Raw genomic sequence first — 144,179 nt, 5'->3', positions numbered from 1 at the left:
TAACACCAGGGGATCTACCAATGAAGCTGGCCCTGCCCAATCAAAACTTCCACGTACTGTAGGAGGGGATAAAGTCCCCGTAGTGCACATGAAGAATATGTTAGGGAAGACAGTCTGGGTTAGTCCTGCCTCAGGCAAAGGCAAACCCATCCGTGGGATTGCTTTTGCCCAAGGACCTGGGTGCACTTGGTGGGTGATGCGGAAGGATGGGGAGGTCCAATGTGTACTTCATGGAGATCTGATTTTGGGTGAGAATAGCCAATGAATCAAATTGTGTGCTGTTAATTGCTAAGTAACACTGTCACTGTATGTCCTCATTACTATAATTGCTATCAGTTGTACTCCAGTAAGAATCACCCAAATTAAGGACAGATGGACTTTGATGAAAGCAAAAAAAACGAGTAAAGCACAGCAGTGATGGGATAAGAACTGACCTCAGCAGCTGGCACCCAGCAACTGTATCGAGATTGACATCTTCAGCCCACGGATTGTGTGCATGAGCCGCACCAGGTACACCAGTCACAAGCTCTGAAAATACAGCATGCAACAGGCCAGCACCACACAGCATCTCACCTGCCCTGAGAGACTGTTCTAACAGATGGAGCCCAAAGCCATGGATTAAATGAACTCAACGGACACTTTGGAGGGATGGCCCATAGACAAAGGGCTTTATATCTTTATGAATATATATGTATATATATACATGACAGGGGAAAGTGGTGGCAATTCGTTGGAAGCTGTAAGATCTGGGCATGGTATAGATGGTATGGAATAAGGGGTGGATAATATCCTGGTTCCGGTGGGGATATGGTTAATTCTCCCCAGGACACAGGTATTCCATGCCATGTGAGCTATGCCCACTCTGAGCTGCTGGGGGAGGGGCCAGGAAGTCGCAGCTTGGAGTGGGCTGAGGCGTCCCGGGGTCCGGTTGGTGAGCGGCAGCAGCGAGCGGCGGTTCCGTAATCGCAGCGGTTTCGTAATCGTGTTTGTATATTCCTCTATCCGTGTTATTGTTGTTGTTTGCTTGTTCCCTTTGCTGTTCGGTTAAACTGCCTTTGTCTCAACTCAAGAGTTTTGCCTTTTTCTTCTGATTCTTCCTGTATTGGGAAGGCCCGAGCGAGCGGCACGTGGTTCTTTGTTGCCCGTCTGAGGTTAAACCGCGAAAGTGTGACATCACCAGTGCTTTGTACCAGAGTACAGGGGGACAATCACTTCCCTACTCCTGCTGGCCACACTATTTCTGATACAGGCCAGGATGCTGTTGGCCTTCTTGGCTACCTGGGCACACTGCTGGCTCATATTCAGCTGGCTGTTGACCAACACCCCCAGGTCGTTTTTCTCCCAGGCAGCTTTCCAGCCACTCTTCCCCAAGCCTGTAGCGTTGCTTGGAGTTGTTGTGACCCAAGTGCTGGACCTGGCACTTGGCTTTGTTGAATCTCATACCACTGGCCTCGGCCTATCCATCCAGCCTGTCCAGATCCCCCTGTAGAGCCATCCTACCCTCAAGCAGATCAACATTCCCACCCAACTTGGTGTTGTCTGCACTCGATCCCCTCATCCAGATCATTGACAAAGATATAACACAAAACTGGCCCCAGTACTGAACCCTGGGGAACACCACTTGTGACTGACTGCCAGCTGGATTTAGCTCCATTCACCACCCCTCTTTGGGCCTGGCCATTTAGACAGATTTTTATGTAGTGAACAGTACACCCATCCAAGCCATGAGCAGCCAGTTTCTCCAGGAGAATGCTGTGGCAAATGGTGTCAAAGGGTTTACTTAAGTCCAGGTAGACATCATCCACTAAGTGGGTCACCTTCTCGTAGAAGGAGATCAGGTTAATCAAGCAGGACTTGCCTTTCATAAACCCATGCTGACTGGGCCTGATCACCTGTTTGTACTGTACATGCCGTGTGATGGCACTCAAGGTGATCTGCTCCATAAGCTTCCCAGGCACCGAGGTCAGACTGACAAGCCTGTAGTTTCCCGGATCGTCCTTTTAGCCCTTCTTGTAGATGGGTGTCACATTTACTAGCCTCCAGTCCACTGGGACCTCCCCAGTTAGCCAGGACTGCTGATAACTGATGGAAAGTGGCTTGGCGAGCACTTCCGCCAGCTCCCTCAGTACCCTTGGGTGGATCCCATCCGGCCCCATAGACTTGTGTGTGTTTAAGTGGTGTAGCAGGTTCCTAACCATTTCCCCTTGGATTACGGGGACTTCATTCTGCTCCCCATCCCTGTCGTCCAGCTCAGGGGGCTGAGTACCCTGAGAACAATTGGTGTTACTGTTAAAGACTGAGGCAAAGAAGACATTAAGTACCTCAGCCTTTTCCTCATCCTTTGTCACTATGTTTCCCCCCGCATCCAATAATGGATGGAGTTTTTCTTAGCCCTCCTTTTTCATGTTAATGTATTTATGGAAACTTTTTTTACTGTCTTTTACAGCAGTAGCCAGATTAAGTTCTAGTTGGGGTTTGGCCCCTCTAATTTTCTCACAGCATAACTTCACGACATCCTTGTAGTCCTCCTGAGTTCCCTGCCCCTCCTTCCAAAGGTCATAAACTCTTCCCCCCCCCCCCCCCCCCTTCCCCGAGTTCCAGCCAAAGCTCTCTTTTCAGCCGGGCCATTCTTCTTCCTCACCAGTTTGTCTTTTGGCACATAGGAACGGCCTGCTCCTGTGCCTTTAAGATTTTCTTCTTGAAGAATGTCCAGCCTTCCAGCACTCCTTTGCCTTTCAGGACTGCCTCACAAGGGACTCTGTCAACCAGGCCCCTGAAAAGGCCAAAGTTTGCCCTCCAGAAGTCCAAGGTAGCAGTTCTGTTAACTACCCTCCTTACTTCTCCAAGAATTGAAAACTCTCTCATTTCATGATCGCTGTGCCTAAGACAGCCTCCAACCATCACATCACCCACAAGTCCTTCTCTCTTCAGAAACAATAGGTCCAGCGGAGCACCTTCCCTAGTTGGCTCACTCACCAGCTGTGTCAGGAAGTTATCTTCCACGCACTCCAGGAACCTCCTAGAGTGTTCCCTCTCCTCTGTATTGTATTTCCAGCAGACATCTGGTAAGTTGAAGTCCCCCATGAGAACAAGGGCTATCAATCGTGAGACTTCTCCCAGCTGCTTATAGAATATTTCCTCTGCCTCTTCATCCTGATTGTATGACCTATAACAGACTCCCACCGTGATATCTGCCCTGTTGGCCTTTCCCCTGATTCTTACCCATAAACACTTGACCCATTCATCACCATTGTCAAGCTCTAGACAGTCAAAACACTCCCTAACATACAGGGCCATCCCACCACCTCTCCTTTCTTGCCTATCCTTCTGAAGAGCTTATAGCCATCCATTGCAGCACTCCAGTTGTGCAAGTCATCCCACCATGTTTCTGTGACTGCAACTATATCATAGTTTTCCAGCTGCACTATGGCTTCCAGCTTCTCCTGTTTGTTACCCATGCTGTGTGCATTGGCATAGATGCACTTCAGTTGGGCTACTGATCTTGCCACCTTTTTCGGGGGAGAAGCCCTAATTCCTATGTGACTGTTCTCAGGTGCTTCCATGGTTTCTAACGCATTGAAAACCCTTGTGTCTTTGCTGCCGCATGGATCTCCACCCCCTACCCCCACTAACATGGCTATGGAGCATTCATTGCTGCTGCGGTTAGTTTGGCTTTTTACCCTCTTGCTTTCAACTTCACGGGTGTCACCACTATGAACCCCTTCTCCCAGGCTTGTCAGTTTAAAGCTTGCTTCAGCAAGTATGCTAGCCTGTTGGCAAAGGTTCCTTTGCCTTTTCTAGTCAGGTGGATCCCATATCTCCCTAGCAGGTTATAGTCATCAAAGTGTCCCATGATCATAAAAGCCAAAACCCTGGTGACAGCACCAGCCACGTAGCCAAGTGTTGATGCATCTGTTCCTGTCTGCATCTTTTCCTCTAAATGGTAAATAGAGGAAAAGATAACTTGAGCACCAATCCCTTTCAATCACAAGCCCAGAGCTTTATAGTCTTGCTTGATTCTGCCCAGGTTCTGACTTGCCATGTGTCATGGTTTAACCCTAGCTGGCAACTCAGCACCACACAGCTGCTAGCTCACTCCCCCCCGGTGGGATGGGGGAGAGAATCAGAAGAATAAAAGTGAGAAAACTCGTGGGCTGAGATAAAGACAGTTCAATAGGTAAAGCAAAAGCCACACGTGCACAAGCAAAGCAAAACAAGGAATTCATTCACCACTGCCCATCGGCAGGCAGGTGTTCAGCCATCCCCAGGAAAGCAGGACTCCATCACATGTAATGGTTACTTGGGAAGGCAAATGCTATAACTCTTAATGTCCCCCCTCTTCCTTCTTCGCCCAGCTTTATACGCTGATCATGACATCATATGGTATAGAATATCCCTTTGGTCAGTTGAGGTCAGCTGTCCCGGCTGCGTCCCCTTCCAACTTCTTGTGTGCCCCAGCCTACTCGCTGGTGGGGTGGTGTGAGAAGTGGAAAAGGCCTTGACTCTGCGTAAGCACTGCTCAGCAATAACTAAAACACCCCTGCATTATCAGCACTGTTTCCAGCACAAATCCAAAACATAGCCCCATACTAGCTACTGTGAAGAAAATTAACTCTACCCCAGCCAAAACCAGCACAGACTGGAAGAAAGCAAGCAACTGATGGTTGCAGTTTAGACACTTTAAACAAATTAATCAGAAAACACAGGAATTTTCTTGCTCATCCACACTCTTACCTCTATTGTCTGGAATTAGTGTTAAGATCTTTCGCACTCTTTCTGCTGCCTGTTTAGCCTCATAATCAGCCAATCAGTTACCTTTCTCCTGGTCAGAGTTACCCTTCAGGTGTCCTCGACAGTGCATGACAGTGACTTTGGTTGGCAGTTGAATTGCTTCTAATAGGCGAAGTATTTCTTCTGCATGTTTAATCTGTTTCCCTTGTGTGGTCAGCAATCCTCGTTCCTTCCAAAAGGCATATTTAGAATCTGTCCATATGTTTATCTTCTTCCCTTTTGCCATTTCCAAGGCCCTAGTGGTAAGAACAATACTAAGCAACGTACTGCTCATTTGTCCTTTGTATAGCCCTTACCATGGCTGGCTTAAAACCCGGTCAAGCTGAATCAACAGAATAGTGAATGTAGATAGTAGGCGTAAGACAGAATAATAGATAGGAAATAAGTGATTAACTTGGAAAAGGTTGGGCATTCAAAAATAGACATAGACTAAAGCATATAATTAATAGAATGTCTTAAATTTCTAAGAATCCTACAGGTAAAGATTGTTTGAAGAAGACAAGAGACTGTGGTGACCAGAGACCGCACCAGTGAGCTGCAACTTCAAAAGGAGAACTGGAATAAGACGATGAAGAATCACCTGAGGCAGAGGAATTGTATGGACTTTTGAAATTACTTAGTATTGTTCTTACCACCTGCATATTATTAATCAGTTCTACAATACTATCATCTGTCTACTCACTGATATATAATTATTTTCTATATTAAAAATTAAGCTTGGTCACGGTTCGCTGTTGCGTTGGCTAGGAGTCTACAAGTCTATTTCTTTTACAATTTCCCTCCTTTTGTTTTTTCATCGCACACCTGTGACTTCTATTTATAATTCCACATCTCTTGTCCTACTTTTTTCAGTATTGAAGAGCAACAGGTTATACAGCATTGCAACAAAACAATTACACGCAGTAGCACAACTATAATAGTCAAAGCAATAATGATTAATTTTTTCACCCAAGTTGTTAGATTCGGAAACCAGGATGTCAAGCAAGAGAAGGTATCAGATAAACCCCAAGAAGTATCATCTCTTTGTATTTGTTGCAATCACCTGAGGCAGAGGAATTGTATGGACTTTTGAAATTACTAAAGAATAGAGAACTGAAAAGCCGTAAGGGAACACCCAGACCCTCTTGGACAGAAATACCAATTATGTAATGTTTGTTTCAACTGTATATATATGAGATTATTCCTTGTCAGTCTTTGCCACTCACTGAGGTGATGGCCCAACTCTGAGTTGTTAATAAAGCAAACCTAGAGGTACCCACTGAGTAGTGAAATTCTTTAACAGATTTTGGCGACACAGATGGGACTCTAGGACAAGAGAGGATGAGCCAGATATTCCTCTGGACAGACCCGTTTCCAACACTCGAATTGCCGGAAAATCAGGTGAGTTCACCTAAGAGGCTTGGGCACAGGTAATTCCAGATAGAATTATACTAGGATACTCTTGTGTTTAAACTTGCAATTTATAATATAGTACAGAAGTAAAGATGGGGTCAACACTCAGCGTTGAAAGGGGGACGCCCCTTGCTGAGGTTTTAGAGAATTGGAAAAAGACACTTAGGCTGACAGAAAGATTAAATTCCAGTTTAGAAGTGACAGACTACAACTGACAAGCACAGACACATCTGTAACTGTATTCTCCTTACAAATCTATAAGTACTGAGAAAATTAGAAGTACATAGGCTCTTTCCAATAAATGTCTATGTTACCTTTTTTGACTTCTAGGTAAAGAATTTAGTTTCAGTCTTAGCAAACATGCTTGCAAATATGTTCTTCACTGTTTACCACCTGCAAACAATAGCACATAGCTAAATCCTCTTAAATTGAAGTTTTTAACATAGGTTAATAACATTGCTTCATAGAAGTGCATCTCTTCATTGGCAATATGTAGGAAACAAAGTTTGCTAAGGTCAGGTGCTACAAATTGCAGTGAAGTCAGATACTTGAAGCAGCCAGTGTGAATACTCTTAATACTCCAGCATTTTTATTTACTTACTTCTGTGTATTGAACACTGGACTATTGCAATTCTCAGCCAGGGCCTGGGCAGGGGAAGGCATTCTCAGTCAACAGTAGTGACCCTGACAGAGCATTACAACCACCTGTTGCAGAAGTGACACCTCAGTGCACTGCTGCACAAAGATATGAGTCTGACACAGTTGCTGAGAAGTCAGCAACTGCCAAGCTCACAAAAATGTCCAGCCTCACCATTTTGTATCTGTCATCCAAAAAAAAAACCCACCAAAAAACAAATCATCAAAGAGATGAAATGAATATTATAACACCAAACAAGGAACCCTATCCTGGCCCTGCAATAGGAGGCACATACCAGTCCTTATGTTTCTTTAAAGCCCTATATGGTATCCTGAGATATTATTATTATTTTCAGTTCAAAGTGCCTGAAGGAATGCAGGGTTGCAACTTCTCAGAGTGGTGTTTTCATAACAGGAAGCTGAGGGTATGTGCTGAATGCCCAAGGGTATGGCACAAGAGCATACAGGAGTGTCTGAAGATGTAGGGACAGTGTTGGAGGGCAATGCAGTGTAGCTATTTCCATATCACCTACTGAGCATGGTCTTGGTGCATGCTACCCCTTTAGCTGTGCCTAGACTAGTTGGTATAGGATAGTGACCAGACAGGCTAGCAACTAGTTGTCACAACCACAACTATACTGGGTTTTTTGCTAACAGCTAAGTAATGTGGACTATTAGTGGTCCAGCGCTCAGTTTTGCTCCCTGACAGTTTTATTTAGCAATATAAACACAGTCAATATCCATGCTGAGGCATCAAACCTAGCAGAAAATTCTCTTAATCTTGTAAGGAAATGATTATTTCTGTAGTTATTATTTACTGCCATGGAGGCACGCTGCTTCTGTATAAAGGCCAATGCCCCAGTTATTCTCTTGCCAAACTGCAACTCCAAGGCTGGGAAACAGCAGTAACCATGTGCAAAGTTTAGTATCTCAGTTTCTTTAAACCTTTGACTCACACGTTGGCAATTGCACAAAGTTACATCCCTCACTACTTATCAGAAGTCAAATATCACTGCTTGTAATCTCTAAATATCAAAGATACAACAGAGGGCTATGCGGTGTTAGTAATATGCCAGACTGCACATGTACACCCTAAATAGATTTATCTATAGGACAGTTTTATCATTTATGAAACTAATGGATTGAAATTGAGTTACTCATCTCAGGTTACCTTGGTTGGATCACCTGCATACCTATCAGCTTTTAGTCTTTCGGAGTGTATTTCTCATATGCATATCTCTATCTCTCTCTTATGTGAACTGGCTCATGCTATACGACTTGCCTAAAGGAAAATAGGTACCCTTTGAATTCTCTTTTCTTTATGGAAAATCCTAGTTAATTGTCATTAACCTGAAAATATAGGATTGATTTAATTTTTAAAAATGTGTTATTTCTGCATTCGTTTTCAACTCGGTATTTTTCAAAGACACTTTGAAAACATATCTTCTGTGCTGGGTGAAGGACTGTAAAAGATCACATAATGTGTGAAAAGTGCTGATTCATCCCAAAGAGTTCTGTTAATAGTAATTCATCATGGCAATTAATCATGCATAATATGAAGTGGCTCATCGAAAAAAAAGCTTAAAATTTTCTGAACAAGCTGATAGCTTAAAGGATCTGGATAGGTGACCCACAGTATAAGATATAAATATGTGCCCTTCCCACCAATCTGCATTTCAGAAACATTTCAATATTTTTTTCAATATACATAACAAAGAAATGTACCCAGTTTAATTATAACTTGACACTTATTCAAGGTTTACTGAAAGTTCTGACAAAGTATCTCTAGAAACTTTCAGGTGTTTACATATCTCCTAATAGATAGATCCAATTCATGGAATTTATGTTTTGCTGATAAAATTGGCAGTAATACTAAAATCACCAAATTTGATTATCTGTGAAGATTTCTTCTTAAGTTTGCAAAGGTTTTAGAGGGAGAGTGGGGTTGGTAGACTACCCAAGAACTATTTACTAGAAAACCACAAACAACATTAACAACTGTCTTGGGTTGAGCGACACAGGACTGATTTCTCTTCTAGTGCTGGGGAAAACTCCACTTTTGGAAGACTCTAGTGTCTGAATTTGTGAAAATGTTTACTTTACAGCCAGCTAGGCTATGTGGAATTCAAGGTCTCAGTGTTTTCAAGCCTTGCCAGGTGCAGGGATGAGGAAGAGCGAGGCCTGGGCATTTGACCCAGGCTGGCCAACAGGATTATTTCATACCATGAATGACACATTCTATATAAATTAGAAAGTTTGCTGCGTAGTTTCTCTCTCCTTTGATGGCGGCAGTCCAGAGAAACTCCCTGCCCTGAGGCCTTCCCTTCCCCCTGAAGCCGTTGCGTTCGCAGTGTCTGACATTTACTGTCCACTGCTGGGAGTGCACAGCAGACCGAATCTGAAAGAAGAACCCCTAGAAGATGCACAGGACTCCTGGTTCATGGATGGAAGCAGCTTCGTCCGACAAGGTATCCGAAAAGCAGAAAGCGAAAATTGATAACATTGTACCAGGAGGAATGGCCATTCCTGATGAGAGCTCGAGGAGGAGGACCAATGGATTTATGGCCTCCTAAAGGAACTTTTAAACTGCATAAGTTAAAATTTTTGAGGATAATTTTAGAAGATTCTGGAAGTCAAGATATTGATTATTGGTATATTTGGTATAATTGGGCTCAACAAAGGAGGAAGACCCCCATTTGAAAAACCGAGGGAAATCTGGTCCCCTCGGCTCCCGAATTCGGGGAAACTGATATGCCTCCCAGAAATGTTGGAATGTACCCTATGCATTTGGAATACATCCCAAATCCAAGGGCAGGTCCTGGTGCACCTGCTGAAGTCCCTGCGGTTACTGCGGTTATGAAACATGAGCCTTGGAAACAAGGTGATTTAGTAGCCTGGCAGCCTAAAATGCCTCCGCTATGGGATGATGCTGAGAAACATGCTCAATTATTATCAGGAATTGTCACTGATTATACCCCCAATTGGAATGACATGCGAACTCTGCTGCGAGAATTATTTCAAGCAGAAGAGAGAGAAAAAATTCTCCAAAAAGATAGAGAAATCACTCAGAGAGGTCAAGGGTTAAATCCCTGGCCAGAACAAGATCCAGAGTGGAATTTAACAACTACTGAAGGGATGAGAGCTCATCGGGCTGTTCTACCTCAAACCAGGACAGTGTTGGTTGATGAGAAGCTCAACATGAAGTGGCAATGTGCGCTTACAGCTCAGAAAGACAACCGTAACCTGGGCTGCATCAAAAGAAGCATGGCCAGCAGGTCAAGGGAGGTGATTCTCCCCCTCTACTCCACTCTGGTGAAACCCCACCTGAAGTACTGTGTCCAGCTCTGGAGTCCTCAGCACAGGAAGGACATGGACCTGTTGGAGTGAGTCCAGAGGAGGGCCACGAGGATGATCCAAGGGCTGGAGCACCTCTCCTATGAAGAAAGGCTGAGAGAGTTGGGGTTCATTGAGAAACCAAAATGGCTAGCTACTTAAAAAAAGTGCAGTTTATTTAAACAACGGATATATAGGTTCTTAGGATTGCCGGTGATGAATACACTGTCTGCAAAGCACGTGCAAATGAAAGTATTGTTACATATACAAAACGCGCGACAAAATTATAAAGATACAGCCTGGCTCTAAATGTAGAAAAAAGAGTCTCTAGAGAAATTTCTAAGTTTCCCAAGGAAGCACTCGGTATAATCTAAGTCTTACCCAAAGGCGTCCCTATTGGGGGGGAAGAGAGGCTCAGCCCGTCGACTGATCCCAGACGTCAGTGATGGAATTCTTTGCGATGGTGTCTTCCCTGGCATCCCCCCTCTCTCGGGCTATTTTTATACTCTTTGTTATCTTCAAGGTGGAGTTTGAGTGACTTCAGTCATACATACTTTTATCATGATTGGTGTAAAATTCTCTCGCTTCACAATTAAAGGTATAGTTTACGAGAAATTCAGGGCGCAGACTCAAGAAGGAGTGCTCGCACCTTGGAGGCGGGTAGCCTTCGGGATGGAGGTGTGTTTTGGTATTATAATGACATTATAATGAGCAAAGTTCGCACAAAGGACAGCATTTCATCAAAATTTGACAAAATGTTGGCTCTGAGTATCGAGCGGGCAGCTAATTGGCAGCTTATCTGTGTCATGGTATCATCCCATTCCCGTATCCGCTATACATCATAAGGTAAAGCCGCGGAATAATTGCATCCCGTCCCGTACCTCATGTAGCTTATCAGGGAACCACAGGTGTTGTATCCTTCATGCCAGCTGCAGCTATTTTCTACCTCAGAAGCCTCTTGATTTTATACTTTTCCTTAATGTGTGAACAATGCTGTACTTTTGTATTTTTAGCCAATTTAGTATTTATTCCACAGTTGGATGGGGCTTTGAGGAACCTGGTCTAGTGGGAGGTGTCCCTGCCCATGGAACTAGATGATCTTTAAGGTCCCTTCCAACCCATATCATTCTATGATTCTATGATTTGAGGATGGCACAAAAAAGAAAAAACCTTAAAAGTGACAATAAAATTTAAATCATGTTTCTGAAAAAGAAACATAGGGTTCATCATGTCCTATATGGCATGGTGCATCAAATGCCATTCTTCAACAAGAATTCCTACTCTGGTAGTCCCTTTTTCTTGCTCTTTAAGGCCTTGTTTTTGTTTTCTCTGCTAGTTAGGTTCTAATATGTTGCCATTTCCTCTGTCTGCAACCATTTTGTTTCTTTTCTGGAAGCCAAATAACATATTAACTAATTCCATAATCTACCATTTTGTAGACATGCTTAAAAAATACAGTTGAGAAGAGAGGCATGATTATTCTCTGAGGGATCCTTGCTGTGTGTTTTCATATTATATTTATGAAGATATTTTATGAGTGTCATCACCACTAACAGTTTTGGAAGAGACTTTGGGGAAAGAAACTTATGCCTATAATCTGGGGTACCTCTGCTGGGAAGATTTTTTCCTCTGGTATAATTGTGGGTTTTTCCAATGATCTTTTGCAGTTTAGTAGGGCTTACTCTCTTGTATTTACCAGCAGCTTCCCTGTTCTATTATTATAGCTAGAGAAAAATATTTTTAACTGGTCAAGCCAAAGTCTTAAACTCTTTCAGGTTTTCTAGATACCAGTGATTTGTCCTAGTAATTTCTGTAGCATCTTACCTGTTTTTGTGTGTGAGCTCTTTCACTACAGCTATCTTTCTGGCATCCCATATAATCAAGCATGCTGCAAACAAATTATTCTTAGGCTACTTATATAAGTCCCTTTACAGTGTGGTTTATTAACTGAAGAGTGCCTCTAAAATACTGGAGTGTGTTCCTGTCTATACAGTGGCACTAGACCTACTGTAGTGTTCTTGTACTGTGTAATATTCCTGATCACCAAGAGGGTTTTTGTGTCACTCTGCGAAAAAAAAATGCAACGAGCAAGGCACAGAGATTCCTTCCCTCTCTCTCTCACTCCCCCTGGCATATCCTATTAACACTTGGTTCTCAGTCTGAAAACGTGTGTATGTAACTCATGAAAAAAATTTGAAAGGGTTAATTCTTTATTATAATTAGGGTTGGGTTGAATTTCTGAGTATTGTTTCTTTTGTAAATTGCACAGGTTTGGAGGACAGGCCCTTTTTGAGGACTGAAAACTGATTAAGATATAGGAGGTAAAGGGTAGGGCTTAATGATCACTTTTCAGGGTGGAAACAAATCAGCAGTGGAGGTGCATAAGATTGGTGAGGGATGGGTTTTATTCAATATTTTCAGCAATGGCCTGGAGAAATGAGCACACAGTGAAGTCCCAGTTGTTGTTAAACAGTCTGTATTTTATCCTTTCAGAATCTTTTCCTCATTTTTTAAAAATTTAACAATAGCAGGTGTTCTGGCTTCTGTTGCTCTTCCAGGAATATCAGTCAAGAACAAGTTGGCCAATGTCCTGGGTTCCTGTGGTTTCCCAGCTTGCTACTCTGTGAGGCAGTGCTGATACTGAACCTTTGTCTTTCAGAAGGACTCAGGGCAAAATTAATCACTGGATCATTCACATCATTATCTTTAACTGACAATTAAAGAATGAAGGTGGGTAACTTGACAACACATTCCTTAAAGCAGCTGCTGGTGGAAGCTTGCTTAGTGGAAATCATTGTCAGGACAGATTTGGCTGTGCTTCTCAGATGAGTTTTGGGTATCACTGTGTAGAGAGGTAGAAGATTTATCTCTGACAGTGATGTAGAGAAGTTGTCAGCCTTCACGCTGTGTAGTTTGACAGTTACCCATCAGCAGCAATTTCTGCTTGCCATTTTTGATTGTCTCTTAATGAGTGAGTTCTGTTGATACTGAACATGAAGAACAATCTTTCCTGTGGTGGAAACTTCAACATTTAAAGTTTGTTTCTCTTTCGGATTATATTCTTTAGTGCTATTCAGATCAGTTACTTACAGGAAAGGATGACACTGAGGTATGAAATACAAAATTATTCCAGACAGATTAATTACAAATAAAGTGAGGAGAAATAACTGGACTCCAGACGATCCAATGTGAATCAACAGAAGCCGTTTATTAAGCACAGATCATCATCTTTTATACCCTGTGTTGTATCAATTTGATTCACTGGTAGCAATGACAGCCCATTGCTAGTATCTTTTTTCTTCGTGGCAAATTATGTGAAACGGTAGCACTGCAGACCAGTCAACTGGATTGTCTGAGGAGGTTCAGTGGCTGGGAGCTCTGGCAATGAAGTTTGGCGTGACAGAAATTCAAGTCTCTTCAGTGGCTTCTAAACAGTACATCATGCCAGGTGTTGGCCACAAACATCACATGGCCATCAAAAGCATTTTACTTTGGTTCAGAAGTGCACTTTTAATAGTCACCACTTACTGTACCTTGGCTCAAAATGTGGTGAGAACTAAGAGCATCCAAGCTTGGATCCTTTCAGACACCACCAATCTGGAAGAGCTACTCCAGCTGCTAATAGGTTGTCATGGTTTGGGCCAGGTTGGCCAATGCCAAGATGACAGATGCTCTCCCCCACCTCTCACTCTAAGGAGAGGAAGAAGAGAAATAAAGAGATTTGTGAGTTTAGAAAAAAAATAAACTAATGAAATATCAACAATAAAATAAAAAAGAAAATAATGAAATAGGTACAAGATATACAAATATACACAAAACCATATAGAATCATAGAATCATTTAGGTTGGAAAAGATCCTTGGGATCATCAAGTCCAACCATCAACCCCACTCTACAAAGTTCTCCCTTACACCATATCCCTTAACACCACATCTAAACGAGTCTTAAACACATCCAGGGATGGTGACTCCACCACCTCCCTGGGCAGCCTATTCCAGTGTCTGACCACTCTTTCTGTTAAGAATTTTTTCCTGATATCCAGCCTCAACCTATCCTGCTGCAGCTTGAAGCCATTCCCTCTTGTTCTATCGCTAATTACCTGTGAGAAGAGACCAGCACCAACCTCTCTACAATGGCCTTTCAAGTAGTTGTAGAGAGCGATGAGGTCTCCCCTCAGCCTCCTCTTCCTCAAACTAAACAGTACCAAGGGGACTATCAAGGGGAATACCAAGCTCCCAGGGAGATGTCACTAGCAGGCACTGGGAAAGTTCCATGAGGAAAAACAACTGGACTCCAGACAATCCAATGCGAATCAACAGAAGCCCTCTATTAAGCACAGATCATCATCTTTTATACCCTGTGTTGTAGCCGTACATGCTACTTGCTTATTTCTGATTAGCTAGTTACACTGTCCACACACAGTGCATGCAGTTTATTTACACATCAGATTGGTTACAAGAATTCGCATCGTAAATTGCTTAGTCATTAGCACAACATGTTTTCTACCTTCTCAGTTCCCGTTTTTCCCACGTACTAGTTCTGTCTTCTACCACTTGTTTTGTTCTTAATCTAATCTCTCATAGTAGGGAGGCTGGCTCACATGACCATTTTCTCTCAGATACATTCCTACAGTTCCACACTGGACTCAGTGACAAATGGGAACTGGAACACACTGACCAGGATCAAAAGGCAGATGAGCTGACAGGGTCCTCCTCAGACATCAGTCATTGAAGAAAGAGCACCAGTGAAGAAGCGCCCACTTGAGAAAACCCAAAGAAGACAACCCCCTCAGAAAGAAGCCCTTGAAGAAAAGCCAACTTGATCCCTTTCATCCCTCAGCTTTTATACTGAGCATGGCAGATGGGATGGAATACCCTATTGGTCAATTTGGATCACCTGACCCGTCCATAGGTGTAACCCTTCCACAGGGTAAACAACCAAGTCAGCTGACTCTAGTTGCCACAGCAACAAGTGTAAGCAAGAGCCTCTCTCACTGAACAGAAAGTTGGCTCTGCTTCACCCCAAACCAGGACATGTGTGTTCTGCCAACTGGGAAGACTGGGAAGTTCTCTGAAGTAAAACTCCTGAAACATGTAGAATCATAGAATCTGTTAGGTTGGAAGGGTCTGGCAGACACTGTTCTCCTCATCAGCAGTTCCACTGTAGAGATCCTCTGCTCTCCTCTCCTCCTGCACTGTTTGCTCTCATGGGCACCACTAGTGGCAGCATCTCTTTGAGGCTTGTGCTTCCTCCCTGAGCGTAACTGGTTCCAGAATTGGTGACCTGCCCCAAAAATGCAGGGAACTTCAGGTTTGAGACAAGGCTCATCTATGCTTCTGGATGATAACTTCTCTTTTGCAGCTAAGAGAGGATGGGAGGACCATGAGACGACCTGCTGAGGATACAGAAGAGCAAGTTCTTCTGCAAAAGAGGTGGCAGTGGCAAACATAGAAATGGGAAGAATTGTGATTCTGAATCATGATATTTCTATTTTAAGGGCACTGCAGTTTCATTTCACCCTTTCTTCTGGGCATAATCCTCCTCGCTCTCCCTGAGAAACTCTACATCTCCTTTTCTCTCTTTTAATTTGTATTTGCTTGTTCATGAGGAGGAATTGGTCCTTGCAGAAACTGTTCTCTCATCTGGTTTGTAGCCCAGGTAAAGCATGACTGTCTGAAGGATGATGTAACAAAGGTGGCCCTAGTTATGTGATTAAAAACTTGCAAAGTACTGGCCAGCAGCCTCAGCAATGCTTTGACAAAGACTTGCACCAAAATAAATTGGGATCCAGACTGGAGAGTTCTTTTAAAAGCATTTCAAGGCTGACAAATCAGGTTTATTTGTTGCACCCCCTATGTAGCCAAAACTGGATTGGTGTGATACCTTCATCATTACTCTCCTTCCTTGCCACTGATTTCCTCTCTTAAGTGACCATTGGTATGTAGTTAGACTGGAATCAGAGAGTAAAATATTTCTCTGCAAATAATGGCAATCTTCTTAAAAACATCAGATGTGGTTGTCCCTTCTTTACTGTGGATTAGATTGAAAATCCATTTGTAAGAATTATCATGATCTTTATTAACTCTGGTCAGACTTTAAATAAATGTTCTTATCTTCCCATAATAAGTAAGCAATTTAAGGTATTCAATTTAATCATTTATGCTGCTGTTAGTGACTTAATGTTTCCCAAACTGATACAAATGAAAGTACAGCCCACATCATCAATTTTAATGCACTCAAGGTTTTAGAGCACTCTATTCTTAAATCTATACAAACACTTAGTTTTCACTTTTCAATTTAATATATGCAATATAATTCTTTAATCTTTCAGAATCATTGACTGTATTGTATGAAACAGAAATACCAGGTGCCTAAACACAAAACCACCACCACAATAACTCTGATTGAACTCTGATTGAACCCTTTGACCCCTCAACTTTTATATTGAGAATGATGCACATGGGATGGGTCAGTTTTGGGCCACCTGTCCTGTCCTGTCCGCTCCTCCCCACAGATGCGACCCCTCTATGCTCTTCCGCTTCCGACCCTCCAAGTAGCCTGTGAACCCTTCCACCCTGTGTTGTAGCCGTACGTGCCACTTGCTTATTTCTGATTAGCTAGTTACACTGTCCACGCGCTGTCCATGCAGTTCATTCACACATCAGATTGGTTACAAGAATTCACATCGTAAATTGCTTAGTCATTAGCACAACATGTTTTCTACCTTCTCAGTTCCCGTTTTTCCCATGTACTAATTCCATCTTCTACCACCTGTTTTGCTCTTAATCTAATCTCTCATAGTAGGGAGGCTGGCTCACATGGCCATTTTCTCTCAGATACATTCCTACAATAAAGTAGGGTGGAATTATTTTTCAGTATCATTTTCAACCATTTAAACATAACTGTATATGTGCATCCTAAATAAATTAAATGGAGCTATGTAATTATCATTCTCAAAAAGCTGCAGAGGCTGCTCTATTTTGCAAGCTGTCAGACACAATGCTGTAAAACTGTCGCAAGTTTCAGCTAAACTTCTCCATGCAAATGAACTCACTGTCCCTCACCAGACAGTGAAAACTATTTGCCTGTAGGAGTTATTTTAAAAGATTAACTTGAATCCTAAAACAGGCAGCTGACAACAGGGTATACCAACTAATCCTGAAGGGGAGATAAAATTTCTTCCCTGTTTTACTGCAACCTGTAAATTCAAGGGCTATTAGTCATTAGTGACTTCACTGTGTGCTCATTTCTCCAGGCCATTGCTGAAAATATTGAATAAAACCCATCCCTCACCAATCTTATGCACCTCCACTGCTGATTTGTTTCCACCCTGAAAAGTGATCATTAAGCCCTACCCTTTACCTCCTATATCTTAATCAGTTTTCAGTCCTCAAAAAGGGCCTGTCCTCCAAACCTGTGCAATTTACAAAAGAAACAATACTCAGAAATTCAACCCAACCCTAATTATAATAAAGAATTAACCCTTTCAAATTTTTTTCATGAGTTACATACACACGTTTTCAGACTGAGAACCAAGTGTTAATAGGATATGCCAGGGGGAGTGAGAGAGAGAGGGAAGGAATCTCTGTGCCTTGCTCGTTGCATTTTTTTTTCGCAGAGTGACACAAAAACCCTCTTGGTGATCAGGAATATTACACAGTACAAGAACACTACAGTAGGTCTAGTGCCACTGTATAGACAGGAACACACTCCAGTATTTTAGAGGCACTCTTCAGTTAATAAACCACACTGTAAAGGGACTTATATAAGTAGCCTAAGAATAATTTGTTTGCAGCATGCTTGATTATATGGGATGCCAGAAAGATAGCTGTAGTGAAAGAGCTCACACACAAAAACAGGTAAGATGCTACAGAAATTACTAGGACAAATCACTGGTATCTAGAAAACCTGAAAGAGTTTAAGACTTTGGCTTGACCAGTTAAAAATATTTTTCTCTAGCTATAATAATAGAACAGGGAAGCTGCTGGTAAATACAAGAGAGTAAGCCCTACTAAACTGCAAAAGATCATTGGAAAAACCCACAATTATACCAGAGGAAAAAATCTTCCCAGCAGAGGTACCCCAGATTATAGGCATAAGTTTCTTTCCCCAAAGTCTCTTCCAAAACTGTTAGTGGTGATGACACTCATAAAATATCTTCATAAATATAATATGAAAACACACAGCAAGGATCCCTCAGAGAATAATCATGCCTCTCTTCTCAACTGTATTTTTTAAGCATGTCTACAAAATGGTAGATTATGGAATTAGTTAATATGTTATTTGGCTTCCAGAAAAGAAACAAAATGGTTGCAGACAGAGGAAATGGCAACATATTAGAACCTAACTAGCAGAGAAAACAAAAACAAGGCCTTAAAGAGCAAGAAAAAGGGACTACCAGAGTAGGAATTCTTGTTGAAGAATGGCATTTGATGCACCATGCCATATAGGACATGATGAACCCTATGTTTCTTTTTCAGAAACATGATTTAAATTTTATTGTCACTTTTAAGGTTTTTTCTTTTTTGTGCCATCCTCAAATCATAGAATCATAGAATGATATGGGTTGGAAGGGACCTTAAAGATCATCTAGTTCCATGGGCAGGGACACCTCCCACTAGACCAGGTTCCTCAAAGCCCCATCCAACTGTGGAATAAATACTAAATTGGCTAAAAATACAAAAGTACAGCATTGTTCACACATTAAGGAAAAGTATAAAATCAAGAGGCTTCTGAGGTAGAAAATAGCTGCAGCTGGCATGAAGGATACAACACCTGTGGTTCCCTGATAAGCTACATGAGGTACGGGACGGGATGCAATTATTCCGCGGCTTTACCTTATGATGTATAGCGGATACGGGAATGGGATGATACCATGACACAGATAAGCTGCCAATTAGCTGCCCGCTCGATACTCAGAGCCAACATTTTGTCAAAACATTGCCAATGGCCATGTGAGCCAGCCTCCCTACTGTGAGAGATTAGATTAAGAGCAAAACAGGTGGTAGGAGACGGAATTAGTATGTGGGAAAAACGGGAACTGAGAAGGCAGAAAACATGTTGTGCTAGTGACTAAGCAATTTACTATGCGAATTCTTGTAACCAATCTGATGTGTGAACGAACTGCATGCACAGTGCGTGGACAGTGTAACTAGCTAATCAGAAATAAGCGAGTCACGTGTAAGGCTACAACGCGGGGTATAAAAGATGATGATCTGTGCTTAATAAACGGCTTCTGTTGATTCACATTGGATCGTCTGGAGTCCAGTTGTTTCTCCTCATGTTACCATTTAAAAAAAGCAACTGAGAGCAGTGTTAAACGCTAAGCATGTTTTGTAAATGTTATGATACTTTAATAATAGCCCTGTAAGCAGATTCTAACTATACAAACTGCATAAAAATCTTAGCATAAATGGGAGTAATGAAGTCCTACAGTTTTTATAGAAGGTAATCTCATGTTTCATGGCTTGTAACAGAAACAGGAAAAAATGAGATATAAAATTATGACAAACACCAAATAGGATTTCTTATTATTGGCTAGAATATTTATAGAATCTGTAGAATTGCAGTCTACAGGAAGGGCGCAGGGCTTCTGGTAATATTTTGTTTTCTTGGGTAAGAGCCAGATGAAATGTTACAATGTTTAGATGATGCTGGTAGTGTAGCATCTTCTAAACAGTCCTTTTGATATTTGAATATAAGGATAGTAATTTAAAACAAATCTCTAAATTATTTTGATTTTAAACACTGAAGAGATTTTTTTTTTTCTAGGACACAAGTGCTTTGGGGTCTAAGCAAATTGCTAAATACATTCCAGGTCTTTGGTCTTAGCAGTGTGATATCGCAGCCTGGTGAAGGTTGGCAGAGTTACTGCAGAGAGATGAGGTATGAGGACTGTTCAAAGCCATTCCCTGTAGAAACATCCTGGAAAAAGTAAGAGTTTAACAAGCCAGAACTAGTAGGTTGTGATCTTCCAGATGTAATTCTTTCCACTACATATTCACCCAGGGCAACTTTTAAATCAACCTTTCCAAAGTATTATTATCTCTTTATCTGGGATATTTTTGTGTATGTAATAGAAATGCAGTGAATATCTGATGTTCTTTATAAAGACAGAATAAATGAGTTTCAGTGTTTACAGACTGTGATGGGTTGGTCCTTGCTGGAAGACGGGTGCCTGCCAAAGCTGCTCTATCACTCCCTGTGATGAAAGGCTTGTGGGTCAAGACAAGGGCAGGGAGAGATCACTCACCAATTACTGTCATGGACAAAACAGACTTGACTTAGGGAAATTAATATAATTTATTACCAATCTAATCAGAGTATGGTAATGAGAAATAAAAACTAAATCTTAAAACACCTTCCTGCCACTCCTCCCTTCTTCCTGGGCTTAACTTTACTCCCAAATTCTCTACCTCCTCTCCCCGAGCAGTGCAGGGGGATGGGGAATGGGGGTTGCTGTCAGTTTATCACATGTTGTTTCTTCCACTCCTTCCTCAGGGGGAGGACTCCTCACATTCTTCCCCATGGGGTCACAGCCTCCTTTGGGTGCATTCACCTGCTCTGGCATGGGGTCCTCCATGGGCTGCAAGTGGATATCTGCTCCACCATTAACTTCCATGGGCTGCAGGGGGACAACCTGTGTCACCATGGTCTTCACCACAGGCTGCAGGAGAATCTCTGCTTTGGTGCCTGGAGCACCTCCTCCCCCTCCTTCTTCACTGACCTTGGTGTCTGCATAGTTGCTCCTCTCACATATTCTCACTCCTCTCTCTCTTTCAGCTGCGGTTGCAGGTCATGTCGTGTCATTCGTGCCCCCCCCCCTTCTTAAATATATTATCACAGAGGCACTATCGCTGTCACTGATTGACTCAGCCTTTGCCAGTGGTGGGTCTGTCTTGGAGCCAGCTGGCATTGGCTCTATTGGACATAGGGGAAACTTCTAGCAGCTTCTCACAGAAGCCACCCTGCTACCAAAACCTTGCCATGTGAACACAATACACAGATGCAGGTCTGACTAGATGGTTTTGGAAAGGATTACTATTCTTTTCTAAATTAGTCAACATAGTTTCTAAATACTAATTGTGCCTATCAGAAGGAATCCAAGGTGATTAAAGGTGATGGGATCATGTGCACTGCAAAGGTTAAAATCTTTACAGGTTTATGATGTTTACATTCACATACATATTTTTGTGTTTGTTACTATATTTTTTTACATTTTTAAAATAAATTATTTCAGATCAGCTTGATTTTTAAAGTGCTTTGCTGAAGAGCAAATTTAAATGTATAGATGTATTTTATCAAAGCAATAAAATTCATATATGTTAGGTAAAAGAATCTAGCTTCCTGTTTGAAAATAAGTAAAAAACAGTCTTCCAAACAATTGGGTTTCTAATGGTGCAGTTCATTATCAAATATTAAATACAAGAGAAAAAGGAATCTGCTTGGCTGCCTGACAACTGAATGCAAGTCTCCCTCAAAAGAAATTAAAGAGCTTGCAAAAATGATAGAGTTGAAGAATTGCTTTCAGGGACCAAATTCAAGAATCAGTACCTTACCATGTGCTTGTACTATCAGTAGGAGAGGCACAAAGAGAAGCAGAGCTTATCACAGAGGAATTGGAAGAACCAGCAATTCTACATGTTTATGTCTTTTTTCTTCTTTATATCTGGAAGATATAACCTTGCTGTTCCTATTTTATAATTTTGTTGTTCCTTTATTTGCCTCCAGGTGATCTCTGCACTCACCAAGATACTAAAGGGAGGGAGAGATTCTCTCTCTCCAGCATGGCATAGTTAACAGTCTTTGACAGGAGATGGGTGAGCAGATTTTCTGGCCCAGTTAACATTTTTATATAAGTATAGTTCACCTGTAACAAAGCATTGTCAAGCATGACCCAAGGGCACCACTGCAGAGATCAATTGCCATCTCGTTTGCAGCATCCTTACTTGAAAACACTTGGGAACTCACAAAAATTTGACTGCAAAACTGCTAAATAAGCCTTCTGAAAGAAGAATTCTTTTGCTAAAGAGTATTCTCTTTCATCCTTTAACATAGTGTAATGGATCTCTTTCCTATAAATAGAAATAATATAAACTGCTCTTTGAAGCCAGTAGAGATTACTTTGATTTCAAATCCCTTCATAGTTGCTACTTCAAAACTATTCCAGTGTGATTTTATAATGACAGGATGGACACATTTCCTGCAATTTCTAAGTAAGTATATTAAACTATGGTTAGGATAGAGAGGTGGTAGAAACCCAGTGTCATGAAATAAAAAACATGGATAGGAACTTCTCTGTAATACTGGAAATATCTTTTTTCAGTATTAGTCAGGAATAATTTTCTTCTATTTTTTCCATCTCTTTTCTCATCTATTTAAATTAAAGCACTTTTTTTTATTTTAAAAAGTGGTTAGCAGTTATTTGGAGCTGAATTGTATATTAAGTGTGGTTTTATATGTGTATCTCTTTTTGTAAGTTTTATACTGTCACTTTTTTCCAATGTCACACTCAAATACATTATGTATGTTGTCAGTGCATTCTATCACAGATTTGAATAATGATACCTAATGCAAAACTCTCATGGTAAAAACTCTCACTGACTTCAGCAGGCTTTAGCCTGGGATCTATCAGTTGAAAGACAGGTTGTGGCCTGGGTGCCTGACATCAAGAACGCATCTGATCCACATCTCACTGCTCATGAACTGTGCAGTATTTGTTTTTTTGACTGTGTTCTCCCACAACTGTCATAATCTCTCTCTGCTTCTTTTAGGGACTCTAAATGGTAACCACATTGCTAGCTAAGCAAAGAATATAATAGCAAGAGTTCTTCCACTAAAAGTTTACTCTGAAATTTTTTCACATCTTATCACCGTTCTACTCTCTCAGACTTGCCTTAGTGTTTTTCAGGTGTATCTCAAAGTCTGAGGCCACAATTTATTTCCTTCTGGTTTAATTCTTTGATGTTGCTCAGTTCAGGGTTAGCTGACTGTGGGTGAAAAATGAAGATCAAATTAATCCCAAGAGTCCTCGCTGCCCATCTGCCTTTCAAGGATGAGTCATTTCTTAACAGTCAGTTACTAGAAGTTGTGACATCTTTTGCAAGCTTTGATTTGGCATTTGTGAATATGGCTGGTTTTCAGTCCACCCAGCTGTCAAGTTCTACTGTTGTGATGCAGCAGAAGTATTGTTTTTTATATGAGCTGTATTAGTTGAACAAGAGACCAAACCTGTGCTTGATCAGCTTACTGAGATAAAAGGACATTTTGGCTTAGTACAGAAAGGCAGAGAAAAATAACTAAAACTGATTACCCTGTTTATTGCTGACTCAATTTGTTGGTTCCCTTGTCAACTGACACCAAAGTAGATGAAGTTACTAGTAGCCTGAAGGAGATCAACACATAAGATTTCTATCTCTATCAGCCACATTAAGCATCTTTTGATTGTCAGAAGTACGGGGAGAAAAGTGCAACCTTAGTGGAGGGATTAGATTAGTATCATTCCAAATGTATGTGTTGTACTACTGTATCATTTTCATTTATTTTTTTGTTGTCTGATCCAGAGAGTAAGCAAAATGAAGCTTAGTGTTTTGGAAAAACCTCTGAGAAAAAACCCTCTCTAGAGTTTCAGTGAGATGAGAGAGTCTTTATTTTATATATTACTTCTACACTCTGTTAGGTGTTTGATATAAAGTTGCTGCATTTGAGTTTTGGTATGATTTAATCTTTGTTGTGGAAAGTAAAGATGTGGATTTTCCACAGTCTTGGTGACCTGTTTGGATGTAGCTATCTCTCTTCAATGTATTTTTATTTTTGAATGCTCTCTCCAAAGCCTACAGAAGAAATGTCTGGGAGATTATATTGTTTGTTCTGCTTATAGGATGTTGTTCAAGAGCTGTACTACAGCATTTCCTCAGAAACATCTGTTCTCATATGCTATACTTTACTGCTGGAGATTTTCTCTTCTGCCTCAGTCCAGCACCTTATTTGGGTTCTCATTTCTGATTTATGATCAAACTGATCCATGAGAATCTGAGAGATGGGATCTGAAGCCTTTCACATCAATATTCACAGTTCTCCTTTCTTCCTAGAAGACAGCTTTTGTGAAAAAGAAAATGACGGTGAAGCCTTTTAGACCTGTTTTCAGACCCTTTTGGACAATTGAAGCATGAAAAATGGAGAACTGGGGAGCCAGACCCTGTCTCTCTGTGGCTTTGGGATCTGGGAAACATTCCAAGTTTCCAGACCTGGTCACTTGCCCCAAGACCTGGTCACGTTGACTCCCTGTAGGACAAAATCTGTGCAGTTTTCCATACACGCACATATGTACACTCTGTTTCTAAGGAGAAAATCTGGGCATGTAGGCCAGTGGGGAGATCTAGCATGTTCCCACAGTATACCTCATGTGGATTGTCTGGTCTTGCCGAAAAGCCCACTTAGGATGCAATCTAGACATATTTGGAATGCCTTTTTTTGTTTGTTTTCTCTGGATTTTAAGTGAAGGCATTGGGATACTGGGAGTAATAGCCCATATATATATGTGTAAACAACTTCAGACATTTTACGGAGCAGGGAATAATTATATCTGAGAGGTTTCTGTATGGGTCTGTTTCAGAAAATTTTAGAGCATTTCCAGTTAATATACATCAAGAATACAGAATTCTTATACACTGAATGGAAAGCATTCAGTTGCCCATAAGAAACATATGCACTGCTGGCAGTAATATAGCAGCAACTGTAGTCATCTTTGTCAGACTCATATTTTTCTTCTTGTGTAAAAATATTTTCTCTCCTATTCTATTTTCCTCTGCTATTGAATATGGGTCTAAGTGTTTGTAGACTTCACAGTGGACTTTCCTGCCTACAGATTTTAAATCTGCTACCTAAGGAGCTGCCTCCAAGTAATAAAACTAGAATTAAAAAATCAAAAGTTTCCAATTTTCTATTTTGGTGCTTATTTTTTTATGTTTAAATTAATAAATTGTTTTGGAGCTTTTCTCTATGTTCAGTACTGAGTGCTTACATATTAACAGCTGCACACAGAATAGAATAACGTTTTAAAATAGGGTTTTGTTTAATTAAGCCATACACTAGCAACAAATCCTAACCCACTCAATTGTAAATTGTCACAGTTGTGCCGTGTGTTTTCTCCTGCTGAAATCTTATTTGCTTGGGTTTCTGCCATAGGGTATATATCTGGAACAAACCAAATTCTCAGGCTTAATGAGGAAGAAACTAAAAGACCTTGAAACCCTATTTTGTTTGCTAGTTTGGGCTCACCAGAGAGATCAGCAACATCAAGATTTTTGTTCCCAGGAGGAGCATATACAGAAAACAGTTACAGAGATACTTTCAAGTGTGCTGAGACACAAGCTCTGAAACCATCCCATCTGGGAGCAATGTCCTAACAGACTGATCAAAAGATCAAAATGGGGAAGGCTTTCTTGGCACTGGGATATTAGGTCTGCTTACCTGTTTTTCTTCTAAGCTTTCTTTTGTAGGTGTACAGAAATAAAGAAAACAGAACATAGAAAGGTAGTAATATAGTACTTTCTAAGGTCACTTTTCTCTGTTTTAAGAATCCTTTTTCCTTCCTTCTGTTGCTGATTAAAACAGACCAAGTGGTAGTATGGATGAACTGCTAATTGAGATTTCTGCCAGCACAATCAACAAAGCAACAACAGCAGTGATTTGTACCATAGAGACAGTGTTAGCTTTGTGTTAGACAAGAAACTGAAATAAGATGAGGATGTAATGCTGCTGCTTTCTTGAATATCATGGAAAAATTTCTGCCCAATTTCCTGGGAACAAGATTTCACCTTCATTTCTGGAATGCCACTTTTAAAGTTTTTTTTTTCCTGCCCACACCTAACAAAGAAATCTTATCACCACCACCTTTCCCTCAGTGTCCCATGCTGCATACAGGATATTGAGCTTTCCAGCGACTGCTCTTTCCAGACTAGGAAAATAAAACAGATTTGTCTTCAGGGATTCATTGTTTTTATTTAGCCTGATCCAAAGCACAATGAAGTCAATGAATCATTCTTCCTCTAATAGAATAAGATATTTCCTTCTATCCAAGAATGAGTTATAAACGAAAAGCCTCTTCTGAACAAGAAATGGCCTTTCTGTTTAGTCAAGCAAGATTCAGGGAATTCAAATGAATTCACTTAGTTGCCTCTAAGGATATTTATGTGATTATCTAGTTTTAAGCTCTGAGAATTGTCCTGGTTCTGGCGGGGATAGGGTTAATTCTCTGAAGGCTCCAGCAGGGACACAGGTATTCCATCCCATGTGAGCCATGCCCACCCTGAGCTGCTGGGAGAGGGGGCAGGAAGTCATGGCTTGGAGCGGGTGTTGCGTGAAACGGGGCCAAGTGGTTTTGGCAGAAGATAAACCCCCTTGCGTTCTAACACTCCTCACCGAGGTGGGAGGCTAGGTGCGGCTAGGTTTAAATTCTGAGTGATGCCCAATTCAGCACTATCAGTCCAATCGCGTTTAATATGTATTAAACTACTACGATTTGGATACACTAATAGTGGACTGCACCTTCAGTCTAGTCGTGCTCCTGAACTAGCACGGCCTCTCTGTAGTTTTGGTCGCGTTCAGTGAGAAAGCGAAACGACTAGCTACTTAAAAAAGTGCAGTTTATTTAAACAACAGATATACAGGTTCTTTAGGATTGCCGGTGATAAATACACTGTCTGCAAAGCACGTGCAAATAAAGATATTGTTAAGTATACAAACGCGCGACAAAATTATAAACGATACAGCCTGGCTATAAATGTAGGGTAGAGATTCTCTAGATAAATTTCTAAGTCCCCGAGAAAGCGCTCGGTGTAATCGAAGTCTTACCCAAAGGCGTCCCTATGGGGGGGAAGAGAGGGTCAGCCCGTCGACTGATCCCGGAAATCAGCGGTGGAATTCTTCGCGATGGTGTCTTCCCTGACATCCCCCCTCTCTTGGGCTATTTTTATATTATTTTTTTATCTTCAAAGTGGAGTTTGAGTGACTTTAGTCATACGTACTTTTATTATGATTAATGTATTCAAGGAGGAGTGTTCACACCTCGGGGGCGGATAGCCTCCGGGATGGAGGTGTGTTTTGGTACATTGTGGTGAGCAAAGTTCGCACAAAAGGACAGCATTTCATCAACATTTGACGAAATGTTGGCTCGGGTAGCGTGTAGGCCGCTTATCAGTTCCGTAGTACCATCTCGTCCCCATATCTGCTGTTCGTCACAAGGGAAGGCCACGGAACAAGCGTGTTCCGTTCCATCCCTCGTGTAGTTTCGCAAACAACCTTGTACAGGGAATCACAGATGTTGCATTCTTCGTGTGCTAGCTGTGGCTGTATTCTACCTCAGAAGCCTCTTGATTTTATGACTTTCCTTAATGTGTGAACAATGCTGTATTTTTGTATTCTTGGCCAATTTAGTAATTATTCCACATAATCCACCCCGTGACTACAGTCACTCAAGCTCCACGATAATCAATACTGATGGGGAATATCACATGTCCTCTTATGGCGAGGGATATCAAGTGCAAATACTTCTTGTGGGGTGATTAAGCGAGTTAAGCGTTTCATCATAATCCAAAGTCTAACATACAAAACAATTGTCAAAGCAAAGCACAATACAGTGAGTACTAGTAGAACAACAACAGGATGGAGCATCTTGTTAAAAAGTCCTGTAGCTGTTGGTGACCATCCAAAGAGGGTGTCCCACCATTCATGTCCTCCGTCTCTCTTGACCCTTTCCAGTACATGGTGTATTTCTTCAACATCATGATGGACAGTAATCAGAGTTCTTTGTCCATTTTCTTGGGCCTCTTTCAACAATCGCTTCAATTCATCGTGTTGTAGCAACTTCTTCACTAGTGAGAGATTCATTCCGATAGGGGTAGGCAGCAAATCTCGAATCAATGTGTAATTAGATTGTAGCAATTGAAAAGACGTAACAGGAGCTGAATAATTGAAGTCACATCCAATGATGTTAGTAAAGTTACAAACACAAAGATTTGAGTTATTACTTATATCTACTGCTATGTCATCTACGAATACAAAAGTACAGGGAGACCTCATGCAAACACACCCTTTCCCAATATATACAAGCGCAGTTTCTGGGGTTTCATCAGGTTGTATCTCAAAATGACAAACATTCTGGTTGGTGTCAAGACAAATGTCTTGTGCCTTGAGAGTATTACTCTCACAAATGAATCCTTGTTGATCTCGTGAAATGCATGCTTCAACATCAACAGTTTGCCATTTATTCTCATTTTGTTGTGCCCACACTCTGTGCTCTACCGGATGGAGTATAGCTCCATGGTGATTCAACCCCAGTGCGATGATTGGGTATATGGTGTATACTGAGGCATTGCGTATCGTTAAGACAAAAGCTGTGGCTTTGCTCTCAGTGGGATCATAGGTGAAATTAACCAGATACCACCAGGATTGAAATTTTCTCTCAAACTCAATTGCATTATCCCATATTACTTTTCGAATTTCGGTGGGCAAGGTGCCTTCTTCACCTTCCCTTATAATTGCGGCTGTCATAGATTGCATCCACAGTTGGGCTTGGATACAACTAAGGGCCAAGGAAACATTGTTTTGGGTTGTACCAAGTGCATTTGTGATCAGCTGATGGTCTTTTTCACCTGTTTCTTCCCACTGAGGCAATATATTCGATAAAAGCCATTGGTGATTTCCCAATGCTGATAGAGAGGACTGTAGAGGATGTTTTAATTTGTCTAGATCACTAGTAGTTGTGACTAGTTTGTTTGCAAGTATCTCAGCATCTATACTATTTAGGACTCCCAGTCCTGTTCCTAAGATACCAGTCACCTCTCTCTTCAGTCGTTGTGAGGTGGCAATAGTTCGTCGGCCTAACCATGCTGACCATCCTGCATAAGATGTACTTAGGAATGGTGAGCAGGTGGGTTTGATTGCAGAGATTTTAATCTGCATTGACAATTCTACTCGTTTGAGGGAATATGTTGGGTTAAACAGTATTTGTTGTTGACCTGTGTGTTTAATGGCATAAGGGCCAATGTTAAAGGTGTAAGGAGTTAGACTAATGGAGGGCTGAGTAGCTACACCCTTGAAAGTTTGTGGGGGTGTAGGTTTTGGGTTCATTTCAACAGGTTCAGATGTATTTGAGTCAATCATAAATTCAAATAACAATTCCGTGCCCCTGTAGCCCCAAATGCAATATACTATGATAGGTTTGATAAAGGTGAAGTTGTGCCAGCAATCTGAGTTTGGCTCTATAATTTTGTAACAATCAGTGTTATATTTGTCCGGTTTAGTAGAGTCTACATGGATGGTTTCAATTACAGTTGGTCTATGGTGAGCAGACCCATTGATTACTCGGCAGCTAATTTGTATTTTCTTTCCTGGGGCGGCTTCAAGCTTAGCCATTTGGAGTGAGTCTTTCCAACTCCATTTATCTCTGGAATATACTTCACTTCCTTGTATAACCAGAGTGGAGAGATTTAAATCCCTTATGTTTTCTAGTGTCTCAGTGCTTGCAGTGTATCGTGACAGTGCATTATCCCAAAGCTCATCATCAAGGGGCAGATTCTTAAGTCCGCTCAATAAGGTGTCATTGTCGGGGGTTTCAGATAGTGGCAGTGGAACCAGACTAGTCTGTGGAGTTGAGTCAGGTTCGACTATATCTATGCTTTGATCTATCTCATGTTTTGAAAACACCTCATTTTCATGTAGGACTACAGTGGCCAGGCTCAATTTTCCTTTTCCTGTTCCTGCCATTGCATTGTGTTTTACATAAGCTTGAGACCACGGCCATTCTGGGTCTCTTTGACTACAAACAACAGGGAGTAAAAAGATAAAACTGAATAGCATCAATTCCATCTGCCAATTCGTCATTCTAAAATTTAGGCCTCCAGATGGCCATACATAACAAAAATAATATTATTGCCAGGATCAATGTCAGGATTCCCTGGAGACACTCGAGGTTAGCGTAGGCCAATGCGTCTGTCCACGTACAGTTCATCCAAGGTTCCTGTAAGACACAAAGGAAAAGAAAATCTGCTCGGTCTCATTTGACCGACGGGGTTAAAAAGAGGGCGAGATCCACCGGGTGCTGATCCGGTGTATCTTCCCTGAGCAGTCTTTGGCTTCCCATGCATGGGGGTTTTTGGGAGTAGCTAGCACCATTGGTATTGTGCCAATTTGAGGCATTTTCACTAACACAGGTTGCCCAGGGTGAAATTGTCCTAGGTATTTTCGTGGTTCATTGGGAACTTTTGGAGTGATGATATCAGCAGATACACAGAAAGCTTTCATTTTAGGACAGCCATCTCCACTCCATCTGTTATTTAATTGATAGATGGCATCATCCAATCGCAAATGCCAACCAGGTTCATGAGTTTTTGCAAAACGCTTAACCAATCCATTGGTGCGTTCAACAATGCCATTAGCCTGAGGATAATAGGGAGTATGAAATACCCATCGAATCCCTTCTTCTTTGGCCCAATCTTGTACCACTGTAGCGGTAAAGTGTGAACCGTTATCACTTTGGATTTCCTCAGGAAGGGGAAGTGTGCTGAACCACCCTTTTAGGCCTTTTACTGTGTTGTCCCCAGTAGCTGATTTGAAGCTGGTGGCCATAGTGAGGCCAGAGATAATCTCCACTCCGACTAGGACGTATCTTTTCTCACCTGATGATCTCAAGGGCCCAATATAATCAATTTGCCACGAATGCCACAATGTTTTCTTGTCCCGAATGTGTAAAGGAGGCGCCTTACTCGGATGATCTTTATTGAGTCGTAGGCGACATTGTGAACAGGCGGTTACTACTTGTTCACACAGCTTAACCGACACAGGCCACCCCCGGGCTAGACCTTCCTGATACAGATCAGCACGGCCTGTGTGGCCACGCTTAATATGTAACCATTCGAGTAAGCGTTCCCATTCCCGACCATCATCTACAACGTCAATTTGCTGCAGCCGCGTGAGGCTATCTACCTGTTGGTTGAATTGAGCAGTGATCGAGTTTGAACGATCATGGCCTTTTACCCAACCAATGTGCAATGTTCTCTGTCCTCCTATTTCCAACAGTTGCTTCCAACTATCTGTCTCCCAGATTGGGACTCTATTCACCTGCCAATCATTGGCTGCCCAGTGTCCTATCCATTCAGTGGCTCCTTTAAAAACAGCATATGAGTCAGTGTAAATGTAAGTAGCCCCATGTTGTGCAGCTAGTAGGACGGCTCTGAGTTCCCCTACTTGTGCGCTACCTTCTCCTGTTTCAATTGCTCTTTCCCCCGTTTCTACTTCCAGTGCTACGGCCTTGTATTTCCACTTATTGTTCTCACGGTGAGATGACGCATCAGTAAACCACACTCCTGTAAGATCACTGCCTTCTTTCAGAGGAGGTGCTTCTTGGATTGGAGATGGTCTGTTTGGTGGGGATTGGAACAATAGGGCACCATCTATATCCTTCTGGAGCTTGGATACTTTGATACTACCTTCGGAGATTGGCATGATATCATTAATGCCTTCTAAATAAGCATACCACTTTCGAACTGTGGGTTTCTGGGCAATGCCGGCTGGTGGTGCTGTCCCTTTACGGACCACATCTAGGAGACGAAAAGGGCCCCGAACAATCACGCTCTGTTCTCTCCTTATCTGCTCTGCTCGTTGCAATGCTCGCACCAGGGACAGTAAACCCTTCTCAAGGTCTGAATATCTGCTCTCAGTATCATTAAAGGAGTGAGAGCTAAATTCTAATGGTCTTTCCGGTCCTGCTGGTCCCTTTTGCCATAAGTTACAATGAGAACCATGTTCGCTGAACCCCCATTCTACATGGACAGGGTCAGTTGGATGTATGGGGCCAAGTTGTTGGAATAACCTTAGCTCTTTTATTAGCAATTCTAGTGCATTAGTATGTTGTTCAGTCCACTCCCAGGATTTACCTTTTTTGAGCAAACAATAAAGGGGGCGAGCAATGATGGAAAAGCCAGGGATGTGTTTACGCCAATAACTTAAAGTTCCAAGAACTTGCTGTAACTCCTTCGTGCTGGAAGGATTCTGTCCATGTTCTATTTTTTTCAGGGTATCCTGAGGGACAGAAGCAGCTCCCTTAATCCACCAGACCCCCAGGAATTTAACTTCCTGTGCGGGTCCCTGACATTTTGAGTCTGGAATTTCCAATCCCAAATCTGATAATGTTTTTCGGATGTTTTGCATCATGTCTTGTACACTTTCTTGGCTCTCTCCCCCTATTAAGATGTCGTCAATATATTGGTATACTGTACATCCCTGTGAAACAGGAATCTCTGATAGCACTTTAGCTAAAGCATTATGAGCAATGGTGGGGGAATGTTTGTATCCTTGTGGAAGTCGGTTAAAGGTATATTGGACTCCTTTCCACGTGAATGCAAACTGCGCTTTGTCCTGCTCAAGGAGGGGAATCATAAAAAACATGTCTTTTACATCTAAGGCAGCCATCCAAGGATGGGCAGCTCCTTTTATCATTGTCACAATTTCCGCGATATTCGGAACCGCAGCGGTCAGGGGTGCAGTGTTGGCGTTTAACTTTCGGTAATCTACTGTGAAACGCCATTGCCCGGTTGGTTTCTTTACTGGCCACACCGGTGAATTATAAGGTGAGTGAGTCCTCTTAATGATGTTTCTTTTTTCTAAATCTGATACCACCCCGTCTGCTCCTGCAAGTGCAGCTGCAGGCAGTGGGTACTGTCGGACGTTGGTAGTTTTAGAGGGAGGCAAAGGTATAGATGTTTCTAATAGGCCCAGTTTAACTGTGTCTAATCCTTTTTTGCGTCCTGCAAAACTCCACACAGTTCCATCCGGGAATTTCCACATTCGCCCACGCAGCACGTCAAATCCTAGGAGGTTAGTGCGCGAGGCACCCACTAACACTTCTGCCCTAGTCATTCGCTGCTCTCCCGGCAACCAGAGGTTAATTTTTGCAGTGGGGCATGTTTTTACCACACCATCAATTCCTGTGAAGTTGACTCTGCGTCGGGTGGGATTTATACCTAGAAGTTGTGCTGTTTCGTTAGTGATTGCAGACATTTGGGCTCCGGTATCGATAATAAAATTTACCAATATCTTCCGGGGTCCAACAGGAATGACAATAACGGGTTCGGAGTCTTTATGAGAGAGCCATTGTATTGCTAGTACCTGCCGGACAGGGTGGCTCACTGCCCTCCCCGGGGATAGGAGTTTTTTGGCTGGGACTCTGTCAAATCGATCAAGTTACGTTCCGGTGCAGAAGGCACAATTTTCTCACGACTTGGGGATTCTCTGGTTAGACTTTTCTCCCCAGCCGAATTATTCTTTCTAGTTAGAGATTGGACTAGTGTACGGAGATCTCCCGTAGGGACACCGTGCAAGAATTGTCGGGGCACCCCTAATTGTAGGGCTTTACGCCACAACTCATTTCGGTCCTTATCAGGCTTAAACCTTTCCTCCGATTTAGGGTTTTTAGTGTGAGTTCGGACTTGGCGAACCTTTCGGGGGTGTTCGGAGGATTTCTCACTAGTTAGGCTGGCCCAGCCCATTCGGCGCCCATATTGATCTATTTCCTGTACATATTCATTCCAGGTGGGCATGTAGTGACGACGGCCCCGCCCATGAGCACCCCGAGCATCCCGTATACGATCTTGAGTGCGAACAAGGAATGGTTTCAGGCAATCGGGAAGACCACGGATGAGAGGGGCTAATCGATCCGGGTCGATAGGGGCTGACATTGGGGATTTCCGAAATTCCTCTCTGTCATACATGGCTTGCAGACAAGCTGCTTTCCGTACAGCTGCAAACAGATCAGAGTAGCCTGTAGCTCTAATCTCTAACGGCTCCCCCCTCTCTCGCGGATCCATACCCCCTGCCCAATAGGCTGCTCGAGCAGTTAGGGAATAATTATGATCCCCAGGCATAGTGGTTAAAAACACTCCTGGTCCCCAAGAGTCTCCTGCTTCTTCCTCACTCAGCATAATTCTGTCCCCCCCTTCAGAAGAAACTCGCCACACATACTCAACAGCTGACTCTTCTGGTCGCCTCGAATATTTCTCCCTTATTTTTGTTAACTCGGTTGGTGTCCATGGAACAGTACGCACAGTGGTGTGAATTTCATCATCGTCATCAACTGCAGTTTCAGTTTTAACCAGAGGACGTAAAGGAAAAACTTGGGATTTCAAAGTAAAAGTCCTTTCCTCCTCATCTTCTTCGTCATCCTCACTATTAGACAAAAAATCTCCGGTCTGGGTTCCGGAATTTGGATAACACATTAACTTACGAATCTGTTGGACCTGGGTCGAGGGCTGCATTTTATCTAAGAGCCCAGTCACCCTTTCCAATAACATTTTAAGTTGGAGATTTTCACTCCCAAGTTGAGCATTCTGGTTTCCTAAACATTCATTCTCACTCACAAGCTTATCAACTTGAGTTCTTAATTTTTCTCCTGTCTCCTTTTGCAAGGCTAATGATGACTTCAGCACCTCATTCTCCGATTTCAGGGTTGCATATTCTACAGCTGAAATCAGATTAGGAGCAGGGGTTTCCCTAGCTTCTTGTTGTGCACAAGATAAACAGGCGCCTAACACAGCACAAATCACACCCTTGCCTTTCCCAGCTCTGAGCTTCTGTGAAACCCGACACTCTTCAATACGTTCCACCACTTTCTCTTCATCCTTCCAAAATTTATGGGCCCACTCCTTCCCAGCCTGGGAAGGGGCACAATCATATTTTTGCAGCAGTTTATCCATGGCAATCCCGCCGGACTACGCCAAATTCTGTTGCGTGAAACGGGGCCAAGTGGTTTTGGCAGAAGATAAACCCCCTTGCGTTCTAACACTCCTCACCGAGGTGGGAGGCTAGGTGCGGCTAGGTTTAAATTCTGAGTGATGCCCAATTCAGCACTATCAGTCCAATCGCGTTTAATATGTATTAAACTACTACGATTTGGATACACTAATAGTGGACTGCACCTTCAGTCTAGTCGTGCTCCTGAACTAGCACGGCCTCTCTGTAGTTTTGGTCGCGTTCAGTGAGAAAGCGAAACGACTAGCTACTTAAACAGTGCAGTTTATTTAAACAACAGATATACAGGTTCTTTAGGATTGCCGGTGATAAATACACTGTCTGCAAAGCACGTGCAAATAAAGATATTGTTAAGTATACAAACGCGCGACAAAATTATAAACGATACAGCCTGGCTATAAATGTAGGGTAGAGATTCTCTAGATAAATTTCTAAGTCCCCGAGAAAGCGCTCGGTGTAATCGAAGTCTTACCCAAAGGCGTCCCTATGGGGGGGAAGAGAGGGTCAGCCCGTCGACTGATCCCGGAAATCAGCGGTGGAATTCTTCGCGATGGTGTCTTCCCTGACATCCCCCCTCTCTTGGGCTATTTTTATATTATTTTTTTATCTTCAAAGTGGAGTTTGAGTGACTTTAGTCATACGTACTTTTATTATGATTAATGTATTCAAGGAGGAGTGTTCACACCTCGGGGGCGGATAGCCTCCGGGATGGAGGTGTGTTTTGGTACATTGTGGTGAGCAAAGTTCGCACAAAAGGACAGCATTTCATCAACATTTGACGAAATGTTGGCTCGGGTAGCGTGTAGGCCGCTTATCAGTTCCGTAGTACCATCTCGTCCCCATATCTGCTGTTCGTCACAAGGGAAGGCCACGGAACAAGCGTGTTCCGTTCCATCCCTCGTGTAGTTTCGCAAACAACCTTGTACAGGGAATCACAGATGTTGCATTCTTCGTGTGCTAGCTGTGGCTGTATTCTACCTCAGAAGCCTCTTGATTTTATGACTTTCCTTAATGTGTGAACAATGCTGTATTTTTGTATTCTTGGCCAATTTAGTAATTATTCCACAGCGGGTTGGGGCATCCCGGGTCCAGGTGAGCAGTGGTTCCGTAATTGTATTTGTATATTCCTCTATCCGTGTTATTGTTGTTGTTTTTTCTTGTTCCCTTTGCTGTTCCGTTAAACTGCCTTTGTCTCAACCCAAGAGTCTTGCCTTTTTTCTTCCTATTCTTCCCCGTATTGGGAAGGCCCGAGCAAGCGGCACGTGGTTCTTTTTTGCCGTCTGAGGCCAAACCACGACAGTCATTTTTGGCGCCCAACGTGGGGCTCGAAGGGTTGAGATAACGACAGAATCCAACTAGAGCTTGAAAAAATGAATTTGTTGTGTGCATTTATTGTATTAGGTAAATAGGTGCTGGTCATCATGTTGCTTGGTTTGTTCTCATGGCTGTGTTATGTAAATTCCTATATGGCTTATATACTGCCTGCGATGATTTTTGTTACTTCTGGGAGAGGGATGAGGATTAAAATTTTGCTGTCCTGTGCGATATCGGCTTATGATATGATAACATCACTTGTTAGACAGTTACTTTGGGGCATTTATGTGGTATTGCTGTCCTGTCCATACATTGGGCACCGTCTCTCAGAATTTATTAATAATTACACCCAGTCTGTGGGGGAAACAGGGAGGGACACTTTCCCCAGCTCTTTTTCCTCCCTTTTCTCCTTCAGGCCAGGTATGACAGCTTTTGAGAATTTTTAATATCCTTGGGATGCTCAAACCAGCATGTTGCTAGTGTTATGTCTCCTGAATACGTTCCAGGTCCTGTTTAGGGTTAAACGACTATTTAAGACTACCACCCGGAGATCTGCTCCAAGGCTGGATAGTCAGGGGTGGCATGGCATGTGGGAGAACATGGGCAGGCACCTAGAGAACCTCTCACCTCCCATGGTCTGGGACTTCACCCCTGAACAGTTACAGGACCCTGATAAAGTGGTAGAATATCTGAAGGGAAAATGCTGTGGCTATTCTAGAGAGGCACAACTCCCCGCACTGTGCTGGGCCCTGGCCAGTATCTACCAGGCACTGCTCAGTATTATGCAGCACCCTCAGGGGAAAGAGATGGAGAGCAGACCGACAGACACTGCGGCTACTGCAACCCCTGCGGCAGCCACCGCGGCTGAACCAGGGAACCAATCCGTGCCAGTATCAGTTGCCCCCATACAGAAGAAGTAGTACACGAAGAAATCAGTTCGCTTAGTAAGGGATGATGATGAACCAGGGTCATTGCAAGAGCAGGAGGAAGAGGCAGAACCAGAGATAATCACCCGATCCCTATCCTTGAGTGAGCTGCGGGATATGCAAAAAGATTTTAGCTGACTTTCAGGTGAGCACATTGTCACCTGGCTGCTCCGGTGCTGGGATAACAGGGCCAGTAGCCTGGAATTGGAGGGTAGGGAAGCCAGGCAGCTGGGATCCCTGTCTAGGGAAGGGGGCATTGACAAGGCAATTGGGAAGAAGACCCAAGCCCTCAGCCTCTGGAGGCGACTCCTGTCAGGTGTGAGGGAGAGGTACCCCTTCAGTGAAGATGTTGTATGTCAACCAGGCAAGTGGGCTACCATGGAAAGAGGTATCCAGTACCTGAGGGAATTAGCTGTGCGGGAGATGATTTATTATGACTTGGACAATGCAGACTTACCCACAGACCCCGATGAGGTCCAATGCACAAGGCCCCTGTGGTGGAAGTTTGTACGGAGCACACCATCGTCAGATGCCAACTCACTGGCAGTAATGGAATGGAAAGGCAAAGAGGGACCAACAGTGGATGAGGTGGCTGGCCGGCTCCCGCGATACAAAGAATGTCTCTCTTCCGCCCTTGTCTCAGCTGTGGAGAAACTGTCCCGGAAGGTCCAGCCACTTGAAGAGAATATGACCTACTCCCCTCCTGTATGGGCCAGCATCTCAGCTATTAGGAGCAGGCATTTCCCCACTCGAGAGAGAGAGTACAGAGGGTACACACCATGAGGCACCCTGTGGTTCTACCTGCGTGACCACAGGGAGGACATGAGGAAGTGGGATGGACAACCTACTTCGATCCTGCGAACACGGGTACAGGAGTTGCAGGAAAGAACAACCACAAAAGGGGATCCCTCCAGGAAAAGTGCTGCCCCAGTTTCCAGCGGGCAGTTCCCCAGACAGAGCAGAAGGCCTGATCTTGCTTCTGATCCTCTTGAAGGAACTTCCAAGTCATTTCTGCAAGAAGTGAGTAACGGATACTATGACCAGGATTAGAGGGGCCCTGCCTCCGGCCAGGTGGGAAAAAGGGACAACCGGGTTCATTGGACAGTGTGGATTCGATGGCCTGGCACATCAGACCCACAGGAGTATAAGGCTCTAGTGGACACGGGTGCACAGTGCACTCTAATACCATCAAGCTATAGAGGGGCAGAACCCATTTGTATTTCTGGGGTGACAGGGGGATCCCAAGAGTTGACTGTACTGGAGGCAGAAGTGAGCCTAACTGGGAATGAGTGGCAAAAGCATCCCATTGTGTCTGGCCCAGAGGCTCCATGCATCCTTGGTATAGATTACCTCAGAAGAGGGTATTTCAAGGACCCAAAAGGGTACTGGTGGGCCTTTGGCATAGCTGCCTTGGAGACGAAGTTAAACAGTTGTCTCCCTTGCCTGGTCTCTCAGAGGACTCTTCTGTTGTGGGGTTGTTGAGGGTTGAAGAACAACAGGTGACGATTGCTACCACAATTGTGCATCAGCGGCAATATCGCACTAACCGAGACTCTCTGATTCCTATCCATAAGCTGATTCACCAACTAGAGGTTCAAGGAGTGATCAGCAAGACTCACTCACCCTTTAACAGTCCCATACGGCCAGTGCAAAAATCTAATGGAGGATGGAGGCTAACTGTAGACTATCATGGCCTGAATGAAGTCATGCCACCGCTGAGCACTGCCGTGCCGGACATGCTAGAACTCCAGTACAAACTGGAGTCCAAGGCAGCCAAGTGGTATGCCACGATTGATATAGCAAATGCATTCTTCTCAATCCCTTTGGCAGCAGAATGCAGGCCACAGTTTCCTTTCCCGTGGAGGGGCGCCCAGTACACCTGGAATCGACTGTCCCAGGGGTGGAAACACAGCCCCACCATTTGCCATGGACTGGTCCAGACTGCACTGGAACAGGGTGAAGCTCCAGAATACCTGCAATGCATTGATGACATCATCGTATGGGGCAACACAGCAGAAGTTGTTTTTGAGAAAGGGAATAAAATAGTCCGAATCCTTCTGAAAGCTGGTTTTGCCATAAAACGAAGTAAGGTCAAGGGACCTGCACACGAGATCCAGTTTTTAGGAATAAAATGGCAAGATGGACGCCATCAGATCAAGAAAATAGCAGCTATGTCTCCACCAACTAGTAAAAAGGAAACACAAGCTTTCTTAGGCATTGTGGGTTTTTGGAGAATGCATATCCCAGATTACAGTCCAATTGTAAACGCTCTGTTTCAAGTAACCCAGAAGAAGAATGACTTTAAATGGGGTCCTGAGCAACGACAAGCCTTTGAACAAATCAAACAGGAAATAGTCCATGCAGTGGCCCTGGGGCCAGTCCGGGCAGGACAAGACGTTAAAAACGTGCTCTACACTGCAGCCGGGGAGAACGGCCCTACCTGGAGCCTCTGGCAGAAAGCACCAGGGGAGACTCGAGGTCGACCCCTAGGGTTTTGGAGTCAGGGATACAGAGGATCCGAAGCCCGCTACACTCCAACAGAAAAAGAGATATTGGCAGCATATGAAGGGGTTCGAGCTGCTTCGGAAGTAGTTGGTACAGAAGCACAGCTCCTCTTAGCACCTCGACTGCCGGTGCTGGGTTGGATGTTCAAAGAAAGGGTCCCCACCACACATCATGCAACTGATGCTACATGGAGTAAGCGGATTGCACTGATCACACAGCGAACTCGAATGGGAAACCCCAGTCGGCCAGGAATTCTGGAAGTGATCATGGACTGGCCAGAAGGCAAGGATTTCGGAATGTCACCAGAGGAGGAGGTGACACGTGCAGAAGAGGCCCCACCCTATAATAAACTGCCAGAAAATGAGAGGAAATATGCCCTGTTCACTGATGGGTCCTGCCGGATTGTGGGAAAGCATCGAAGGTGGAAGGCTGCAGTCAAGCAAGCCAAGTGGTTAAAGCCTCTGCTATGGAGGACGATGGCTGAAATATAAATATGGGGAGGCCTGGCAGATTGATTATATCACACTGCCACAAACACTCCAAGGCAATTGCCATGTGCTCACAATGGTGGAAGGAACCACTGAATGGCTGCAAACATACCCTGTGCCCCATGCCACTGCCCGGAACACTATCCTGGGCCTTGAAAAACAAGTCCTGTGGCGACATGGTATCCCAGAGAGAACTGAGTCAGACAACGGGACTCATTTCTGAAACAGCCTCATAGACACCTGGGCCAAAGAGCATGGCATTGAGTGGGTATACCACATCTCTTATCATGCACCAGCCTCTGGGAAGAGAACAATACAATGGACTTTTGAAAACTGCATTGAGAGCAATGGGTGGTGGGACCTTAAAATATTGTGATACGCATTTAGCGAAAGCTACCTGGCTAGGTAACACCAGGGGATCTACCAATCGGGCTGGCCTTGCCCAATCAAAACTTCCACGTACCATAGAAGGGGATAAAGTCCCTGTAGTGCACATGAAGAATATGCTAGGGAAGACAGTCTGGGTTAGTCCTGCCTCAGGCAAAGGCAAACCCATCCGTGGGATTGCTTTTGCCCAAGGACCTGGGTGCACTTGGTGGGTGATGCGGAAGGATGGGGAGGTCCAATGTGTACCTCATGGGGATCTGATTTTGGGTGAGAATAGCCAATGAATCAAATTGTGTGTTGTTAATTGATAAGTAACCCTGTCACTGTATGTCCTCATTACTATAATTGCTATCAGTTGTACTATGAGTAAGGCACAGCGGTGATCTGCTGCATTTGGGTACCATTTAAACACTGTGTAATAGTAGGGATGGAGATAATTAACATTTAGAACCAAAAAAGCTGTTTAAGTACTGTCATAAATTCATTACAGTCTTCAAACTTAGTTTATAAATAGTTAATCCAAACATAAAGTAATATTTCAGATGCTCTACAGAGTAATTTTGTGCAATACAGATTTGTCAGCGGCTAACACACAACTCCTCTGAGGGGTAGTTGGAAAGAGTTAGGTTATTAATTACAACTTGGTGTTCTCACCATTGTGTTGAATCATTGAAGTCCTTAAATTGAGTTTGAAGTTTTACTGCCTTAGGAGAAAATGAGACTGGTAAAACTTGGCCCTTCAGTAGAAGAAAAAACAAATCCTCACCTATTATCAGGAGCTGTTCTAGCACTGTGCGAAGTGGCTTGTAGCCCAGGCTGTTGTGGCATTGCAGTCCTGGGCAGTTCTGATATGGTTGCTCAGTACTCTAGCTTTTGCTGTGGTGCTGGTTCAGGTCTGGCCAGCCTAGAACTTGGGGAGAACAGAAGTATTTTTGCCTGTTCTTGTCCAGGTAGAAACATCCAGTGTCTGTTTCTAGCCTTGAAAATCTGCTGCACCTATAAAATACTGGGTTCGTTTAAATCCCAGTGGGCTGGCTCCATATTCCAGTAGATCTTTAGGATGCATTGCTGGTAACCTGTAGATAGAAACTACCTATGTTAGTTCTGTGAACAGATGCCTGTGTGCCTGACCAGTATGTAACAGTTTTGGGTTTTATTCTGTATGTGGTTCATCTCTACAACCTTATTGATATAACTGGACAACTCCTTTTGTGCCTGTTGGAGTTTGGGGATTAGGTAGCAATGGTCTGGCTGTGAGAGCGAGAGAGGGAGCGCCTGTAGGCCAGGAGAAACAGGCTGAAAGAACCAACAAATTTTATTTCAGCTGTCTTGGTTAAATGAGCATGCTTGTCAGTTTTTGCTTCACTTCACGAATTGCATGTCTTATTCCCAGCTACTCTCAAATGTTCAGCTAGCAGCCTGATTTCTGCTATGTTTCACGGTTTTTTTCTTTTTTTGCCTGCCTTTTTCACACACACGTAGGAATTTATGTCAGTGTTATCTTGAGAATGAATTGGTGTGGTGGGCTTTCTTTTATCACATGACTGCAAATATGGTTTGAATTTGGTACTGAATGCTTATTAAATTGTGTTTGCTCAAGAACCATGTTATGAACCTACTTTATAACTTACAATTGTTTTGAGTGATGCCTGGTATATTGTTTTCATCTCAAAAAGCTTGAACTGTTTGGTGTTTTAACTGTTCATGAGATTGCTTGTGGCTTTATGCAATGCTATAAAAAGCAAGTGAAGAGGTATAAGAAAGTGGGATTCCTTCTAGATTATGGTTCTTGTCCCTTGCTTCACATGAGTTGATAAGGTCTGATTGTGATTACATTTGGAACCAAACTTTATCTGTTCTGCCTAGAGTAAGGAAGGTCTGGGATGAAGATTGAGAGAAGAAAAGCAATTAGAAGTAATGAGCTGGCATATCTTTAGATTTGATTGCTTTTTATGGCTGAGCCTAGTTATGGAAGAAGAATGCATAAGAACAAAAGGCATGTCCAGGGAACTCTATGGAACTTTTAATTACAAAGAAACCCCCAAGAAAACTGTTGCTTTTGTAATGACTGTGACAATTTGAACTCAGGCACAGAGCAGCTGTAAGGACTAAGTCAGATGTTAAGTAAACAGGGCAGAATATAGTGCAGTCAGGGCTTTGGGACTCCACGAGCCCATATGTACTTCACAGCATGCACAGATCAAGCCCAGTGAACTGTGCTTATGCTGGGGCTTTGGTCTTCCGGGTTGAGTCCTGGGTTTTGCAGAACGTATTCTAGGGCCGTACTTGCCTCAGTGAGTTGAGCCACTAGAAGGAATGGTTTACAGCATGCAGTGTGAAATCCTGCCTATTTTTTCTGAATCCATTTTCAGTTCTTGGCTCATCCGCACATGTAACTGAAGCACATGCAGCCCAAACTTTTCAGACTTGACTTGTGCTTGTTCCAGCCAGTGCTAACCTGCTGGTTAGCTGGTAACAGATAAACTGTTCTTGCTCATGGCCACAATGTTACTGCAATAGGATCAGAGAGAGCGTGTGTGAGACAGCATTTTATGCTTTTTAGCTGTGATTACTGACCTTTGGAGAGCAACAGGGAGTTTCAGGGTCTGTTCGTGCTGGGTGGTGGTAACAAACACTGCATGAGAGATGCTTGTTATGTGATACAGTCACTGTTCGCCTCCTGTACACCACCAACCAGATCTGCTGGTGCAGGACAATGTGTATAGCATGGAAGGACTGCAGCCTGGGACAGGGGGAAGTGGCCCCTTCCTGTGAGGAAGGCTATTTTTGTGGAACCGTGTGATGAGCTCTGGTATCTTCCAGCACTAAGGTGTGTTTAACAAGGAGGCCATATCAGTTTGGAAACCATTTCAGAAAAAGCAGTCACTGTTGTAAAGCAGCCTGTGCCTCGTTACTGATGGTCCTTAGTTAAGTATTTTGCTTGAATAGTTAATTTCCTTGAAATAATAGGTAGCTTTGAGAGAATGTATTTCTTTGATTGTACTGAGTCTGGACACACTTTTCTCAGTGACATGTAATTTATCCACCACAAGGTGCGCACATTTGTTAACTACAGTGGTTACTGCTTGATCGTTCTTAAGGCTTTGGCTGACCACAGGGATGCTGGTTGGTGACATTAAGGAAAGATGGCATTCACCTGTTTAATTGGTGTGAGAGGCCTGCCTAACTTGCATTGGAGCAAGGAGGAGAGCAAGAATATTTGCATGAAGATGCTTTATACATCATTGATTTTTCAGACTTATTGTGTATAACTGTAGAACATGTATCTGACATATGAGGGAAATAAGCAATACATTGTCACAAGTTGGATCAAAGATACAAGTGCACATAGATTAATGCGCTTAATGCCATGATGGAAAAAGCAATGCTGTTTGCTGTTGCACCCATGCATTTGTTGTAGCCTGTTCTATGGCTTTTTTCCAATTATAAAAAGGTTAATGTTTTATTAAAGTAACCAAAAGTACTGTGAAAATCATTGCAGGTCCCTTTCTCTCCCATTCTGCTACTGCAGGCTGAGGGCTCTCTCTCTAAGAGCCCAAGGGAGCTTTATGGATCCAGTGGGAATAAAAAGTCCATCCATTAGAAAGAAAGAATTGATATTGAACAATATAACGGAAGCCTTCATACATAAATTTCTGTAGTCATGCTCCTATTTTGTATGCTAGGGTATGAATTTCAGATATTATTCATTTTTTAAAGAATTTTGGCCTATCATTTGAATGTTATTTCAAGCCTATGGAACCTGAGAGCCTGGTTAACCACAGGAGATCTCAGAGTAGAAGAGGGAAGAAGTTTTCCACAGTGGGTGAACGTGTTCTACAGGTGTTTCAGTTTGCTAAATCATGCAGAAAAGGAGAGGAGTTTATATGATGTGAAGGATAAAAAGCCAGGGATTGTGGATAACTTCTGAAACAAAATGGAATATGCATAAGTAGAAAGACCAGGACATGAAAGCCTGGGGAATTGTTGGCTGATATTGTAAAGACTGAAGTTATAGACTCTGAACTATTTGGTGGAAACTGGATGTTATATGACCAATGATCAAAAGGGCATGTTTAAGTGTAACGATTTGTTTAAGAATGTTTGAGATGACTGGACTAAAACACAGTAAAAAAAATCAAACCGTCAAGATGATTTAAAAATTCAAATGTAACTTGAACTGCACCCAGAAGTATATTTTCATACTTTTTTTTTTTTTAAATTTCTTATTATAATGATTATGCCACTTTATGGGTAGATCTGTGTGGTAAGAGTAGAAATGGTTTTGGTAGTGTAGGACTCATTTTGCAAGAGGCTTGCATTGCTGTTCTTAGGGCTGAAACAGAAGAGGTATCTCTCACTAGTTATTTATTTGTCTGGATTTTTAAAACTGAATTTAAAAGATTCTTGCCAAGAAGTCTGATCTGACAAGGGACTGTGACTGGTAATCCTGTTTGCATGAGGCAAAAGTGTGCCCTTTCATCCCTCTCACCCCCTACATCTCAGGCACCTGCACTGACCAGACATCTTGAAAATTAGCACGAGAAGTACATTCGTTCCTGTTCAGATTGACTTCTGGATCTGCAGGTCACACAGCTGTCTGTTCTTGATGCTTTTTGTTTGCTGCATTGGTGGTGGCCAGGCTCCTCTGCCCCTGGAGCCACATGCCAAAACCTTTGCCTAGCTGAGACCGAGAATTCAATAGGCTTAGTCAAGTAACATTTTTTATTTCATTTTGAACCCTTAAACTTTCTAGCAGGGTTACAAACCCTTTTAGAAATTTATCATGTTTATATTACAGTATATATAAGCATATATAAGATAGTCCTGAAGGGCAAAGGGGTCCAGGAAGGCTGGACGCTCTTCAAGAAGGAAATCTTAAAGGCCCAGGAGCAGGCCGTCCCCAAGTGTCGCAAGTCTAAAGGGCGGGGAAAATGGCCAGTCTGGATGAATAAGGAACTTCGCATGGGACTTAAGAATAAAAGGAGGGTTTACCACCTTTGGAAGAAGGGACAGGCAACTCAGGAGGAGTACAGAGATCTCGTGAGGTTATACAGAGAGAAAATTAGGAAGGCAAAAGCCCAGCTGGAGCTCAACTTGGCCACTAACATGAAGGACAACAAAAAAAGCTTTTATAAATACATCAACAAAAAGAGAGCAAGGGAGAATCTCCATCCCTTACTGGATGCGGGGGGGAAAGTTGCAACCAAGGATGAGGAGAAGGCTGAGATACTTAATGCCTTCTTTGCCTCCGTCTTCAACAGTCAGACCAGCTATCCCCAGGGTGTTCAGCCTCCTGAGCTGGAAGATAAGGGTGGAGAGCAGAACAACCCACCCATAATGATTTTCAAGATTTGCCTGGATGCAATCCTGAGTAATGTGCTCTAGGCAATCCTGCTTTAGCAGGGGAGTTGGACTAGATGATCTCTAGAGATCCCTTCCAACTCTGAAGATTCTGTGATTCTGTGATAATCCAGGAGGAAGTAGTCAATGATCTGCTTCTGCACCTAGACACACACAAGTCTATAGGGCTGGATGGGATTCACCCAAGAGTACTCAGGGAGCTGGTGGGAGAGCTCACCAAGCCTCTCTCCATCATTGATCAACAATCTTGGTCAACAAGGCAGGGGCCAGATGACTGGAGGGTGGCTAATGTGACACCCATCTACAAGAAAGGTCGGAAGGAGGATCCGGGGAACTACAGGCCTGTCAGCCTGACCTCGGTACCAGGAAAGATCATGGAGAAGATCATCTTGAGTGAGCTCTCAGGGCAAGTGCAGGGCAGCCACGGGATCAGGGCCAGCCAGCATGGGTTTAGGAAAGGGAGGTCCTGCTTAACCAACCTGATCTCTTTCTATGACCATGTGACCCGCCTTCTGGATGCGGGGAAGGCTGTGGACGTTGTCTGTCTGGACTTTGGTAAGGCCTTTAACACCGTCCCCCACAGCATTCTCCTGGAGAAGCTGGCGAATCATGGCATAGACAAGTGTACTCTTTGCTGGGTGAAAAACTGGCTGGATGGCCGTGCCCAGAGAGTTGTGATTAATGGGGTGAAATCCTCTTGGCGGACGGTCACCAGTGGTGTCCCCCAGGGCTCAGTTTTGGGGACAGTTTTGTTTAATATCTTTATCAATGATCTGGATGAGGGGATGGAGTGCACCCTCAGTAAGTTTGCAGAGGACACCAAGCTAGGTGGGAGAGTTGATCTGCTTGAGGGTAGGAAGGCTCTACAGAGGGACCTGGACAGGCTGGATCGATGGGCCGAGGCCAACTGTATGAGGTTTAATAAGACCAAGTGCCAGGTCCTGCATTTCGGTCACAACAACCCCAAGCAACGCTACAGGCTTGGGGAAGAGTGGCTGGAAAGCTGCCCAGCAGAAAAGGACCTGGGGGTGCTGGTGGACGGCCAGCTTAACATGAGCCAGCAGTGTGCCCAGGTGGCCAAGGAGGCCAACAGCATTCTGGCTTGTATCAGGAATAGTGTGCCCAGCAGGAGTAGGGAAGTGATCGTGCCTCTGTACTCGGCACTGGTGAGGCCTCACCTCGAGTACTGTGTCCAGTTCTGGGCCCCTCTGTACAAAAGGGACATGGAAGGGCTGGAGCGTGTCCAGAGGAGAGCTACCAGGCTGGTGAGGGGTCTGGAGACCAAGTCTTATGAGGAGAGGCTGAGGGAGCTGGGCATGTTTAGCTTGGAGAAGAGGAGGCTGAGGGGAGACCTCATTGCCCTCTACAACTACCTGAAAGGAGGTTGGAGAGAGGTAGGTGTTGGCCTCTTCTCCCAGGTGAATAATGACAGGACCAGAGGAAATGGTCTGAAGTTGTGGCAGGGGAGGTTTAGATTAGATATTAGGAAGAATTACTTTACTGAAAGAGTGGTCAGGCACTGGCACAGCCTGCCCAGGGAGGTGGTTGAGTCACCATCCCTAGAGGTATTTAAGAAACGTCTAGATGTGGCACTTCAGGGCATGCTCTGAAGGGCAGAGATTGTAGGTTGTTGTTGTTTTGTGGTTTTTTCTTTTTTTTTTTTTTGGGTGTGTGTTTGGTTGGACTCGATGATCTTAAGGGTCCTTTCCAACCATGAAGATTCTATGATTCTATTTGGGTACGCAGAAGGAATTGGCAGGTTAGATATTGTTTTGAGGACAGGGAGGAAGCCTAGCATTGCACTCTAGTGTCGGTGTTTCTTTCGTCTCACAAAACAATAACAAATTCACAGTCCAAAGGAAATGTGCAGCTCAACCAGTGACAATTCAGCCTTTTCCACAACATTTCATTAATATGTTTTAACGTGCTTCACGCAGATCCTCTCTGAAAGGATGGTGGTGCAGCTACACTTAGAGAAATTCTTGCTCTGCTGACACACAAATAGAGAAACAATTACATTTCTTGACCCCAGTGAATTTCTAATGCAGCTTGCTAGCAAGCAGCCTGTCTTCAATAGCATATCTAAAAGCTTTCAGAAACTAAGCAGCTTAAAAAGTCAAACTTAACCTGTCAAAGAGTGTATCTAGAATTGATACAAGCACCTGCTTGTATGAGTACCTTCCACAAGCATCTGCTGGTTAGCAGAAACCATGGACTGGCGACACTCCCTTCTCCTATAGAATCATTTAGGTTGGAAAAGATCCTTGGGATCATAGAGTCCAACCATCAACTCCACTCTATGAAGTTTTCCCTTACACCATATCCCTTAACATCACATCCAAATGAGTCTTAAACACATCCAGGGATGGTGACTCCACCACCTCCCTGGGCAGCCTATTCCAGTGTCTAACCACTCTTTCTGTGAAGAACTTTTTCCTAATGTCCAGCCTAAACCTACCCTACTGCAGCTTGAACCCATTCCCTCTTGTTCCATCACTAATTACCTATGAGAAGAGACCAGCACCAACCTCTCTACAATGGCCTTTCAAGTAGTTGTAGACAGTGATGAGGTCTCCCCTCAGCCTCCTCTTCCTCAAACTAAACAGTCCCAGCTCCTTCAATCGCTCCTCATAAGATTTATTCTCCAGGCCCTTCACCAGCTTCGTTGCCCTCCTCTGCACTCGCTCCAGCACCTCGATATCTCTCTCGTATTGAGGTGCCCAGAACTGGACACAATGCTCAAGGTGTGGCCTCACCAGTACTGAGTACAGGGGGACAATCACCTCCCTCCTTCTGCTGGTCACACTATTTCTAATACAAGCCAGGATGGCATTGGCCCTCTTGGCCACCTGGGCACACTGCTGGCTCATGTTCAGCCGCTTGTCAATTAGAACCCCCAGGTCCTTTTCTGCTGGGCAGCTCTCCAGCCACACTTCCCCAGGCCTGTAGCGATGCATGGGGTTGTTGTGGCCCAAGTGCAGGACCTGGCACTTGGCCTTGTTGAAGCACATTCCATTAGCATCAGTCCAATCTATCCAAGTCTCTCTGTAGAGCCTCCCTATCCTCATGCAGATCAACACTCCCGCTTAGCTTCGTGTCATCTGCAAACTTGCTGATGAGGCACTCCATGTCCTTATCAAGGTCATCAATAAAGATGTTAAACAGAAATGGTCCCAACACTGAGCCCTGAGGGACACCACTTGTGACAGGCCGCCAGCTGGATTTAACTCCATTGACCACCACTCTTTGGGACCGCCCATCCAGCCAGTGCTTGATCCAGCAGATCGTATGCTCATCCAGGCCATGAGCCGCCAGTTTTTCCATGAGAATTCTATGGGGGACAGTGTCAAATGCTTTTCGAAAGTCTAGGTAGACAGTGTCCACAGCCTTTCCCTCATCCAATAATCGGGTCATCTTGTCATAGAAGGAGATCGGGTTCGTCAGGCAGGACCTGCCTTTCCTAAGCCATGACTTCAGGTAGATCATGGAAAGTGGCTTGGCGAGCACGTCTGCCAACTCTTTCAGCACTCTTGGGTGTAACCCATCCGGTCCCATAGACTTGTGCACATCCAAGCAGTGTAGCAGGTCACTTAATACTTCCTCTTTCATTGTGATGACCTCGTTCAGCTTCCCCTCCCTGTCTCCCAGCTCACGAGGCTGGGTGCCCAGGGAACAGTTAGTTCCACTGCTAAAGACTGAGGCAAAGTAGGCATTGAGCACCTCAGCCTTTTCCTCATCCTTTGTGACTATCCCAGCAGAGATGCCTCAGTCACTATCTGCCATCGTGGGTGTCTGTATCACTTACAACTTCTCCAAACTTTAGTCATCTGAGCTGAGATTTTCTAAATCAGGTGTAAGTCTCATGAAAGAAGTATTTTAGAAAACTTCACAGAGGACAATACAGTCTTTTCTGAGTACAAGAAAAGGGGAAAAATGGGTTCATAATTCAAAATATTTTCCTCTTTGAAAAGCTACAGCAATTCCATTTTTATTTTTGGATCATATTATTCAGTGGAGAGAAGGGCTGGAGGGTCACAGTGGGCAACAACTAAAGAAAGAAAATTGAAAATTTTGTAGGACTGTCTTTCTATATGCTCTGAGCACATCAATGAATTGAAGCAACTCCCAGCAGCAGTCTGGATATCTCAGCTACTTGAACAGCCCCATAGACACAGTGTATCAGGTGCTGCTGACACTGTTGTCCCAAAGCAGTACATCAACGCTACCAAAATCTTTAAGATTAAAAGCAACCTTTCCTATCTCAACTTGACCATGCTACACCAGGGAAGAAACATATACACACTACGTGCATAAGTTGACACACAGATTGAAGAATATGTCTGAACACAAGCTCTATTTAGATATAAAAGTGTGGGTGGCCATTTCATAGTTTCTAATGGCAACAATTAGTTATGGACTCACATTAGTACAAGGCCTTGCCTGTTGGAAGAAAAGCACAGTTTCTGCAAGTATGCAGATTTATGCAGAAAGCAAATATGTGCTGGAGGAAACTTGCAGCATTTTCTCTCCTTGCTGGTGCTGCCCCCTACCTCCTGACAAACACGCAGCCACCTTCTCCTGCCTTGGCGGAGGAGGCAGCCTGCCAGCTTCATGAACATTGGAAGAAATATATTTTTCTATCATTTTGCTCTGCACAATAAATGCAGTGCTGTTGACAGAGGATACTGCATAACCTCAACATAATATCTGATCAACTCAAAACAATCAAGGAGTTTATCTTTAAAGTGCCTTCTTACTTTACAGCTGGGGAGCTGGGACAAAGATATTAATCAATTTGCCAAGGACACAGAGGGATTTCTGTGGCACAGCCAGACACTGAAAGCTTGTTTCAGACCAATGTTGTTATTACAGAACTATTACTCTTCCTGGAGTCACAGGGATTTTGCCTACTTTAGGACAAATAAGCGGCTTTGGAAGCTCACCCGTTCCTGTCAATATGCCTCAGCCTCATCTGAAGGGCTCAGGTTATTGCCACCCATTTGCCTTTCTGCTGAGACCCATGACAGGTGTGGCTGCTAGTGACAACTCAGGTAATTGGGGCATGGTTCCTCCAGGAAACAATAAAAAACTGAAAATGGTAATGTCACACCAATTGTGTGGGAGCCACCTACTAATAAAAAAACCAATAACAACCCCCCCCCCCCCCATCCCCCCGGCTTAATCAGTAAAACAAATCTCATTCACATTTTAGCAGTGAAATAAACTCCACTTGAGAAATCAGGATAGCCTTAGCACTCCACACAGTGGCTTTTCTGACACATCCCATACGTTGGGCTTCAAGGATTTGAGTATGTCAGCTCTGTTCCTCCTAGGGACACGTCCATTCTGTAGCCATTCTAAATATGGAGTCAGTAACAATTTTTATTCTTTACCTATGATCTAAGCCTTGCCCTGATTTAAAGGAAGGAGGATTTCTTCTTATGCATTTTTCCAAATTTCACGTCTTTCTAATATGCTGTATTTAAAAGCTATGGTGTATTATGTTAACAAACAGGAAATGCTGTGGGACTTCCCCACCTATATAAGGCAGGGCAGCTTACCTCTAGTAAAGGAGAGATATGATGGATTCAGGGCTTTTTGAAAAGTAATTTGTTAAAAGATTATAGCGGCTTTTCATAAACTGCAATTGAACGCATGATGGGATTCTCATAGGCAAATAGAAAAACAGACAGAGACCATCTCTGTTTAAATCCAGGAGTCCTATCAATGTAAGCCATTTATTTTTTTTTATTGGTCCCCACTTCTGTTCTTAAAGGGGGTTGAGCCACATGCTAAGCCTAATATTCTAATTTTTTTTAAGGATAGCTATGACTTTGGGAAAAATAACACTGCTTCTAGAAAGCCAGTGTGTATATACAGGTATCTTGGGATTACTGGATATCTTAATTATATTTCACACATCTTTGCAAGCTGCCAAGATGTAAAACCCATGGAAGTGCAAAGTATTGTCATGGTCATAACTCATGTTTCTTAAGTGATTTCAAGGGGATATAATGAAATTAAATAGCAAGACATCAACTGTTGACACTTCTCTAAACAAGAAGAAAACAGAGCCTCATTCTCTTAAGAAAAATTGCACTTTTGGCTTAACAAATGGGAAAAAAAAGCCACGTTGAATTGCAGCAGTAACAAGATCTCATAACTGAAAAACAGCATTTAACAATAATTTACAATCAAGCCTTCTGTTACAAAGTTGGACAAGACAGACCAAACACTAACCCTGATAGATGTAATTCTTGCACAGTTTTTCCTGTAACTAGAACTGCTATTAAAGTCTATTAGTTAGATAAACTGGTGAAGTGGAATATCAAGCCTGCTGTACTGGGGAGATAAGATAACACGTCAGACTGTGAGCTCTGCAAGGAGGACATAATTGTTTTGAGATGGTCAGCACTTCTGGAAAAAAGCCCTCACCTCCTGCAGAACACCAACTGGAAGCTGTCACTGACTTATCTCAAGAAAATTCACAAGATTGCACCACAAGCAAATGTGCCAGATTCTGTAAAGCATGTTACTCCTAGTAAAAAATAAATGTTTCTTGACTTGTGGAGGAAAGAAAGGGCAACCTGGAGAAAAACTTGCTTCAAACAATGAGCAATGTTCATGGCCTTGGGAAAGTAGACAACAGCAGTTGGATATTTTGGGCAATCGCATTAATTTCCACTAGTTTTGTCTTTGCTACCTCTCTTAACATGAAGTCTCATTCAGGAGGGTTCTGCAATATTATTGCAAGTATTTTTGTACACGAGGATGTAACTACTTAACTGGCTTGGCCAGAAATGGGAGGTTAAACAGTCAGCTGTGACAGCTGGATACCCAGAAGAGCTCCCAGTGCATCCTTTCAAGAGCAAAGTCTTGCCTTCTACCGCTGCAAAGCATGGCATAATCCAGCCAGAACTTTAATTTAATTCTGAACGGCCCTAGGTGCATTGAAAGGCATGTGCCAAGAATAACAGGAGATACCTTGGGTTTTTCTGATTAACTTCTGCAGCTTCCTATTGTGCAAATCCTACAGAGTCAGAAACGAATGATAAGTTATTGATCTCACATCCATTTCATTACTTGTACTAGATTACAAGTGTTTTTCCTGTGAAGTGTCTTGATAGATCTTCACAGCACGAAGTGCTGAGCTCTGAAGCCAAATGGAGGCATCCTTGGATAACAGGGAAATTTCTGACTAAACCAGATGAGGTGGTTATATTTAAAGCTAACTAAACTAGTTAGCAAGACCAAACATCCACTACAAATCCACTGAAGAATACACTGGAGAATGAAACAGGTAACTAGAAAATAAATTATGTTGTCTATATATACACACCACCATTTTTCCACATTGTTCACCAGTGTTTTTTAACTTTTTAATAAATCACTCATATATTCTTTGCCCTATGAAATAAATGGACTTAATTAAGTGGTGTAGAATAATCAGACCAGTGACATGTACTTCCAAACACCTTATTCAGATGAACCCCAAATATCAACATATAGACTATGACAGAAAACACTTCTGTGTTACATTCCACCCTCAACCATTTCTGGTGTAGAAGCCCTCTAAAATAGACACTAAGAACTTAAAAAGGCAATTCTTTTCCTTGTCAAACCATGAACCACTAGTAATTTCCATTTCTTTAATAATTAGTTTTAACTTCCAGAAAAACACTTCACTGCAAGGAAAGATCAACCCAGGATATATACAAGTGGATTAAAACAGATAGTTTGAATTAAATCTTATACAACAGTAATCATAGTTGACATCAGCATTTTCATTTCAGTAATTATAATGAGTATTAACTATATTAACTATTTGATCATTAACAGCAAATAATAAATAGACCATGTTAACCTTTATAGTTATTACCTACATTTGTTTCCCTAGCACTTGCAATATCCTGTTCAGTCAGACAAATTATTACATTATTCTTTGTTTTGTGCTTCAGTGATGAAGAGACACAACACAAATTCAAAGGGTATAATGACATTATTTTATTTGTACATGTTCTTGATTAAGATTTAATATTTATTAAATGTTAACATAGTTTTTCCTGGTTTACAGTAGGCATGGGTAGCAAACACTAAGTGCCTTTTAAAAGAAACATGACACACATGGTGTTTGCCAGTCAGGCATGTAATTGTTCTGGTTATTTTGTCTTTACAAAGTAAAAAACAGGGGGTTCTAGCAGATAGGAATTCAACGGTAAACTCTTGATCCAAGTGAGTTTTCAAAATTGCTTCTAAATGTTCTGTATCAGCCATAAGCCAAGACTACACATTGCTAGGGGAATAATAAACAAACAATATCACAGACCAAATACAGAACAAACATATTTCATAGAATCATAGAATCTGATGGGTTGGAAGGGACCTTTAAAGGTCATCTAGTCCAACCCCCCTGCAGTAAGCAGGGACTTCTTCAACTAGGTCAGGTTGCTCAGAGCCTCATCAAGCCTGGCCGTGAATGTCTCCAGGGATGGGGCCTCCATCACCTCTCTGGGCAACCTCTTCCAGTGTCTCACCACCCTCATGGTAAAGAACTTCTTCCTGATGTCTCATCTAAACCTACCCTGCTCTAGTTTAAAACCATTGGCCCTCGTCCTATTGCTACATGCCCTTGCAAACAGCCCCTCCCCAGCTTTCCTGTAGGCCCCCTTCGGGTACTGGAAAGCCACTATAAGGTCTCCCCAGAGCCTTCTCTTCTCCAGGCTGAACAACCCCAACTCTCTCAGCCTGTCTTCATAGGAGAGGTGCTCCAGCCCTTGGATCGTCTTTGTGGCCCTCCTCTGGACCCATTCCAACAGGTCCCTGTCCTTCTTGTGCTGAGGGCTCCAGAGCTGGACATAGTACTCCAGGTGGGGTCTCACGAGAGCAGAGTAGAGGGGGAGAATCACCTCTCTGGATCTGCTGGCCACAGTTCTTTTGATGCAGCCCAGGATGTGATTGTCTTTCTGGGCTGCAAGTGCACATTGTTGGCTCATGTCCAGCTTTTCATCCACCAGTACCCCCAAGTCCTTTTCTGCAGGGCTGCTCTCTATCACATCATCCCCCAGCCTGTATTGATAATGAGGATTGTCCCGACCCAAGTGCAGGACCTTGCACTTGGCCTGGTTGAACTTCATAAGGTTTGCTTGGGCCCACCTCTCTAGCTCATCCAGGTCCCTCTGGATGGCATCCCATCCCTCAGGCACATCGACCGCACCACTCAGCTTGGTGTCATCTGCAAACTTGCTGAGGGTGCACTTGATCCCACTGTCTAAATCATTGATGAAGATGTTGAACAGCACTCATCCCAGTACGGATCCCTGAGGGACACCACTTGTCACCCCTCTCCATCTGGACATTGAGCCATTGACCACTACCCTCTGGATGCAACCGTTCAGCCAGTTCCCTAACCACTGAACAGTCCACCCATCAAATCCATATCTCTCCAACTTAGAGAGAAGGATGTTGGGGGGGACCGTGTCAAAGGCCTTGCAGAAGTCCAGATAGATGATATGCATTGCTCTTCCCTTGTCCACTGATGCAGTCACTCCATTGTAGAAAGCCACCAGGTTGGTCAGGCAGGACTTGCCCCTGGTGAAGCCATGCTGGCTGTCTCAAATCACCTCCCTGTCCTCCATGTGCCTTAGCATAGCTTCTAGGAGGATCTATTCCATGATCTTCCCAGGCACGGAGGTGAGGCTGACAGGGCGGTAGTTCCCGGGGTCCTCCTTTCTACCCTTTTTAAAAATGGGTGCAATGTTTCCCTTTTTCCAGTCACCAGGGACTTCACCTGACTGCCATGACTTTTCAAGTATCATGGAGAGTGGCTTGGCAACTACATCAGCCAATTCCCTCAGGACTCTGGGGTGCATCTCATCAGGTCCCATGGACTTGTGTATGTTCAGGTTCCTCAGGTGGTCACGAACCTTGTCTTCACTTACAGTGGGAGGGGCTTTGTCCCCCAGGTCCCTGTCTTGCGGTCCTTCAAACCGGGAGGCATGAGGAGAGAGGCTGGCGGTAAAGACCGAGGCAAAAAAACTGTTGAGAACCTCAGCCTTCTCCTCGTCTGTTGTTACCAGTTTGCCATTCTCAGTCATTTCCTTTCAGTATGTTTCCCTGAATATGTTCTGGGCAACAGTTAGGGATAGCCCGTGAAAGATAAATTTCTTGGTCTGGGTGGATCTTTTGCATTTCCCCAGCCAGACTGCACTCCATCACACCAGCAGTGCAGTGCTGCGCGTTTGCAGGCACACATGCGGGGCTCCATCCAGCAGCCCCCAGAGGGCTCTTGCCCAGTCACATCATTCTCTTTCACTCCCTTGGCACCATGCAGGCCTGCACTGGTTTCTGTCCCGTCCTGCCACAGAGCTTTCCAAGCAGAAGAGATCTTATCAATTTAATTTCTGCTTGTATGGACTGTGGAAGGGAAATCATAGAATCATAGGGTTGGAAGCGACCTCTGGAGATCATCTAGTCCTACTGCCCTGCCAGAGCAGGGTCACCTAGAGCAGGTTACACAGGAATGCGTCCAGGCAGGTTTTGAATGTCTCCAGAGATGGAGACTCCACCACCTCTCTGGGCAGCCTGTTCTGTTGAGGAATGGCTATATGAGAACGGGCACGGCGCCAGGCAGGATTGTCAGAAGTAAGCTATGCCTGCCTGCATGGAAAATTCCGAGTCACGCTGATAAGGAAGATGCTGAAGGTCGTGCTGACCTTGCTTAAATCAGATAAACAACTTTGTGGAAGTAGACTGTGAGAGAACAGGAACAAACCCGGACCCAAGAAACCGCATGTAGGAGGAGTATGAATAATGTAATCTTTAGTGCACAGCCAATAGCTGTAAGACAAATAAGCATATCTAAGTGTAAGAGTATAAAAGTCTGATGATGCTGCAATAAAGCTGAAGCTTGCTTTATCACTCATATTGAGTTGACTGCTTGTTTCCCTCGCTCGTCGCACTGTTCCAGTGCTCTACCACCCTCAAAGTAAAGAAGTTCCTCCTCGTGTTTAGGTGGAACTTCCTATGCTCAAGTTTGTGCCCATTATCTCTTGTCCTGTCCCCAGGCACCACTGAAAAGAGCCTGGCCCCATCCTCCTGACACCCACCCTTTCAGTATTTATAAGCATTGATAAGATCCCCCGTCAGCCATCTTTTTTCCAGACTGAAGAGACCCAAATCCCTCAGCCTTTCCTCATAAGAGAGGTGTTCCAGTCCCCTAATCATCTTGGTAGCCCTTTGCTGCACCCTCTCCAGCACAGTTCCCTGTCCCTCTTGAACCGGGGAGCCCAGAACTGGACACAGTACTCCAGGTGCGGCCTCACCAAGGCAGAGTAGAGGGGGAGGATGACCTCCCTCGACCTGCTGGCCACACTCTTCTTGATGCACCCCAGGATGCCATTGGCCTTCTTGGCCACGAGGGCACATTGCTGGCTCACGGTCATCCTGTTGTCCACCAGGACTCCCAGGTCTCTTTCCACGGAGCTGCTCTCCAGCAGGTCAGCCCCCAACCTGTACTGGTGCATGGGGTTATTCCTCCCCAGGTGCAGCACCCTACACTTGCCCTTGTTGAATTTCATAAGGTTCCTCTTTGCCCAGATCTCCAGCCTGTCCAGGTCTCTCTGTATGGCGGCACAGCCTTCTGGTATGTCAGCCACCCCTCCCAAGAAGGAATGTGATTAGTATTTGGAATGTGATTAGTATTAATTAGCTGATTTCTACCAATCACCAATCAATCAATTATAACAACCTTTTGAATTTACTTCATTGAGGAATGTATTAAATGACTAGAAGCAAGCTGTATGCTTTTAGCTTGTCACTGATAGTTGAGCACTGTCACAAACAGAAATGCAAGAAAATAGAAGCATATATGTCTTTACAAGTTGTCTTCCTGCTTCCATAGTGTAGTAAATGGTGCTTTAGACACAAGCATTCCTTTCTCACAAGACTACCCCCAACTGTTTAACTTCCATAGAAGAAGGGCTAATAGTGGAGGAAAGATTAAGAAACAAATGAAAGCAAACAAAATACTGTCCAAATGGACTGCTTTGGATAAGATCAATTAGATAAGATTATTGGAAAATGTGGTCCCTAACAAAGCAATATGTTCTTATGGTGTGTTAGATGTATTTAAGAAAATATGCTTCTTGTCAATCTGACACATACACACACATTTTTTTGGTTCATAAACTCACTACCACCCTGATTTTTTTTAAGGAGTGTATGAAAACTAGGTCAGGAGAAGCTTAGCATTACTTTAAAAGTGTAAGAGATCCAGAATTACAAATAAATAGTTATAAGAGTATAATTGTTATAAATGTGCTTAAAATTATAACAGTTTCACTCGTCAGTATGTCAACAGAAAGATCAATCTGATGTAAATGAGAAAGCAAAGGAATACAGACTAGGTTACTTAGGAAGCCACTGGAAGCAATAGAATTACTTCTCTTCTTTATTTCATCTTTCTTTCTCTATTGTTCTTCGTCCCTAAGGTTCATCAGTCGTCTTTGTCATATCCTATTTAAACTGAATATCTATCTGTTAAATGCTTCTAAGCAAAGACTGTTTTTTGTAGGCTTGCACGGTGGCTTGCAGGACAGAGCTTTGGCATGGTTGGAATGCTGACATGGTTGCAGTATAAATAGTAAATGGTAATTCATAAAGTGAAAATCTTTTGAGAAGAAAAGTAATTATTCCAGTGACTTCAAGTTTTACAGAAGCAAATCTTCAAAATCAACAATATATTTTTGCATAATTATGTTCTCCCGGAAACTGACTCAAAGTGGATCACATTGATACATTCTAATGAAGAATCCTTGACTACTGAAGAACTACATTTAAATTACACTCAGGGCATAAGAATATCTGAATCTGCCTGTGTGCAGATAGACACTTTCTTCCCTGTAGCATAGATTAAACTTTTGGATTAATTATTTAGTCTAGATATGTGTTTTCTCTTTGGGCATGGGTATGTCTGTATATGCTTGAGAGAATTTAAACAGAGTCAACATAAATGAGCATCTGTGTCAAAGAACAAATAAGCAGTGCTACAAATTAATGTTTTCACTCCTGCTTGGGTGATGGTTGAGACTTTTAAAACAAAAATATTGTTCTGACAAGCTAAATGACTGCAAAGTTGTCTTAGACTCTAATGACATATGAGGGGCTTTTTTCCTCTTGGAAACAGCACATACCAGTCTGTCTATGCAACAAAGTGCTGGAACATGCTGTCTACCTTCAATACCATATGGCTAAATATTTTATTAAAAGTTACGCTGCAGATGAACACAGGCTATTCCAGACAAAGACTTGTAGACAGCATGATACAGTGAGCTGGTTTTCCATTCATAGTCACTTAGAAAGTTATTTCAGAAGGCAAACCAAAGCCATTTTAAGACAAGCATGTGGTACAGCTAACACAGAAGATTGTGTGATTTTTACATCTGACCCTAATGACTCCTTCTGGAGATTACAAAATCCAGGTTTTTACAGAGTCACGGAATGACACATTTTAGGAGATTTCATTTCCAATTTACCTAGTGTTTATCTTCCTTATTTTTAATTCATCCTGCTTCACAGAACGCTCCTGTTGAGATTACAAGAATATGGAATTCATATAAGCAACATCAGAAATTTACTGCCTACCAATGTCCTTTCACAAATAATGAAACTTTTATCTTGATACATACTGTAAACACTAATGCTAAGCCATTATTTTTAAAATTACTGGTTATAAATACAGGCTTCACTGTTACATGAAGGAAAAATGAAACCTTAAATTAAAAAATCAGATCATCAGCTACAACACTTAAAAAAGGATACTGAGAGAGAATGGAGGACAAGAGGTTAAAAAGAGATTAAATAAATGCGTCAGTTTTATGACAGTAAAAAATATATTTTAAATCTTTAATTTTCCCCTTGTCACGGTTTCAGCTGGGATAGAGCTGACTTTCTTCCTGGCAGCTGGTATAGTGCTGTGTTTTGGATTTGGGATGAAAATAGCGTTGGTAAAACACTGATGTTTTTGGCTGTTGCTAAGGAGTCAAGGCCTTTTCTGCTCCTCACACTGCCCCACCAGTGAGTAGGCTGGGAGTGCAACAAGATGTTGGGAGGAGACACAGACAGGACAGCTGACCCCTAGTGACCAAAGGGATATTCCAATTCCGTACCATATGAGATCATGCTCAGTATATAAAGCTGGGGGGGAGAAGAAGGAAGGGGGGATGTTCGGAGTGATGGCGTTTGTCTTCCCTAGTAACCATTAGGCATGGTGGAGCCCTGCTTTCCTGGAGATGGCTGAACAGCTGCCTGACGATGGGAAGTAGTGAATGAATTCCTTGTTTTGCTTTGCTTGCTTTTGCTCTACCTATTGAACTGTCTTTATCTCAACTCACAATTTTTTTCTCACTTTTCCTCTTCTGATTCTCTCCCCCATCGCAACTGGGGTGACTGAGCAAGCGGCTGCATAGTCCTAGTTGCTGGCTGCATTAAACCACGAAACCCCTCAAGTGAAACAAAAATCATAGTTCAAAATAAGGGTGGGAGGCTTGACAAAAATGCTTTTGGAAGACATAACATATATTATAATAATATACGGAAAAATAAAAGCGATGAGTTTTCCTGCTGGAAAAATACATCATTGATAATGCAACATACTATTTTTAATTTACTGTTTCAATTCAGCAGGAGTTTTATTCCCAGTGGCACTGTTGCCTAGTGCTGCCAAGTGCTGAGCACATCCTGTCTTCTAAAAGAACAAATGATGCCATGGAACAGAGAAACACACAAACAAAACAGCACAACATAGCAGCTCCCTGAACTCCCTTCCTCAGTCAAAATTCACATGGTAAAACCTAGTTTTAAGAGAATGATGAAAATGAACGGTGATTGTGAACAGATAAAACACTGCCCCTGGTAAGAACTGGAAAGATCAGGGCTTGGCATTCACAGTGTATGCTTAGATTATCAACTAATGGAATATGTTATTGTTTTAAAAAATTGAGTGTCCTAAATAACTGTAATACATTACTTAGCATTAAGATTGCTAACTTAGAAGAAAAGATCAGTAATTTAACCTAGAAGCATTACATCTTTAATGTTACATATATCCTTAAAAATTGTTGATAAAAAAAGAAGTTAATTAGGTTTAGCCTCTCTGAGGAAACCATGAATACGAGAAAAAAATGTGTATTAAACACACAGAACTAATATCTTTATCACAGTATCATAGAATCGTCTAGGTTGGAAGGGACCTTTAAGATCATCCAGTCCAACCATCAACCTAACACTGACAAAACCACCACTAAACCATGCCCCTAAGCACCACATCTTCCCATCTTTTAAATACCTCCAGGGATGGCGATTCCACCACTTCCCTGGGCGGCCTGTTACAATGTTTGATAACCCTTTCACTGAAGAAATTTTTCCTAATATCCAATCTAAACCTCCTCTGGCGTCTTACTGCTTTGCTAAAGAAGTTACGTGTACATAAGGGCTTGTAAATATCGAATGACTGAGAAAACAATTCAGTTATGTAATTTTGGTGCCTGCTCAGTAGTTATTCATTTGCTGTTTCTGCATTTCATTTACTTGCATTTATTTCATTTACTATTTCTGCATAACCTTACTGTAAGTACTTCTATCTGAAAACCCTTTCAGTTTCTGGGTAGTGCACACATTCTAACTTCTGGTTTATCTTTCTTGTTCCAATTTTTTACTATTTGTAAAAAGACAGTTCATACATTACTACATAGAAGTGACGATTTTTTTCTGGAATGCATGCTTTATCTGGTATTGGAATTATTGTTTGATGGAACCTGATGTTCAGAGGTAGTTTAAATATTTTTAGAAACATTAATATCGTGTCTTTCAGATCCATCTTGCAAACGTATGTTGAAGATTCTGTAAGTAGAATTTCTACTAAAACTAGGAATTGTGTTAATAATCTAGAATTATATGGGTGCTTTTCAAAATACTGTCTTTTTACTCATATGCTGTTTATGTGCTGCAGTGTCTCGTCACTAATATAAATGCATATTGTTTATAAGAAAATATTTAAGTAACTTGAAGCCTGAGTAGTTAAGAATTAAAGCACGTACACAGGTAAAAGGTCTACATCCTGCATTAATGTGTACCTGGTAAAATCTCATTTACCTAAGTTACATTTTTTAAGTTAATCAAACTTAAAAATTCGTCCATTGCCTCTAAAATACGCACAGTGGAGGATAAGCAACTGTTTCAACTGACTGAATAAGACGACCAATCTGTTTTAGCAGCATATATAAAGAGAAGTTGGTCATATGTTTTAAAAAGCATCCTATGTGCAGAGCACTTATATATTTAGGTAAAATTGCATCATTGTATCTAGGGAAATGGATTCAGGTTTATTTTTTAATTGCAACAAAAAATTCCAAATTTAATGATATCATCTAAAATTTTGATAGATTTGGCTTGGGCTTTATGACATTCACTGCATTTCCTAGAAATGTAAGATCTTAGGTTGGTTGAAGTTTAGCTTAACATGCAAAAGTAGTTTTAATTAAAAAAAAAAAAAAGTGGTCTGTGTTCTGCTTGCATTTGTGTATATATATATATATATATATATATTTTCCTCTTCTGATTCTCTCCCCCATCCCAATCGGGGGGAGTGAGTGAGTGGCTGCGTGGTCCTAGTTGCCAGCTGGGGTTAAACATGAATGAAATAAGGTTAACTTCCTAAAAAAAAAAACCACAACAAAAATAATAAAAAACCAAACAACAACTGCACCCCTCATTTGGAAAGCAAGATTTTCAGTCATCTTTACAGTGGGCAAAGCAGTATATTTTTCCAAGTATTCCAAAGAAATAGGTTGAATGTTCTTGGAAGACCAAGAAGGATTATGTTTAAAATTATGTTATTAAAAATGTTTTTCTCTTACACTTTTGAGTGCAGTTTAAGAAACAGTACTTAAACATGGTGTTTATTATTTATTTTCAATTGTTACAATTAATTCCAAAATTAAAATGGTGAAGAAATTATTAAAAAATAATGGATTTTTCACTTATTTTAGAATGTACTACTTTACAGAATTTAAAGAGTCTAACACAAATCATTGTAATCTGAAAGGTAAAAGCAAAAAATTTCTTATATGTACTGTACTGTAATTTATAATGAGCAGGCATTTAAATTTTTTATTTATATTTACTTGCAGAAACTCACTGGCAGCCAAACAGAAAGGTAACAAAATATACCTAAAAAACAACCCTGTGCAGATTTTGGTGGTCTATGTGCTTAATAAACCTCTATTGCTATTATCCCACTTAGAGTCCACATGTAAAAGAAATTCTGTCTCGGTGAGATTTTTAATCAGGAGTTGGGTTTTAAATTTATTTCAGCACAGCACAGGAAATTTTACAAAAAGCAAGAAAGTATCATTTGACTGTTGGATTGTAGTCTATTAAAGCATTTACATATAGTTTTTACCAAAGTGCTTTGTTAAACCAAAGAATCTTAATTGTCAGTGTAATGTTATTAAAATTTAGCTGTTATTCATATATACTTGACAACTATTCATTGATATTTTAAAACAAAATATATAGATATTTGTTATATCTTTATATCACAGTTTAGCTGTACACCATATACTTAATTTTATACCCATTGTGTGTTCAAAGCATATTAGCATAATTATTAATAAACCTCTAAAAATTTGAAGTATATAGCTGTTTTTAATACTCAAAAATACTTTTAATAATAAAAAAGCACTACCTGCTTTTCATACCTTCTGTTTTTGAGATGCTACTTTCTAGTTTTTGGGAAACAAGACCTTAAAAAGTTGCATTTTCCAATTCAAAACTGTTGTAGACATGATAATAATCTGTTATTTTCTGAGCCAAAGAACTTTGCATCTAGATTTTCTTCACTGCCTCAGTTATCAGAAGGCTAAAACCAGTTCAAAGTAGTAATACAAGACAAATATTATGATTAAACTATGAACTGTCTTGTTAAAAAAATGGAGACTGAGATTATGTAGCTATGTAAATGACAATTACGTCTACAAAAAAGTTTCCTAAAGTTCAGACAAGTCAAAAAATGAAAGTAATTTCCTTATTCTGCTTTCATACTAATAATACTGTCAAAATCTACTTCTTAGTGTATCATACATTTTTTTTATTTACATAGGTGAAAATGATAGCCTGAAGGATACCATTCACATCTTGGAAGAGAAATTAAAGACTTCTGAACAGGTCTGTCACAAATGATCATTCTTTAGGTAGAGGAATAATATTCTGTCTCTATTGTAGTAGTTCATATGTCTTTGTATTCTTGTGTTTGCTACTAATACCATTATTGTTGCACTTTTCCTAAAGTTTATCATGTACAAAAAAAGAAAAGTTGTTCTCAAGAAAGTATCAATATGAGAATGTGTTACAGGGACTAAGAGGTCAAAACTACTAAGTGCTGAGAATTCCGGCTCAATCTAAGATGGACTTTTTTTTTAGCTGTATTTAGCTTTAAATTCAACTTTACATTCTAAAATCTAATCCCTTGTGTGAAAATACGTTTTTGTGTGGAAATAATTTTTTTATATTTAAGATACCTGCTCTACTGCCAGAGAATCTGAATTTTGTCTATGGTTTCTTTGGGAGTAAATGCTACAAGAGAATAGGTCCCTGTGTCTCTCAATAAATTCCATTTACCATTTCTCTACTATCTGTTCTACTCTTTTTTGGAAAGGAGGTAACACCAGCAGGGCTAGCCACAAGTTGTGTTAGTTCTCTGTGTTAAAATTGCACATCTGTTACCTATATAGGATTAAGAATTTCACTGATGATTTTCTTTGCCTGTGTTTGTACTAACCATGAGTTTATATTAACTTTTTCTACCAATAGAGCTATTATCTTGACAGTTTGGGAATAAAATAAGTAATGCCTTCCGAAAGATGTGAGAAAACTATGATTATATATATTATATATGTATATGTACATGGTGGAGCTTCCTAGTGTTCTGAAGGCACTTACTTGACTATGTCTGTATACACTGTTACCACCAATCAGTAACTGCCTTTTTGAGTGGCTACCTACAGCTGAAGGCTCTGACAAGAGCTTTGGAGTAAGCACCTCTACACTGGCAGCTACAGACAATTACTTGATAATTCTGGAGTACTTCTTATTGGAATAAACTTATAATAGGTGTGCTCAAGTTGTTTACTTAAGTATCAGTGCCACCAGTATCACTACCACTAATACCACTGATGTTTCTACTGCTGCCAGCATGACGTTGGGGAATCCTTGGTATGAGCAATATTAACAAAATTACATACTTAAAATACCATTACAGTCAAAAATCCACAAAAGTAAGACTGTAGTCACTCAACTAACTGCAGCACTGTATCAGATCCTGGATTGGAGAAAGAAATATCACCTCTCCATTTTCCCATTCTTCTAATAAGAACTATTTCTAATTTTATATTAACTGATAGATGTAATACAGTGCAATCTGCTACATTTTTCATCTGTGGACTTCAGCCAGGTTGTATAAGAAGTAACTTGGCATTTTGAATTTACTAGATCAAGGATAAAACAAATATTGAATTATGGAGTACTGTACATTTTGACATTAATGTTGTGCTTTGCAGAAGGCTTTCTAAGTAGCACAGAAACCTCAAGATTTTTATGAAGCTTTTTACATTAACAGGAATATAAAGATCAGATTGAGAATCTTATGATAGAAATTAAAAACAAAGAGGAAGACCACAAATTAGAAATAACACAGTTGAATTGTGCCATAAGAAAAAAATCTAAGTTCTCTGAAGACTGAATGTTATAGCATTGAGTAAAACATGTTGTAACCTGTAAGAGCTATACTTCATCTAGGATAAGTACAAGCAATGGTTCCAATTCTTAATGGCAACATATGAAAGCTAGAAGTGGACGGTGTTTAACTGAATTTTATCTTAGCTCAAGAGAGTAGAGGTAATAGAGGTAATAGTACAGCAACACAGGATGAGTAGAAATTCCCAAGCAGGTAGAACAGACACAGGGAACTTGACCCTAAAAATCTGATGGAATAAAATTCGAGGTTAAGTGATGACTGGAAAATTGCTTTGAACCATAAGCTATACTGCTGTTAAGAGTGTCCCAGCTATGGTCAGGAGAGTAGGATGTTATTTTTGCAAATAAATAAGACTGCAACAAGAAACACCTGATTTCAATATTTTTTTTTTTCATTACTGACATAGACTTGAAGAGTAGGAGTTTTTGGTCATCCACTTAGCTGAAAAAAGCTAATGTCTTTGTAAAACTTGATGCTTCTTTAAAAAGACTCCATCTAACTGGGACAGGACCATTTCCATATAGTTTTAAAGTATGTTTTTTGTTTGACTGAAATTGTTTTCCAGTGAAATACTGATCTGCTGTTCAAGAAAGTTTTACTATTTGGGAAATGCTGTCAGTTTTCTATCTAATATCTTCTATAATTTAATCATCGTATTTGTTTTTACTGTGTTATTAGTTGAAATAAAAGAAGCAGAGTATAGAGAACAAAAAGAGAAAAAAATGGAAATATTAGAGCTAACTAGACAGCTGAAAATTCAAAATGAAAAGAAGCAAAATGAAATAATTAAAGTGCAGATAGAGGTATGTGTTATGAAGCTGAGTAAAAGATCAGTTGGACATTGGGTAAACTTAGAAGAGACTGTGTAGTGAAAAAAGTTGTAATTAGTACTTAACAAAGTAATATGAAGGAATCTAGGAAACTTAAAAAGATCAGTGGCGTGTCCTGGTTTGAGGTAGAACAGGAACTAACTTTCTGTTCAGTAATTTTACTTTGCAGCTAAGCCTTGTCTAACTCTCTGAAATTAACAGCATATTCTGCAGACACTTTGTTCTCAGAGTGATAAGATCTATGTTTATAGTATATTTATAAAGTAAATATTTTCCCGAATTTAGACACTAGAGTCTTCTAAAAGTGCAGTTTTCCCAAGCATTAGAAGAGAAGTTAGTTCTGTGTTGCTCAAACTAGGACAAACTAGTAAATGTGACAATGGTTTAACAAGATTTGATGGCAAGGTACACTTGGTTATTTACTGCATAGAAGACAGGGTCAGACAAAACTGTCAGGGAGACCCTCCTGTTAAGTCACAAGGTTGCTTTCTAAACTCCTTCTCAGAGAGGAGTCTAGGTGTGGCTGGATCCAATCCTAGTCCCAGACTTGGTCAACAGTTTATGTCTAAAGGATTATATGTGCACAATAACTCTAAGATAGAATCACGGAATCAAAGAATGATTTGGGTTGGAAGGGAATTTAAAGATCATCTAGTTCCAACCCTCCTACCATGGTCAGGGACTCCTTCCACTAGACCAGGTTACTGGAAGCCCCGTCCAATCTGGCCTTGAACACTTCCAGGGAAGGGGCATCTACCACCTCTCTGGGCAACCTGTTCCAGCGTTTCACCACTCTCATTGTAAAAAAATTAATCTTAGTGATGTTTCAAAGTTTAGCATGCTATTAGTCACTGTGCGAAAGTAACAGAAGATTGGCGAGGAGGATTCTAAACATGCTCAAGTGACTTGCACGTGGGGTGCTGGAAAACACATATATCACACTAATTGTTGTTTAGTCTTACATGCTCAACAAGTAGAACATCTGCACTTAGATAAAGTAGGCTTCTGATGGACTCAGGGGCACTTTATTGAACATGCCTCAGATTCCTGCCCTGCTGTTGAAGAAGATCAAAGCACAGTGAAAAACTATGCCTGTCTGAATCCTTGAAATATAGGCGAGAACAGCAAGTCTGAGCTTGCTCTCTCTCACTCTCTTGCTAACAAGGACTCTCTCACTAATAAGGACTCTCACTCCACGGTGCCTGCGTCCCCTGCTTGCATGCCTCTGCCTGGATGTTGCTTTGGAGATACCCCGATCTGTGAGGTATCGAGATTAAATTTGTTCTTTGCCTTTCATCCGTGGTTTTTGAGGTTGTTCATGAGTCCTGCCTGCATCGGCTCACACAGTCACTTACTGAGGATCTATTGCAGCAAGGAATCTCTGAACCTCAAGGAGTAACCTTGAGAGGCGTCCCTACTCAAGGGGAAATGCTGGCATTGCAGCCCGCTGTCGTTCAGGAGAGCTCAAAGGGCTCTTGGTCTGTTCGCTATTTATGGGGGTAAGATGATTGATTTATAGTCATATTTGCATACTGACTGTAGATGTTAGTTTCTTCCAAATTTGGCTTGAGTCAGACATTGACCAGCACTGTGGTTAGGTGAGCGCATTGCCATAAATTAGCCCTTGGCTATTGTGTTATTATCTGTCTCCCCCGAAACCACTTTGACCAGATGCATCCATCATGACCACCACTGGTGGTTATTGCTCGAGCAGGGTCACGGGAAAAGGTCAGGTTGTGGGGGAGGGGGGAGGGGGGGAGCACACCATCACACAAATCCAAGCAGAATGTTAGAAAAGAAACAAGAAAGACAAATTAATCAAGAATGCAGACATCTTCTCAGTGTAACTGAAAAACAAACCACAGGTCAATTAAATTTCTTTAAATTATGAAACTTTTCAGTGATGGAATTTAACAGGTACTGTGTAATCCTAAGAGCACTGCTCTAAAAGTCTACTTCTTTGCAATATTTTAACTCTACACACCTGTCAGTATAATTTTTAATTGGGGGCAATAAAAACACTTAATCTGTTAATTTTCCACTCTCACAATTATATGAATTTAGGTAGTAGGACTCCCTTGCATTTTTAAGGTGCTTAGTTTGTTTTTCAGGCTCAGTTTCTTGCCTTTTCCTGTCACTGTCAGGTGTCACTAGTTTCATTTGCTGCTGGTGACTCTCAGACAGCAGTGAGCAAATGTCACTGTCAAGATTCAGTGATGTCCTCTGCTGACAGCTGGCCATGTCATCTGCAAGAATTTGGAAGTGCTCCACGACACTGTCAAGTGACAGAATTTCCTAGCTCTTCAAACAAAAGGTGTCGACAATGACAGCATCAGCTACTAGAAGTTGAGTCTGATGGTGTCTGCCAGTTTCAAGTTAACTTTTTTTTACAGCTGGTTTTCCCTTTTTTTCATAGCTTTTTATCTTGTGTAATTTCCACACTTTCTCCTGGAGGAACAGTGTCTACCTGTTCATGACTACCTGCTGATCATGTCTGTTATGGCCAAAAGCTCTATGATGATGACTGCTCTGAGGATGATGGCTTTGAGTTTCAGGAGGAGCCTAATGATTCTGATTTTTGGAATGACAACTGCCCTCGCGGTGGTGGTGGTGTCTATGTCTGTGCAGGTTGTGGTGATGTGAATGTTGACCAGTTGGTTTGGGTTCTATCTCTGCTAGTTTTTCATCTGCTTTTTTAGTAATGTTTTCACATATATCAATATCAGGTTCCTACAAAACATAAGTTTGCATTAAATACAAGGGATTTTATTTAATTAAACTAGTTGTAAAATATTAATTATCTTAACATTTTTGCAGAACCTGAAACCCAATTATAATTTTTTGTGCTACTTTGCTGAAGAAAGATATGAATGTATCAAAAGGAGCCTTGTTTTACAATACCACTGATAACTGGACAGGGCTCTTAATGTAAACTTTTGGGAATTATAATTCAAGTAATTGCTAATAACAAGTATTCTTATTGTAGGATCCCACATTTCACCTGCCTGAGGCCTACATTTAGCTGGAAAACTGTATGATGGGAACCAAAAAATATTTCTTCTCTTTGAACTTTTATGACTATGTATGTATATTTCTTGATAATCCTTAAAGTAGTTCTGATTTCTAGCTATATGTAAAACAAAGCTACCCTTCTTTTATAACAGTAACAATACTTTGTCACCTTGTATTATCACTTTTTAAAGTAACTATTGTATACTGTGTTTAAATGTAAACTGAAAGGAATAGCAACTCAAACCATCTCAGATTTGACTCCCAGGTTTTCAGAAAATACACTATTTAAGTAAGTACCTACCTGTCCCCAAAAACTAAAGTAGCTAAATGCTCACTAGCTGCACATTACTCCAGAAACAGAATTAGCATCCAATAATTGCATTTAGATTTCTGGAAATTATTGCATTTCTATCAAGGGCAGAAATTTAGATAATCGGTCTATTATAAATTAGATCTAATTCATTTTGAAAAATGTTTAAAAGCTCTCTGTCAAGACATTTGAAATGTGTAGATTCTAAATCATGTCTTTTTGGATTAATCACAATGAAATAATTTTTTTTAAGTACCAGTCAAATCCAGTTTCCTTTTCTAGTATATATAGAATGAAGTGAGAAAATACCGTGTAAGAGCAATTTCCACACTTGTTTTCACAGTATGCAATCTTAATAGATTCTTCTACATATTGGAAAGACAGGAAAGAATAGGGCAGACCCAGATGATACACTTAGACAGCCGCATCTAAGGAGAGAAAGACTTTGTGGTTACATATACATAAAAATATACATAAAATTAAATATGTTTTCTTATCATACCTTATTTTATTCACGTCAATCCACCCATACTGTACAGTCTCATGGAGAGTGTTTCTGTCCAAGGAGCTTACAGGGAAAAACAGCATCTGCCTTACAAACGTCTGCCCACTCAACTGCATCGGTCAGTAGTGTGAAGCATGATTTCTGGCTGACATAACAACTCTACTGGCAGAAGCCTCTAGTCTAGTGGCATTTAGACTAGCAAAGGTACACTCATCACAGACCTATCTTGAGGAAGGCTCTTTGCAAAGTGGTACAAATCACCACATGGTTGTTGCATCCATACAAGGAATGTTTTAATGCAGCATGACATGGTTTTTGATTGGAATGTGCATTGCAGTGCATCCGCATTAGTGATTTAGCATGCATGAGGGGATTTTTATGGTGCCTATTTGCCCCATGTCTGTACTTGAGTGTTCTGGTATACACTTGACTACACAACTGGTACACAAAGGAGCTGGAGTAAACGTGGAACTTGCACACAACAGCATCTTGTTAAGTACCCCACCTGCAATGTCAACACACAGTCCTCTAGTCTTAGCTCCCTACATGTATGCAGTGCACATCTAGGACCAGCAACAGGTAAAAATTTCATTGCCAATAAAGGCACAATAAGGACATACGTTCCTAGAATCATAATGGATCACAGCCAAACAAGTGCCAAACCAATTCATAGCGCAGGTGTATCCTATGTGTCAGCAGCACAGAACTGTTCGACCTTTCAAACGGTGTGGGCCAGGCATCAGCTTTGGAGTCCCTCCATGCACTATAGACAGCCGCCTTCTGTTTGTCATACAACAGCAACCTTCCATACTTAGGCGTATTTGCTGCTGTAACGTGCAATCACTTTCTAAAGATCATTCCAGTGATAGTTTCATCCCACAAGCCTAATTTAGCTAATTTGTGCAATTTCATCATATTACCCAAAAAAAGGTTAAGTAACTTTCTGATTCTTTATTCAGTATGAGTTGAGAATCACAGAATCACAGAATGATAGGGGTTGGAAGGGGACTCTGGAGTTCAACCGCCCTGTGTCCTGGTTCCGGTGGGGATAGGGTTAACTTTTCCTGGTATTCCATGCCATGTGAGCCACGCCCACCCTGAGCTGCCGGGGGAGGGGGCAGGAAGTTGCTGCTTAAAAGCGGGCTGGGGCGGCCCGGGTCCGGCCGGCGAGTGGCGAGCGGCGAGCGGCGGGGGGAGTGGCGGTTCCGTAATCGCGTTTGTATATTCCCCTATCCGTGTTGTTGTTGTTGTTGTTTGCCTGTTCCCTTTGCTGTTCTATTAAACTGCCTTTGTCTCAACCCAAGAGTCTTGCCTTTTCTTACGATTCTTCCTGTGTTTGGAAGGCACGAGCGAGCGGCACGTGGTTCTTTGTTGCCGTCTGAGGCTAAACCACGGCAGTCCTTTTTGGCGCCCAACGTGGGGCTCGAAGGGTTGAGATAACGACAGAATCCAACTAGAACGTGGAAAAAACGGTTTTGGTTTTTTTTTTTGTATGCATTTATTTTATTAGGTAAGTAGTCACTGGTCATCATGTTGCTTGGTTTGTTCTCACGGCTGTGTTACATAAATTCCTATATGGCTTATGTACTCCCTGCGATGCTGTTTACCATGTCTGGAACAGGGATGAGGATTATCATTCTGCTGTCCTGTGCGATATCTGTTTATGATATGATAACATCACTGTTCAGACGGCTATTTTGGGGTGTTTATGCGGTTTTGCTGTCCTGTCCGTACATTGGACACCGTCTCTCAGAATTTGTTAATAATTTCCCCAGCCCTTTTGCCTCCCTTTTCTCCTTCGGGTCAGGTATGACAGCTTTTGAGAATTTTGAATATCCTTGGGATACTCAAACTAGCGTGTTCGTAGTGCTATGTCTCCTGAATACGTTCCAGGTCTTGTTTAGGGTTAAGCGACTATTTAAGACTACCACCCGGAGATCTGCTCCGAGGCTGGATAGTCAGGGGTGGCATGGCATGTGGGAGAGCATGGGCAGGTACCTAGAGAACTACTCACCTCCAATGGTCTGGGACTTCACCCCTGAACAATTACAGGACCCTGATAAAGTGGTAGAATATTTGAAGGGAAAATGCTGTGGCTATTCTAGAGAGGCACAACTCACCGCACTGTGCTGGGCCCTGGCCAGTATCTACCAGGCACTGCTCAGAATTATGCAGCACCCTCAAGGGGAAGAGATGGAAACCAGACCTGCGGCGGCCCCTGCGGCTGCTGCAGCCCCTGCGGTGGCCCCTGCGGCTGCTGCAGCCCCTGCTGCAGCCCCTGCGGCGGCCCCTGCGGCTGCTGCAGCCCCTGCGACGGCCCCTGCGGCTGCTGCAATCCTTGCGACGGACACTGCGGCTACTGCAATCCTTGCGACAGACACTGCGGCTACTGCAACCCCCGTGGTAGCCACTGCCACTGAACCAGGGAACCAACCCATGCCAGTATCAGTTGCCCCCATACAGAAGAAGAAGTACACAAAGAAATCAGTTCGCTTAGTAAGAGATGATGATGAACCAGGGCCATCACGAGAGCAGGAGGAAGAGGCAGAACCAGAGATAATTACTCGATCCCTATCCTTGAGTGAGCTGCGGGATATGCGAAAAGATTTTAGCCGACTTTCAGGCGAGCACATTGTCACCTGGCTGCTCCGGTGCTGGGATAATGGGGCCAGTAGCCTGGAATTAGAGGGTAGGGAGGCCAGGCAGCTGGGATCCCTGTCTAGGGAAGGCGGCATTGACAAGGCGATCGGGAAAAAGACCCAAGTCCTCAGCCTCTGGAAACGACTCCTGTTAGGCGTGAGGGAGAGGTACCCCTTCAGCGAGGATGTTGTATGTCAGCCAAGCAAGTGGACTACCATGGAAAGAGGTATCCAGTACCTGAGAGAATTAGCCGTGCGGGAGATGATTTATTATGACTTGGACAATGCAGACTTACCCACAGACCCTGATGAGGTGCGATGCACAAGGCCCATGTGGCGGAAGTTTGTACGGAGCGCACCATCGTCATATGCCAACTCCCTGGCAGTAATGGAATGGAAAGGTGAAGAGGGACCAACGGTGGATGAGGTAGCTGGCCGGCTCCGGCGATATGAAGAAAGTCTCTCTTCCCCCCTTGTCTCAGCTGTGGAGAAACTGTCCCGGAAGGTCCAGCAACTTGAAGAGAATATGTCCTACTCCCCACCTGCACGGGCCAGCATCTCAGCTATTAGAAGCAGGCATTTCCCCACTCAAGAGAGAGAGTACAGAGGGTACACACCACGAGGCACCCTGTGGTTCTACCTGCGGGACCACGGAGAGGACATGAGGAAGTGGGACGGACAACCTACTTCGATCCTGCGGACACGGGTACAGGAGTTGCAAGGAAGGACAACCACAAAAGGGGATCCCTCCAGGAAAAGTGCCGCCCCAGTTTCCAGTGGGCCGTTCCCCAGACAAAGCAGAAGGCCTGATCTTGCTTCTGATCCTCTTGAAGGAACTTCCAAGTCATTTATGCAAGAAGTGAGTAATGGATACTATGACCAGTATTAGGGGGGCCCTGCCTCCGGCCAGGTGGAGGAAAGGGACAACCGGGTTTATTGGACGGTGTGGATTCGATGGCCTGGCACATCAGACCCACAGGAGTATAAGGCTCTAGTGGACACGGGTGCGCAGTGTACTTTAATACCATCAAGCTATAGAGGGGCAGAACCCATTTGTATTTCTGGGGTGACAGGGGGATCCCAAGAGTTGACTGTACTGGAGGCAGAAGTGAGCCTAACTGGGAATGAGTGGCAAAAGCATCCCATTGTGACTGGCCCAGAGGCTCCATGCATCCTTGGCATAGATTACCTCAGGAGAGGGTATTTTAAGGACCCAAAAGGGTACCGCTGGGCCTTTGGCATAGCTGCCTTGGAGACAGAGGAAGTTAAACAGTTGTCTGCCTTGCCTGGTCTCTCGGAGGATTCTTCTGTTGTGGGGTTGTTGAGGGTCAAAGAACAACAGGTGCCGATTGCTACCACAACGGTGCATCGGCGGCAGTATCGCACTAACCGAGACTCTCTGATTCCCATCCATGAGCTGATTCGTCAACTAGAGGTTCAAGGAGTGATCAGCAAGACTCGCTCACCCTTTAACAGTCCCATATGGCCGGTGCGAAAATCTAATGGAGAGTGGAGGCTAACTGTAGACTATCGTGGTCTGAATGAAGTCACGCCACCGCTGAGTGCTGCTGTGCCGGACATGCTAGAACTCCAGTACGAACTGGAGTCCAAGGCAGCCAAGTGGTATGCCACGATTGATATAGCGAATGCATTCTTCTCAATCCCTTTGGCAGCAGAGTGCAGGCCACAGTTTGCTTTCACTTGGAGGGGCATCCAATACACCTGGAATCGACTGCCGCAGGGGTGGAAACACAGCCCCACCATTTGCCATGGACTGATCCAGACTGCACTGGAACAGGGTGAAGCTCCAGAACATCTGCAGTACATTGATGACATCATTGTATGGGGCAACACAGCAGAAGAAGTTTTTGAGAAAGGGAGTAAAATAGTCCAAATCCTTCTGAACGCTGGTTTTGCTATAAAGCGAAGTAAGGTCAAGGGACCTGCGCAGGAGATCCAGTTTTTAGGAATAAAATGGCAAGATGGACGCCGTCAGATTCCAATGGATGTGATCAACAAAATAGCAGCTATGTCTCCACCAACTAGTAAAAAGGAAACACAGGCTTTCTTAGGTATTGTGGGTTTTTGGAGAATGCATATCCCAGATTACAGTCAAATTGTAAGCCCTCTGTATCAAGTAACCCGGAAGAAGAATGATTTTAAATGGGGTCCTGAGCAACGACAAGCTTTTGAACAAATCAAACAGGAAATAGTCCATGCAGTGGCCCTGGGGCCAGTCCGGGCAGGACAAGATGTTAAAAATGTGCTCTACACTGCAGCTGGGGAGAACGGCCCTACCTGGAGCCTCTGGCAGAAAGCACCAGGGGAGACTCGAGGTCGACCCCTAGGGTTTTGGAGTCGTGGATACAGAGGATCCGAAGCCCGCTACACTCCAACAGAAAAAGAGATATTGGCAGCATATGAAGGGGTTCGAGCTGCTTCGGAAGTGGTTGGTACAGAAGCACAGCTCCTCTTAGCACCTCGACTGCCGGTGCTGGGTTGGATGTTCAAAGAAAGGGTCCCCACCACACATCATGCAACCGATGCTACATGGAGTAAGTGGATTGCACTGATCACGCAGCGAACTCGAATGGGAAACCCCAGTCGCCCGGGAATTCTGGAAGTGATCATGGACTGGCCAGAAGGCAAGGATTTCGGAATGTCACCAGAGGAGGAGGTGACGCGTGCAGAAGAGGCCCCACCATATAATAAACTGCCAGAAAATGAGAAGAAATATGCCCTGTTCACTGATGGGTCCTGCCGGATTGTGGGAAAGCATCGAAAGTGGAAGGCTGCTGTGTGGAGTCCTACACGACGGGTTGCAGAAGCCAGTGAGGGACAGGGTGAATCGAGCCAATTTGCAGAGGTGAAGGCTATTCAGCTGGCTTTGGACATTGCTGAGCGAGAAAAATGGCCAGTACTTTATCTCTACACTGACTCATGGATGGTGGCAAATGCTCTGTGGGGATGGTTACAGCAGTGGAAGCAGGGCAACTGGCAGCGCAGAGGCAAACCCATCTGGGCTGCTGACCTATGGCAAGATATTGCTGCCCGGATAGAGAATCTGGTTGTGAAAGTACGCCATGTAGATGCCCACGTACCAAAGAATCGGGCCACAGAGGAACATCAGAACAACCAGCAGGTGGATCGGGCCGCTAGGATTGAAGTGGCTCAGGTGGATCTGGACTGGCAACATAAGGGTGAACTATTCATAGCTCGGTGGGCCCATGACTCCTCAGGCCATCAAGGGAGAGATGCGACATATAGATGGGCTCGTGACCGAGGGGTGGACTTGACCATGGACACTATTGCACAGGTCATCCATGAATGTGAGACATGCGCTGCGATCAAACAAGCCAAGCGTTTGAAGCCTCTTTGGTATGGAGGGCGATGGCTGAAATACAAATATGGGGAGGCCTGGCAGATTGATTATATCACGCTGCCACAAACCCCTCAAGGCAAGCGCCATGTGCTCACAATGGTGGAAGCAACCACTGGATGGCTGGAAACATACCCTGTGCCCCATGCCACTGCCCGGAACACTATCCTGGGCCTTGAAAAGCAAGTCCTGTGGCGACATGGTACCCCAGAGAGAATTGAGTCGGACAATGGGACTCATTTCCGAAACAGCCTCATAGACACCTGGGCCAAAGAGCATGGTATCGAGTGGGTGTATCACATCCCCTATCACGCCCCAGCCTCTGGGAAGATAGAACGATACAATGGACTGTTAAAAACTACACTGAGAGCAATGGGTGGTGGGACTTTCAAACACTGGGATACGCATTTAGCAAAAGCTACCTGGCTAGTTAACACCAGGGGATCTAACAATCGGGCTGGCCCTGCCCAATCAAAACTTCCACGTACTGTAGAAGGGGATAAAGTCCCCGTAGTGCACATGAAGAATATGCTAGGGAAGACAGTCTGGGTTAGTCCTGCCTCAGGCAAAGGCAAACCCATCCATGGGATTGCTTTTGCCCAAGGACCTGGGTGCACTTGGTGGGTGATGCGGAAGGATGGGGAAGTCCGATGTGTACCTCATGGAGATCTGATTTTGGGCGAGAATAGCCAATGAATCAGATTGTGTGCTGTTAATTGCTAAGTAACACTGTCACTGTATGTCCTCATTGCTATCAGTTGTACTACAAGTAAGGCACAGGGATGATGGGATAAGAACTGATCTCAGCAGCCGGCGCCCAGGAGTTTCCTCAAGATCTACATCTTCAGCCTACAGACTGCATGCATGAGCCACACCAGGTGCACCAGTCACAAGCTCCGAAAAATACAGCATGCAACAGACCAGCACCACCCAGCATCTCACCTGCCCTGAGAGACTGTTCTAACAGATGGAGCCCAAAGCCGTGGATTAAAAGAACTCAACGGACACTTTGGAGGGATGACCCATAAACTAAGGGTATTATATGTGTGTATATATATATATAACAGGGGAAAGTGGTGGCAATTCATTGGAACCTGCTGGGCATGGCATAGATGGTATGGAATAAGGGGTGGATAATGTCCTGGTTCCGGTGGGGATAGGGTTAACTTTTCCTGGTATTCCATGCCATGTGAGCCACGCCCACCCTGAGCTGCCGGGGGAGGGGGCAGGAAGTTGCTGCTTAAAAGCGGGCTGGGGCGGCCCGGGTCCAGCCGGCGAGCGGCGAGCGGCGGGGGAGCGGCGGTTCCGTAATCGCGTTTGTATATTCCCCTATCCGTGGTGTTGTTGTTGTTGTTGTTGTTGTTGTTGTTGTTGTTGTTGTTGTTGTTTGCCTGTTCCCTTTGCTGTTCTATTAAACTGCCTTTGTCTCAACCCAAGAGTCTTGCCTTTTCTTACGATTCTTCCTGTGTTTGGAAGGCACGAGCGAGCGGCACGTGGTTCTTTGTTGCCGTCTGAGGCTAAACCACGGCACCCTGCAAAGCAGGTTCACCTAGAGCAGGTTGCACAGGAATACGTCCAGGTGGGTTTTGAACGTCTCCAGAGATGGAGACTCCACCACCTCTCTGGGCAGCCTGTTCCAGTGCTCTGCCACCCTCAAAGTAAAGAAGTTCCTCCTCATGTTTAGGTGGAACATCCTATGCTCAAGTTTGTGCCCATTACCTCTTGTCCTGTTGCTGGGCACCACTGAAAAGAGCCTGGCCCCATCCTCCTGACACCCACCCTTTAAGTATTTATAAGCGTTAAGATCCCCCCTCAGTCCTCTCTTTTCCAGACTGAAGAGACCCAAATCCCTCAGCCTTTCTTCGTAAGAGAGGTGCTCCAGTCCCCTAATCATGTTTGTTACAGTATGTTTGTTACAGTATGTTACATTACAGAATGTTTGCTACAGTAACATAATAGTAATTAAGATGGACACATTAGAAGTGCAGGGCTTGTCAAATAATTTCCATCACGTCTGTCCTGGTTTAAGGTAAAACAGAACCAACTTTCTGTTCAGTAATTTTATTTCTTAGCTAGGCCTCTTCTAACTCTCTGAAATTAACAGCATGTTGTGTCGAAAACGGTTCATTCAGAGTGATAAGACAGTTTGTGCCAAGGAATGGTATGCAGAGAGGCTCTTGCTTATACTTATAGCTATAACAACCAAGGTCAGCTAATTTCGTTACTTGCCCCATTGGAGGGTTGGAAATGGAAAAGCGTAGAGAGGTCCCACCTGTGGGGAGGAGCAGACAGGACAGGTGACCCAAAATTGACCAACAGGGGTATTCCATCCCATCTGCCCCATGCTCAGTATAAAAGCTGAGGGATCAAAGGGTCAGGCCTCTTCCTTCAATGACCAACATCCAAGGAGGACCCTGCCTGTTCATCTGTCTTTGATCCCGATACATGTGTTCCTGACTCCATCTGTGGAATCCAGTTCCCACCTGTTGCTGAGTCCAGTCTGGGACTTCCCCAGTGCCTGACGGTGACATCATCCTGGGAGCTTAATACGGTTTTGTATATACTGTATCTATTTCATTGTTTTCCTTTTTATTTTATTATCAATATTTTCATTAAAGTAGTTTAGTTTCTTCTAAACTTGTAAATCTCTCTATCTCTCCTCCTCTCTGTGTACAAGAGGCTGGGGGGGAGCATCTGTTGCTGGCCATTGGCCAAAACCATGACAACATCAAAACTGAAAAATTAGCATTTCGATTAAATTATTATTATTGGTTCTGCCAAAAGATACATGTCCCAGAATCCTATGCTCAAAAAGCTATTTTTTTTCCAAAGACTAATTTTTCCATATGGATACACGACACTTTCAACAACTCTGGTCAAAATGTTTTCATGAGAACTCAGATAGCTTTTCTCGTTTGAGTCTACTTTCACATCCATGGATGTAATGAAGTTGTCTGAAAATAAAGACAGTGTAAGACCAGAATCATGCTATCAAATTCTACACTCAGATATATTAATCTAAATCCACAGTGATTACAAAGAAAAATGCATTTATCTCAAACTTACTTAAGCAAAAGCAGACTTTTCCTGTGTAGCTCCCTTTTTCCAGCAAAGTGCAAGTGCTTTACTTTGTGCAACTTAGAAGTTGATTATGATGTCTTTGTTGTGAGGTAACCAGGTTATTTGCAAATCAATGAAATAATATAGAGATTTACCAAGCATTACTCTAAATACATGCAAATATTTTCCTGTTTTTCCCTCTAAACACAAACTTGTCATAGAGGAGAAAATCATCTTTGTTTCCATTTAAGGTAGTCCAGACATCAGCTTGCTGTTCATCTTGCTGGTAGACAGTAATATAGTCTGAAACACTTTCAGGAAGTGAAAGTTCCTCTGGGAATAAGTTCCCTGATGGTTGATAACCACATATGAGATATTGACCAGTCCTTCATTCTCTAACTTCACTTGCAGGTCCTCCGATCTAGTGGAGAATGTAAAGAAACAAGACCATAAATCATTAGGGAATCATAAGATTATTTTTTTCTTTGCAATAAAAAAAATATTTTTAAATGTATGTATGCTTCCAGACATAAGTGATTTGCCACATTCAACAAAAGTTAATACGCTCCATCTTGCTTTCATTACAGTGAATGTTATTTCCTCCCAGTTTTAATGACAACAACACTATTAAAACATTATTGCCATTTGCCATGACTATCAACAATACTGTCACGAAAACAGACGCTACAATAGCTAACATGTCATGGTTCTTGTCCTTGTAAGTAGAATGCAGTACTAAGTAAAGCAGATACCTGTTTTCAGACTGAATTCAGTGTTATTTTTATTTCATTTTTTTCACACTCTTCACGGTCTAACACAGTTAGTCTTTATTTAAATGCTGAGTTTTAGGTCACAGTTGGTTAAAGAATGCATAGATTAAATACACCAGGAAGGTGAATAATCAAGAAAGCAGACCTACAGTAAAAGGCCGATAGCTCTCCCACTCATCTTGACACAGCTATTTTCTACAATAGCCAGAAAAGGGATATTGCAGCAACTGGGTCAAAAGGATGGCTATAGAATGTGTGCATGACCTGTCTGGCAGTTATTAATCTTCCCCTTTGGTGTCCCATCACAAAAATCTTTCTTTGCTATACAGTACAGAAAGTTGCTTTCTTGATGTATGACGTGTTGTGGTTTTTTTCCATTTCATTTGTATCAGGATCATGCCTTCCTACTGAATTGATATAGAAAATTCTTTTATTTTTTCAGTTTCAGGAAATAGTCTAGAACTTGAAAGATTATTTTGAGCCTTTCTAAAATGTATGTAATCAAACCCAAGTACCTTGAAAGCCAATCATAAAGCCCACTTTTTACTTTGATGGAGCCAGATTTACCACCACTTTTTCAAAATCCAGTTCTTGAAAAACTTGCAGAGACTATTATAATATGAAGTTATGCAGCCTAGAGGGGGAAACCAAGATATTACAGTGATCAAAATCAAGCTCTGAAACCAGCACTATGAATTTTTAAGCCAATGTGATTTCACAATCACCAAATTAATCCAAGATAAAAGCTGTATGCAATTCCTATTTGTGTCAGCTCAAAATTATTTTCTTGCTGCTATTACTATCATCATACCTAACAATTTAAGTCCTCAGAGGAGGAGAAGGACTGTGGGCCAAAGAGTCATTATTTTTTGAACACAGTGGTAACCACAGTAAGAGGGGAAGGTACATCTTTATTTATAAAAATGCTGGGCTAGCAGTTTTTTTTCTCATATGCTTTATCTATTTGCCTTACAGAATGGTGTACCCTGTCTGAGGGCATGGGCAGTACAGAGCTCTTTTTGCCCAGCTGCTCTTGATTATGTCACTTGGCTTTAAAACTTATTTCTGAAGAACCTGCCAGTTTATCAACTTCTGTTGAAGTTTAGAGCCCAGATCTTCAGCCATTTAAATCAATGTAGCTACACGAAAGCCATGAAGCTCTAACAATTGGCAACAGCCACTTAACTCTCTGTATTACTCTGTTATGGTTTCTTAACACCATCATCACTGAGGTACCTGCAGACATTCAGGTTAAACTGTTTCTTGCTCTCTTTCCTCAGTGAGAGAACTGTTTATGCACAGAATGTTTTATTTTGACAGCAGTTTGCTTGAGTTTGCTTTCCTTCAATGTACATGTTATGTGTGTTTATGGAAAAATAAATGTTTAAAAACTTGGTGTGCCCTCAGAGTTTAAGGTGGTGAGATTGCTTAGTTCTATGGCCTGAGACTCTGTCTCCTGCACAAATGAGCTTTATGCTTCTGGTTGAAAGTCCTGTTGGGTGTGAGAAATGGAACTGCCAACTTTGGGGTTTATCCTGTAGAAGTCCTATGCTCAAGTCAATGGAAAGAAGGATAAAGGTCTGAAGTTTTATTCAATAGTCTCTGAATACACGATGCAGAAAGCAGAGACAGATGTCAGACTGGGACTGAATATTTTTAAAAGGTGGGATGTGCTCATGTTGCTTATATTATTAGGGAAGCACATCCTTGTATTCTCTGCCAGGTTGGGACCAAGCCCTCATATCTCTGATGATGTCCTTTACTATTCCAAATTATGGATTATTCGCTGGGCCTCCCGCCTCAGGATAGAGTGTTGATTTTCAGTGCTAATAAAACCCTGCAAGATTTGCTGGAAGTAAGTATTTGTCATGCATCATGTCTGCCAATTCCTAAATGAGCACTGAAGCAACCAAAAAGAAACGAAGCACGTACAGTTCTATTAATACAGAGAAGAATAAAATGCAGCTCAGTAGTGATTGACAATTGGTCTCTTGCCAGTTATTGCAACACAAGTGGAGATACTATCAAATAAAGAGCAATATTCCATTCCCATTTTTCAGCTATGTAAAGAGGGGATGTGCACAAGGCTTGATTAACAAGCATTGAGCCTATAAACTCATGTAATACCACTGAGTGCCACTCAGACTAGCAGCTCACGAGTACTGAAGAATAAAGGGTACAGACAAAGTAAACTGAAGCAGCTAACTTATAAAACAGCTAACTTGCTACGGAAAGCCCATTGAGGATGGAAATACGCAGTGGTCACTACTGAAAAGTTAGTATTTCCTCCCATATAGTATGCAGAGACAGCTGCAGACCCTCAGTTCCCTTACAGAGAGATGAGAAGCAGCTGTTGTTAGCAATTATCACTGTGCTAATAAATTATTATATTTATTATTTATATTATATTATTTATTATTATATTACATTATATTTATTAAAACCTTTATAATATTAAGGATACCTTATCCACATTCATAGTGATAAGCCATAAGCATCTTGCTTTATAACATTCACCCTACCTGAGATCATTGTTTGGCCTCAAGAATTATTGAGGAAAAAGTTCCTCCATCTTAAAGCAAGTGGCAAGGAATATTATAATGTTGGATGTGGGTGTGGGAGCTGCTCAGCTCCTCTACTTGACCTCTACTTGAGGTTTTTTTAGAAATGTATGAACACATAAATATGTTTAAACTTCAGTCTGAAACATTACCCTTTCTGAGTGGGAAAAAATGCGCTTCCACATTTTTTTACAAACAGTAGAATAAGGACGCTAATAATTGTTAAATTTACAGTCTAAGAGTCTGATCATTCTATTTCTTATAGTCATCCCCCTTGAATTAGTACACTCCTGTAGCCCTTTGTCCATAGCTTCTAAAGAAATAATTGTCTTAAATCTTAATTTTGCTTTCAACTGTAAGTATTTTCTTAGTTGTTAAGTATATTCCAATCTCACTGCAATAGGCAGTTATGAACTCTAATTTGGAAAAGTCTTCAGTTTCAAACAATAATTTTTATAATTATCATCCTGTTTCTACTCACTTTCTTATTTGGGGGGAATAATGGTCCTTGTGGAAAGAATAGCCTCCTTCCCTTCTTATCGAACATAAACTATCCCCTTTTTCTTATGTTTCAAACTTTTCAAAGCATCACAGCACAGAAATACCAGCGTCTTTGGAAATTAACTGATATTCATTATTTCTGTTCTCTAGATACATATCTGAAAAAAACTGAAATGGACATGTAATTATGAAGCTGTCAGTAATTATACTCTGGTAAAGTCTGCTGTAGTGATTTGCAACATGTGCAAATAATGAGAGGACAGAGGCAGAACATGGATCCAGCACAAATTCTATCATGACACCTTAGGACTTTAGTATCTGTTTTGCTTTTGTGACTGAAGGATGTCACAAACAGGGAATTCAAAGTCCATTGGCAGATCATAAGTCTCTACTGATTCTTCTCTTATGCCTTTTCATTTTAGAACAGTGTAACTGTGTCAACTCAGTGGAGTTACTCATACTTTATAGCGGAATAAATTGCAACAAAAACAGGATGTTGAGGTTTACTTAATGCTTACATAAACAAATTCCTATTTGTTTATGAGGCCTTAAACTCGTGTTTAAAAGCTGTAAATAAAGGATAATTTAAGTGAAAGTTAAGAAGATATATTAAAGTAAAGTAGTTTTAGCAAAAAAAAATTAGAACCAAAATTTCATTAAAGTTACTCCAGAAAGGATAGTGGTGCAATATTGGTCTCGTGCTCCTCTCTTGAGATCCAGAAGCAGCATAAGATAACCAGATGCATACTTCTCAGAATTCAAAGGAAGCAACAAAAGCTGACATCCTCTGATATAGGCCTGCAGATTGTGTCAGTGAACTAAGGAATAGCTGATACGTGCAATTGTCTATTTAAAAACAAAATGAGACTTAAAGGAGCTCTGTTCTTGTAGATAAATGTTTTGTTTTTCTGCTTGGAAATTCCATTATAATAACAAAGTATCTTTCTCTGCTTTAACCTATTTGTAGCACACTGTAATTAGCAAGGAAAATCTTTTTTTCATCAGACGTGTCCTGAGTCATAATCACTGCACAGATTACAAATGCAAACTGATCCCAGTTGCTGAGGGGAGCTGAGTCGCCGAGGGGAGCTGCTCCGCAGCCGAGCCGGCCCGCAGCGGAGCGGCAGAGCTCGGCACACAGATGGTTTCCTTGAAGGTAAGGACACGCCAGGACAGCGGAGAAACACGCCAGGAACCGGAAGCTCTCGCGGAAGGCGCTGACGAGGCGTGGGCGTTGCCAGAACAACGGTGACCACCCCTGCCTATAAAAAAAAAGCACCCTAGGGAATACGAGCGATCAGGATTGGTAGTCGGGGTGCGGTAGCGCAGTTTGCGCGAAAGGGTGCATCATCGGAGAAGGCGTATTCCCCTGGTCGAGCACTGTTCTGCGACCATCTGCACGGGTCAAGGGGCACTCAAGGCAGAATGGTGGGCACTCGTCTGAGAGCAAAGGCTGCAGCTCGGGCTTAGGGCTCTACATCATCCACCCCAGCGGTGGCCGATGCCTCCACCCAGACGGAACTGCTGAAGGGAGAGGCTGCAGTGCAGACCTCAGACTGCAGGAGGTGCCTAGACCTTTCTCCTGGGGCAGGGATAGGCAGCACACCTACCTTCAAAAGGTGTGCCCAGGTGAAGGACCTCCTGCAGCAGGTGGCTGAGGTGCAGGGGGCAGTGAGGAGGCTGCATAACATCAGGGAGGCTGGGAAGGAGATAGACAGCTGGTTACAAGCACAGTCTGTAGTGGGCCCATAGCCAAACAGTCAAAAACTCTCACTCTGGTACACACAGAAGAAAGGGAGGCCAGTGACACAGAAGAATGGAAGCTTGTAACTGCAAAGACTGGCAGGAGGAAGAGACTTCCCCCCAAAACTGATGTGCCCTTGCAGAACTGCTTCACTGCTCTGTAGAGTGAAGAGGCAAAACCTACTGTAGCAGGAGAGGTGCTGGAGCTGAGTAAGACTACCCAATCTGCTCCACATATAACAACCAGTGCAACTAAGAAAAGGTGACAGGTGCTAGTTGTAGGCAACTCTCTTCTGAGAGGTACAGAGGCACTCATTTGCTGGCCTGATGCACTCTCTAGGGAGGTGTGCTGCTTGCTGGGGGCTTGTATCAGGGATGTAACTGAGAGACTACCAAACCTCATGCAGTCCTCAGAATATTATCTACTGCTGCTTTTCCATGTGGGCACCAGTGATGCATCTGGGAGCAACTTGAATGGAAGTTACGACAGCACAGTATATGGGATTCAGTGACAATATACAGTGAACTTACAGGAAGTTCAAGTCTGTTCTCTGCTTATCTGTTGTAAAATAAATGAAAACTGTGTCCAGCTAATGAATAAGAGGGATTTGTATGAAAAAAATATCTCTTTCAAGAACTGTTGAATTGTGATGAAAGATGAATGACATATTTTTAGTTAAATTTCTTTTTGTGGCTCTATGTTGCTTTATTTTCCTGAGACTATAGTAGTGGCTGCAAACATCATGGTCTGCAAAAGATGTTAAGAGAGCTTAGGGACAGATAGCTGAGTGCAAGATGGAGATTGTTTTACATGAAATGGAGTCTGACAAACTAAAATAATTATGGCTTCAAATACATGATATTGGAGGTTGATTGTTGATTATACTTCTTTTCAGATAGCATAAACCTGTAATGCTGAACTGTGAAAAAAATCTTGTGTGCCCTTCTTAGGGCAACAGTATGTGAATGTGCCACCAGCACCAGCAATGAAGGTATAACTGGCTAAATCAACTGTTTTTTACTGTTCTGTCCATCTTGGAAATTCAAAAGCAGCTGCCATTTCAGCATCAAAGCACTCTCAGTAGAAAATTGTTTGTGAACTGCTGAAACAATTTGCAGATGAAATACAAAAATAGATCAGATTGGTCTAAGTGACAGTTCTCACATAACAAAATATACTTTGCTGCAGCACACAGGAAGCTGAGACTGATAGCCATGTACTCCCGCCATGAGTAAAAACTATTTTCACAAAAAAGGGGCCTCCTAGTACCATAATGAACTTCAAACATAAGTACCTCAAGTAGTCTCTGTAGATAAAGAAATACTGTAAAGCAATACTGACCTTCTGAGGACTGGTGGAAGAACTGAACTGTTTATTAAATGTGTTCTATATAAAAGCAGAGGGAGAGCTGTGCTGATACATATGCTAGCAACAATCAAATCCTGAACAGACTAACTGCCTCCTCCTGTTTTTTGAAAGATGATGGAAGTCTGGAAGAGTCAGATCTTTATCTGATTTATATCAGTAAGCATCATTTGAAATGAGGAGGACTTATGGCAGCTATCTTACAGTAACACCTTTCCTGTTGTTGTCAGTGCCATTATTTAAAGAGTCAGCAATAGTAATTAGCATTCAGCCCCTGCTTAGATTTGATTTCTGTTAACAAAGCTATACTGGCTTACAAGTTGTGCCTTCAGCAGACAGTACTCTGTAAAACATTCAGCAGCTACAGTACCAGTTATTGATATATAGCTACTTGGTATCTGCAACCCACACTCAGAATGTAATGGGTATGTCTATAGTTGGCTAGATAACTTCACACCTTCTAGAAGTGTTAAATACTTATTGATTGAATAGACCGGAATAGCTTTAATACTAGAGTATATAATATATCTTTTGTAAATTCATACTAACTGGTGGAAAAAAAAAAAGATAGACTACCACTAGCTTCAGATTTCCAAGTATTTCCTATTCTCCTGAAGAGTTCACATTTTTTCTGAAAATGATAATTATTAAGTAACATACGTTTCTTTGCGTGTATTTTGGATGAAATAACAAAAGTCTCTGATCTTCTGATATTACAGTCCTGTATTTTATTTTCCATAGATGCAGTCCTTGAAGGTAACAATGAAGGCAAAGTAAAATTTTGACTACAGAATATTATTTCTGTAGTACATTGGCAATGGGCCAGCAAAGATTGAGGAACATTATATCTGTCAAACACATTAGCCCTACCTTGACACTGGCAGTTTTCCTATTTTTCCTACGGCTTTGGTCTCATAGATTTTGGGTAGTTGGGGGAAAATTCAAAATCAGAGTAGTAGAACTGTAATAGCATTCCAGAATAAAGGCCACTGTATGCAACACAGAGCAAATAAAACAGTGTTTGAAAGAAAGAGAAGTGAAAGTAGAGGAGAAGTGAAAGTAGAGAAGAAGATATGATGACATCTTATCTGAGGATACCTTTGGAAGTCGCCTGCACAAGCCATCACACTACTCCATATCACTCCAAATAGCAAAGACATGAAAAAATCTGTCCTGCAAAATTCACTAGAAGCCATTATTGGTTGCTTCTGTGAAATTGCCTTTATTTCATATGTTCACATGTGCTTGGATGGACCTCTTGGCTTGTCTGAGAATTCACATGGAACAGGCTTCATATCATGTTCTCTAAGTTACAGGCAATAACAGCAATAATCACTTTTGAATCACCTCACCATCCAGCTCCAAAAACATTGGCTCAACTTGTGGAACTTGAAAAGTGACTGAGTTCTGGTCCTTACAAGAAATTGTCATCGGACCATGCCTCAAAATCTCTCCAGTCAATAGAGGTTTGCATGGCTGGTCATTTGTAAGGACTCTTGTAGACCTACAGGAGGGAGAGGTTCCAGGTTGGCATTTTACTTTGGTAAGTCCTCATCTCCAGCTGATCTGCATTTTCATTTTTTTTCTGTCTGTCTCTTGGCAGGAAGACATGTTCAAAATATTACTCATATATGCCTTATATTATTTACATATCAGATATATAACAGTCTTAAGAATTGAATTTAAGGAGGTGGTAGTATCCCCAGTAGAGCCCAGAGTCAGTGTCTCATGGTGGAACAGCTGAGCAGCTCCCACACCCATCTTTGACTATCAGAGTTTTAACCATCCCTCTAAACTGCAAGTTGAATTTTTCTGAACTTTTGCTTGTCAGCAAAAAAAAAGAAAAAAGAAAAACAGAATAGGGATTTGTGCTGATCCTGCATCACAACCTTTGACAGATTTCCTGTAAGAACTCAAGAAGAGGAAACAGAATATGAATGTGAAGTGAAAAATACTTGTAGAACTTTAAAAATCGTGGCAATAAAGCTGCAGAACATTCTCTCCAACACAGCTAGCAGGCATTCAGAAGGAGAGACAGACCAAAAAACTAAATGCACGAGTGATCCCATGACTGCAATAATAGTAATAATTAACAATAAATGCTTTTTAATTATATTCCCCTTTTCATTGCAAAGACTTCATGATTTCTTGCTTGTAAATGTTTTAAGTTAATGATAAAATTTCTGTTGATTCTTTAACACAGATATGTGCCCGAGGTAAGTTCAAAATATATAATTAAAGGATCAGGTGGGATTTCAGATATCTAGTTCTCCTGAAGCCAAATGTAGGACTTCATTCTTCATTGTTCAGGCAAATCATTGTGCAGTCCAGCAGCTCAGGCACTGTTTGAGGCTTACAGTGTGTATTGTTCATGACGCTGGTCTTAAGAACTTAAATGACAGAACAGACAGAGGCCAGGTGCTCTTTCAGTAGCGCATGTGCTTTGGTAGCTGTTCCATCTGTGTGTCTGCAAAGGGAGTACTTAAGTTGCTGTTATAATCGGCACAGTTACAGTCAATGTGCCACATAGCATCAAAGCTGCCTGGCAGAAAAGGACCTGGGGGTGTTGGTTGACACTCAGCTCAATATGAGCCAGTAGTGTGCCCAGGTGGCAGCTGTGGTTTAACCCCAGCCAGCAGCTAGAACCATGACAGATGGGGGAGAGAATCAGAAGAGTAAAAGTGGGGAAAAACTCATGAGTTGGGATACAAACAATTTAATAGGTAGAGCAAAAGCTGCACGCACAAGCAAAGCAAAACAAGGAATTAATTCACCACTTCCCATCGGCAGGCAGGTGTTCAGCCATCTCCAGGAAAACAGGGCTTCATCACACGTAATGGTTACTTGGGAAGACAAGCGCCAAAACTCTGAATGTTCCCCCCTTACTACTTCTTCCCCCGGCTTTATATACTGAGCATGACATCATATGTTCACTTGGGGTCAGCTGTTCCGGCTGTGTCTCCTCCCAACTTCTTGTGCCCCCCAGTTTACTCACTGATGGGGTGATATGAGGAGCAGAAAAGGCCTTGATTGCTTAGCAACAACTAAAAACACCAGTGCACTACCACACTATTCCCATTCCAAATCCAAAACATAGCACTATATCAGCTGCTAGTAAGAAGTTAACTCCATCCCAGCTGAAACCATGACAGTGGCCTAGAAGGCCAATAGCATCCTGGCTTGTATCAGAAATAGTGTGGCCAGCAGGACTAGGGAAGTGATCGTCTCCCTGTACTCGGCACTGGTGTTCAGTTTTGGGCCCCTCACTACAAGAAAGACATTGAGGTGCTGGAGCGTGTCCAAAGAAGAGCAACGAAGCCGGTGAAGAGTCTAGAGCACATGTCTTATGAGGAGTGTCTGAGGGAACTGGGGTTGTTTAGCCTGGGGAAAAGGAGTCTGAGGGGAGACCTTATTGCTCTCTACAGCTACCTGAAAGGACGTTGTAGAGAGGTGGGTGTCAGTCTCTTCTCCCAAGTAGTAAGTGATAGAACAAGAGGCCTCAAGTTGCGCCAGGGGAAGTTTAGATTGGATATTAGGAAAAATTTCTTCACCAAAAGGGTTGTCAAGCACTGGAACAGGCTGCCCAGGGAAGTGGTTGAGTCACCATCCCCAGAAGTATTTAAAAGACGTGTAGATATGGTGCTTAGAGACATGGTTTAGTGGTGGACTTGGTAGTGTTAGGCTAATGGTTGGACTCGATGATCTTAAGGGTCTTTTCCAACCTAAATGATTCTATGGTATTGCATGGATGGATGGAAGGCTGTGCTAGTGTACTGTGCTAGAAAAAAAAAAAGTTCTTAAAGGAAAAAATCTTCCCCTAGATAGTGAAAAGAATTATTTCCAGGTTGTCCACTTTCCTACTTAATTGTATGTGGAATGTTTCCCTGATTGTCTCTAGGTTCTGAAGTAAACTTTAATCTATAGTGAACATTTTATGAACGTATCAGTCGGACGTTATTTCTCCCAGCAATAACATAGTCCATAGGTCTATGGTTTTCTAGGAAGATGTTATGGTTTGAGAAAACCCATAAAAATTTATTGATGTTTAGACAATTATTCTATCACCCTATGACCCCTCCCCACCTGGAAAGGGTGTTGCGTGAAAAGGGACAAAGCAGTTTTGGCAGAAAATAAACCCCCTTGCATTCTAACACTCCTCACCAAGGTGGGAGGCTAGGTGCAGCTAGGTTTAAATTCTGAGTGATGCCCAATTCAGCACTATCAGTCCAGTCGCATTTAATATCTATTAAACTATTACGATTTGGATACACTAATAGTGGACTGCACCTTCAGTCTAGTCGTGCTCATGAACTAGCACGGCCACTCTCGAGTCTTTGGTCGCGTTCAGTGAGAAAGCGAAATGACTAGCTACTTAAACAGTGCAGTTTATTTAAACAACAGATAGATAGGTTCTTAGGATTGCCGGTGATAAATACACTGTCTGCAAAGCACATGCAAATAAAGGTATTGTTACATATACAAAACACGTGACAAAGTTATAAAGATACAGCCTGGCTCTAAATGTAGGAAAGAGATTCTCTAGAGAGATTTCTAAGTTCCCCAAGGAAGCACTCGGTATCATCTAAGTCTTACCCAAAGGCGTCCCTATTGGGGGGGAAGAGAGGCTCAGCCCATCGACTGATCCCGGAAGTCAGTGATGGAGTTCTCCTCGACTTGTTAGTGATGGTGTCTTCCCTGAGATTCCCCCTCTCTCGGGCTATTTTTATACTATTTTTTACCTTCAAGGTGGAGTTTGAGTGACTTTAGTCATACATACTTTTATCATGATTGGTGTAAAATTCTCTCGCTTCACAATTAAAGGTATAGCTTACGAAAAATTCAGGGCGCAGACTCAAGAAGGAGTGCTCGCACCTTGGAGGTGGGTAGCCTTCGGGATGGAGGTGTGTTTTGGTATTATAATGACATTAGAATGAGCAGAGTTCGCACAAAGGACAGCATTTCATCAAAATTTGACAAAATGTTGGCTCAGGGTAGCGAGTAGGCAGCTTATCTGTTCCACAGTAAGCTAGTTAGGCAGCTTATCTGTTTCATGGTACCATCTCTTTCCTGTATCTGCATAAGGCAAGGCCACGGAATGATTACATTCCATCCCGTACCTCATGTAGCTTCGCAAGCATCCTTGTACAGGGAATCGCAGATGTTGCATTCTTTGCATGCCAGCTGTGGCTGTTTTCTACCTCGGAAGCCTCTTGATTTTATACTTTTCCTTAATGTGTGAACAATGCTGTACTTTTGTATTCTTGTCCAATTTAGTAATTATTCCACAAAGGGGAATCGGGGAAAGCAAGGAAACACGAGGGTTGAAATATAAATAGATTTAATAGGATATTGAAATATAGATTTAATAGGATAAGACTAAATAATTAACAGTAATACTAAAGAACCAGTATTGATCCCGATACTAATATAAGATATACAAGAATTATATTCAGCCAATTATATCAGTAGGAAGCTGTGCACTCCCAGCAGTGGACAGCAAATGTCAGACACTGCAAGCACAACGGCTTCGGGAGGAAGGGAAGGCCTCAGGGGTCCGGCACTGGGGCAGGGAGTTTCTCTGGACTGCTGCCATCAAGGGAGAGAGAAACTATGCAGCAAACTTTCTAATTTATATAGAATGTGACGTTCATGGTATGAAATAATTCTGTCACTGGTATTGTTTCACTAGGCATACCTATCAAAGGGGCTCTACAGAAATGTTTTTCTCTTGCATAATAGCACACATCTGGCTTGCTCTAGGAATGACAGTAAAGTCCTTTCATGCACAGAACAAGTCATTATGGAATGGAGATATGTTGAGTCTTCTGATATAGAGAAGATTTCTTGCAAATGATTGATATCACTACAGGAACAAGCAGTTGATTTCATAAGACTTTTTTTTACAGAAGAGACCAAAAAAGGCCACATTGTAGCTATCTGAATTCTGCACCTCCCTGGGTGAATCATTTGGTCGTAATGCAGGACACTGTCATGGGAGATCTGGGCATGTATGAGTGCACTAAGCAGCTTTCAAAACTATTTGGTGAGCCAGACAGAACTCTCCATCAACCTGGGTGTAGGTCACACGCTGCTAGGTGGATAGCTTTGCACTAGATAAGCTAATGGTCCCTTTTGGCCTTCATTTATAATCTGAATCAACTGCTTTTGAAAAATAGTTATCTACTCAATCCTGCACACAAGCACACCTTCTGAATTCTTGGTTTCACATCTGCAGTTTATTAATTCCTTCATTTCTTCAGACAAGAGAGGTTTTTTTATTACAGAAGGGAAATGTATGATTCACACTTTTCTATGATTAGTTTAGTATTCATTTTTGTCGGTTTGATACTTCACAGCTCTCCCTGGGAAAGGCAATCAACACTCAGTCTGGCTGAATGTTCTCTACCTTCTTCAACACTGCCATGAGAAGCTCAGAGCTGGAAGAGAACATCTATGCTTTGGTATTATTCCCAAACTCAGCTGAATGTTGTGTTCAGAAGGCTTATCAGGTTATCTTAATGAATACAGATTTCTCCAGAGTGTAATTGAGGTGATTCTGGAAAAGGAAAAAACAGGGAATTTTTAGCCATAGAAATGGCTAATACAGATTAAACTAGAGATACGGATAAAAGTAATTTGGATGTTTGCTTGTTTTTTTCCTCATGTAAATAAAATGCACTATAAACCAGGTTATTTAGAGACTTGCAACTAAATTGTATTGTTTTGTAACATAACTCTCAGAAATCCTAGAGGTAGTGCTGTAAAACACCACATCCATCTCTAAGAGAGAAAAAGGAGAACCTGAAAAGTTATAGTTCAATCAGTCTAATTTTATATTTGAAAAGCTATTAAGACAAATTATGAACCATTCATTTCAAAGCTCCCACCTAATCTGACAGAAAAATTTGAAGGGTGAAGCCATAGGAAAAAAGTAAAGAAACACTATGGAAAATAAAAGCAAATGGTCAGAAAAAGACATAAATTAATGAAAAATAAGCAAACCACCAACCTTGTCTGGATAGGTAGAAGGTGCTGGAGTGAAAAAAATGAAATTATTTTTAATTATTATGTTGTGTTTTGTTCCTATAGTGGTAACTTTAGCAATATTTTGATTTGAATTACAATCTATTGGAGATCTAGTTCTTCAACTAAAAATTAGATCTATAATGATTAAAAGTGAACCTTTATATCTTTTAAACACAAGAGGCATCAACATTCCTCATGTACTCCCATGTACTAGAAAACAAGAATGGGTGTGGCAGACAACTCCTAGATTGAAAGCAATTGTCTGAACAGACCTACTAACAGGAAAATTAATATTATTACATTAGCAAGGCCATTAAGCAATAACATGAGGAAATAAAAGGGACATAAATTTGACTTCAAACTTTTTTTATATTACATTACAAACCATCAGTACTGATAAAACTGGCAATCTTTCTGTATTACTGTATTATAAAACACTGCACAGACTCTTAGGAGTTTCCGTATTAAAGACTACATAAAAATGAATTTGAACTTGACTGAATGTCTATTGTTTATGTTTTGTTTGATGTTGTAGGATTTCTATGCTGAATGGCTGCATTAACTTCATAGACATTTACCCTTTTAGTGGAGGACAAACGGTAATCATGTAGATTTGGCGCTAGGGAAAAGTGCTGGAGAAGTTAATAAAACAAGGTCATTGAAAGGAATTATGTGAGCAAGCTCATAAGAACATATAGTCATTGCATGCAGTAGCTCTTCTGTTGTCATGATTGACATAAAGGTTGTCAAAGGGATGGTCATTGTGTCCGTTTTGACAAATTAAATTATTATGCTTGTTTATTTGGATTAATACGTTTTCATCTGGCGACAACACATGAAGCCTGGCTGATTATGGATGCCCCTGAAGACTGTGGCCTAGAAGAGAAATTTACATTTCATGTTGCCAACATTCAGACAGGATAGCAGAGGGGCTGGTTACAGCCAGCACTGCTCACTTGTTATTTTTTCCTAAGGTGCCTCAGCCAAATAAATCAGCAGCTCTGTTGGAGCTGTTAGGTGTTGCTCAGCTGTTTTCTTCAGCTATGGGGACTTGGAGCTACAGGAGCAGAGCTGGGCACCACGGAAAGGAACGCTTAGATTTGCTGAGTAGTATTTCAGTGCAGTTTTTGATGACACTTAATGATACTAATTTCAAGTACCACTCAATTTAAATTATAAAAGAAAAACAACACGGTGTGGATGCCCTGCATATAAGAATGGTTATGTAATGGAGGGAGGTTAGTTCAATGAGGGGAGCTGAAGAGAATTATGTGTATTGATTCATACTGATAAGGGCTGGGGGTATAAGTGCTCCCAGGCCTCCCGCCAGTCAGGCTTCCAGAATATTTTGACAGATTGCATTAAGTAACATAGTTACTTGCACAAAATACAGCAATATAACTTTCCAAAGCACATCTAGAAGAGGAAACACATGCATTTTCCTTCAGCAGTCAGAACACACCCATGTATTTGTTTGTTTTGACCTCACAGTTGTTGTGCATTTGGTATACTACTTATATAGAACTTACTTAGCATAACTTGCTTAGCATTAGTAGCTAAATTTGCTGAAGCCTTAGGCTGCAAGCTGTGAACTTTTACCTAGTCAAGTAAAAGAAGGCCCCAGAGCCGATTCAAGCCAGAAGATAAGGAGGCTACATTTATTAACAGAAGCTGCAACCTTAGAGATAAGAAAACAGCCTGCCTAGAGACAATGAAAGGACCCAATGAAGACCCCAGACCCTAATATTACTACTGGTCTGAACTGTTGCATGAGGGGTGAGGAATTTAGATTGTGAGTGTATAATTGCCCAGGGATTTCTTTGTTCAAGGTCCCTCTTTGGAGGCACCCAGCTCAAGTTGTAATGCTATTAATAAAAAGGACTTTATAGAAGAATCTCCTTTCAGCTTATCGATTCAGTGGAAACCTAGAGTCGAACCCTGTTATGGCGGCTGGCACATGTAATTTCCATAACACAGTAAGGGCAGTCAAATATTGCTGGCACTTTGTTTATAACAGTAATTTGCACGGACTTGTTGGTTCATTTATGAAACTAGTGAACGTACAGACTTGAGGTCCGATAAAAATAACGGCGTTTAATCTTATCTAAATGGTGAATTTAATTGCATTTTTCTTTCATGTTCAGAAAGCAGCCGCGCCCCTCCTAGGGGCGGAAGAGACAAGGCCATCGCCTCGCCACGCCACGCCACCCTCCGGCGGGACGCCAGGTGGCCACCGCCAGCCGCTCCCCCGCCCGGCGTAGCTCTAGCCGGGACTGCACGAAGCAGACGCGACGCGACACCCCACTCCCAGGCCCGCCCAGGCTATGGCTCCTCACGGCGGCACCGCCCACCCTCAACGGCCGCTTCCCACCCGCAGCCGTGCGGAGCTGACACCACCACCCCACCCCCCCGACAACAATTCCCAGAATGCACCAAGAAATCGAACCGCGTCCCCCGCCGTCTGCTCATCCTGTCATGTGAAAGGTGACTCTAACGTCACTTCCGCCGCGTGGTGCAGGCCGGGAATGCGAGTCGCGATTGGCTGACGCCTGCCCCGCTTTTCAACGAGCTGAGGAGCAGGAAGCGGTAACGGCAGGGCGGGTGTGGTAGGGCGAGGGCTTCCTCGTGGTGAGTACCTTGGGGAACTGCCTTCCCATTCCGCGGAGTGCCACGCTGGGGCGCGACCCGTCCAGGAATTGTAAAGGAATCAATTTAATGCGCGCTTTGATGACGTAATAATGACTAACGGGGTGGTGGTGTTGCTAAACGTACAGCTCGGACCGGCACTGGCCGGGTCCCCTCCTCGGGGGCTCCCCCGTGGAATACTCGCGCCTGCCGGTGGTTGCCCGTGCCGCTCTCAGAGCGCCCGTGCCCGGTGGGCATTCGGCGCTGGCTAGGCCTTCCGCTTTCTCCCGCTCCTGGGACTCGGCGGGCGCTCATTGGTTCCTCCGACTAGGGCGGGCTCTGCCGCCGCCGCCTTACGATTGGCGATAGTTGCGTTGACGGCCAACAGGGTCGTGGCTGGGGTGTGTGAGCCTGTGGCTGGCTGTGGGGTGCGTGGCCTGAACCTCGGAGGTGGCGCGCGCGGCTGCGAGGGGCTCGGGCGGGGCCTCGCCTCGCCTCTGAGAGCTCCGTGGAGCCTCGAGCCGGCGGGGACTGCAAGGGGTGCTGGATCGTGGTGCTGCCTCGCAGCCGCTATGGGCAGTGATAAGCCTCTCCTGCCCTTTAGCAGTGCGGCACCCGGCATGTACCTTGCTCGGTAGGGTGTGGATACCTGGGTTGCCTCTGCCTCAGCAGGGGCGAGACCTTGTCTGTAGCTGAGAGGGGACAGAGGGGCTGGCTTGCATCCTTGCTCTGTGGTTGTTATTTTTGAAGAAAAATATATAGCAAAGTGCACAAGAAGTTCTCACGTCTGTGCTATCTTGAAGCAACCACTGTTGTTACCCACCAAACACCCCTCATTCTCCTTTCTTGAGTTGGCTACAACGAGATGGCAGTGGTTTGGCCATTGCTCAGTCTGCTGATCTGTGTTGTCTGAATTGCCATAACTCTGTTCTGCTTGCCTGTGTTTGTGTATGATCTGTATAGAATAAGAGGACTTCCTGTTGAAGTGTAGGAGTATGAAAATAAGATTACCTCATTGAGGTAGATTTATGAGAACAGATCTGCAAACTGCATGCATATTATCTGAGATGCATCCAGTGTCAGAAGTTGATAAGGTTAAGTCAGTAGTAACTGGGTCTTCCAAGAAAATCCAGGTAAATAACTGAGTTAGTCCAGTTTCTGTCACTCATCTATGAGCTTGCATGTAAGCGTCAACTTGTATCGCTTCTGTCTGCCTTCCCTGGCTTCTTGGGTTTTCTCTGAGGACTGTGCCTTTCGCTTCTTGCTCCAAAGTAGTCGTGTTCTCATTAAACATATGCTGTTCTGTTGAGCTTTCTTCTGCGATATCACCGAGTTTAAAATGAGAATACTCAATGAATGCTGCAACTGTATTTAGATACGTGATAAATTAACTTTTTTTACTAGTTTTGTGTTAATTCAGGAAAATAAATTATCTATCATAAGTTGTTTTCTTATTCATGATTTTCAGTGTTCTGAGAAAGACTGAAACTTATTTAAATTTCTTAGATGGGGGGGCTTGCTCTGTTGTTTTGAGGGTTTTTTTTTGTAAGATCTTCCTTCAAACATGCAATTTGGAAGTAAATTTTGGTTAGATGGAATTCATGATATTTGGGGGGGTTGAAATTTTGTTTGGTTTAACTTTTAAGGAATTATGCTTTTAACTGCAAGTCAGCTATCCTTGTATGACATGTCAAAATGGGCAAGAAGAATTAAACAGTGAAGTAAATGGCTGACAGCTTCCCATGTAATACTTTATGTGGAATACCAGATGATGGAAGAAAGGCAGGAGCTGCTGATCATCTGTCTTAGACTCATCATTAAAAATGAGGTGAAGGCAGCAGCGGCATTCTCTCCCTTCAACTTCACCGTCCCCCTTGCCCTCACAAGATCCTGATATGTATTTCAGCATCTGCTTGGCAAAGCAGTGATAGCAGCTAGAACTAGACTTCCATAAGCAGTTGCTTCTGCTCTTCTTTTTTTATGCTCTTGGCAAAATGACTTCTCTATGGGACAGTTTTTCTGAGATGCAAGAAAGAGTGTGTTTTGTGGTAAAAATAGGAATTCCACAATTTCCTTTACTTGACGTCTGTTAGTCATAAGAAAATAACTTTGCTTTTATCATAACCAGGTAATTCTTCTCTCTACTTCTATTGAACCCCATATACCAGTATGTGTGTTTGCTGGAAGCGAGGTAGAGTTTACACAGCTGCACAAGGGGAGTTAGCAAGCATAGTGGCATCAGCTCAGACGTGGTTAGTACATGTAAGGAACAGGTTTGTACTCAGGATTTTCCAATTCCAATTGCACACAAAAAAATCTGTCTGTACTAAGTATAACAATATAGTGAAGGGTATGTCTCAAATTCCCTTAAGACTTATTCAAACCTAATCACCGTTTTCTCTCAGAAACCATATGTTCTTCAAAGTGAGTTAGACTGTGAAAAGAAACAAAGTTTCTGCATTAATGTGACTTTGAAATGCATTTGCTTTTTCTGTGGCATTCTCAGTGTGAGAGCCATGTGAATATGGGAGTTAAAGATGAGTCATTTTGCCTGGAGTTAATTTGTGAAATGCTTTCATTGAAGCACTTGGACTCTCTCCAGAGATTCTTTTGCATAAGTAGCACACTAACATCTGTGTGTCATCCGCAGGCACAGATTTCTCCTAAACCTCTTCAGGTCTGAGAACCTCTGCAACTTTCACCCCAGCTATGTTTGTTGTATAAGTAAGGGAGGAACAGCCATCAGATTACAAGCCTACATGTCTCTTTCAAAAGGTTGGCAAAGAATATTTCACCTTGCAGTGGGAGAAGTGTAAAGGATGGATGAATAAGCAGCTCTCTGCTCTTGGGTGTGACAGCACATTAAATCTCTGGTAACTCGTATATACTCAGAAGCTGAAAAGTGCTGCTTTATTACATCTTACTTAAAGGAAGTAAATAGCTTGTGTTCACTAGATACAAAATGTGACTTTGGTTCTGAAAGTTTTCATACTTTTCTTCCAACAAGTGGATTGGTAGAATTACAAGAAGTAACTTTATAAAGATTCTGACATTATTCTGCTGAGATGTAGAATAGTTAGCTGTGGAGATGTTATATCCCTGCAGTATTTACTTTGAGGAAGGTGATTCCCTGCTGAATCTGTAGAATAAAGAAATGCACTTACCTGCTTTGACTGTTTTTTTCATGTATATAAATAAAGCCATGCTCCACTTCATAGACTCATAGAATCATAGAATTGTCGGGGTTGGAAGGGACTTTAAAGATCATCTAGCTCCAACCCCCCTGCCATGGGCAGGGACATCTCCCACTAGATCAGGTTGCTCAGAGCCCCATCCAGCCTGGCCTTAAAAACTTCCAGGGATGGGGCTTCCACCACCTCTCTGGGCAGCCTGTTCCAGTGTCTCACCACCCTCACGGTGAAGAACTTCTTCCTGACGTCCAGTCTGAATCGACCCATCTCTAGTTTTAATCCATTCCCTCTAGTCCTGCCATTACCCGACATCCTAAAAAGTCCCTCACCAGCTTTCTTGTAGGCCCCCTTAAGATACTTGCAGGCCACTATAAGGTCTCCTCGGAGCCTTCTTTTCTCCAGACTGAACAACCCCAGCTCTCTCAGCCTGTCCTCATAGGAGAGGTGCTCCAGCCCTCTGATCATCCTCGTGGCCCTTCTCTGGACACGTTCCAGCACGTCCATATCTCTCTTGTAGTGGGGGCTCCAGAGCTGGACGCAGTACTCCAGGTGGGGTCTCACGAGAGTGGAGTAGAGGGAGAGAATCACCTCCCTCGACCTGCTGACCACACTTCTCCTGATGCAGCCCAGGATATGCTTGGCTTTCTGGGCTGCAAGTGCACACTGACAGCTCATGTTAAGCCTCTCGTCCACCAGCACCCCCAAGTCCTTTTCTTCAGGGCTGCTCTCAAGCCAGTCGCTGCCCAGCCTATATCGGCGCTTGGGATTGCCCTGACCCAGATGGAGGACCTTGCACTTGGCCTGGTTGAACTTCATGAGGTTGGCATGGGCCCACCTCTCGAGCCTGTCCAGGTCCCTCTGGATGGCATCCCTTCCCTCCAGCGTGTCAGATGCCCCACACAGCTTGGTGTCGTCGGCAAACTTGCTGAGGGTGCACTCTATGCCACTGTCCATGTCGCTGATGAAGATGTTAAACAAGACCGGTTCCAGTACTGATCCTTGAGGGACTCCACTTGTCACTGGCCTCCACTTGGACATGGACCCATGGACTTGTTCACTTTCAGGTTCATCAGATGGTCACAAACCTGATCTTCACTTACAATGGGCAGTTCTGTCCAACCCCTGCCATTGTCTTCTGTCACTCCGGTAGTGTGACTGGAGCCCTTGCCAGTGAAGACTGAGGAAAAGAACCTTGGCCTTCTCCATATCACTTGTCACCAGTTCTCCCGTTTTCTTTCTGAGGGGGCCCACACCTTCCCTAGTCGTCTTCTTACCATTAATGTACCTATAGAAAGTTTTGCTGTTTCCCTTGATCTCCTTGGCTAGATTTAATTCTAACTGAGCTTTAGCTTTTCTCACCAGGTCTCTTGCTGTTCGGACAGCTTCCTTATATGCCTGCCATTCTAGCTGTCCTTTCTTCCATTCCTTATAAAGTTTCTTTTTGTGTGACAGTGTGTCCAGGAGCTCCTTGTTCATCCAGGCAGGTCTCCTAGCATTCTTTCCTGCCTTCCTCTTTGTCAGTATAGTTTGCTCCTGGACATGGAGAAGGTGATCCTTGAATACTGACCAGCTGTCCTGGGCTGAGCTTTCCTCTAGAGCTTCCCTCTAGAGCACTTAATTAACCCTAACGTTTCCTACCTGTCAGCTTGTCCTGGTTCCAGCAGGGATAGGGTTAATTTTCACAAGGAGCTGGGACGGGAGTCAGCCGGGTCCTTATTCAATACCATGTGACGCCATGCTCAGTATATAGCTGGGGGAGCTGGCCTGGTGGGGGAAGCAGGAACCGCTGCTAGGGAGTGGGCTGGGCTTCAGATTCTGGTCGGTGAGCGGCAGTACATTGATCGTGTTTTGTATATTCCTCTATCAGTATTATTGTTGTTGTTTTCCTCTTTCCTTTGCTGTTCTGTTAAACTGCCTTTATCTCAACCCACGAGTTTTGCCTTTTTCTTCCGATTCTCTTCCCATCCCGCCGCTGGAGGGGGGGGGAGGAAGTGAGTGAAAGACCCTGTGGTTCTTTGTTGCCGGCTGTGGCTAAACCACAAGTCCTTTTTAGTGCCCAATGTGGGGCTCGAAGGATTGAGATAACAACAAATACGACCAGAGCTTGTTAAAACGAACTTGTTGTGTGCATTTATTATATTAGGTAAATAGTCGCTGGTCACCATGTTGCTTGGTTTGTTCTCATGGCTGTGTTATGTAAATTCTTATATGCTCTATGTACTCCCCGCAATGCTGTTTATTGCCTCTGGGAGAGGGATCAGGGTTATCATTTTGCGGTCCTGTGTAATATCAACTTATGATAATATCACTGTTCAGACGGTTATGTTGGGGAGTTTATACGGTGTTGCTGTCCTGCCTGTACCTTGGGCACCATCTCTTGGAATGTATTAATAATAGCACCCAGTCTATGGGGGAAACAGGGGGAGACACTTTCCCCATCTCTTTTGCTTCCCTTTTCTCCTTCAGGCCAGGTACAACAGGTTTTGAGAATTTTGAATACCCTTGGAATGTTCAAACCAGAATGTTCCTATTGTTATGTCTCCTGAATGTGTTTCAGGTCTTGTTTAGGGTTAAACAACTATTTAAGACTACCACCCAAAGATCTGCTCCAAGTCATGGGTAGCATGGCATATGGGCAGATATCTAGAGAGCTTCTCACCTCCCATGGTCTGGGACTTCACCCCCAAACAACTTCAGGACCCTGATAAAGCGATAGAATATTTGAAAGGAAAAATGCTGTGGCTATTCTAGAGAGGCGCAACTCCCCGCACTGTGCTGGGCTCTGGCCAATATCTACCAAGCACTGCTCGGTGTTATGCAGCACCCTCAGGGGGAAGAGATGGAAACTAGACCTACAGGCACTGCAACTACTGCAGCCCCTGCGGCAGCCACTGCAGCTACTCCAACCCCTGTGATAGGCACTGCAGCTGAACCAGGAAACCAACCCATGCCAGTCTCAGTCACCCCTATATAGAAGAAGAAATACACTGAGAAATCAATTCGCTTAGTAAGGGATGACAATGAACCAGGGTCATCACAAGAGCAGGAAGAAGCAGAACCAGAGATAATCACTCGATCTCTATCCCTGAGTGAGCTGCAGGATATGTGAAAAGATTTCAGCCGACTTTCAGGCGAGCACATTGTCACCTGGCTGCTCCGATGCTGGATAATGGGGCCGGTAGTTTGGAATTAGAGGGCAGGGAAGCCAGACAGCTGGGATCCCTGTCTAGGGAAGGGGGCATTGACAAGGCAATTGTGAAAAAGACCCAAGCCCTCAGCCTCTGGAGGTGACTCCCGTCAAGCATGAGGGAGAGGTACCCCTTCAGTGAGGATATTGTATGTCACCCAAGCAAGTGGACCACCATGGAAAGCGTTATCCGGTATCTGAGGGAATTTGCTGTGCAGGAGATGATTTATTGTGAGCCGATCGATGCACAGTTACCCATAGACCCCGATGAGGTCCAATACACAAGGCCCATGTGGCGGAAGTTTGTACGGAGCGCACCATCGTCATATGCCAACTCACTGTCAGTAATGGAATGGAAAGGTGAAGAGGGACCAACGGTGGATGAGGTGGCTGGCCAGCTCCGGCGATATGAAGAAAGTCTCTCTTCCCCCCTTGTCTCAGCTGTGGAGAAACTGTCCTGGAAGGTCCAGCAACTTGAAGAGAATATGTACTGCTCCCCACCCGTATGGGCCAGCATCTCAGCTATTAGGAGTAGGTGTCTCTCTGCTCACGAGAGAGCATACAGAGGGTACACACCACGAGGCACCCTGTGGTTCTACCTGCGTGACCACGGGGAGGACATGAGGAAGTGGGATGGACAACCTACCTCAACCCTAGAGGCACAAGTACGTGAGTTGCAAGGAAGGACAACCACAAAAGGGGATCCCTCCAGGAAAAGTGCCGCCCCAGTTTCCAGTGGGCAGTTCCCCAGACAGAGCAGAAGGCCTGATCTTGCTTCTGATCCTCTTGAGGGAACTTCCAAGTCATTTCTGCAAGAAGTGAGTAATGGATACTATGACCAGGATTAGAGGGGCCCTGCCTCCGGCCAGGTGGAGGAAAGGGACAACCGGCTTCATTGGACGGTGTGGATTCGATGGCCTGGCACATCAGACCCACAGGAGTATAAGGCTCTAGTGGACACGGGTGCACAGTGCACCCTAATACCATCAAGCTATAGAGGGGCAGAACCCATTTGTATTTCTGGGGTGACAGGGGGACCCCAAGAGTTGACTGTACTGGAGGCAGAAGTGAGCCTAACTGGGAATGAGTGGCAAAAGCATCCCATTGTGACTGGCCCAGAGGCTCCATGCATCCTTGGTATAGATTACCTCAGGAGAGGGTATTTTAAGGACCCAAAAGGGCCTTTGGCATAGCTGCCTTGGAGACGGAGGAAGTTAAGCAGTTGTCTACCTTGCCTGGTCTCTCGGAGGACCCTTCTGTTGTGGGTCTGCTGAGAGCTGAAGAACAGCAGGTGCCGATTGCTACCACAACAGTGCATTGGTGGTAATGTTGCACTAACTGAGACACTCTGATTCCCATCTGTATGCTGACTCATTGACTGGAGACCCAAGGAGTGATCAGCAAGACTTACTCGCCCTTTAACAGTCCCATATGGCCAGTGCAAAAATCTAATGGAGAGTGGAGGCTAACTGTAGACTATCATGGCCTGAATGAAGTCACACCACTGCTGAGTGCTGCCGTGCCAGACATGATAGAACTGCAGTACGAACTGGAGTCCAAGGCAGCCAAGTGGTATGCCGTGATTAATATCGCAAATGCATTCTTCTCACTCCCTTTGGCAGCAGAATGCAGGCCACAGTTTGCTTTCACTTGGAGGGGCATCCAGTACACCTGGAATTGACTGCCCTAGGGTGGAAACACAGCCCCACCATTGGCCATGGACTGATCGAGACTGCACTGGAACAGGGTGAAGCTCCAGAACATCTGCAATGCATTGATGACATCATCGTATGGGGAAACACAGCAGAAGAAGTTTTTGAGAAAGGGAATAAAATAGTTTGAATCCTTCTGAAAGCTGGTTTTGCCATAAAACGAAGTAAGGTCAAGGGACCTGCGCAGGAGATCCAGTTTTTAGGAATAAAATGGCAAGATGGACGCCATCAGATCCCAATGGATGTGGTCAACCAAATAGCAGCTATGTCTCCACCAACTAGTAAAAAGGAAACACAAGCTTTCTTAGGCATTGTGGGTTTTTGGAGGATGCATGTCCCAGTCTACAGTTTGATTGTAAGCCCTCTGTGTTAAGTGACCTAGAAGAATAATGTTTTTAAATGGGGTCCTGAGCAACGACAAGCCTTTGAACAAATTAAACAGGTAATAGTCCATGCAGTCGCCCTGGGGCCAGTCTGGGCAGGGCAAGGTGTTAAAAATAATCTCCACACTGCAGCCGGGGAGAATGGCCCTACCTGGAGCCTCTGGCAGAAAGCACCAGGGGAGACTCGAGGTCGACCCCTAGGGTTTTGGAGTTGGGGATACAGAGGATCCGAAGCCCGCTACACTCCAACAGATAAAGATATTGGTAGCATATGAAGGGGTTCGAGCTGCTTTGGAAGTGGTTGGTATGGAAGCACAGTTCCTTCTTAGCACCTCGACTGCCGGTGCTGGGCTGGATGTTCAAAGTGATGGTCCCTGCTACGCATCATGGAACTGATGCTACGTGGGTGTTATGGTTTGAGAAACCCATAACGATTTACTGTCGTTTAGACAATCATTCTGTCACCCAATGACCCCTCCCACCTAGGAAGGAGAATTGGTGAAAATAAGGAAACATGAGGGTTAAAATATAAATAGATTTAATAGGATAAGACTAAATAATTAACAATAATACTAAAGAACCAGTATTGATCCCGATATTAATATCAAATATGCAAGGATTATACTCAGCCAATTATATCAGTAGGAAGCTGTGCACTCCCAGCAGTGGACAGGAAATGTCGGACACTGCGAGTGCTATGGCTTTGGGAGGAAGGGAAGGCCTTGGGGGTCAAGCACCGGGGCAAGGAGTTCTCTGGACCGTCACCATCAAGGGAGAGAGACAACTACGCAGCGAACTTTCTAATTTATATAGAATGTGACGTCCATGGTATGAAATAATCCTGTTGTCCAGCTTGGGTCAAGTGCCTGGGTATTGCTCTTCCTCATCCCTGCACTTGGCAAGGCTCAGAAATACTGAGGCCTTGAATCCCACATAGCCTAGCTGACTATAAAGTAAATATTTTCACAAATTCAGACACTAGAGTCTTCTAAAAGTACAGTTTTCCCAAGCATTAGAAGAGGAATTAGTCTTGTGTCGCTCAAACCAGGACAGTGAATTAAGTGGATTGCACTGATCACGCTGGAGGCTCGAATGGGAAAACCCCAGTGTCCTGGTTTGAGGTAAAATGGAACCAACTTTCTGTTCAGTAATTTTACCTTGGAGCTAAGCCTCTTCTAACTCTCTGAAATTAACAGCATATTGTGCAGAAACTGTTTGCTCTCAGAGTGATAAGACCTATGTTTATAGTGAATACCAAGGAATGGTGTGCAGAGAGGCTCTTGCTTATACTTATTGCTATAACAACCAAGGTCAGCTAATTTTTTTATTTGCCCCGTTGGAGGGTTGGAAGTGGAAAAGCATAGAGGGGTCGTATCAGTGGGGAGGAGCAGACAGGACAGGTGACCCCAAACTGACCAACAGGGGTATTCCATCCCATCTGCCCCATGCTCAGTATAAAAGCTGAGGGAGCAAATGGGTCAACCTCTTTCTTTAATGGCTAGCGTCCAAGGAGGACCCTATCTGTTCATCTGCCTTTGATTCTGATCCATGCATTCCTGACTCCAAGTCTGGAATCCAGTTCCCGTCCATCACTGAGTCCAGTCTGAGTCTCCAGTCCAGTCTTCCTCAATGCCTGCCTTTGATGTGATCATCATCCTGGGAGCTCGATAAGGTTTTGTGTATATTTCCTTATTTTCTTTTTATTGATTTTTTTACTATTAATATTTTCATTAAAGTAGTTTAGTTCCTTGTTGTTGGAGTGGGAGACGGACCCGGAGTAACGATGGAGTCTCAATATGAGTATGATCGTTCTCCCTTTATTCAAGTTTTCACAGAGTATATATAGACAGGCAATAAGAGCACGCGCTAGCGGCAGCTATATGATTGGCTTACAGTCTCTGTTCACGCGCTGTCCATGCAGTTCATTCACAGATCAGGTTGGTTACAAGAATTCACATAGTAAATTGCTTAGTCATTAGCACAACATGTTTTCTACCTTCTCAGTTCCCGTTTTTCCCATGTACTAATTCCATCTTCTACCACCTGTTTTGCCCTTAATCTAATCTCTCACAGTAGGGAGGCTGGCTCACATGACCATTTTCTCTCAGATACATTCCTACAATAGCCCCTTTTTCTTCTTGAGCCAGCCAGACCTTATGCATGGCATTTTCTATCATGTCAGTCACTTTGCGGAGAACACACGAGGGTACCATAATCAATAATAATATAACCAACAATAGCATGAGGCCTTGTTTTAGTAAGTCTGATAACCATCCCGTTATACCCCATGAGCTTAACCAATCATCGAAACCATTTTTGACCACTTTTAATTTGGACATGTTATCCTTCAGATCCCGTAACTGCTTATGAATGGATGATGAGTGGTTGGAAAGGTTCATACAACACATACCTTCAAAATCTTCACATCCATGACCCTGAGCTAACAGCAAAATATCAATAGCCGCTCGATTTTGCAACGTAGCATGCTGAATGCTATCAGCATCAGTAAGCAAGCTAGATATGATTTCAGTTGTAAGGTTTATCTGTCTACTTGCCCAACACCCTATCTTATTCAACATATTTAATGCCGTTGCTGTTCCTCATGAGGGAAGAATACTTAGCCCTATTCTTTGTCCGAGATTCGAAAATGTTATAGGGTCGTCACAGGATGGAGTGAAGGTATGAACTGTTCTCTTGGCTCTGTGTTTACTGTGTGCTCTGCTCACTGGGTCTTTGGCCGTATGCAGGCCTCTGCTCGTAGATCTGCCACATCTCCCCCTTTTTTGTTTAACACCAGACCATTTATTAACAAGGTCGCCATGACTTGTGCTTCTACTCGTTGTGACGCTCTTAGCGGGTTATATATTAAACACAATTAAAAACAGAATCAAAAAGAACCCTGCTAAGGCAATAAATACCCAGATTCCTAAATTTAGCCCAGAAAGCCAATTTCTTTGGATTTACCCACGAGAAATCCTTTTGTAATATTTCAAATACATTGCGGTTCATTAAGTCTTGAATCTTTAGTATTTGAGCTTTTAGCTGATCATGGAAAGGACGAATATTTTGTTGCAACGACATGTCAAATTGTGATAACCAAGGGTCAAGGTCATCCTTTTTGATGGGGACATTATATGTGGCTTGGATCCATTCCAGAAACCTGCTGACAGCACAAGCGACCCTGGAAAAACAATCGCGGTAACATTTCAATCATCATAGTTACTGTTTTTGAAAAGGTATGTGGCAAAAATACCCACTCTAATGCAGTCAGGCTCTTTGCGAGTGCATCATCCCACTGTCCTATCAGGGCATAAAGTTGAAATTCTTGTAGGAAGGTGTTCAATGCGTCTTGCAGCAGTAGTAGACTATATCTTATCTTGCAACATGCTGTAATGCCTTCGGAGCTGTTGGGGTTAATGAACATAGAACGTATGGGGGGGGGGGCGGGGGCAGACACAGCGCTTCAGGGCATCCCCTGTATCTTCAAAGTGTGCTCATGTCTCTCTCCCCGTCTCTGACCCGAGACAGCCCCCTTATATCCTGCACTGGATTGAGTGGAGAAGTACAGGCAAGAGTCGCTGCACGCGTGGCCAGCGTATGCAGCGAGTCTCACCAAACTCATGATCCAGCTTTGCTAACAGCAGCTGTGTGATACGTGACTACATTGTAATCTTCTGTGAAGGTCGGGTTCTCATGGATACACACATAGTTTTCAGAGCAACTTATTCTACAACTCGTACAAGGGTACGATGCAAAGCGGCATCTACAACTGATCATATAATGCTTATTAAACACGGCAAACAGCATACTAAACATAACAGACAAATTCCTTCCCCACAGGCAATGAGTATAATTTGCTTCAACCAACCCCACCCCCAAGTCCATCCAGCAAAGACATTTCACCCAGTGGTCTCCACAAGTTGCTGGTTCGGTCGGTGCAGTTCCTGCAACTGGGCATGGATGGATTTGGAGTGCTCACTTAGATTCATACAACACAGTCCTTTAAAATCTTGACAACCATGTCTGTGAGCTGAAAGCAAAAAATCAGTAGCAGCTCTGTTTTGCAGCGTCACGTATCGAATACTATCTACATCTAGCAATAACTCAGAAATAGCGGTACTAGTAGCATTGCTAAACTTATCCTTGGCAGCAAGAAAGTCCTTGTTATCAAGAATCCTTGGCAGCAAGAGAGTCCTTGTTAGCAAGAATCCTTGGCAGCAAGAGAGTCCTTGTTAGCTAGAGCACATGTGGACTCCCTGTTCTCGCTGGTACTGTGCTTTGATCTTCTTCCACAACAGGCCAAGATTCTCAAGCAGCTGGATAAGGTGTCTGTGAGTCCATTACAGGCTTATGTCATCCAAATGTTTTTCTTGCCAGCACCCGAGACTGAATAACAATTGGTATGATATATGTGTTTTCCAGCACCCAGGTGCGAGTCCCTTGAGTGTATTTACAGTCCTCCTCGCCGATCTTCCGTTGCTTTCCCATATTCCACCCCCTTGCTCAAGAGACCGCTTCTGCTGGGGTTCATTTTAGTCTCTCAGGGTATAACACAGAGCAATCTACTAAGGCATGCAATAACATAGACACATATAGGAAAAACCCAAAACCATATCTCTATGGTACTGCTTTGAATCAGGTGTCCTATTTCTCTTTTTCTGATGCTTTCTCGTAATGCTTATGGCATACTTTTGTGCTAACGTGGCACATTTCCCATCTAATTGTTCCTGTTCGGTTTCTTTTTTTTTCTTCTCTTTTTTCCTCTTTTTTGTTTTTTTTCCTTTTTTTTCTTTCTTTTTTTTTTTCCCTTCCATCACTTCCAACTGACATAAAAGTCTGCCTTTGCAACAAGAGCTCAGTTTCTCATTTTCCTACAGAGCATCCTATAGATTTTGGCTCAACTCCTTTTCCCAATCAACCATGACCTTATAGACAACCAGCCAGCCATACGCCCTGCACGGGCGAGCCGTTCCCGAGACCGTAAACGTGTCGGCTGGTGAAAACTCCCCCAATATTTCAGGACTTCCATCGGTTCTACAGCCCATCCTGGTGTATCTACCTGGGGCGCGCTCGCCTTACGTCTAAACATTGTGTATACACAAACTTCTTCACTTGACGGAGTGTCAGCCCTAGTTGCATACGAGAACAGTACCACACCAGGCAGAACACCTGCTCAAGTGGAGTCACCTAACGACACTGCACACAACAAAAAGCAAACAGTAGCACACATGCTGATCAGCAAGTATAAGCTGGCGCCCGCACACACTTACACAGCAGACATACAAAACCAGCACTTCTATCTCAGGGAGGCCACTGGGGAGGGGAGGGGGCGAGGCGGGCAATGGCAGGAGCAAACAGCTCCGGCTCTGTCCTTCTCTGCTGACATTCTGCCTCCTCCATCAGCCTCAGGTGGAGCAGAGGGGCTCAGCAGGGGATCGTCCCAGACCTTCGGACCTGGCCTGTTCGATCCCCCTCCCGTGGGTTGTAATGCTGCAAAAGCCCCGGCTGCCGTGGCTCGCTCCGCCTTCATGTCTTGTAAGGTCGATAACACCAACCACCATGTCGTCGCTAACGGTGATGCCTCTTTGTCTCCTTTACTTATCACTTCCCACAGTTTTTTCCCAACAGCCTCCCATATTTCTGGTTTAAAAGCTGTCTGGGGCTCTGGTGCGAATCCGTTCTCTCTGCACCAGGTTAACAACCTTCGGAGCATACGCTCATCGTATTTCACCCCTCTCTTAGAGAGGATATGCAGGAGAAGTCTTAATATAGCCCCTTCTTCTTTTGTTACTTGTTGCCCCATCTCCTGCCCCAGCTTAATCAGTTTGAGCAACTGTTTCGCTGGTGTTTCAATCCCTCTCTTAGAGAGGATCCCAGCGAGTAGCGTGGCCGCAGCTTCTGTTTCCATAGCTGCGCCTGGGAGGTGAGGAGCGACCTCACGCCGTTGTCTGCTCCCGCTGATGCGCCCAAGCAGCACGTCTCCTAGCCGAAGTTTCCCACTCCCCTCCTCTAGCTGCTTACCGCAGTCTCGGAGAACTCAGTCGCGCTGAACCATCCTCTGCTACCAGATGTTGGAGTGGGAGACGGACCCGGAGTAACGATGGAGTCTCAATATGAGTATGATCGTTCTCCCTTTATTCCAGTTTTCACAGAGTATATAGAGACAGGCAATAAGAGCACGCGCTAGCGGCAGCTATATGATTGGCTTACAGTCTCTGTTCACGCGCTGTCCATGCAGTTCATTCACAGATCAGATTGGTTACAAGAATTCACATAGTAAATTGCACATGGCCATTTTCTCTCAGATACATTCCTACACCTTGTAAATTCATAAATCTCTTTATCTTTTTCTCTCCTCTCCTTGGGGTTTTTGAGAGGTGGGAGAGAGCGTCTGTCATTCATCTCGTTGGCCAGTCCGGCCCAAACCACGAAACCCTAGGAATCTTGGAAGTGATCATGGACTGACCAGAAGACAAAGATTTCGGAATATCATCAGATGAGGAGGTGATGTGTGTGGAAGAGGCCCCACCACATAATAAACTCCAGAAAATGAGAAGAAATATGCCCTGTTCACTGATGGGTCCTGTCATATTGTAGGAAAACATTGACAGTGGAAGGCTGCTGCGTGGAGTCCTACAATGCAAGTTGTAGAAGCCACTGAAGGACAAGGTGAATTGAGCCAGTTTGCAGAGGTGAAAGCCATCCAGCTGGCTATAGATTTTGCTGAACGAGAAAAATGGCCAGTACTTTATCTCTACACTGACTCATGGATGGTGGCAAATGCTCTGTGGGGGTGGTTACAGCAGTGGAAGCAGGGCAACTGGCAGCGCAGAGGCAAACCCATCTGGGCTGCTGACCTGTGGCAAGATATTGCTGCCCAGATAGAGAATCTGGTTGTGAAAGTACGCCATGTAGATGCCCACGTAACGAAGAATAGGGCCACGGAGGAACATCAGAACAACCAGCAGGTGGATCGGGCCGCTAGGATTGGAGTGGCTCAGGTGGATCTGGACTGGCAACATAGGGGTGAACTCTTCATAGCTCGATGGGCCCATGACACCTCAGGCCATCAAGGAAGAGATGCGACATATAGATGGGCTCATGACCGAGGGGTGGACTTGACCATGGACACTATTGCACAGGTCATCCATGAATGTGAGACATGTGCTGCAATCAAGCAAGCCAACTGGTTAAAGCCTCTTTGGTATGGAGGGCGATGGCTGAATTATCAATATGGGGAGGCCTGGCAGATTGATTATATCACACTGCCACAAACCCCTCAAGGCAAGCGCCATGTGCTCACAATGGTGGAAGCAACCACTGTATGGCTGGAAACATACCCTGTGCCCCATGCCACTGCCCGGAACACTATCCTGGGCCTTGAAAAACAAGTCCTGTGGCGACATGGCACCCCAGAGAGAATTGAGTCGGACAACGGGACTCATTTCCCAAACAGCCTCATAGACACCTGGGCCAAAGAGCATGGCACTGAGTGGGTATATCACATCCCCTATCACGCACCAGCCTCTGGGAAGATAGAACGATACAATGGACTGTTAAAGACTACACTGAGAGCAATGGGTGGTGGGACTTTAAAACATTGGGATGCACATTTAGCAAAAGCTACCTGGCGAGTTAACACCAGGGGATCTACCAATCAGGCTGGCCCTGCCCAATCAAAACTTCCACGTACTGTAGAAGGGGATAAAGTCCCCGTAGTGCACATGAAGAATGTGTTAGGGAAGACAGTCTGGGTTAGTTCTGCCTTGGATGAAGGCCAACCCATCCGTGGGATTGCTTTTGCCCAAGGACCTGGGTGCACTTGGTGGGTGATGCAGAAGGATGGGGAGGTCTGATGTGTACCTCATGGGGACCTGATTTTGGGTGAGAATAGCCAATGAATCAAACTGTATGATGTTAATTGCTAAATAACCCAGCCATTGCATGTCATCACTACTGCAATTCCTATATGCCATATCAATGGTACTGTAGTAAGAATCACCCAAACTAATGACAGATGGACTTTGAAACCGAGTAAAGTGTAGTGGTTATGGAACTAGAACTGGCATCAGCCAGCAGCTGGCACCCAGCAACTTCCTCGAGATCAGTATCTTCAACCCGTAGACCATGGGCATGAGCCACAGCAGATACACCAGCCACGAGCTCCAAATGCTGCATGCAACAGTCTGGCACCACACACCATCTCACCTGTCCTGAGAGACTGTTCTAACAGATGGAGCCCAAAATCATGGATTAAATGAACTCAGCGGACACTTTAGAGGGGCAGCCTATAGACTAAGGGAATGATATGGTAATGGAATGCACCAGGCTTGTTGTCGTTGGACGGGGTGCATCTTTCTGCAAGGGGGAAGAGGGTGTTTGTTCATGAGCTAGCAGGGCTTATAGACTGACCTTTAAACTGGACTTGTTGGGGGAGGGGGATATTATCAGGGTTGCTCATGACAAGACAAGGGATGATGCTCCAAGGTCTGAGGGGTGGGTCACTAGCAAAGGCCCTCAACCTGTTGCTCCGAGATGTGCTGAGTATGCTGCAGCACACTTGAAGTCTTATGGGGACAAGCCAGGGGCTCCTGAGGAAATAGGAACCAGGGAGTCACAGGTAAAACACCTCAAAGGAAGACCACCTGAAGAGCAGCATGAAGGAAATGCAGCTGCTCCAGCCAGTGAGTCAGCTTCATCAGGCACCCAGCTGAAGTGCCTTTACACAAATGCACATAGCATGGGAAACAAGCAAGAGGAGTTAGAGATGTGCACACACCTCCAGGGCTATGATCTTATTGGCATCACAGAGACATGGTGGGATGATGGCTCTTATGATTGGAGCATTGGAATGGAGAGATACAGACTCTTCAGGAAGGACAGGCTGGGAAGACGAGGAGGGGGTGTTGCCCTCTATGTCAATGAACAGCTGGAGTCCATGGAGCTCCACCTGGGGATGGATGAAGACCCAAGAGAGAGCTTATGGGTCAAGATTAAAGGGAACACAGGGGCAGGTGACATGACAGTAGGGGTCTGCTACAGGCCACCTGACCAGGATGACAGAGCGGATGAGGCCCTTTATAGACAGATAGGAGCAGCATCGCGTTCACAGACCCTGGTCCTCATGGGGGACTTCAGCCACCCCGATATCTGTTGGAAGGACAACACAGCAGGGCACAAAAATCCAGGAAGTTCTTGGAATATGTCGATGACAACTTCCTTCTCCAAGTGGCAGAGGAGCCAATAAGGAGAGGTGCTATGCCGGACCTTGTCCTTGCCAACAAGGAGGGGCTGGTGGGGAATGTCAAGCTCAAGGGTAGCCTCGGCTTCAGTGACCATGAAATGGTAGAATTCAAGATCCTTCGGGCAGCGAGGAGGGCGCACAGCAAGCTCACTACCCTGGACTTCAGGAGAGCAGACTTTGGCCTCTTGAGGGACCTGCTTGGCAGGGTAACATGGGAAAAAGTACTGGAGGGAAGAGGGACCCAAGAGAGCTGGTTAGTATTCAAGGATCAACTCCTCCAAGCTCAGGAGTGGTGCATCCCAAGAAAGAAGAAGTCAGGAAAAAATGCCAGGAGGCCTGCATAGATTAACAAGGAGCTCCTGGACAAGCTCAAAAGCAAAAAGGACACCTACAGAGGGTGGAAGCAAGGACAGGTAGCCTGGGTGGAATACAGCGACCTGTCTGAGCGACCAGGAACTAAATTAGGCAAGCTAAAGCCCAGATAGAATTAAATCTGGCCAGGGACATCAAGGACAAGAAGAAAGACTTCTATAAGTACGTCAGGGGTAAAGGCAAGACTAGGGAAGATGTGGGCCCTCTCCGGAAGGAAACAGGAGGCCTGGTCACCCAGCATACGGAGAAGGCTGAAGTACTGAATGACTTTTTTGCCTCGGTCTTTACCAGCAAGGGCTTTAACCACACCGCCCTAGTTGCAGAATGCAAAGGCAGGGGCTATGAGAATGAAGAACCGCCCACTGTAGGAGAAGATCAGGTTCGGGACCATCTGAGGAATCTGAAGGTGCATAAGTCCATGGGACCTGATGAAATCCATCCATGGGTCCTGAGGGAGCTGGCAGATGAAGTCGTCAAGGCACTTTCCATTATATTTGAGAAGTCATGTCAGTCTGGTGAAGTTCCCGCTGACTGGAAAAGGGGAAACATAACCCCCATTTTCATAAAGGGAAAAAAGGAAGACCCAGGGAAATACAGATCGGTCACTCTCACCTCTGTGCCTGGCAAGATCATGGAGCAGATCCTCCTGGAATCTCTGCGAAGGCACATGGAAAATAAGGAGGTGATTGGTGACAGCCAACATGGCTTCACTAAAGGGCAAGTCATGCCTGACAAATTTGGTGGCCTTCTATGATGTTGCCACAGCATTGGTAGATAAGGGGAGAGATACCGACATCATTTACCTGGACTTCTGCAAAGTGTTTGACACTGTCCGACACGACATCCTGGTCTCTAAATTGGAGGGGCATGGATTTGACGGATGGACCACTCGGTGGATAAGGAACCGTCTAGATGGCTGCACTCAAAGGGTTGCGGTCAATGGCTCAATGTCCACGTGGAAACCAGTGACGAGTGGCGTTCCCCAGGGGTCAGTACTGGGACCAGTGCTGGTTAACATCTTTGTCGGAGACACGGATGGTGGGATTGAGTGCACCCTCAGCAAGTTTGCCGACGACACCAAGCTGTGTGGCGCAGTTGACATGCCGGAGGGAAGGGGAGGGAAGGACCTGAACAGGCTTGAGAGGTGGGCCCATGCGAACCTCATAAATACTTAAAGGGTAGTTGTCAGGAGAATGGGGCCAGGCTCTTTTTGGTGATGCCCAGCGACAGGACAAGAGGTAATGGGCACAAATTGAGCATAGGAAGTTCCACCTAAACACGGGGAGGAACTTCTTTACTTTGAGGGTGGCAGAGCACTGGAACAGGCTGCCCGGAGAGGTGGTGGAGTCTCCAACTCTGGAGACATCCAAAACCCGCCTGGACGCATTCCTGTGTAACCTGCTCTAGGTGACCCTGCTCTGGCAGGGGGGTTGGACTAGATGATCTCCAGAGGTCCCTTCCAACCCCTACACATTCTGTGATTCTGTAATCCAGGAGGTTCCTGGAATGCATCAATGATAACTTCCTTCTCCAAGTGACAGAGAAGCCAAAGAGGAGAGGTGCCATGCTGGACCTCGTTCTCACCAACAAGGAGGAGCTGGTGGGGAATGCGAAGCTCAAGCGCAGCATCGGCAGCGACCATGAAATGGTGGGGTTCAAGATCCTTAGGGTGGCAAGGACAGCACACAGCAAGCTTGCTATCCTGGACTTCAGGAGAGCAGACTTCAGCCTCCTCGGGGATCTGCTTGGTAGAGTACCGTGGGATAAAGCCCTTGAGGGATGAGGGGCCCAAGAAAGCTGGCTAATATTCAAGGACCACCTCCTCCAAGCTCAGGAGCAATGTAACCAAAGAAAGAGGAAGCTGGGCAAAAACAGCAGGAAGCCTGCATGGATGAACAAGGAGCTCCTGGACACGCTCAAACTCAGAAAGGAAGCCTACAGAGGGTGGAAGCAAGGAGAGGTAACCTGGGAGGAACACAGAGAAATTGTCTGAGCAGCCAGGGATCAGGTTAGGAAAGCTAAAGCCCTGACAGAATTAAATCTGGCCAGGGACATCAAAAGTAACAAGAAAGGCTTCTATAAGTATGTCGGTGACAAAAGGAAGGCTAGGGAAAATGTAGGACCTCTCCGGAAGGAAACAGGAGGCCTGGTCACCCAGGATATGAAGAAGGTTGAGGTACTCAACAACGTTTTTGCCTCGGTCTTCACCAGCAAGCGCTCTAGCCACACCACCCAAGTCACAGAAGGCAAAGGCAGGACTAGGAGAATGAGGTACTGCCCACTGTAAAAGACCACGTTCAAGACCATCTAAGGAACCTGAAGGTGCACAAATCCACAGGACCTGATGAGGTACATCTGCAGGTCCTGAGTGAACTGGTAGATGAAGTTGCTAAGCCACTATCCATCATATTTGAGAAGCTGTGGCAGTCTGAAGGTCCCACTGACTGGAAGAAGGGGAAACATAATCCCCATTTTTAAAAAAGGAAAAAAAGGAAGACCTTGGGAACTACGGGCCAGTCAGCGTCATCTCTGTGCTTGGCAAGATCATGGAGCAGATCCTCCTAAAAACTACGCTAAGGCACATGGAAAATAAGGAGGTGATTAGTGACAGCCAACATGGCTTTACTAAAGGGCAAGTCATGCCTGACAAATTTGGTGGCCTTCTACGATGACATTACAGCATTGGTGAATAAGGGAAGAGCAACTGATGTCATCTACCTGGACTTCTGCAAAGTGTTTGACACTGTCCTGCACAACATCCTTGTCTCTAAATTGGAGAGACATGGATTTGCCGGATGGACCACTCGGTGGATAAGAAATTGGCTGGATGGTTGCACTCAAAGGGTTGCGGTCAATGGCTCAATGTCCACGTGGAAACCAGTGACGAGTGGCGTTCCTCAGGGGTCAGTACTGGGACCAGTGCTGGTTAACATCTTTGTTGGTGACATGGACAGTGGGATTGAGTGCACCCTCAGCAATTTTGCAGATGACACCAAGCTGTGTGGCACGGTTGACACGCTGGAGGAAAGGGATGCCATCCAGAGGGACCTGGACGGGCTCGAGAGGTGGGCCTGTGGAAACCTCATGAAGTTCAACCAGGCCAAGTGCAAGGTCCTGCACCTGGGTCAGGGCAATCCCAGGCACAAATACAGGCTGGGTGGAGAATGGCTTGAGAGCAGCCCTGAGGAGAAGGACTTGGGGGTGTTGGTGGATGAGAAGCTCACCATGAGCCTGCAATGTGCACTTGTAGCCCAGAAAGCCAACTGCATCCTGACCTGCATCAAAAGAAGCTTGGCCAACAGGTCAATGGAGGTAATCCTGCCCCTCTACTCCACTCTGGTGAGACCCCACCTGGAGTACTGTGTCCAGCTCTGGAGTCCTCAGCACAAGAAGGACATGGACCTGTTGGAGAGGGTCCAGAGGAGGGCCACGAAGATGATCAGAGGGCTGGAGCACCTCTCCTGTGAAGACAGGCTGAGAGAGTTGGGTCTGTTCAGCCTGGAGAAGGCTCTGGGGAGGCCTTACAGCAGCCTTTCAGTACCTGAAGGGGACCTAAAGGGGGCTTTCAGGAGAGATGGGGAGGGACTCTTTATGAGGGAGCGTAGCAATAGGACGAGGGGTAACAGTTTCAAACTGGAATAGGGTAGATTTAGATTGGATATTAGGAAGAAATTCTTTTCTGTGAGGGGGGTGAAACACTGGAACAGGTTGCCCAGGGAGGTTGTGGATGCCCCATCCCTGGAAGTGTTTAAGACCAGGCTTGATGAGGCTTTGAGCAACCTAGTCTAGTGGGAGGTGTCCCTGCCCATGGCAGGGGGGTTGGAACTAGATGATCTTTAAGGTCCGTTCCCACCTAAACCATTCTATGATTCTATGATCAATTGTAAAGTGTAAGATCTGGGCGTGATGTAGATGGTATAGAACAAGGGGTGGATAATGTTCTGGTTCCAGCGGGGATAGCGTCAGTTTTCACAAGGAGCTGGCTCAGGATACAGCTAAGACGGCTGTCCCAAACTAGCCAAAGGGGTGTTCGATACCATGTGATGCCATGCTCAGTATATAGCTGTGGGAACTGGCCAGGAGGGGGGCAGGAATCACGTCTCAGGAGTGGGCTGGGCATTTCAGGTTCTGGTCAGTGAGCAGCCGTACGTTAATTGTGTTATGTATGTTCTTCTGTCAGTATTATTGTTCTTGTTTTCCTCTTTCCTTTGCTGTTCTGTTAAACTGCCTTTATCTCAACCCGTGAGTTTTGTCTTTTTCTTCCGATTCTCCTCCCATACCGCCGCTGTGGGGGAGAGTGAGCGAAAGACTGTGTGGTTCTTTGTTGCCGGCTGGGGCTAAACCACAACATAGCTAAAATCAGGTAAGTCTGTTACCAAGACAGTTTGGTTTTTCTTTTGTTTTTGTAGTGCCTGAGAAGTGCTAGTAAGTTCATGTTTGTATACTAACCTGACTGTTCATAGTATTTACTGATTGGTGCAGTATTCTTACTGTCCTGCCACATCTTTTGCAGAGTAGTCCTTTCGCCATGGAAGCCAAAGAAATGATGGAATGTATCCAGGAATTCCCTGAACAGTATAAAATTATTTTGGATAGACTGAATGAACAACGTGAGCAGGATCAGTTTACGGATATCACTCTGATTGTCGATGGTATGCACAGGCCTGAGAACCAGTTGGTATAAAGAGAATTCTGAAAGCTGTGCTGGGAAGCTGTTGGGTTTGTCACACGTCAGCTGTCAAACTAGGTTGCTAACAAATTCTTGGTTCTGTATTGGTGTGCGAGTTGCTTGCAGAGTTTCATTTAAAATCTTGGGCTGAACAGAGTCTCCAGCAGTGATTAATAATTTTGCTTCTGCTTTTCCAAAGAAGGGGCTAAATATTTTCAGATAGAAACCCACTTTGAAACTGCTGTACTATATTTAATGTGTTGTCTAAGGATTTCCAAAACACTGTAAAAATATCTTTCCCTAACTTGAGCTGACTGTTTGCATGCAGAGAATTTATACAAATATTGGTTGATTGTTTAAAAAACAAAACAAACAAACAACCAAAAAAAACCCAAACAGCTTTAAATAAGATTGCTTTCTTGCTTCTCTGGTATCTGCCTACTATTTTAATATATAGTTAAAATAGTCCCTTTTCTTTTTCTATGTGTTCTAAAGACATAGGTATTAGTTTAAAAGGAAGATGGAGATATAAGTGCTTATTATCACATTAGGAAAGGTGGTGTCTGATAGATCACCTAAGATTGTTTCTCATCCCAAACATGTCTTAAAATGGATGAGCATTTCAAGGAAGATAGGCAGTGTCCACTAGGACAGACCTAGCTAAAGGAGTACCATCTGATCCTTAAAAGGATAGCAAGAACTCACTTGAAGGAAAAGGGTCCTACAGAGCCTGGATTAGAAAAAAGTAACCAAATGAAGAAAAAATTACTCTTCTGGAATCACTGTAGCTTCACTGACAACGCTTGCACAAAACTTATCCTGAATGTTTGTTCCTGCTTTTTTGACGAGTGGTGTTCCCCAGGGGTCAGTACTGGGTCCAGTCCTCTTCAATATATTCATCAATGACCTGGATGAAGGGATAGAGTGCACCCTCAGCAAGTTTGCCGATGACACAAAGCTGGGAGGGGTGGCTGACACACCGGAAGGCTGTGCTGCCATACAGAGAGACCTGGACAGGCTGGAGAGTTGGGCAGAGAGGAACCTTATGAAATTCAACAGGGGCAAGTATAGGGTGTTGCACCTGGGGAGGAATAACCCCATGCACCAGTACAGGTTGGGGGCTGACCTGCTGGAGAGCAGCTCTGTGGAAAGAGACCTGGGAGTCCTGGTGGACAACAGGATGACCATGAGCCAGCAATGTGCCCTTGTGGCCAAGAAGGCCAATGGCATCCTGGGGTGCATCAAGAAGAGTGTGGCCAGCAGGTCGAGGGAGGTCATCCTCCCCCTCTACTCTGCCTTGGTGAGGCCGCACCTGGAGTACTGTGTCCAGTTCTGGGCTCCCCGGTTCAAGAAGGACAGGGAACTGCTGGAGAGGGTGCAGCAGAGAGCTACAAAGATGATTAGGGGACTGGAACACCTCTCTTATGAAGAAAGGCTGAGGGATTTGGGTCTCTTCAGTCTGGAAAAAAGACGGCTGACGGGGGGACCTTATCACCACTTATAAATACTTAAAGGGTGGGTGTCAGGAGGATGGGGCCAGGCTCTTTTCGGTGGTGCCCGGGGACAGGACAAGAGGTAATGGGCACAAACTTGAGCATAGGAAGTTCCACCTAAACATGAGGAGGACCTTCTTTCCTTTGAGGGTGGCAGAGCACTGGAACAGGCTGCCCGGAGAGGTGGTGGAGTCTCCAACTCTGGAGACATTCAAAACCCTCCTGTGTAACCTGCTCTAGGTGACCCTGCTCTGGCAGGGCAGTAGGACTAGATGATCTCCAGAGGTCCCTTCCAACCCTATGATTCTATGAAAACAGGAAGAACAGAGCAGAACTACTTCTGTTCTGCAGGGGTCTTTATGCTGGCAGAAGTCATGATAAAATACATCCGTATGTAAGAGCACCAAAACCCAAGGAGAGCCTGGGTAAAACCTGAGAGCTGAGCCCAAGACATACAGGAAAAAGTTTGCACAGGAATTTCCCATAACTTAAATATCTGAAAAGAGAAACACTCTGGAGTGTGTGAGTCCTCCAGCTAATTGAGATGCAGAGCTTCAACAAGGTCAGTGATGTCCAAGGTTCTGCATGAGATGGGACAAGCTAGCTGCAGTGGTATCCCATGTTACAAGGAGACGTACTAAGTGACTATATGCTGATGGAATAGATTTGTAGACTGGGTGGTTCTGCAGCTGTTCTCTCCTTTGCATCGGCACTTAATCTGCACTATGAGTAAGAAGGTGTTATCCTAAACCAAAATTTTTGTCTCTCTTTGTAGGTCACCATTTCAAAGCTCATAAGGCTGTTCTTGCTGCCTGTAGCCAGTTCTTCTACAAATTCTTCCAAGATTTCACTCAGGAGCCCTTGGTGGAGATTGAAGGTAGTCTGATTCATGCGAATGAAAACTTTCAGAGTTGTGTGTCCAAGCTCAAAATGAATGTAGTATCCTTGGTATGGTCTTAATGCACGCTTGGTCATATCGATTACCTTCTGTCCTGGTTCCGGCGGGGATAGGGTTAATTTTCCACAGGCTCTGGCAGGGACACAGGTATTCCATCCCATGTGAGTCATGCCCACTCTGAGCTGCTGGGGGAGGGGGCAGGAAGTCGCTGCTTGGAGGGGGCTGAGGCATCCTGGGTCTGGTTGGTGAGCAGCAGTTCCATAATCGTGTTTGTATATTCCTCTATCTGTGTTATTGTTGTTTGCTTGTTCCCTTTGCTGTTCTGTTAAACTGCCTTTGTCTCAACCCAAGAGTTTTGCCTTTTTCTTCCGATCCTTTCCCATATTGGGAAGGCCCGAGCGAGCGGCACGTGGTGGTTCTTTGTTGCCGTCTGAGGCCAAACCACGACACCTACCTAGAACTCAGTTCTTGAGTTGTTCTGAAGTAGTGTTGTGGTTTAACCCTGGCTGGCAACTAAGCATCATACAGTCAGGCTTGCTTGTTACCCCCAGTGGGATGGGGGAGAAAGAAACTCATGGGTTGATATAAAAACCATTTAATAATTAAAAATAAATAATAATTTTTAAAAAGTGGTAAGGAAAAGAGGAAAAAATAACAGAGAGAGGAAAATAAAACCCAAGACAGACAAGTGATGCAAATGAAAACAATTGCTTGCCACCAACTGACCGATGCCCAGCCAGTCCCTGAGCAGTGGCCCCTCTGTCCACGTCCCCCCTGGTTTTATTGTTGAGCATGGCATCATATGGTATAGAATATCCATTTGGTCAGTTGGGGTCAGCTGTCCCAACTGTCCCCTCCCAACTTTTTGTGCACCTCCAACCTACTCACTGATAAAGCAAGTGTGAGTAGAAAAGGCCTTGACTCTGGAAGCACTGCTCAGCAGTAACTAGAATATCAGTGTGTTATCAACACTATTTTTGGCACAAATCCAAAACGTAGCCCCATATAAGCTACTATGAAGCAATTTGATTCTTTCCCAGCCAAAACCAGTACAGGTAGCTATTGCCACTGGAAAAAACTTCCCCTGAAGAAAAATTAAATAGAAGATGCCTTGGCTGGGGTGCAATACTTGCCTGATGGGCAAGGAGCAATTTCCTGGAGCAATACTTCAGCTTCTGGTAACTTGCTGCTCAGAGATCTCTTGAGAGAGAGAGATCATATTTTTATGTTTAAGTTTATACTTTTTATTATTTTATACAAACAGCTTTTTGTCCATCTTATCCTTCCTTTTCTCTTTGTTGTGGCATGACTCTGTAGTTGTTCCAGATTCACGTGTTTCTATAGTAGACTTTTTATTCCAACGTGAGCCTTTCAAGGGTGGCATCTTCACGAAACTGGCTGTCAAAGTACTGTGAGCAAAAATAGTGAGCAGGCAAGTGTGCAAGATTCATCAGATAGATGAGACTGAGGAATTGCTAAAAGAGGCTGTTTTTCTTGCTCGTATACAGGTGTAAGTAACATGGCATTTCGTCACCTAATTGAGTTCACCTATACAGCAAAACTAATGGTCCAAGGTGAGGAAGAAGCAAATGATGTTTGGAAAGCAGCTGAGTATCTACAGATGTTAGAAGCAATCAAAGCACTTGAAATCAGGTAAACAAATAAGCCTCTTTTTCTTCCCAACACTGAAATGTAAAGTCTTAAGAATCCTTTTACGAGAGCTCGCTGACAGTATTTTGCAGTGCTGTTCTTTATCCTGGAACCTCCTAAACTTTTGTGGGACTGTATACTCTTCTACTATAAGACACGGGTCAGAATTATAAAGGCTAAAAAATGAACGTCACATTCTTTGGTCTGGAACTCGATGACAAGTGACACGGCTGGTAAATGCTGCAGACATCGTAGGGCTGTGACTTTGTGGTAGCTAAAACCAGGTCTCTGTGCTATCTGACTGCCCACGCCTGATTGAGAGCTGGGTGTACAGTGACGATGTCTCTCAGGTAGTTAGACCACATTAACAAGTTTGTGCTGGTGTTTTGATTTCATGCAGCTTTCTGCTTTCAAGAGAATAGGCAGTGATTTTAAAACTTCTTGGTGCAAAATTAATCTCTCAAACTTCTTGAACAAATGTCATTGTTATAATCGGTTTTATATGGGATCAATACTTAATCAAATGTTACTGTAGCACCTTTTATCTGGTACGAGGAACTGTACTCCATTACCAAACTCCAACCTCAGAAAAGCAGGTGCCATACCTGTCATGCTGTTTTTCTTCCCCTTTCTTCCCTTTCACAAAGTGCTGTCATGTTCTCATTACTTCTGTGTGCTACACTGTTCTTCTATCATGAAGCAGAGGGAGGGGCAATAAATGCCTCCCAGCATTACGCTTATTGCTTTCTCTTCTAGACCTGCTGAAAGGTCTTTGTGTTCAGGCTAAGGAAAGACTGTTGCTTCCTCTTTATCTCCCCATAGACACACTAGTTAAGGAGAGTGGCATTGACCCCGAGTTCCTCTAGTAGCCAGCTAACTTAAAAAAAAAAAAAAACAAAAAACAAACAAACAAACAAAAAAACCCAAGCAAACCACAAAAAAACCCTCCATGACATGGTACACTGGAAACTTGATTTTCAACATCAGTGTTGACTTTTTTGAATCAACTTATTCTGTGCTTATTCTGTGGATTGGTGGCAGAGCTGAATAAGTATGTGGGGTTTTTTTAATAGGAAAGATGGGATTGTGCATTTTTAGTCCTACCCTCCAACCCCACCAACACTTTTTTTGACATTATTAAGATTAGGCATGGTATCACCAAAATATTTTTTTTTTCATTCAGGAAAAAAGCAGACCTTTGCTTTTGAGAAATTTAAAAGACACTTGAAACTGAAAAAGCATGTTCTAATCGGTATTGCTTTTGAGTCTCTGTACACCGGTAGAGCTGTTCAACCAAGGTTCAGATCAGTCCATCAAGCTAAACTGTCCAGCCTGCAATTATTTCCCACTGTTGTATAATGTTATGCAGTTTGTTGATTATGCATCACTAGTAAACGCTGTAATTTTTATGTTATAAGGAAACCAATGTTTTGCTTAACAAACACATGTGCAAGCCAGTCTGAGTTATTTCTATTGTTCATTTTTGATTTTTGGTGGAGAATTTTTTGTTTAGAAAAAAAAACTTGAGTACCACCGTCAGTCTCGGTTTTCCCCTCCACAGTAGGAGGGGGAAGAATTGCAATACAGTGCCTCTGTCTGAGTTTTGACTGAAAGGGGTAAGCTTCAGAAAGTTCAGCTAAAGTAGAGATTATTATAGAACTAACCATTTGTGTAATGCATCAGAGTTGCATGTTGCATAATCTAGACTAGAAAGAAAACAACCAGCTGTTAATCCTTGAAGTACAGTGTGTTGTATGTGCGTATCCCCATTCAAAGTTTCACACCTGAGCCACACAATGTGCTCAAGGATGGTAGTCTCCTCTTTGAGCAGGTACATGATCCTGGAGATCTTTGCAGTAATGTTCAAAGTAACTGTCACCTTCTAGACATCAGAAATCCAGGCTAGATGAAACTATAAGTTTAGCTGCTCTGTCTTCCTGTATCTGAATATAGTAAGGTGCAATTTAATAAGCTGTATCCTGCATTAGGTCATTAGCCACACATCTCTGCCATATGACATACAGATACTGGAGAAAAACCTTCTCTCTCCTATTACTAGAAAATCTGAAAGTGATAGGGAGTAGGTTACATAAAAGGGTTCATCAGGCTGAAAAGGAAGGTAAAAACACAAATTACTCATCAGTCTGATTTGAGGGGAAGAGAGCCACTCATTTTCGAAACTGATAATCAGTTGTAAAATCTCCAGCACGTAAGTCCTGTGGATAATCATGAGGGTGTGACTTGAAAGCATTGGCCCACTCAGCTCTGTCTGTGTTTGAGATGGGATGCTATCCCCCAGAAAATTAAACTAGAATACTTTCCACATCCCAGTGGCTTGCCTTTTTTTTTTTTTTTTTCTTTTTGGTACCTCAGCTGTTATTTGTGTGCTTTCTTGAAGTACAAGATGTTATAATAATCATTGTGTGAAGTCACAGCTGTAGTGTTTTTTAACAAGCTGTAAGCGCTGCAGGCAATTGCATGCACTCCAGAGCTTAAGAGGTGAATAGCGTAGGAAGGACTTGAATCTTATTTCTGAGTAGGCAGGCCAAAGAACTCCTTCCTTTGGGGAAGTTTTCCTTCCAAGTACAGAATTTCACAAGTTTCTTAGATAAACCAATGTCATTAGGCTAACTGGCCTTTCTTCTTGGTAGGTGGTGTTTATTGCTCAAACGGAACTATTAAAAAGACTTTAGTAACCTTATGTCAAAGGCTACACAGCTTTAACTGTGCTATTCTACAGCTCTAAGAAGTATAGATTAAGGACAAATTAGCTTCTGAAATGCATGCAGGTTCATAGAATCACAAAATATTTTGGATTGGAAGGGACCTTTAAAGGTCATCTAGTCCAACCCCCCTGCAATGAGCAGGGATATCTTCCACTAGATCAGGTTGCTCAGGGTCCTGTCCAATCTGACCTTGACTGTTTCCAGGGATGGGGCATCTACCACCTCTCTGGGCAACCTATTCCAGTGTTTCACCACTCTCATTGTAAAAAACTTCTTCCTTATATCTAGTCTGAATCTACCCTCTTTTAGCTTAAAACCATTACCCCTTGTCCTATCGTTACAGGCCCTGCTAAAAAGTTTGTCCCCATCTTTCCTGTAGGCTGCCTTTAAGTACTGTAAGGCCGCAATGAGGTCTCCCTGGAGCCTTCTCCAGGCTGAATGACCCCAACTCTCTCAGCCTTTCTTCATAGGAGAGGTGTTCCATCCCTCTGATCATTTTTGTGGCCCTCCTCTGGACCCATTCCAACAGGTCCATGTCTTTCCTGTGATGAGGGCTGCAGAGCTGGATGCAGTACGCCAGGTGGGGTTTTACCAGAGCAGTTATGTGGTCGTTCATCATTCAGCTTCTTTGAGAAACAGCTAGGGAGTGTTTAATGCAGAAGCTCAGTATCAGGCAGGAATTGTTATGTAAGTGCTTATGGATCTTAACTATGTTTATGCAAATGCTTTGCAGGAACAAAGAAAATTCATCACCCTTAGAATCAAATCAAACACAAGGTAAAAATAAACCGAAAAAGAGGAAGATAGCTGAAACCTCTAACGTTATCACAGAAACACTGCCATCTGCAGCATCGGAGCCTGTTGAAATTGAGGTTGAGATTGCTGAGGGGACAATTGAAGTGGAAGATGACAGCATGGAAACACTTGAAGTAGCTTCTGCAGAGCAATCCATAAAGTACATACAGACAATGGGTACATCAGATGAATCTGCTTTGGCTCTTTTGGCAGATATCACCAGTAAGTATCGTCAGGGAGAGAAAAAATGCCAGATCCAAGAAGAAGGTGATAGTGCAACTGATCCCTCGTGCAAACAGGTAGAAGGTATTGAAATTGTGGAATTTCAGCTGTCACATGTGAAGAATTTATTCCACTGTGAGAAATGTAACCGTTCATTTAAATTGTTTTACCATTTTAAGGAACACATGAAAACACACTCTACTGAGAGTTACAAGTGTGACATATGTAATAAAAGGTACCTACGAGAGAGTGCTTTGAAACAGCACCTCACCTGTTACCACCTTGATGAAGGTGGTGCCAGCAAGAAGCAAAGACCTGGCAAAAAAATACATATATGCCAGTACTGTGATAAGCAATTTGACCACTTTGGACATTTTAAAGAGCACCTCCGGAAGCACACAGGTAAGAGCACTGCTATGGTCCTGTAGTTATGTCTTTGGCTCTAGTATTTTGGGGTTTTGCATGTTTTATGCACTTTAAGAAATTGCATAATTTCTTAAAGTATGTTGTTTTCTTCAAAAGCACCAAACTGAGGAGCTACTCTTATTTTTTCACAGTTCTATTAGTAAATGTTTCTGTTGAAATGTGATCTGAACTGTGATCTTCTCAGTGGAATACACAGTTTAAAGGGTTTCTTTAACTAAGAGAACTTCTGAGCAAATGCCTATTAATGCATTAGGCATAAAATACCCCCCTAACAACTCTGTCTTGTACCATCTTGTTTGAAAGTTTCATCCTTGCTCTTGACATCTCATCTATGATTTCATTTTCTTTGTTAATTAACACAGCAAAACATTTCTAGTGACTTTAGTAGACTTTTGTTACTGTAAAATCTGCCTCTCAAATCTGGATAGCATCTTTTGAGTATAAAATGACTTGTTCCTTCTTCTATATAACATGGGAGGTTAAGATGTTATTTCTTCATCTCACTGAAAAGTCTGTACTATCTGAATAGGTACTGAGCATTATATAGATAGCTCTCTGAATGTAAAATATATGTTGTCCTGATCTTTCAGATGCTTTTGTTTAATGTGTCAGTCATGAGTCATCAGTAAGAATTTAATGGAGGGTAGTAGGTCTATTTCTTTCATGGCTTGTTGTTGCTAAAGTCTTTGCATCTGTGTATGGGACTGCTGAGTACTGATATATGGCACCGTATCCAGTCTACTCCCAATAGCCCCTTAAAAATTGCATTTATAAAAATGCAAAATCCTTATTACCTATGAAGTAGGGAGTGTTTCTCCATTATGACCAAGCCAAATACAAGCTACTTAACAAAAGTATTTTCAGAGAAAAGTTTGTGGTGGATTAACAGAGTAATCCAAATATCACAGTATGTTGGTTGCTGTTGTGACAAAAGATTTTGGGGATGAAGCAGCTTAGCATATCACAGGAGATGCAAATTACTTTCTAAATATTTATTGATACAAGTATAACATATGGAATCTAATTACTTAATTACTTCCAGTTCAGTATTTTGAAAGCCTTAAGCTTAAAATTAAACCAGATACTACCATTTAACTGTGGTCTCCTAAGGTCAGTGGAAAAATTTCCAGTGAGCCAAAGGCTTTCTAAGTTCTTAATTCTGTATAGCTCTGGTTGAATACGAAAATGAAATTCAAAGGCCAGGAGAAAATGTCCTACAAAGTATTTGATCGTGTTGCTGTTTAATCACAACACTAGCAATAACATGAAAGTAGCAATTGGAGCAGAAATAGTCACCTTATCAGGGTTGGTAATTCTTTTTGATGTAGGAATTCGACATTACCAATAGCTATTATCTTTGTCTCAGTAAAATAAAGGAAGGAGAACTATGGAGTTTTTCTCACATGTGCATACAGTGCCTTAAGCAGCTTCTGAATCTCTGGGGAAAAAAAATTAAATTGTCTTATATGTCATGTAACTGAATGTACTAACAAAGTAATCTCCAGAACTTATAAAGAGGGAAGTTTTTTGGCCTGATCTAATGATTCTCTTTTTTTTCACTTTATGAGAATGAATGAGATTTCACTTGCCAATCTTAAGTAATTCATAGGACAGAAATTCTGCAAGGCTGCACTTAAATAATATATATCTGTTGAGTTCAATAGCTCTAATTTGTCTTACACAAGAAGAGCAATTTCCTCATACAGAAATCAATCTTAGAACAAAGCTACTGCTCTCAATATGCTTGTCTGATCCTGGTATTTTACAAAGCTTATATCCCCTAGTAGAAAGAGACACTGAACAGCTTTGATTCCCTCTGATTTTACTGGGAATTTTGACTGCTGAATATTTCTCAAAATTAGGCCTTCTTGATTTTTTTTTTATTTTTTTTCCTTTTATGGAGAGTGTGTGTGTGCTCACATGAGCAAAGGTGGAAGTGAAGGAGTTGTGATGTGCTCCAGGCAGCCAAATTAATCAGTCCTTGTCTAAAAACTCTGTACCTGAAGTAATTTGTATGCAGATTATACAAACTTCAGAGGAAAAATTAATCAATGTCTTTGCCATTCTTCATAAATCTAAAATATATTTTACAGGAAGTGTGCTTTGAACTGTAAATAACATCTTCCATAGGAGTGAATAAATGGACTCTATTTGCATACCTTGAATAAATGATCCCAAGAAGTTCATTTGATAAACACCTGCCATTGGGTTGGGGGGGGGAGGGGCGAGGGGCAAACAAAAACCCTAAACTAGACTTACTATTTCTCTCCTAAACCTAATGTAAATAATGATATGGCAGCTTTATGGTTATGGTTGAATTCCCTGGTATTTCTTACGTATTAGGCAAATAAGTCACTGTGGTGTTATGAATGTCTTTGGGTTAAAAAATATTTATTTTAGGCAATCTCCTTCCTGTGGCTGTACAGTTATAAAGGAGCAGCACAATATTGGACTGTCTTAGGTCAGAATTTCTGTCCTGTGAGTTACTTACGATTGACAAGTGAAATCTCGCCCATTCTCATAAATGGAAAAAAGATAATTGTTAGATCAGGCCAGAACCCTCCCTCTTTATAAAATCTCGCTTAGATGAGACGAAACTCGTAGTTGGATGACACCTGGGGCAAGAGAAGCAAGTTGTCACCTTTAACAGAGGAGTTTATCCCCTAGCTCGCCAGTACATTTCTCAAGCTAGAGGCAGGCTGACATGCTCTCTGTGTTTTCCATTGCTACCGTAACCAGTGCCGCCAAGGTCGCAGTGTTGATTTGCACTATGCAAGAAGTCACACAATGTCTTTTGGCCTTTGGATATCGCCACTGTTGTCTTTGAATTGTCACTTTCAGATACTTTTGGCAGAATATGTTGAAGATTATTGAAGTATTTGAGTAATAATAGCATAAATCTGTCCTTGACTGGGCGGTGCCTTGCTCCAAGTAACTCTTTAAATGTAACCAGATCGCAGGGCAGGTGAAGGTCTGCGGTGTGAGTTTTGTTCTGTAGTATCCTCTTGGCTCACCAATGTATTTGGTTGCTCGCGCAAAGTCCGTGATTTTTGCTTTGATGGCAGTTCAGCATCCTCTGCATTACCTGTACAACAGTCTCCAAAAACATAGCCTTTTATAACCATTAAGGGGAATATTACCACCATTTAACATTTTTCTGTGGCCTTTAGGTGTATAAGCGAGAATTATAGGCTACTTGTGGATTTCTTTTGAAAAGCTAGTTAGGTACTTCTGAATATCTTTATTTCTGAAAATACAGGTTTATTGGCGTTCCATCTCAGTAGTCAATAACTACTGCATTCCTGAAAATGTAGGCTTTTAAACTTAATCTAGCTAGAATAGATTCTTACGTTACTCACTGAAATGTCTCAGCCTCTTTTGGAGTTCATTAAGTAGTTTGTTTCAGTAGTTATGTTGGTATCGGTATCTTCACAGATTAATTACTGGACTTTCAGAAGAAACACACTGTTCCTAATTTTTTGTACTTTAATTTCCTTGAATTTTATTGTGTTTGTGCATGATGAATTAGTAAACAGAGACACCGGTTGTTCTTTGTTACTATTTGATGATGGTAATAACAATATACTACTTTGGATTAAAGTGTTGGATTTGATTTTGTTTTTTTTAATACTGATGCATTGTTACTTCATGGTCATTCTGTGCAAACTTCTTTTTCTGGAGTTCAGTTTCAGCTCTCAAGCATAAGCTGTTATTGTTCTTGAAAACAAAAAATTGTATTCTTTAAGTACTTCCTTCTTTAATGTGTCACTTTGTATATACTAATGTTGAGTTTTTAACTGTTAATATTATCAGGTGAAAAGAGAGAAATAGCTTCTATTTCTTTAAGATATTTTGTCAGTATAGTAATCTAACTTCCATAAAAACCTAAATGTACCTTAAATGGCATTGGTAATGATGTTACATTGTTGTTTGGTGGGTTTGTTTTTTTTTATAAATGAGAGTTATGACTCCACATTAGGTTTTTGCCCTTTTAGTTACATAAATAAAGTTTACATAGAATGTCTTTCTCTTCTTCTGTAGAATAATCCAGTTGGCCACATCTTTACAGCATATTTATCAAAAGGGAGAGGGGAAGGAGGGAGAGCTGACTGAAAACTGTCTGATTTTATATGCTTACAAATACCTGTGTCTGTCTTAACAGGTGAAAAACCATTTGAATGTCCAAACTGCCATGAACGTTTTGCTAGGAATAGCACACTCAAATGTCACCTGACAGCCTGTCAGTCTGGAGTTGGAGCTAAAAAGGGAAGAAAGAAGCTGTATGAATGTCAGGTGGGTAATAGAAGTAGCAGAGTCTGAGGCTAGATGCCTCCTTCCTGTGCTGAGGGAGTGAGGGAGCAGGAAAGGCAACGAGAGTGGGCTTATGTCTCCAAGAACTACTTCTAGTAAAATAAATCATAAAGATTGCATTCAACCACAACATGAGGGTAAATTCTTATATCTAAGTAGTTCCATTTAAAATATGGAATTACTGATATGGAGTTTCATAATACTTTGTTAATCAGAGAGATTCTTGTTGGTAGGTAAGTGTTCATCTGCATCTCACTGATCTTTCTGCTTCCTATTCAAGGTTCTTGATGCACTGACCTAGGACTTTCCTGCTTGTGAGCATGCTTCACTAAAGTCCAAAATACAAAGTACTATTTTATTCCTATTTTATTATTCTTCTGTTTAGTACCAATGTATTGACTTTGTCTGGAAAGTCATTCCAACTTATGATGACAATCTGTAATGTCTTTTAAGCAAATATAAACGTTGTAGATGGATAGCTAGGGTACTTGGTCACTACACGTAGCTGACATTTGAAAAGCTGTTCAGAAGAATGTTACTTAACTTTTAAAAGTTGATTATGAAAAAGCTAGAAAATATGAGAGCTGAGGTTGGTTGTAGCATTTCTATTTGCTGTTTTGATGCTCCACTGCTGTGACAGTCTCAAATAAGAACACACTTCCCCCTCTCCCCTCCCCTTAAGGCTCTCACCTTATTCAGTTCACAGAATGGCTGTGGTTTGAGGTTAAATTCTGTTGTGTAATAAAGAAAACTGATGGATATCAGCTTTATTTGTTAAAAAAACCAACAGAGTGATCTTATTCACAGAAAGCAGTGAATACTGAAGAAGAATGAATTCTGTGTGTTGCTAATCAAATAATTTAATTGGAAGTTTCACTGATGCTGTTGCATCATTTAGTTATTATGCTATTCTGAAGTTAATTCTTGGGAGCATACCTTTGTCTTAAAGATAAGTTTGTTTTGAATATGAGAACTACTGTATAACACAAAATCGTACCTAGTAGCTTCATTGAAGATACTGTTTTGTCTTTATGACTGTTTGGTTTAATTGCTTCGCCTCATAGCTTTCTCTGTAACAGATATTGTTAATGTGGGTTAGTGTTATTTCAGCCTGTAGCAACTACAGCAATTCTTGGATAATTTTTTCTTGACTTTTTTCTCTTTAGAACTAAATTTGAATAGTGTTCAATAAATAAAATCTTGGCTCACTGAACAAAGAGGAGAAAACAAAATTGCACTTGCTTGATGAGCACTTTTGGTGCACTTGGTTGTATGCCTCAAGTACAGAATTAGGCTTTACGTGGCAAGAACAGTAGTTATGTGCTTGGCCATTACTGATAGTCATTACCTTTATGTGTGACTAAGTAATTTTGAGTGCTTATCTATAAGGTTAGTTAGTTAGTATTTTAAGAAGTGTGTGTGCAACTTCTTTGTAAAGCGTAAGCCTGGGGGGGACAAAAAGCACATCACTAGCATCACAAACATAGAATCATAGAATGGTTTGAGTTGGAATGGACCTTAAAGATCATCTAGTTCCAACCCCCCTGCCATGGGCAGGGACACCTCCCACTAGACTAGGTTGCTCAAAGCCTCATCAAGCCTGGTCTTAAACACTTCCAGGGATGGGGCATCCACAACCTCCCTGGGCAACCTGTTCCAGTGTTTCACCCCCCTCACAGAAAAGAATTTCTTCCTAATATCCAATCTAAATCTACCCTATTCCAGTTTGAAACTGTTACCCCTCGTCCTATTGCTACGCTCCCTCATAAAGAGTCCCTCCCCATCTCTCCTGAAAGCCCCCTTTAGGTCCCCTTCAGGTACTGAAAGGCTGCTGTAAGGCCTCCCCAGAGCCTTCTCCAGGCTGAACAGACCCAACTCTCTCAGCCTGTCTTCACAGGAGAGGTGCTCCAGCCCTCTGATCATCTTCGTGGCCCTCCTCTGGACCCTCTCCAACAGGTCCATGTCCTTCTTGTGCTGAGGACTCCAGAGCTGGACACAGTACTCCAGGTGGGGTCTCACCAGAGTGGAGTAGAGGGGCAGGATTACCTCCATTGACCTGTTGGCCAAGCTTCTTTTGATGCAGGTCAGGATGCAGTTGGCTTTCTGGGCTACAAGTGCACATTGCAGGCTCATGGTGAGCTTCTCATCCACCAACACCCCCAAGTCCTTCTCCTCAGGGCTGCTCTCAAGCCATTCTCCACCCAGCCTGTATTTGTGCCTGGGATTGCCCTGACCCAGGTGCAGGACCTTGCACTTGGCCTGGTTGAACTTCATGAGGTTTCCACAGGCCCACCTCTCGAGCCCGTCCAGGTCCCTCTGGATGGCATCCCTTTCCTCCAGCGTGTCAACCGTGCCACACAGCTTGGTGTCATCTGCAAAATTGCTGAGGGTGCACTCAATCCCACTGTCCATGTCACCAACAAAGATGTTAACCAGCACTGGTCCCAGTACTGACCCCTGAGGAACGCCACTCGTCACTGGTTTCCACGTGGACATTGAGCCATTGACCGCAACCCTTTGAGTGCAACCATCCAGCCAATTTCTTATCCACCGAGTGGTCCATCCGGCAAATCCATGTCTCTCCAATTTAGAGACAAGGATGTTGTGCAGGACAGTGTCAAACACTTTGCAGAAGTCCAGGTAGATGACATCAGTTGCTCTTCCCTTATTCACCAATGCTGTAATGTCATCGTAGAAGGCCACCAAATTTGTCAGGCATGACTTGCCCTTTAGTAAAGCCATGTTGGCTGTCACTAATCACCTCCTTATTTTCCATGTGCCTTAGCGTAGTTTTTAGGAGGATCTGCTCCATGATCTTGCCAAGCACAGAGATGACGCTGACTGGCCCGTAGTTCCCAAGGTCTTCCTTTTTTTCCTTTTTTAAAAATGGGGATTATGTTTCCCCTTCTTCCAGTCAGTGGGACCTTCAGACTGCCACAGCTTCTCAAATATGATGGATAGTGGCTTAGCAACTTCATCTACCAGTTCACTCAGGACCTGCAGATGTACCTCATCAGGTCCTGTGGATTTGTGCACCTTCAGGTTCCTTAGATGGTCTTGAACGTGGTCTTTTACAGTGGGCAGTACCTCATTCTCCTAGTCCTGCCTTTGCCTTCTGTGACTTGGGTGGTGTGGCTAGAGCGCTTGCTGGTGAAGACCGAGGCAAAAACGTTGTTGAGTACCTCAACCTTCTTCATATCCTGGGTGACCAGGCCTCCTGTTTCCTTCCGGAGAGGTCCTACATTTTCCCTAGCCTTCCTTTTGTCACCGACATACTTATAGAAGCCTTTCTTGTTACTTTTGATGTCCCTGGCCAGATTTAATTCTGTCAGGGCTTTAGCTTTCCTAACCTGATCCCTGGCTGCTCAGACAATTTCTCTGTGTTCCTCCCAGGTTACCTCTCCTTGCTTCCACCCTCTGTAGGCTTCCTTTCTGAGTTTGAGCGTGTCCAGGAGCTCCTTGTTCATCCATGCAGGCTTCCTGCTGTTTTTGCCCAGCTTCCTCTTTCTTTGGTTACATTGCTCCTGAGCTTGGAGGAGGTGGTCCTTGAATATTAGCCAGCTTTCTTGGGCCCCTCATCCCTCAAGGGCTTTATCCCACGGTACTCTACCAAGCAGATCCCCGAGGAGGCTGAAGTCTGCTCTCCTGAAGTCCAGGATAGCAAGCTTGCTGTGTGCTGTCCTTGCCACCCTAAGGATCTTGAACCCCACCATTTCATGGTCGCTGCCGATGCTGCGCTTGAGCTTCGCATTCCCCACCAGCTCCTCCTTGTTGGTGAGAACGAGGTCCAGCATGGCACCTCTCCTCTTTGGCTTCTCTGTCACTTGGAGAAGGAAGTTATCATTGATGCATTCCAGGAACCTCCTGGATTACAGAATCACAGAATGTGTAGGGGTTGGAAGGGACCTCTGGAGATCATCTAGTCCAACCCCCCTGCCAGAGCAGGGTCACCTAGAGCAGGTTACACAGGAATGCGTCCAGGCGGGTTTTGGATGTCTCCAGAGTTGGAGATTCCACCACCTCTCCGGGCAGCCTGTTCCAGTGCTCTGCCACCCTCAAAGTAAAGAAGTTCCTCCTCGTGTTTAGGCGGGACTTCCTATGCTCAAGTTTGTGCCCATTACCCCTTGTCCTGTCGCTGGGCACCACCAAAAAGAGCCTGGCCCCATCCTCCTGACACCTACCCTTTAAGTATTTATAAGTGTTGATAAGGTCCCCCCGTCAGCCATCTTTTTTCCAGACTGAAGAGACCCAAATCCCTCAGCCTTTCCTCATAAGAGAGGTGTTCCAGTCCCCTAATCATCTTGGTAGACCTTTGCTGCACCCTCTCCAGCACAGTTCCCTGTCCCTCTTGAACCGGGGAGCCCAGAACTGGACACAGTACTCCAGGTGCGGCCTCACCAAGGCAGAGTAGAGGGGGAGGATGACCTCCCTCGACCTGCTGGCCACACTCTTCTTGATGCACCCCAGGATGCCATTGGCCTTCTTGGCCACAAGGGCACATTGCTGGCTCATGGTCATCCTGTTGTCCACCAGGACTCCCAGGTCTCTTTCCACAGAGCTGCTCTCCAGCAGGTCAGCCCCCAACCTGTACTGGTGCCTGGGGTTATTCCTCCCCAGGTGCAGCAACCTACACTTGCCCTTGTTGAATTTCATAAGGTTCCTCTCCGCCCAGATCTCCAGCCTGTCCAGGTCTCTCTGTATGGCGGCACAGCCTTCTGGTGCGTCAGCCACCCCTCCCAGCTTTGTGTCATCGGCAAACTTGCTGAGGGTGCACTCTATCCCCTCATCCAGGTCATTGATGAATATACTGAAGAGGACTGGACCCAGTACTGACCCATGGGGAACACCACTCATCACTGACCTCCAACTAGACTCTGTGCCCCTAATCACGACCCTCTGAGCTCTGTCTTTCAACCAGTTTTCAATCCACCCCACTGTCCATTCATCTAGCCCACACTTCCTAAGCTCCCCTATGAGGATACTGTGGGAGACCACGTCGGACACCTTGCTGTAGTCAAGGTAGACCACATCCACTGCCCTCCCCTCATCTATCCCTGCAGTCATGCCATCATAGAAGGCTATCAGATTAGTCAGACATGGTTTCCCCTTGGTGAATCCATGTTGAGTACTTCCAATAGCTTTCTTTTCCTCCACATGCCTTGAGATGATGCCCAGAACGAGCTGTTCCATCATCTTTCCAGGGATGGAGGTGAGGCTGACCGGCCTGTAGTTTCCCAGGTCCTCCTTCTTGCCCTTTTTCAAGGCTGGAGTGACATTGGCTTTCCTCCAGTCCTCAGGCACCTCGCCTGTTCTCCAGGACCTTTCAAAGATGATGGAGAGTGGCCCAGCAATGACTTCTGCCAGCTCCTTCAGCACTCTCGGGTGCATCCCATCAGGGCCCATGGACTTGTGGATATCCAGTTTACTTAATTGATCTCTCACTTGATCCTCCCCAACCAAGGGGAAGTCTTCCTTTGTCCAGACTTTCTCTTTTACCTCCAAAGCCTGGGACTCCTGAGGGCTGGCCTGAGCAGTAAAGACTGAAGCAGAGAAGGCATTCAGTAACTCCGCCTTTTCCACATCCTCCGTCACCATGGCTCCTGTCTCATTCAACAGCGGGCCCACATTTTCTCTAGTTTTCCTTTTGCCTCCAATATACTTGAAGAAACCCTTCCTGTTGTCCTTGACATCCCTTGTCAGGTTTAATTCCAAGGAGGCCTTGGCTTTCCTTGTTTCATCCCTGCATACTCCGACGGCATTCTTGTAATCTTCCCAAGGGGTCAGTCCCTTCTTCCACGTGCTGTAAACTTCCTTCTTCCACTTGAGCTTTTTCAGAAGCTCCCTGCTTGACCATGCAGGTCTCCTGCGTCCCTTGCCCGATTTCTTTCTCTTAGGGATGCACCAATCCTGAGCTTGGAGAAAATGGTCTTTGAATACCAACCAGCTTTCTTGAGGGGGCTTCCAGAGCCCTAGCCCACGGGATCTCTCCAAGCAGTTTCTTGAAGAGGTCTAAGTTAGCCCTCCTGAAGTCCACGGTTGCAATCCTACTTGTTGTTGTTTTGTGCACACTACCTATGATCCTGAACTCTGTCTTCTCATGATCACTACAGCCAAGGCTGCCCCATTGCTTATGCCCTGCTTTGTTGTCCCTTCAACAGATATCAGGGTGGTTGAAGTCTCCTATGAGGACCAGGGCCTGTGAATGTGAGGCTGCTCCTATCTGTCTATAGAGAGCCTCATCTACTTGGTCTTCCTAGTCAGGTGGCCTGTAGCAGACCCCCACTGTAATATTACCTGTCCCTGCTCTTCCTTTAATCCTGACCCATAAGCTCTCAGTCAGTCAGCTCCTCATCCACCCCCAGGCAGAGTTCCATGCACTCCAGCTGGTCATTGACATAGAGGGCAACACCCCCTCCTCTCCTCCCCTGCCTGTCCTTCCTGAAGAGTCTGTATCCTTCCCTTTCAACACTCTAGTCATAGGAGCCATCACACCATGTCTCCATGATGCCAGTAAGGTCATAGCCCTGGAGCTGTGCGCACATCTCTAACGCCTCTTGTTTATTCCCCATGCTACGTGCGTTTTCATAGAGGCATGATTTTAAGACTTCAACAGCATAATGGGGATATTCAGCTCCATTACACATACCTGTTCCTTGAGTTAATCCCTGTCAGATACTCCATCATCTTTCTGTGCTGTTGCTGAAAACTGAGGAGCTGGAACATTATGTTTCAAAAAGTGAAGGGGTGCCAACAGTGAAAATGCATGTTTTTTGCTTCTTTCTGCAGCCAAGAACACTTGCATGGACAAAGACTCCTGAGCCTGTTTTCTTTACTCCGAACCTGACTCTACCCCACTCTTCTCTCTCTTCTACCCTGGCACCTTGTTCATTTCTGCAGTCTTTGTGTGTTGTTTCCGGGTTACTTACCTTAGTGCCAGCTGAAGGGAAGGAAGTGCACTCAAGTGCTTTGTGAAAATAGTATGTCTGCAGTCCAAGCAGTACTTTAAGCTGGAAGAGACTTAAAGGGATGGAGTTTAAAGAGATTTTTATCTGCTGAAATCACTCAAGTATTTTTTTGAAATGGCGAAACGGGAGAGTTTAGTCTAGCCAGGTAAATCTTCCAATGCCATGAACAAATGAAAGCTGATAAGGAAAAGTTGGTTAGTAGTACTGCATCTAGAACTTCAGTAAAAGGACAGTTTGTATTACACTTCCATCATACGGTATTATTACATAAATAGCTTTCCACCCAAAATTCTAGCACCAGATGTTTATTAGGGTGTGAATCTGGATGTGAATTTCACATAAAGTTAAAATAAGAAAACTTTCAAATGCTGTACTGACTTATAAATTTTGTAGGTATCGTGTATACACAACTCAAAATGGCACACTGTTTCTTAAAAATAAATAAACATCAGGTCTTCTGTTCATCTGAAGCTGACTTCTCAGCTTTTACCTCTAACGTACATGGTTGTTTTTTTAATCCAAGTAGCAAGAAGGTACACTACGTGAAGCTATGATCTGAAATAGGCACTATACTTTGTCATGTTTCTTTTGGCATTGTTTAACATACTGTATCTTTTGTTTCAGGTTTGTAACAGTGTGTTTAACAGCTGGGATCAATTCAAAGATCACTTGGTAGTACACACTGGTGACAAACCCAACCACTGTACCTTATGTGACTTGTGGTTTATGCAAGGCAGTGAGCTGAGAAGGCATCTCAAAGACATGCACAATATTTCAGAACGAATAGTGACAGAAGAAGTTCTTCCAGTGGAAGCTGTGGAAGCTGAACCAGTAACATCAATGACTATAATAGAACAAGTGGAGCAAGTACATGTCCTACCAGTAATTCAGGTACAAGTGGATCCTGCACAGGTAACCGTGGAACAGATGCACCATGATCTTGTACAGGACAGTCAAGTGAAAGACACGCAGATGGAGGAACTGCAAGAACAGGTGCAAATTAGTTACTTGGAAGTTGAACACATTCAAACTGAACAAGGTGCTGAAGTTCACGTGGAGCATGTAAATCAAATACAGATGGAAGAAGTACAGGCAGAACTTATAGATGGAACAGACCTGGAACAAGTAGAATATGAAAGTGTTGATCAAGGAGAAGTAGAAGAAAAGGAAACTAGTCAAGTAGATGATGTAGATAAGGAAGATCACGAACAAGCTGAAGACTTAAAAACTCAACAATTAGCAGACACACAGAATGAAAAGGTGGATGACAAGAACAAATAACCACACTGTGCAGGTTTAGGAATGAAATGCCCAAGTATTTTTGTTAGCTTTTACATTGGTTTTTGAATGATCAGTGGTCATCTTTCCACTATATTGTCCTTAGGAAGCTGGACAAGTGGACCAAAGTTAGCTTTCTTCGTGTACAACTAAACTTCTCTCATATGTGAAAAATAACTTTCTCATTCATGTAATACCATGGAACAGAAACTACCACAGAGATGGACAGTTTTTAGAGGACTTTAATAATGAATAGCTTGTATCACTGTTACACCATTCTTGGGTATATATGAGTAACTTTACCTCTTTTCCTCTTGCCATAGAAGCAAACTCTTGTTATAGATTTGCAGGGTGTCTGTGGCAGAAGAATCAGTAAAATCTGTTGGGTTCTAATGTAAGTGGCCAATCGGGTACCTGTGAATTTTCTGGGCAGACTGTTTGCTGTTTCCTAACAACGGTCCCTAACTTTCAGGCTGGGGAAAAAACATTGTGAGAAATGAGTGCCTTTTCAACACTGACTGGTTAAATTTCCACAAAGCTCCTAGAGTGTTCAAGAACCTAGTTCAGTAAAAGGCAATGTAGGTAATGTTATAGCGCTTTATATTTTTGCTTAAAATTGTCAGCTACTGATTTTTTTTTTTATTATTTTTCCATTAAATTTAGGGGCAGGGTGAGAGAGGTAACAGATTCCACATGGAGGCAGCAGGGCACTCTAAAAGGGACACTTTAAGAAAAGCTCAGTAGAATCTGTGATAAACATGAGCTGAAAGAAAGCTACAGCAGACTCTTCGTTTATAAATCGTCATTTTTGAAAATGAGTATTTTTAAACATAAATATAGAGAAGACTTGTCTATATGGTATCAGGTTCCTGGGTTTTTTGAAATAAAATTCTGACACTTGACACAAAGATGATGTGCTAAAAGTAAAAGCCATAGGTATGAGTGCTAAAATGTGGATTGAGAAGTAGGAGTGTAAATATTTTAATCAATATTAGACAATAAAACAATACCAGCCATTAAATATTGCATTATTTGCTTCTTCCAATAAATTAGGAACAACTGAGTGGCTGGCAATTACAGTGCCAGATCCCAGTGGCAAGACTCAATCTCATTTTAATAAGATTAATAGCGCATTACTGTAAAGTTTGTTTAGAAAATACTTGTCTAGCGCTATGTTTAAGGATGCTAAGGACTTCTAATTCTCAATTATTAACTTAAGATTAGAGGCACCTCCATACTTCTGGAAAACTTTATTTTCAAAGCCTTAACTAAAGGGAGGAATTTTTGCAAGGCTGTTCCCTAATGCTCTTGGTAATCCTGTAGCTCTTAGTTAAAATCAGGCTTTTCTATTCAGTCTTCTCCAAATGCAGAATTATTTCCTGAGATTTGTGCTTTTATTTAGTCTCATTCAAAATGATTCTTGTGTTTCATTATAGTGTAGCCTTTGAGAAATTGTTGCAAAACAAACATGGATCTCAATTAAAATTTCAAACAATTTGATTAACATAACTTGTATTCTTTTTTTTATGATGTTTTATGTTTGCTGAGATGCAAGTAATATGTGATGAGATTCTGTGCAGAGGGAAGAATGTGGCCCAATGTTAATCATGAAAGTAAAAGTTGGCTCTTGTATTTATACCTGGCTTCTGATAAGAAGCCTGTCTTTTGATAACATGTAGGGTACAGGCCTGCTTGCTTAGCTGCATAACCCTAATTTTTTAGGTATTTGTGCATATAGACACAAAGTCTGTATCTGTGGAATTAAAGGAACAATCTGTCTGTGTGTCTAACCACTGAAACTAACTTTTAGGTAATTTAAGGTCCAATGTAAATTGAGAAGGTATGAGAAGGTAACAGGGCCATGGTTTGGTAAGCACAGTTGGGCTGGTTTTATTGTTCTGTTTGATCTCCCCTTTTCAACAACAGCTTGTGAATTTGGTAGGAGAGAAATGATGCTCTGTTGTTGCACCCAGTGCTGCCCCATCCAGACTCCTGCTGAGCCTGGGTGGGAGTGTGGTGGGGGCATGAGCAATCCCCTTCTCACCCTGAGGGACAGGGTGAAAGGCTCTCCTCACGTAATAACTCCACTGGAAAGTGTTTCCCTTTGCAACCCCCTCTTCTCCAGAATTTCCTTCCCAAAAATCTAAAGCCCAAATTGCTTCCACCCATGGAGTCCCCCATGCCTCCATACTGCAACAGCTGATATTGGGAGAGGGATGATTGACTTGGAGAGTCAGAAGTTATGGTTGCTGGTTGCTCTCTGTAACAGCCACCTTGCCATCCTCTTTCTGCCCCAAATGTCTGTATAGACAAACAGACCTCTCCAAAATTTATATTACCTATGCACCATTGGAGGAGATCTTCCCTCTAAATAAGCATATACTGCTGGTCCCCAGAGTGTCCTGTGTTATGCATGTACTGGTCTGTAGCTTGCAATGGGCACTTGTTGCCTGGGGCCTGTGGTGGGCCATGATACATGGGGTGAATGCTTGAATTTTTGCCAAATGAAACTAATTGGCTAAAGCAGTGGGCTCTAGGCAGTGAGAAATGGAAAAGTAGAAATGAACAAAAACCTGAGGTGTGTCTGGATACAAAATAAAAAGTGAGCATTAAATTGAGACTGAGGTTAGGGGTAGACTTGTAGATTTATATATGATATTTATGAGAGGTCACAAGCTATTTCTGAAAGAAGGACAGGGAGGATGTGGAATAAATACTAAATTGGCTAAAAAATACAAAAGTACAGCATTGTTCACACATTAAGGAAAAGTATAAAATCAAGAGGCTTCTGAGGTAGAAAATAGCCGCAGCTGGCATGAAGGACACAACATCTGTGGTTCCCTGATAAGCTACATGAGGTATGGGACGGGATGCAATTATTCCGTGGCTTTACCTTATGATGTATAGCGGATACAGGAATGGGATGATACCATGAAACAGATAAGCTGCCAATTAGCTGCCCGCTAGATGCTCAGAGCCAACATTTTGTCAAATTTTGATGAAATGCTGTCCTTTGTGCGAACTTTGCTCATTATAATGTCATTATAATACCAAAACACACCTCCATCCCGAAGGCTACCCGCCTCCAAGGTGCGAGCACTCCTTCTTGAGTCTGCGCCCTGAATTTCTCGTAAACTATACCTTTAATTGTGAAGCGAGAGAAATTTACACCAATCATGATAAAAGTATGTATGACTAAAGTCACTCAAACTCCACCTTGAAGATAACAAATAGTATAAAAATAGCCCGAGAGAGGGGGGATACCCAGGGAAGACACCATCGCAAAGAATTACATCACTGACTTCTGGGATCAGTCGACGGGCTGAGCCTCTCTTCCCCCCCGATAGGGACGCCTTTGGGTAAGACTTAGATTATACCGAGTGCTTCCTCGGGAAACTTAGAAATTTCTCTAGAGACTCTCTTTCCTACATTTAGAGCCAGGCTGTATTGTTTATAACTTTGTCGCGCGTTTTGTATATGTAACAATACTTTCATTTGCACGTGCTTTGCAGACAGTGTATTTATCACTGGCAATCCTAAGAACCTATATATCTGTTGTTTAAATAAACTGCACTTTTTTAAGTAGCTAGTCGTTTCGCTTTCTCACTGAACGCGACCAAAGACTCGAGAGTGGCCATGCTAGTTCATGAGCACGACTAGACTGAAGGTGCAGTCCACTATTAGTGTATCCAAATCGTAATAGTTTAATACATATTAAACGGGATTGGACTGATAGTGCTGAATTGGGCATCACTCAGAATTTAAACCTAGCCGCACCTAGCCTCCCACCTTGGTGAGGAGTGTTAGAACGCAAGGGGGTTTATCTTCTGCTAAAACTGCTTTGCCCCTTTTCACGCAACAGAGGAGAAAGGCAGCTGATCAGTAGTTTGAGAGCTGCTGAATTATTCAGAAAATATAAGAAAGGATTAGTTGCTTTTTTCAAAAACAGTTGCCAAAGAGCATTTCATCTGCAGGCTTATGAGGATGAAATCGGATGTCAGTCCTGTGTGAAACGGTCACTAGAGGAGGATCATGCAGCCTCTGCTTTGTTTCACGCCTGCAGTGGAACTTTTAATTAGCTAATGGTGCAGAATAGGGTACTCTCTTACACAAATTCTGTAACTTGTTATTATTTCGAATGAGAAAACATTTAAATAGATGTTTAATTTGGTTGCTTATTTTTAAGGACTGAAGTATCTCTTCCATAGGGACTGTCATGAAAATGTAACATGCAGTTAGATTATTTTTTTTGCTATTTCTAACAACTTTATTCTTAAACTGTAGTGTTTGCTACTAGCAAATAATTTAAAAATTAAAGCAACCTATTTATAATGAAAATACAAATACTTTGTAGCTTGTCAAACACTTAGCTGCTCAGGCAGGTACAACAGAAGCTGGAGCCCTTTCCTGACTTGCCAGCTCAGATCTAGTCCAGCTTCAGCCATGGCTGGACCCAACTGTGGGAGCATGCCCCAATTTGCATCATTGCAAATGAAATTGCAACATTATGTGAGAAATGCTTGCACAGCTCCCTGATGCTGTCTGCCTGCTGGGGTTTTTTCCCCTAACTCGAGCCTTGAC

The 144,179-nt window shown here is 43.2% G+C and overlaps 1 protein-coding gene and 1 pseudogene across 7 annotated transcripts; one reads left to right on the top strand and one right to left on the bottom strand.

Moving 5' to 3' along the window:
• Nucleotides 1-68,692: 68,692 nt before the first annotated feature.
• LOC128901906 (selenoprotein P-like) lies at nucleotides 68,693-96,334 on the bottom strand (annotated as a pseudogene).
• Nucleotides 96,010-141,063, top strand: LOC128902101 (zinc finger protein 131-like). 7 transcript variants are annotated; one of them, XM_054184474.1, is made up of 7 exons: nucleotides 96,010-96,079; nucleotides 118,679-118,817; nucleotides 121,103-121,204; nucleotides 122,734-122,878; nucleotides 126,335-127,020; nucleotides 131,207-131,337; nucleotides 138,945-141,063. In XM_054184474.1, the coding sequence occupies exons 2-7, from the start codon at nucleotides 118,694-118,696 to the stop codon at nucleotides 139,599-139,601; spliced, it is 1,845 nt and encodes a 614-aa protein (XP_054040449.1). In that variant the 5' UTR covers nucleotides 96,010-96,079; nucleotides 118,679-118,693; the 3' UTR covers nucleotides 139,602-141,063. The 7 variants fall into 7 exon arrangements, with proteins under 7 accessions (XP_054040449.1, XP_054040451.1, XP_054040452.1 ...); XM_054184476.1 differs by having other exon boundaries at nucleotides 96,018-96,079; nucleotides 118,684-118,817; XM_054184477.1 differs by lacking the exon at nucleotides 96,010-96,079 and adding an exon at nucleotides 106,205-106,221.
• The last annotated feature ends 3,116 nt before the right edge of the window (nucleotides 141,064-144,179 follow it).

This window comes from Rissa tridactyla, chromosome W (assembly GCF_028500815.1).
Source record: "Rissa tridactyla isolate bRisTri1 chromosome W, bRisTri1.patW.cur.20221130, whole genome shotgun sequence".
Taxonomy (NCBI): domain Eukaryota; kingdom Metazoa; phylum Chordata; class Aves; order Charadriiformes; family Laridae; genus Rissa; species Rissa tridactyla.
The sequence above is the reverse complement of the archived record's forward strand: the minus strand, read 5'-3'. Positions and strand labels throughout refer to the sequence as shown.

Coding starts and splice junctions, on each gene's coding strand:
- LOC128902101 (XM_054184474.1), top strand. CDS start 118,694: ATGGAAGCCAAAGAAATGATGGAATGTATCCAGGAATTCCCTGAACAG. Junction 118,818..121,102: donor TATCACTCTGATTGTCGATG/GTATGCACAGGC, acceptor CTCTCTTTGTAG/GTCACCATTTCAAAGCTCAT. Junction 131,338..138,944: donor AGAAGCTGTATGAATGTCAG/GTGGGTAATAGA, acceptor CTTTTGTTTCAG/GTTTGTAACAGTGTGTTTAA.